Source organism: Macrobrachium nipponense, chromosome 10, assembly GCF_015104395.2.
Source record: "Macrobrachium nipponense isolate FS-2020 chromosome 10, ASM1510439v2, whole genome shotgun sequence".
In the NCBI taxonomy this organism is placed as follows: domain Eukaryota; kingdom Metazoa; phylum Arthropoda; class Malacostraca; order Decapoda; family Palaemonidae; genus Macrobrachium; species Macrobrachium nipponense.
The window spans coordinates 104,737,546-104,845,294 of NC_087204.1; the positions used below are offsets into that span (position 1 = coordinate 104,737,546).

Here is a 107,749-nt window from a genome sequence, read left to right on the forward strand (position 1 = left end):
TGCGAATTTAACTATATCATCGTTGCTCTTGGTACCTCATTGACTCCTAGATTAGTGAAAATAAAAAGATAGTAACTTTAATACTTAACTTTTATATATTTCAACTTTACTTTTTGTCATTGCTTATTAAATTTCGACTCATCTTCCTGTACTACATGTATTAGTACGATTATAACTACTACTGTTACTGAAAAGCTCCATATAATGCATCATTTTTTTTTTTCGTTCCATTAACAAAACTTCAGTAGGCCTACATTAACCTCTAAAGACCCTTTGGTTTGTACTATAGACCCCTGAGGTCAACATCGACCATATTTTAGACCCATGCTGTAGGGGGGAGGTGGTGGCGGTGTTTGCATTATATAGCAATGGTAAGTGTAGCCCATCCTAAAGCATCAATAAATAGCAATGCAGAACCAAGAGATTAACTCGTATCCGTTAGATAAACGGGTACGTGATCTGATAGTACTACCAACTCCCAACACAACATATCGTCAAAGGAGTTATGAAAAATATATCTAATCAACAGTTTTCGTATCGTCACTTTAAACAATACTACCAAATAAAAATAACCGCTAGTGATGGCATCAACAATTTCGGCTTTTGAAAACAATAGGGTCTTTGTTTCTACGTCAATCGAGAGGTATATACTTTTGCAAATGCAAGAGATAAGATAGCTCGTGCTCTTCCTGTTGGTAGCACTCCATATCAAAGTCTGTATGAATATAAAGTACTCCATCTTATTCATTATCAAACACAAATGGAAACTTCAGAAGCTCGAACGAGGAATATAGATTTTCCATAAATGTTTCAGGAAATTGTTGCTTTGCTAAATTTTAGTTCTGTCAAGCGAGGAATGTAGGTCAATGTTGACAAATCCAACTTGATAACCTTGTTACAAACTTCCACTTGAAATCAGGAATATTTGCTACAATTATGCTTACGTCTGTCATATCTAGAGATGTTATATATATAGAATCCCGTGTGGACAACTTTCACAACACCCACTACACACTTCACCAACACAGAGAGCTCATTGCAGTACATCAAATCCCGTATACAAAGTTCACTATCCATCCCTACTTACAATCAATCTTGTGCATCCTAGAATTAAAATCCCTTCCTTTCTGAAACCGCTTTTAATTCCTCTCCATCCTTTCATCTGCTCTAACCTTTTTCCAACAATAAATAAAAATCCATACAAGAGCTTCAACCTTTCGTCTTTCAATTACACTCAACAACCACACTTAATTCATATGAGAGAGAGAGAGAGAGAGAGAGTAGCCTCCTATGCAATCCCTCCTCAATACACTGCAACCTAGACTTCCCAACGCTCCTCCAAGGAAGCGAAGTTTGTTGAATGTGAATGAAAATATATGCTAAAGTTGTTGAGACGAACTGCTAATGAAGTATAGGCCTATGCAGAGTAAGAAAACCCGATAGGGTGAAAAATGTGGGATTATGTTAGTGGTGAAAATGTTAAGTTAGGTGAAAGGATAAATAAATAAATAGTATTCTGAGATGGCTTAGTCATGTGGGAAGACCGGACAGAAGAGGACAAAAATCCTCTATTCAAAGACACAGAAAGGGTTGGATATATGGCTTGAAAGTGTTACTGGAAAAGATGAATATCAGTATCTGAATGGTGCAGCGTGCGTTGGGAGTTTAACCTGCTACTAGTGAGCCTTTTGTGCAAGTGAATGAAATGGGTAAAGTTCTGAAGCTTTACTTTGGGAAACACCAGCCATATATATATATATATATATATATATATATATATATATATATATATATATATATATATATATATACATACGCTCTTTTGAATTTAAAGATTTTATCCTCAGCCCAGAATCGAGAGAGAGAGAGAGAGAGAATCCCTCAACGAAATAAACATGGCAACACTTGTGCTTTCCTGATAATCATGTGCGTTAGTCACTCCTCCTCCTCCTCCTCCTCCTCCTCCTCCTCCTCCTCCTCCTGCCCTCCTCCTCCTCCTCCTCCTCCGTTGCCTGTCAAGTGCTGCACTTATAAAGTCACAACAAGTACTAGAGAGAGGATAAACATAAAACTTCCAGTTCTCGTCTCTCTACCGACACCACCAGACATTTCGTTCGTAAAAGCGCAAGTTTTTTGTTTTCCAAGATGTGGATCGTGTGTCTGGTTTTGTTTGTGTCTGCGTTCTCGAGTCTGTGGTTCTACTCCCGGCGGAGGCATAGCTACTGGTCGTCGAAGGGCGTGCCTTGTCCACCGGCACTCCCGCTCCTGGGGCACGTCCATAAGATGTACAGCAAGAAGAAGGGCAGGTGGATCTTTGAAAATGAGGTGAATGTCCTATTTTTTTTTCTTTTTATTTACGTTTTGCATCTATTTTCGTAAACTATATATAAACTGTTAGTACTAGATGTTGTAAGTGTAAGTATACATTAATTTGTACATGTACACACATACATGCATATTAAATACACGTATACAAATATACATATGAGTGTGGTATGTATCAAGGCGAAGTACGTGATTGGGAAGAAAGTGTTGAGGAGCATAGTTTCTTGAGGCAGGTCAGAGTAGGATGGAGCCATAGGATAAAAGATACACTCGTGAATTTTCATTAAAAAGAACAAAACGGGCATAAAACCACTGCCCAAACTGACCACGCCACTGGGAACACGATGTGACGCAAAGTTTTAGGACTGCCCTTAAAGAAAGGAGCACTATATACAGGTTCGACAACAATGGATTCAAAGTTCATTATTATATCCGTCCGCTCTAGCGAGCGGCATTCGAACGTGCGCTAAATTTGGGTTCCTTTCAACAGCAATGCCACAAACACGAAGAGATAACGTTCGTGATAAGTCATCTTCCAAGTCAAGTGGAAAGTTTCGCAGGAAACCAATATTACGTGATTAATGGAGGGGGGGGGGTTCCTGTAACATGACAGGATGAAAAAAAAGCTTGATTTTAGGTGCGGTAGTACTGAAGTACAATATTCCTACTTGGGGAGGGAAAGATGTGCTTTTGGCACCTGAATTGCTATTACCCGAACGGACATTGCTGCTCACGGAGTGCGCGCGCATCTTATACTGCCTGACACACTTTCTCTGATCCTGTCTTTGAATTTAGATCTCCAATAATGCCTTTCTAACTCTTTGTGTCGACTTACCTAATTTTCATTTAACAGGCGGCAACAGTTGATATCTCACTGAATAAATTTAGCATAAAGCATGAATACTATATATTGTATAGGCCTACAATAACATAAAAAAAACATCCATGCCCTTATTTACTGTGGCAAATTACTTCTTCATCCAAGACTAATGACCACCGCTACTCAGCTATGACAGGAACTGAAAGCATAATTCGGCTGGAATCATACTTTCAGTTTAATTTAGCAAGAGATACGATTCGAAATGAATAACTTAATGAAAGCTTCAAAATGGAATGAAGCTAAGACCACTACTGCAACTTCTTAAATCTATTTGCTCACTCGAGTCACAAAAACTTGATCAGATCTGACGTCGACCAACTACCATGGTTATAAAAGACCTCGGAATTTACGGAAGATTAAATTAATTTATTTTGGTCCTTATTTGATTTAGGCATTGGTTAAAGAAAAACTAACAATTCGAATTATCGGACACCATGATAACACACGATGGAGAAGTGTTTCGTACACAAGTAATTGTCAATTATACTTGGAGAACTACTCAACACATACGTTTGGTCACTAATTTATATTTTGTCAAATAAACACGTATCACTGCATGCAATACCACGTGCAATATACATTCATACAAGATTAATAAGGTTTTAAAATTAAAGCACTGGCAATTACGACCGTTGGACACACACTTACATACGTGACGGGAATAAGCAGCCCGCATTCAAGGCCTGTACAATAGGCCTTGCCCGCATTAGTACTCTAATTCTGTGACACGGTTTAAGTGGTAAGACAGCAGTACTTCTTGGTAATACTAGAATCTGTACAAAGAACCTTACCTACTGTGGAAACTAACATATAAGTTCCTAATAATTTAGACTAAAAGACGGCTTACGGGACAAGTCGGTTTTAATTAATACATTCTTGTTATTATCTGCAATAGGGTTAAATGTCACAGAGCCGGTTCCTTCAGATTATGAACGCCCTCCCAAAAGAAACACCCTTCTGGAAATTGACTGAATACATAGGACTAAGACGCAGTACAAATGGTTTATCATGTTTCGCCCACTATTACTCTCTCTCTCTCTCTCTCTCTCTCTCTCTCTCTCTCTCATTTCACCTGATACACCACCTCACCATTATCATCAGAAAGCAGTATATAAGCACCTGATCGAACTGTCACTAAAAAAAATGACAGATACGAACGAATCTATCACCCTGATAAAGATGTGTAGATACACTTGATGGGAAAAATTATCATGTCTACGCAACGTCTTAATTTAGCGTCTTGTTTTAGATACTTATTTACCGAAATTCTTAAAATCCCTGAAAAGGCAATTTTTGAGTGGCTCGAAACCTTCCTGTTGAGCTTGAGGCAAAAGTATTTTATAAAAGTTATCTGCTGAATAGTTCATCTGTTTTTTTTATTCCGCTGTTAAAGGTTGAATGCGCCACGTGAACCGGCTTATTGTTAGACCTATGTTTCTGTATGTTGGTATATATTAACAATATCATTAAAATCTACTGCTGCTTCTTGACGTCCATTACATATCGATTATCGAACTTCATGTTACAGAGGCCAAGTAAATCATGTTTTAAAAACGCCGGGGATTATTTAACCGGCTACCGTCATCAGAGAAGAAATTCGTACACTGCTGGTACGGATGTCCATAGACGTACGAACCAACATGCCTGTATGAGGAATATTGATTCTACTGCATATAAACATAGACGGGAAAACAAAATCTGCACTAGAAGTTAACGAGCGAGTCATTTGAGTCAAATTCCTTCCCGTCAGGCATAACGATACACTATCTCAACGGATTAGCCTAACTACCTATGCCAAGATCCAGGAAAAAATAAACATAAGATTTACGAACTGGAACAAATGTTAGTTTTGAGAATCCGGTTGGAATATACTAGAGGTTCTAATTCATATATAATCCATGATACTGATAATTCATTGGGATCTCTTGCAGCACTTTGAACAAGTTTGCTAATGTGGACAACACAGAAGTATAAACATGTGGGAAAAATCCAAGATACTTTTATATAAACGAGTAAATATTACACATTTTAATATTCCTAGCCTATCCTGGGAAGGTCCCTGGTCGCTTTCTTTCCAGGGGCAGGACTGAATGGCCGAAAGTGTCCACGTGTTTGGGCCTTATCAAATTTTCATGAATCAGTCAATTAAACCATGGTCCATTAGGTAACACAGTATCGGAAATGAAAGAGAATGACAAAAATTGTAAGGATAAGACAACGTATCACACATGCTAACCTAAACAGTGAACTTGGACCACTAATTTTACTAAACTAATAGCATTTTTAACTAACCTTACCCTTCATCAATTGGGAACAGGCTTATTCGGACCTTGGCTGATTCGGACCATATCCAGGCTTATTCGGACCTTCATATGATTGGCCGATTTTTCTATGCAGTTTTACCTCCTGAACAAGAATTTTAAGTAATATTTATCCGGACGACTATAATTAACCCCCAGGGGCTCGTACTAAACACGGCGAAATACATTTGACGCCCCAATTCCTGGTGGCTTTCGTATTCGCGAGGACGAACGATACGGAATGCTTACATAGAAATACCCATTGCTATAATATAAACTTATTAGTATGGGTCCGAATCAGCCAAGATTAAGGTCCGAATCTGGTCCGAATCAGCCACGGTCCGAATAAGCCTGCATCCCATCAATTATGCCAGACAGGGCTCTTCTTAAAGTGGACACAATCTGTAACAAAAATACACGACATGACGTTTGGAGCCTCCAAATCATAATCATGGTGGAATAAGCAGAGCGGATTCACTTCTCAGAAGTATTTCAATTATTAGAACGCTGTTTATACACACTGCCAATCTCCGCCAATCGCCATGATGTTGACTCTTAAAAGTTTCTTTTTTTGTTTTGTGACGTGACGTAGGGAATAGGGCGATGCTAATAACCATCGTAGATTAGCGGCTGATGAAACTTTTATGGGACATTAAATTATTTGGGTTATATTCACTTGCCTTACACTACGCTGTCAAAAGCATTTTACCGGATGATTTGGTTCAGCCTTAGAAAAGTAAGCGATCTGACTTCGAATAAAAGTTAGCGAACAAAAATAAAAGGGGATTCATAGCCGAACACGATTCTTTTGTTTTAGTATGATATTCGAGAGAGTTTCATTCGTCACGTGAGGAAATGACAACAGAAGGTGGCTGAAAGATGTCCTAAATTTAGCTGGACTCATGCCACCACAGGCTCTTGCTCCTGGGGGTAACCAGTATAGACCGACTACACCAAAATCTACAGCGTATGCAAAAGGCATTCCTTCCACAATTTCTGTTGTGATTAATTCAACGTTGGTCAATCTTGTTTTTATTTTCCTTTCTATTTATACCTATAACATCAAGGCGCCGATCGAGGCTTTCCAACCCACAACCGCACCCTCTCCCCCCCCCCCCCCCCCCCCCCCCCCACGCTCCTAAGACCTCTCTAGAGGTCCCTAGGCTAGCCTAGTGAAGGTTACGGAACTCCAGTATTATAATTACGGTCTAATGCTGAAGCAAGAGCCCGTGCTGGCAAGAAGCGAGCTTAAACCTAAACATCATACGGAGCTCTCCACCATCCGGTATTTAACGAGAAAAATCAATAAGTTATTTAGGAGGGTTCTTTGTGATTCAATACACACACAGATATATATATATATATATATAATATATATATATATATATATATATGTGTGTGTGTGTGTGTGTGTGTGTGTGTATGTGTGTGCGTGTGTGAGTGTGTGTGTGTGTGTGTGAAATAGATGCATACTTTCCCCCAATAAGGCACCTGGACAGAGACCTTTCATATGATGCAAATTTCTATTCTTTATTTAATTTTATTTTATCTTATTTGTTTATTTTAATCTTATTTTATTTTTTTTGCAATTTCAAGACCCTAAAACTTTATTTTCTCAGTGTTACAATGGTACTAATCCTTTCAGCTGACATAACGACCCTCATTCTCAGGTGTACAGAAGGTACGGAGGATCGACCTACGCCGGAGTGTACGAATTCCACAACCCGATACTGGTGGTGGGTGACCCGTACCTCATGAAGTGCATTCTGGTCAGGGACTTCAGCCATTTCACCGACCGCCGCATCCAGACGGTCATGACCACCGAGAGGGACAGCGTCATGAACCACATGCTGACGTCTAAAAGGGGCGAGGAGTGGAAATCTCTGCGTTCGGTGATCTCTCCCGCCTTTTCCTCCGGCAAGATGAAGTCGATGTTCCACCTCGTCTGCCTGAAGGCGGACGCCTTAGTCTCTTTCTGCTTGGCGGAAGCCGCCAAGAAACCCTCCGTCGATATGAAGTATAACTTCGGCCGCTACACGATCGATACCCTGGCCTCCTGCGCCTTCGGCATCGAGTGCGACTCTCTAGTTAATGAAGAGGCCGAGTTTCCAAAGAAAGTGTCGGAGTTTTTCACGGTGCCGAGGTCGAGACTACTCAAATTCCTGCTGTACCGCCTCGCCCCAAAGGTCTTCTCGATGTTGCAAATCAGGCTAAACCCTCTTGAACTCGACTTCTTCAAGGAGGTCGTGACGCAGACCATTTCGGAGAGAAAGAGGCGTGGGGTGAAACGAGGAGACTTCCTAGACCTACTCCTCGATGTAGGGCCTCAGGAGGAGGCTGACATAGACCCAACAGAGCAAAAGATGGGTTTGCATCGAGAGGACAAAGAATCTCTCGTTAAGGGCGTGGCCGAGGTTCTACGGAAACAGAGTAAGCGATTACCCTTAGACTAAGCGGTTATGATGCACCTTTTTTCCATTCGTTTCTTATATGATAAATGCCTGAAGAGCTTTAATAGGGTAAATCAAAGCCGATAACCTCCTTAATAATACAGAGAATAAGGACATGAAACTAAATATAAATTCTACAACTTGAAAGGAATCTCTCATTTCACACCAGGCTTAGACGACGACACAATCGTAGCCCAGTGCCTGCTCTTCTTGGTAGCTGGCTACGACACGACCGCTTCGACGCTGGCCTTCGCTACGTTCCTCCTCGCCAAGTACCCGAAGGAACAGGAGAGACTTCGAAGTGAAATGAGGCAGATTGCGAAGGACAACGAGGGAGACCTTCCCTACAGCGCCCTCATGGAAGCGAAATTTCTCGACGCGTGTTTGATGGGTAAAAGACAGACACCGTTGATAGGGGACTTAAGTTTAGCAGATGGGTCTAAACATTCTTTATACTTTACTGTATGGTATTGTCTTGCGTTATTTTGCTTAATTCTTGTTTTAAAAAAATAGAAAACTTTTAAAATGAGTCTTCTTAAAAGCTTCTGGCTTGTTTTCAGAAACCCTGCGATTATACCCACCAGGTCCACGCTTACAGCGCATGTGCACCAAGACGTATAAGTAAGTTTGCTGAAACAGTTCTGATTCTTCCAGCTGCAAGCACTTTCAGGAGACCTAATCCCTGTTCTTGGTTGTTTATACATATTCATGTATAAAACGCACATATATGTACAGGACAATTTTGATGCGTGATTCAGACTATAGGCCTACACACGTGCTTAAATATTTAAAATCTATTTTGGCTGATGATCCCATTCCCGTCTCTACCTACAGACTTTAGAGATAATGGCGTCCCGTACCGCATTTTCCATTACCACACTGAAACAGACATCAATCTTTTTGTTACTTTCTCAGTTTCCCGTTCTCATCTCGATCTTGCAACATATGGGGTTAGGCAGTTCATCCACTTGGCCCCTGCATACAAAAAATGGTAAATCATTGATACTGATGCTGGTGAATTAAATGAATAGACTCGATATATTAACCAAAAATAAATCTCCCAATTGATGACAGGTTACCAGGAACCGACTTGATCATCCCAGAGGGATCCGTAGTCCAGTGTCTGGTCTGGAGCGTCCACAGGGATCCCCGGTACTGGCCAGAACCTGAGGCGTTTCTGCCAGATCGATTCATGCCCGAAAATAGGGCCAATGTCAAGAGTTTTACCCACATACCCTTCGGGATGGGCCCCAGAAACTGTATAGGTAAGGAAAAAGTTACAAGGCAGGGTTATAGTAGTAGATTCACATCAACCGTGCATCTGATGTCTAGGCCAGTTCCTTACGAAGCTCCTGATTGGCTGTTGATAAGCCAGTCACAGGGCTGGAAACTCTCAGTCTCTCGAGAGAGTTCACATAGGCAGGATGTATGTTCCACCTCTCCTGAAAGACGTATCCCTAAGGAGAGGTGGAACATACATCCTAACCATGTGAATTCTCGAAAGAGACTGAGAGTTTCCAGGCATTACTTAAGGTTCTTTGCAGCGTGGCTTCGGCCCCTAGCTGCAACCAATTTCGTTCCTTTTACTGTATTTCCTTTCATATTCTCTTTCTTCGTCTTACTTCCCGCCCTCTCCTAACACTTGATTCAATTGTTTCCTAATGCAACTGCTTTGAGGTTTTCCTCCTGTTACACCTTTCAAACCTTTTACTGTCAATTTCCATTTCAGCGCTGAATGACCTCAAAGGTCCCAGTGCTTGGCCTTTGGCCTAAATTCTATATTCAACTCGACTCAACTCAGAAACTGTACAAGTAATTTCTGAAAGTATACAATGACTAAATATCAGAAAATATGCAATCATAACTAAAAAATATTTCTTAAAATATACACGCATAAAAAATAATTTCTTAAAATATACTCATTTTAAAAAATAATTTATGGAAATATACACTCGTTACAAAAATTAATTTCTGAAAATATACACTTATTATGAAAAACTTATTTCTGAAAATATACACTTATTATAAACAATTTCTGAAAATATACACTCATTATAAAATATAATTTCTGGAAATATACACTCATTATAAAAAATAATTTCTGAAAATATACTCTCATTACAAAAAATAATTTCTGAAAATATACACTCATTATAAAAATAATTTCTGAAAATATACAATTATTATAAAAATGTCTGAAAATATACACTCATTATAAAAATAATTTCTGAAAATATACACTTATTATAAAAATGTCTGAAAATACACTCATTTATTATAAAAAATAACTTCTGAAAATAAACACCCCAAACTAATAAAAAAAATTATTTAAAAAAACACCCATTATTGAAAAAATTATCTCTGAAAACCAAGACTCATCCTGCTTCCTTCTCTCAATGCCAAGGGATGAGGTTCGCCCTCATGGAAGCCAAGGCCGCCCTCGCCAAGCTGGTCCTCAGAGCGGACTTGAAGCTGGCTCCGGGATGCGACGAGGTCGTCCTCGAAGTGGGGAACACTGCGGTTCTGAGGCCCAAGAATGGAATAGACATAATCTTGACACCTCTCGAAGGTGAATGAAGACGTGATATTAGATTTGAGTTTTTGTAATAAAGATAATATATGCGTAAAGGTATCGTTTCAATAACCTCACGCTGGTCTTTCCACGTAGGGAGGAACAGCCGTCAGTGCACCTCACGTGGAGCACTGCAGGCATTAATTAAAAAGGTCATTGCAGCTTCCCTTCGACCCCTAGCTGCCTGCAACCCCTCTCGTTCCTTTCACTGTACCTCCCTTTTCTTCCACCTTATATATATATAAATACTTATATATATATATAATAATATATATATATATATATATATATATATATATATACCGTATAAAAGTTAAAAGCGTGGCCATGATATAAAAAAGTTTGGCTAATATAACCTCTCTTTCTCCACAAATCAATAACGCATCTTCCTTAGTACGAACGGACACGAACGGCAATTCTCGAAACAAACATTCCTTTAAAGCTTTAACATTAACAAAACTCGGCTTAGGATAAGACAGAAAAAGAATTATTCGAGGAGTCTTCGACATCGTTGTGCGCTTCAATTATGCAAAGAGCATCAGTCCTTTTCATAATCTGATTCGTTCGAATTTATCAGCGAAATTCTTCTGTTGCTTTCGTCTTATTCTGTTCGTCTTACCGTCTGGGCAATTGTCCATGTATATATATATATATATAATATATATATATATATATATATATATATATATATATATATATTTATATAAAATATATATCATCAGTTATTAGCACAACTACTGTAAATGAGGTTTCAGTCAGCTTTCATATATTACTATCAAATAAAAATTCTAACCTGAGAATCAAAAGTGCTTTTCAACACGAGAATTTCGAGTTGATCATCTGAGAAAACATAGCTAAAATCATATATTGTTTTTAAAGCTATCAATAATGGAGGACGAGTTAGCCTAAACCTTTAGGGATATTATGCATTTTCTTTCACGGGTGAAATCGTTCATTATTGATTCAAACCAGCCACCTGCCTGTTATCAATTCACAGAAAAATATATTTTTGCCGGCATTTTGAAAATGTAAACTGACCCGAATCATATCGTTTAACAAAAGTAACGTTCCATATGCACAAATACGTAAATTTTATAATATATATATATATATATGTGTGTGTAATATATATATAATATATATATATAGTATATATATATATATATATATACTATATATATATTATATATATAATATAATATATATAATATATATATATTATATATATATTATATATATATAATATAATATATATATAGTTCATTATATATATACACACACATATATATATATATATTATAAAATTTACGTATTTGTGCATATGGAACGTTACTTTTGTTAAAGATATGATTCGGGTCAGTTTACATTTTCAAAATGCGAGAACATCGCGCCCTTTGGAAGGCATGAGAAGACCCAGCGTCAGCGAAAGTCAAGTAACATCCTTACTCAGGTCGCTGAGACCTCGCCCAACACGAATCAGCAACCGTTAACCAACGTAGACCATTTTGGACATACACACACACACACACTCAAATTTAAATCATACACATTTATGTATAAACAGAAATTATCTCTTGTACCTTTATGCATGCTATAAAATATATACATATATTTTGTACTCCCGTTATTTAGATTTCTATATTCATTTTCATTCCTGTATGTAATTTTGTAATTTTTATCTAAAACCAACATGTAACATATTAAATTTTAAACATACATTTAAGGAAACTCTAGCACATGGCATTGTATTTTGAATATTTATTTAACCACTGTTTAAACTTTCACTCTTATTGTCGCAGTACATATGTCCTTATATTCTTGTAACTAAAACAAACGCCCTTAAGCTGTTAATCCCTAGACTAACCAGTACCCATACCTCGAGGTCATACCTCCCACACGATGAGATAAATAGGCCGAAAGGTCAGATTGTAAGTCAGTAGTCGCTGATAATGCCATAAGGCGAAACAGCTGTCGTGACAAAATTCAATAAATGGAAGAAGGTAAGTCGTGCGTATATTTCACCAGAAATTGACGAACGAGAATCGGAAAAAAACTTCGTCGGTATGAAGATACCTGCAAGAAACTTATTGATGCCACTAAAGCAATTGCTTTTAACGAAAATTGTATTAGAGAAAAAACTATGCCCTAAAAGTATATATATAATATATATATATATATATATATATATATATATATATATATATATATATACTGAAAAAATGGCGATGGCAACTTTTATTATTTTACATTATGAATATAAATAAGGCATAATCCGACCTCCAGCTTATTCGGGTGGCGTGCTGTAAATTCTACAGTCAAGCAGCGCGTTATGCCACCAACGAAAATTTGAATAAATACGCTATATTTTATTAGAGATAATTGCCATGTACTGTTTAACATGCACGTTATTTATTGTTCACGCTTGTATTTCAATAATTAAATAAAAAATATCCTACCCTAAAATTCCTATATATTTAACTCAACACGAAACACCTTTCTCAGACCGTTTTAGGCTCTTCCATAGGGCTTTCCTAACTTTGTAGGCCTACTCTCCGAGTAAGCGTAAATTACATCAGTCAGATTTTTTATACTAAGAACAATCTACAGCAACAGTACTATAGCTTCTAGAACTACAGCCAACTACCATAATTACTACTGCTATTGCAGTAATAATGTCAGTGAAGACTGTAAACTAAGAAGAATAAAATGCACGCATGCGCACTCCATTAAGGACTGTGTCACTGTGTATTGCTTGGCTGACTGCCATGATGCAGCTGCTAAATCGCTCTCAGTCAGTCACACAAACCGTCACCGACAGCATCTCTGAAAGGTTCAAGGAACCAGTCGTCATCTCTTGAGTAAAGGTCTCTCTCTCTCTCTCTCTCTCTCTCTCTCAAATAGAAAAACTCTTCATTAACATCTCTTCAATTTAACGCCTTAAAATCAGGTTCCCGAGCTATTAAAATATCGATAAATATACTATTTCTGAATCAACTTGTTACCTCTTTACAGAACCCCATTCACTGCATTTCATTTATTAACATCATATTTCTGTCTTTTTAAGCACTTTTTCGCCCAGGGGCTTTAGGATCAGATCGTGCCCAATTCGGCTACAGGTGTACGTCAGCTTTTCCCAGGCCAACCCACCATGGCGTTTAATTCGTCACGGTGTTTGGTTCTGTCTGCCATACCTGTGAGTATGTTCATTATCCTCTGTTTAATATTAATTCTTTCTCTATTTGGCTAGCTGGATTTTAGTATTAAATAGCCTTTATATATTTGCTTGAAGATGCTTTTTAAGGTATAAGGCAACACTGCAAGCCGCCTCGCTTAAACTTATAACCTCCTTTCCAATCTTCTCCATGAATACCGGCTTTTGCTTTACTGGCGTTTCACGCAACTTCCCGAGAGTATTTTCAAATCAAAATCACTTTCATTAATTTGATGATGAAATGACTACAATGATGTCGGAACAGAATAGAATTTAGGCCAAATGCCAAGCACTATGAGGTCATTCAGGGAAAAGAAGGTCTGAAAAGTGTAACAGGAGGAAAACGGAACTTGCATTTAAATCAATCGCCAGGGAGTGGGTGGAAGACAAGATGGGAGAAAGCGATAATAAACGGCATTTCTTCTCCCTCTTCCACAATGTTCGGCATGAAATGTGCACCTGTCTGTCTGTCTGTCTGCCTACCAGTACATGCCATTCCTCATGCTGTCGGACGATCCCCAGACCGCCAAAATTACTGGCGGGACGATGCTGGAAGTGTTCAAGCTACTTTCGGAATACATGGGCTTTTGGTGAGTGGACAGATATATATATATATATATATATATATATATATATACATATATATATACATATATATATATACATACATACATATATATATATATATATAGTATATATATATATATATATATATATCAACAACTCGATTTAGTCGTCTTGTTTAGAATGGAAAACTCCCAAACTCCTACACTCTCCCTCTCTCTCTCTCTATCTCAGTGAAAAGACTGAACATATGATTAATTTTGTCACCATATTTCCTCTTCTTTGTAGTTACGAAAATAATCAGCTTTTATTTCTTTTTTATCCTCCAAAGTTACAGGTATGAAATCTCGAGGGACTACGCCGGAGGTCTGAAGCTGCCCAACGGCTCGTGGACTGGGGTCGTTGGCAAAATTCTAACGGGGGTTAGTACTCATTAATGCCTATAGACCGAGGGCTAGAGAATACTCTCTTATAGACCTAGGCCTACATACTTGACCAACGTAATTGATTTAAAACGTCTGCGTACACCTAGACCGAGGTCAGAGAATATGATCTAGGCTTATAGTACTAGACCGACGTGAATGATTTAAGCCTCGTCTGCGTAAATATACATATATGTGTCATTCTTTCTTGACTTTCATTTTCCAGGAGGCAGATATGTCAGCTATAGGCCTAGGCATAACGGAGCCTAGGGCCAAAGCTGTGGACTACTCGGAGTTCCTGTACCAAGACGAATGGACGGCGACTTATGCTCGACCCTCCCTCGAATCAGACATCGCTGGCTTCGTGAAGCCCTACACTCTCCCTGTGAATATAAATACTATACTCCTATTCGTTTTGCACTGTAGTGTTACATCAAAGCTTACACTCTTCGGATGACTATATATATATATATATAGATATATAAATATATATATATATATATATATATATATATGTGTGTGTGTGTGTGTGTGTGTGTGTGTGTATTATTTCGCACTCGGTGACAAATCTTACTCTCTCTCTCTTTCAGTAAAATATATTGTTCAATTGAAGCCCGAGTGCGCTCTATAGGCTAATACATGCTTACACACACACACACACACATATATATATATATATATATATATATATATATATATATATATATATATATATGTGTGTGTGTATGTGTGGTGTGTGTGCGCGCGCGCGCACTTAATATATTTTTGCCCTGCATTTCAAAACAATACATTCTAAAGGTGAATACAGTACAATTACACTTATATAAAATTATGATATGGAAATACCCCACCTAAACCGGACATCTATTGACAGTGCACCTCACTTGTATGTTGAAAAATTCCTGCTTAATATCATGGAATTGAACTGAATGTAGAATTAAGGTCAGAAGCCAAGCACTGGGGCCTGCGGAGGTCAATCAGCGCTGAATTGACAGTAAAAGGTTTGAAAGGTGTAACAGGAGGAAAACCTCGAACCAGTTGCGCTATGAACCAAAGTAAGATGGAAGAGAATATGAAAGGAGGTACAGTAAAAGGGAACGAAAGGGGTTGCAGCTAGGGGCTGAAGAGACGCTGCAAAGAACCTTAAAGTAATGGCTACAGTGCACCGCATGAGGTGCGCTGACGACACGAACCCCCTACGGAAATTTAATTTCATAGAATAACACGTAAGGTCTGTTTTTATGAATTAGCTATAAAACTAACACTCAACACATATGGCGAGTGCGTTAATTTTATAGCTAATTCACACGTGACTTTTTTTATCTACAAACTTTCAAATATTATGAACTGATCCATCGTGAGTGTAAGTTACTACCTAGGGAATGCGGATTTTATATATATAAATATATTAAATATAATCAATGATAATTATATATATATTATATATATATATATATATATATTATATATATATATATAGATATATATATTTCTAAAAAAAAATTTCTTTGTCCAGATGTGGCTAATGATACTGGCGACGGTAGCGCTATCAGTAGGCGCCATCTTTTTCACGAGAGCGGCTAACGACCGCTTACAACAGAGGTGGTAAGAAATGTACTCTTAAGGTGGGTACACACGTGCGAACCGAACCTTGTATTGTAACCGATTCTTGTAACAAAAACGCAAGTGTGGACGGTTCCTCGAACCCGAACCCCGAACCCGCGAGGTTCGAGGCTCGGTTCGCCCTCCGTCCCGCCAATTGTCGGTTTTTGGGCCCCGCATCAAAGGGAGGTCTCTTTGAACGTTACGCCATGTGTGGACGGGACCATGTATGACACGCGTAACAACAGAGGTTGACTGAACTTGTTAACACCGACTATGAACACAGGCCGTCCATAGTAGAGTCCCTTGGTTTTGGTCAGTCAGTACGTATATGCTTACCATGGCTGATTGAGTGACGAAGAGGTCCTTCAATTTATTAGCTATTACGAAGAAAAGACTTCACTGTGGCCAGAAACTTCTTGGAATCTCAAGTCAGCGAGTAATTCCCGACCACTGTATTCTACCCTTCTAGTATATAAACTTAATTGCCACCATCTTCTTTTATTTCGCTTCATCTTCGTTAAATAATGTGTATAAATGTACGCGGCAGCTGCTACTTGCATGGTGGCCATCGTCGGTAAACAACCCGGACAGAGACAGACTGGTGATCGCAGTGGATTGAAATGAAGTTACGTGCTTAACGTGGTTACGGTTCGTCCTCTACATTTTGACACCTTGTAACCGTATATGCGTAACTCAGTTACGCATACAAGGTTCGGCTCTCACGTGTGTACCCACCTTTATGTTTTACTGTTAGAGAGAGAGAAAAAAAAATCACCCTTCTATGTATGTAGTTCGTAGTACTACTTTTAAAGAATTCGGTACGATTTCCGTTAACATTAACAGCATTAATGTTTAACTAATCCCCTTTGAAGGTTTGGAAATCATGACCACAGGAATTCAACGGTATAGCTACCTTTACCCAGCAGTTTAATTGTATAAAGAGAAATCAATTGACCAATATATATATATATATATATTTATATATATATATATATATATATATATATATATATATATATATATACTATATATATATATATACACACACACACACACACATATATATATATATATATATATATTATATATATATATGTGTGTGTGTGTGTATATACATATATATAATACATTGGGCCAAAGTTCTCTCTCTATAATGTCTATAGCATCAAATGTCTCACTAAAGGTAACAGTAAAATCTGATCATATAATAATATATATATATATATATATATATATATATATATATATATCTTGCAATTCCACAATGGTCCCGTGGGGGAAGTATACAAGAGATCCTCACGTGAAAATGAAAGGAGGAGGTACCAAGACTTTCAACTTTTATTCCAAAGTCATCTTCAGGGTACTGAACAATTTTAAGAGAACAAGTTATACAAGAAAACAACATGAGGCCACAAATAATAAAACAAGTCAACAACCTACTTAAGTATGCAAATAAACATTGTTCAAAACAAAAGACATACTTAGTGGAAATATGTAGCTACTAAAATCACAGTACAAAACTAACTATCTGTTTGTCAAATATGTAACAACTTGTTTAACTTTTAAATCATCAAGAATAAAACTTTTCAACAATTCGTCCATCTTAAAAAGACCATCGCTCATATTCATGTTATTAAAAGAACTAATGAGGCAACCTTCAACTAACAATCTGTCATGCATTGATGAACTTCTAAAAGCGGCCCTAGCTGAAATCCCTCACGTGACAAAAAATGGAACTTGAACCGTTCGCAACCCGTACATTATATTTATGCTGTGTAACTCTCTTACTTACCAGATTGTCCAATATAAGGCAAATTACAAACAGCAGTTAATTTTGTACACGCCTCCTGTTGTCATCACCTATTTATTACAAAACAATGCATTTTTGACAGATGAATTATTACTAAAAACAACATTTATATTCAGACATTTCAGGCTACGTACAATTGAAAAAATTCACAGTGGTATGGCAAAACTAAAATATTTTCAATTTCAAACTTACTTGATCTTTCGTGACAATAAAATGATTTTTTGGCACTTTGGAGGCAACTATCAATAAAATACCTTGGGTAACATAATTCTCTCGCAATTTCATAGATGATCTTAATTTCCTCGTCTAAGAATTCAGGATCACAAATTCTATATGCCCGTAAAAACATCCCTGATTGCAAAAGGATGTGTATATGCTGTGTGCAATTCAATATTAAGACATACTATACCTTTGAGATTCCAGATGGCATTTAAGAGCTTAAGAGCTAATAAAGATATTCATATAACTAGGGCTGATAAGTCAAACTGTAGAGTTATTTTGAGTAAGAATTCTTATATTGAAAAGGCTAATCAACTTTTATCCGATGAAGACACTTATGAAAAACTAATAAGAGACCCCACCGATAAAGTTAATGAGCATTATAATAGTACTGTGAAATCTTTGTTAAAGTCGCACCATGAACTAGCCAAGAAATTCTCTGCCGTTAATGCCACTCTTCCTTATATGTATGGCACAGTAAAGATTCATAAAGAAGGCAAACCAAGCAGAACCATTATCAGTTCGATAGGCTCAGCTCCTTATCATTTGTCAAAATGGTTAGGATCTCTGTTAAATCCGCTGATAGGAAATATATCAGAGGCACACATGAAGAATACGGAAGACCTTATCACGAAGTTGAAAGTCAGAGATGCAAATTGCAGGTTATTTAGTTTTGATGTCAATTCATTGTTTACGAAAGTGCCCATTGATGATCTGCTACAATTTCTACAAGAAAAAATGAATTCAATAAATATTCCTGTTTCCCATCATGTTTTTATTAAGTTGATAAAGTTGTGCATAGTTGATAATACGTTTACGTTTAATGGTTGTTTTTATAGACAGATTTTTGGTTTGGCAATGGGAAGCTGTTTATCTGCAACTCTCTCAAATATCTATATGGAGTTTTACGAAATCAGATACCTACCAAATATCATTACGTTTACGTTGACATGGTACAGATACGTTGACGACATAATATGCCTGTGGTCACGGGATCGTGACCCCTTGGAGTTTTTGGGACTTTTGAATGGCCTGATTCCATCCATAAAATTCAAATTGGAAATAGAACAGGATAAAACCCTACCATTTCTTGACACAGTCGTTATGAGAACTGACAACGGTTTTAAATTCAAAGTTTACCGTAAACCAACAGCAGTGAATGTTTTCAATCATAATTTTTCCAGCCATCACCCCAAGATAAAACGAACAGTCTTCTCAGGGATGTTTTTACGGGCATATAGAATTTGTGATCCTGAATTCTTAGACGAGGAAATTAAGATCATCTATGAAATTGCGAGAGAATTATGTTACCCAAGGTATTTTATTGATAGTTGCCTCCAAAGTGCCAAAAAAATCATTTTATTGTCACGAAAGATCAAGTAAGTTTGAAATTGAAAATATTTTAGTTTTGCCATACCACTGTGAATTTTTTCAATTGTACGTAGCCTGAAATGTCTGAATATAAATGTTGTTTTTAGTAATAATTCATCTGTCAAAAATGCATTGTTTTGTAATAAATCAGTGATGACAACAGGAGGCGTGTACAAAATTAACTGCTGTTTGTAATTTGCCTTATATTGGACAATTTGGTAAGAGAGTTACACAGCATAAATATAATGTACGGGTTGCGAACGGTTCAAGTTCCATTTTTTGTCACGTGAGGGATTTCAGCTAGGGCCGCTTTTAGAAGTTCATCAATGCATGACAGATTGTTAGTTGAAGGTTGCCTCATTAGTTCTTTTAATAACATGAATATGAGCGATGGTCTTTTTAAGATGGACGAATTGTTGAAAAGTTTTATTCTTGATGATTTAAAAGTTAAACAAGTTGTTACATATTTGACAAACAGATAGTTTTGTACTGTGATTTTAGTAGCTACATATTTCCACTAAGTATGTCTTTTGTTTTGAACAATGTTCATTTGCATACTTAAGTAGGTTGTTGACTTGTTTTATTATTTGTGGCCTCATGTTGCTTTCTTGTATAACTTGTTCTCTTAAAATTGTTCAGTACCCTGAAGATGACTTTGGAATAAAAGTTGAAAGTCTTGGTACCTCCTTCTTTCATTTTCACGTGAGGATCTCTTATATATATATATATAATTATATAATGTATGTATGGATACGAAATCAGATTCTCTGTGTAGTCTACTAAACTCAGTATCACACACACACACACACCTCTTTCCGGAATCGTCATGTGATCTTTGTAATCCAGGTACTGAAAAAGTGTGTATAGTAGAGTAAGAGAAAATCAATTCAGTCCCACTTAATGAGAGAGACAATAAACATCTCTTACAATATTCTAATCAGTCCAGCAAACCTGACTACAACCTTTTCTTATAAGATCACGACCTTTACTTGACCGGAGATCCCTAAGAAGACAACGAATTTAAATATACTGAAGTATACTGAGAGTATTTCGAAATGCCAACAGCCTTCAATGACGCCTCCTGCCCTTAGGAATGTTTTTAATGTTTTCGGTTCAAGGTAAACACATTCATCGTCATGAATATGAACTAGGCTGGGATGGGGTTAGGCCTAGTTTAACTTAAAGGTACCATTCATTGGTTTGACTAGATCTCATTTCGTTTTTTGTCCGTAGAAAGATTCTAATCAGAGTGGATAAGGGTAAGAAAGGTTAATGAATGTTTCGCAGCACCAGTGGTTTTAAGATATTGAAGACAACATTTTTTGTGTGATAGCATTTTTCGATATCTTCTGAAATTCCAGATTTAACTCAATGAAAAGGAAAGAAGTATGTATGTATGTATGTATGTATGTAGTATGTTATATATATATATATATATATAAATTATATATATATATATATATATATATATAGATATATATATTATATATATATATATATAGGGAGCAGGAGCAGGAAGAAACATGGCGAAGTATTTTACACTTTATTCCGACGCGTTTCGAATTCAGCAGAATGCATCTTCGGGGTCTGTATAATAAATAATGACTAATATAAATTAAATTGATTTGAAAATAGTCTAAAAATGATTTACAAACTAGTTAAAATGAAAACCGAAACTTCACACATAGATAAAAATAGACCAACAATTGATAAAACAACACGAGAAATTAAAAGCACACACGTTAGCTAAAAGTTCAGATAGAAAGTTAAAACAAAAAACTAAATAAATAAATTAGTAAAATACAAAGTTAAAAAATATTTGAGGGTCGACCTACCATGGTAAGAGATAAATAAAAACTAAAAGAAGGTACACAGAAACATAGGCTTAAGAAAGATACAACGGGGTGGAGGGAGGTGTTCTACATGGTTGTTTAACTGGGGAACAAGTTGTTTAATGAAAAGGCTCTCCAGGATCAATAGTTCATTTGGGCTGGAGGTTTGACCAACAATAATACAATCTTCATATTTAACATAGCAAATAATGTAAAGCTGATATTAAATATGAGGATTTTATTATTGTTGGTCAAACCTCCAGCCCAAATGAACTATTGATCCTGGAGAGCCTTTTCATTAAACAACTTGTTCCGCAGTTGAACAACCCGGCCACCCCCCCCCCCCCCCCCCCACCCTGTTGTATCTTTCTTAAGCCTAAGTTTCTGTGTACCTTCTTTTAGTTTTTATTTAACTCTTACCATGGTAGGTCGATCCTCAAATATTTTTTAACTTTGTATTTTACTAATTTATTTATTTAGTTTTTTGTTTAAACTTTCTATCTGAACTTTTAGCTAACGTGTGTGCTTTTAATTTCTCGTTTTGTTTTATCAATTGTTGGTCTATTTTTATCTATGTGTGAAGTTTCGGTTTTCATTTTAACTAGTTTGTAAATCATTTTTAGACTATTTTCAAATCAATTTAATTTATATTAGTAATTATTTATCATACAGACCCTGAAGATGCATTCTGCTGAATGCGAAACGCGTCGGAATAAAGTGTCAAATACTTCGCCATGTTTCTTCCTGCTCCTGCTTCCTGTGCATTTTATCACTTTGGCTGACTCGCCTGCTTTCTCCTCCATATATATATATATATATATATATATATATATATATATATATATATACATATATACATACACATATATAGTATGTATGTGTATATACATATACATACACACACACACACACACACATATATATATATATATATATATATATATATGTCTATATATATATATATATATATATATGTGTGTGTATATATATATATATATATATATATATATATATATATATATATATAGACATATATATATACCTATAATATGTGTGTGTCTATATATATAGACATATACATATTTACATATATATACATATACATATATACATTATATATATATATACACATATATACATACACTTTTTATTGAGTTAAATATGGAATTTAAGGAGTAATCCAAAAAATCCTGTCACACAGAAAAGTTGATATCAATATTCTACACACACACACACACACACACACACACATATATATATATATATATATATATATATATATATATATATATATATATATATATATATTCTACTCTTCTACTCTCAGGGGCAATGGAGTTACTGAAGAGGTCAGCACCACTTCAGGAACGTCAGGTGTAGGTGAGGCCTGCATGTGGACTTTGGCAACTCTTCTTTCACAGTGTAAGTAAAATTTGGATATCCATCATAGAAGAAAGATAGGAGGAAGATTATATAACATGAAACAGCACTGAGGAATCATTTAAAATAACGATATATATATATATATATATATATATATATATACATACATACATACATACATACATACATACATGTGGCTGTAAGTTGAATCGAATTAAATATAGAATTGAAGCCAAAGGCCATACACTGGGACCTATGAAGTCATTCAGCGCTGAAACTTAAATTGACAGTACGTAAAAGGTTTAAAAGGTGTAACTGGAGGAAAACCTTAGAGTAGTTGCACTACGAATCAATTGTTGGGAGAGGATGGAAAGTATGATTGAAGAAAGAGAATATGAAAGGGGGTACAGTAAAAGGAATGAAAGGAGTTGCAGCTATGGGCCGAAGGGACGCTACAAAGAACCTTGAGTAATGCCTACAGTGCATTGCATAAGGTGCACTGACAGCACAAGCCATCAACAGTTATAGTACCAAGCTAACTGAAAATATCAGCAGTGCACAGTAGGCATTCATTTATTGTCTTTCAGCATCCCATCAGCCTAGCTGCAACCTCTTCCATTCCAATTACTGTATCTCTGTTCATATTCTCTTTCTTCCATCTTATTCCACCTTCTCTTTAACAATAGTTCCATAGTGCAACTGCGAGGTTTTCCTTCTGTTACACTTTTAAAACCTTCTTCACTCTCAATTTCTCTTTCGGTGCTGACTGACCTCATAAATCCCAGCAATTGGCCTTTGGCATAAATTTTATATTCCAATTTCCAACTGCAAATAAGACCTTTTTTTTTTTTTGTTTACCCTGCTGCACACAGCCATGCCCTGGAAAGTGGATGGTTTACCTGTGAAAATGATCACTTGCTTTTGGCTACTGGTGTCTTTCATCCTTGGCAACGTTTACCGCTCGAACCTCATGGCTATGCTCATCCTGCCCAAAGTAGCCCTGCCCTTCACTAATCTTGATGAATTGGTGAAATCTGGCCTCCCTGTGTGGGTGCCTGTCTATTCTGTGCTCCATCTGAGTGCCATGGTAAGTAAGGTCATCGATAATGTCAGACTTTAGCTTCCAACGTTGTGATATGTACATATATTGTATTTCAAATTCTCTTCAAATGCTTCAAGTTGTGCACCATTTGTGAATGCAAAATATTGTCAAATACTATCTTCAGATATAGAGGGCTAAAAAAATTGCATAAAAAACTGTCCAGAAGGACAGCATAAGTTCCCAAAATACTGAGCTCTAATTCATACCTCAACTAAAGGCTGAAAGAAATAATCTCTAAATTTATCAGAGGATCCTGTGATTTTACCCTTGACAGAATTCTCCGAGGAATACATCGCTTGGTCGCCTCTACAATCAGTTTGTGAAGCCTGATGACTTTGTCGATATTGCAAAGGCCCTGAGGGGAGTTCACGCCAAACAGTTTGTCATTACTGGACCTCGAACAGCTATGGAGCAAATCACGGATCAGTACTTCTCCAAGGTAATGTCTGTGTTTATTTTTTTAACTTGTTTTTAAATACAGCCTGCCTACTTTTATAAACAAGTTATCAAACTGTGTATAACATACCTTGGTAAAAGAATTTAAAAATGAAAACACTTAAATATGATGTTTCCATAATCCAAGGAAGCATTGCTGTACAAATCAATTTTGTAACCTTCACTTTTAATTATTATGGTGGGGAGAGCAAGACAAGTAAAACTACCCTAAACTAGCATGACTCCAAGGTCAAGGTTTGTGTTGCTGGACTTCATCCTCTGAAAGAAGTCAAACTTTCCTCTTGAAGAGAAGAAATTTAAATAACCTTTGTTTACCCTCCAACCAGGTTACCTGTATTGAGATTCCACTATACGGATGTTGTCAAATCTCATTCTGACACTAATAGGAGAGGCCTACCTCCGACAATGAGGGATTTGCTCCAAAAGCTTTTAAAGAATGGGTGGCCTTCTGCTTAGCACAAAGCATAATTCCTACCAAGAAGTCACACTTTAAGACTACCTATCTGAGGCTTACTTCCTTAATACAGAATTTATCACACCAATGGTGACAATACCTATTGATGCCAGTAAAGGATAAAGCGAAAAGCACCACACATATTGTTCAAATATTATAAGGCCCTAAAATATAGCTATAGTTAGCAGATTTCAAAGAAATGTCCCTTTGGTTTACTCTGTGGTTACCTGCTCAGCTATGGTTTTACATATTTTCAAGGAATAAGCGAGATGCCATTTTCTCCCATGCATCAGCTATGGAGCACATTTTTTCTAGTGTTCAACATAGGGTACCCACTATTTCTTAACCAAACCAGTAAACTGCATGGTAAATTATTTATAAAAGCAATCATCATTAGTCAACACCTTCAGCAAAAAATAAATCACAAGCCGTATATTATTTGTCTAAAACCAAGCGCAAATACACATGATCTTATAGAAAGAATATGCGTACATGATACTATACGAAGATTAAGCAGTATTAATGTCATTGCTAAATGAAGCATTTGGCCATGCAATAGATTATAATACAAAGCAACATAGATTTTAATGTGATTTTCTCACAAAATGACTCCTTTTGTTTTTCAGTTGGGTTACTGCTCCCTGTACGTGATGCCAGAGAGTATGATGACACTAATAAACCTGAGCCTGCTCTTCAGGAAAGGCTCCCCGTTGAAAGCAAAGTTTGACCCAGTGTAAGTTACCGTAACTCCCTCTCCATTAGTTTCCTCAATTTAAAAGAAAGGGATTACGTATTTAGTTAACCTTGATATTTGACTACTGAAGGCGAAAATTATGGAAGCAATATTAGCAAGGATGAATGATTGGAGAACTGATCCCTTAAGGCATTAATTAACTGTTGAGGACACTTATTGTAAAATCTGTTTCCTGTGGCATGAGTGTTAACTTGAAGCAAATGACCAGGTACACCTGTGGTGTCACCAAGTGAGTCCTACTACATTTATTTACGAAATGGAAGTAGTGGGTATTAAGCAGCGGGGGAAATTTGTACCACTGTGTAAATATTAATTAGCCACCTCCTTCTACGATGCAATTTGCTAATGGCTCATCAGTGGACCACTTTAACTGTAGTATTTTAACTTCTCGTGGCATTTTAGAATACTGGTAAGTTACCTATTGATCCATATATACCTCTAGAACAGTGGTTCCCAAACTAGGGGGCTCGCCCCCCTAGGGGGAGCGTGAGGAGGATACAAGGGGGGGGCGTGAAGTCATCTGCTCAAAAATATATGTTTAATTAGAATAATAGAATCATTCAAAGAACAAACAAATAGTTACTTAGAAAAATGTCTATGGAATGTACTATTATTTGTTTGAGGGGCTTTCATTATTAAAATTTAATACAAACAGAAATTTGTTTTCCTGAACAATGCTAAGAAATAAATGCAAGACTCATTTCACATGAACAAAAGAGGGAGCGGGGGCGTGTGGGTCAACTGGAAGCAAAAAGGGGGCGTCAGGTAAGATAGTTTGGGAACCACTGCTCTAGAAGGTCCTCCACTTCTAAAAGCAAAGTGAAAATTTTGTGTTTTTAAAGATATACGTACTTACTCTGCTTTATAATCAGTTATGTATATATATATATATATATATATATATATATTATAATTAAAAATATACATACTCTGCTTTATAATCAATTATATATATATATATATATATATATATATATATATATATATATATATATATATATAAGTAGTATGGAGACAGGCGCAATTACTCAGGGATAGACATATTGGAGTAGGGAGACGCGTTCTGTCTTTCATCCATTTATTAGCGCCGACGTTTCGTATCAGCTTGATACATTTTCCAGGCTGAAACGATTACACATCAATTGCGTATAAGTAAAAAGATACACACAATGTTTCCAACACCAAAATTAAAAACCTTTTTAATAAATTAAGAATAAAAACAGTAAGAACAGAAACACAGAATAACTGTTTATTGCCTAATTAACTGTTGTTTTGTTTACACTCCCTTCCATAACAATTTTTCGTGTCGGTTCTCCTTACGCTACCGCTGTGGGTAGGTGTCTTGTTCGTTCTATTATTATTATTATTATCATCATATATTTTTCTATTACTATTATTAGTTTTTAATTAATTTGTTTCTATGTATTCGCTCCTAGCCCTTTCACTGTTATTCTGTGTTTTTGTTTTTACTCTGTTTTTGTTCTTAATTTATTAAAAAGGTTTTTAATTTTGGTGTTGGAAACATTGTGAGTATCTTTTTATTTATACGCAATTGATGTGTAATCGTTTCAGCCTGGAAAATGTATTAAGCTGATACGAAACGTCGGCGCTAATAAATGGATGAAAGACAGAACGTGTCTCCCTACTCCAATATGTTTATATATACACACACACACACACACACACACACACACACATATATATAATATATATATATATATATATATATATATATATATATATATATATAACCGATTATAAAGCGGAGTTATATAACCGATTATAAAGCAGAGTAAGTACCTATATCTTAAAAAACACAAAATTTTCAGTCTGCTTTTAGAAGTGGTGGACATTCTAGAGGTATATATGGATCAACAGCTAACTTACCGTTACGTATTCTAAAATACCATGAGAATTTGAAATATTACAGTTATAGTGTTCCAATGATAAGCCATTAGCAAATTGCATCTTGGAAGAAGGTGGCTAATTAATATTTCCACAGTGGTACAAATTTCCCCAACTGCTTAGTACTAACCTCTTCCATTCCGTAAATAAATGTAGTAGGACTCACTTGGTGACACAACAGGTGTACCTGGTCATTTGCTTCAAGTTAACACCCATACTACAGCAAACAGATTTGACAATAAGTGTCCTCAACAGTTCATTAATGCCTTAAGGGATCAGTTATCCAATCATTCATCCTTGCTAATATTGCTTCCATAATTTTCACTTATGCTTCTTATGGAGCCTTGGGGGAACCATGAAAGTGTAACTCCTTCGAAGACAAACCTTGGCTACCAAAAGTAGGTTTTCCCTAGATCAAAACCTGTTTAATCATTTTTATTTTTAACTTCTTTACTAATATGTAAACCACTATGCTTGTTTTTGCAATGTTTATTACTCTCGTGTAAGCTTACTCAACAAATTTACAGCCTCTTTGATTTATTCCATGGGAAGGTACAACATTTTGAATAATAATTAATATATACAGAGGCCAAAGGGTGGATGATTTTAGCCTTTAGTAATCATTTTTATGTATTATTATTATTCCAAATGTTTATACTCTGCCATGGAACAGATAAAAAAAGGCTATAAACTTGTTGAGAGAGCATACACAAAAAGATAAACATTGCTAAAAGAAGCATGGTGATTTATTGGTAGTACATATAGCAAATAAAGATAAAAAATAATCACAAAGCATATACGTATAAACTGATCATAAAGCAGCTAGGCATATTCATAAATATACAAAAGATTCAATAAGATGGAGAACTTTCGAGAGACTGGTGGATCAGCATAGCTAACGTATTCTAAAACACCATGACGGATTAAAATATCAATGAGCAGCCATTAGTAAACTGCATCTTGGAAATATGAGACATGAAAAAAGAAATCCAGAGAAAATAAAACATGATTGGAATAGATCATCTATATCTACAATGGATGTAAAATTTTAAGAAATAGGTGTGACAGCATTGCTGGTTGAAATTTTACACAATACTTTAGTAGCAAAATATTCCAATACTACACTACACCATACGGGACAATTGTGCTAAACTAAGATTATAAAAGTTGCGTTCACACTGGCTGAGAACTTTTTATGGTATCTGAACTATCAAAATAGGTAGATATTGAACTATCAAAATATGCAGTTATGTACTATAAGCGTTTTTAGAGGGGTGTCATGTATTCACAGATTTTAGCAATTTGGGGCCGGGAGGGGGCCACTCGTGGTAAGCATCCCCTGCGAATCCTGGCTGAGAACTTTATGTACAACAGTCGACCCCCAGGATTCGCAAGGGATGCTTACCACAAGTGGCCCCCTCCCGGCCCCAAATTGCTAAAATCTGTGAATACATGACACCCCTCTAAAAACGCTTATAGTACATAACTGCATATTTTGATAGTTCAATATCTACCTATTTTGATAGTTCAGATACCATAAAAAGCCATTAAAAAACACTTACATGTATATACCTGAGTATTTTAATTGTTTTATCAAGAAAAATTTAATCTCAAAAGTAATGAGAAAATGCATTAATTCGTGAATACAGTGCTCCCCCCGTATTTGCTAGGAATGTGTACCAGACAGCGCCCCGAATAGGTAAAATCCGCGAATGGTTGAAACCCATATAAAAATGCTTAAACTGCCTATTTTGTATAAAACTTAATTTTATCATAAAAATCTCATTTTTGTTAAGGGATTCACAGTCTCATGAAGAACAAATTGTTAAAAAATCCGCAATTATATATTAAAATATATTTCTATGTAAAAAACAAAGACTTTTGAACACCTGAATTGTGTTCCTCATCAGTGTATACGTTAAAATGTCGGTGTATACATTTTAACGTATGCACTGATGAGGATCGAAAGTCTTTGTTTTTTACATAGAAATATATTTTAATATATAATTGTGAATTTTTAACAATATCATTTTTGTTGTTAAAACTCAGGAAAAACCCACTAAAAATTTTTATACCTGGTTCTCTTAATAGTTTTATCACAAAAAGTGCATTTTATGATGAAACTGATAAAAATAAACAGGAATTTATGGACATTTCTCATAGAAAAATACCCGCATAGGCAACTTTCCCACGAATAAGGAAAGTATAAATTCCAGAGAGAAATCCGTGAATGTGTGAGTCAGCAAATCTGGAGTGCGCGAATATGGGGGGGTTCACGGTATTTCTCTATGAAAAATTCCACAAGTATGTAGGCGAATTTTCCACGAATAATGGGATATATGTTCCACAGAAAAATCCGCGAGTAGGTGAAGCCACGAATCCAGAAACGCGAATAGGCAGGGGTCCTCTGTATAGGATAGCTCCCACTTTCCATTTTAAACTAAAAATATAATGTATAATTTAAAAGCTGAAGTAGATACTTAGGGCCTTAATGTTCTCAACATCCCAGTCAAATGTGGCATATTTTTTAAGTTGGGCTTTCTTGCTTGAAAAAAAGAGGGGGTCCCTTATCAGAACAGAAGATCCTCGATCTGTTCCAGCGCAGCGCCACAAGTTTACTCTTACAGTTAGCACAGTCAACGTTACTTACATTGGAGTAACTTGATGCAACACAGTTGCAGTGCTATAAAACACTGTTAACAACGGTGAAAAGGCGCCATAAAATCAAATAAGCTGTAAGTTGCTGATGTACTACCAACTCTCTGGATAAAAACTATTTTTACCCCACAAGGTTTGTGAATATGGTACAAAACATTAATCATGTAGTCAAGTGTGAATTCCTTGAATGGAAAGTAAAATTTCTGTAGATTCCATAGACCTATGAAGATTAGCCTATAGATCAATGTGAAAGATATTGTATGTTGTAAATGTTGCATAAAAATGTTCCACTTTACAACTAAATAATATCTGGCAAGGTAACCATATCATACCAAAGAGTCTTGGACGACCCTAAATTCTGAATACGAGCGAGAACAAAACTTTATAAAATATGGCATATGGTCTGTTTACACCACAGCATGTAGGTACGAGATTCCACAAATTTGTTCAGTACTCACTAATTTATGAATGTTTCATACCTCGAACTCATAAGGCTATTAATAACACTTGCAAATCAGTAGAAACTGTCATGATTATTGCTATGTCTCATGACTTGGTCTTTTGAACAATGCAATGACGATATGTGAACAGTAGATTTGAAATCTAAATTTCTAACATATCATCATATTCAATTTGAACTTTGTTTGAATAAAAACAAAAGCAAATCAAGCTGCCTTACCCACTTTATCTTATTCAGAATCCTAGTCATATTATCCTGACAGATGACAGAGGATTGCATATAAAAACACATACTACAAACAAAATATGTTCCTTTTAAAAACTAATTAAGCTAGTGACTTTGTTTCTGAAAATCTGGATTTCAAGCCTAATTCTACGACAAATTCAGGAATTTGAGATGGGCAAGTTATCTCAACTGCAGCATTCATTATCTATTGCAGAATCATGCGCCTAAAGGAAACTGGTATTCTTCAACATTTATACAAGAAAGCGGTAGCAAATGCAACTGAATGCCTGAAGCCAATTACCATAAGTCCCGGATCCTCATCACTACGACCACTGGATCTTAAAGATTTCTTTGGAGTCTTCATGATTTTTGGCGGAGGTAACATTATTACCATTCAGTACACCAGTATTATTTGCATTGGAAAGGCAATATTATCTCAAGAAATTAGAAAACTTTTACAATATGTACTGACTTTTAAGATACACCAGTTCATTTAATTTCAGTGTACAGTACAGTACTTTTCTCAACATTAGCATTTTACATTTTGTGCAGATTTCATCACTGATAAATTGATAACTGCCATTAGCATCTAATGTTCCCTGATATATTTCCTTAGGTCCCTTTATTTCAATCATTGAAAGATAACTGTCCATAATTATTTTTTGCCTTCTTGTTATGTACTTCTATGGCAATCATAGCATATTTTTAACTGCTGTAACTGGCCAGGTAATGCATAGTCTAACATTAGTGAAGTTTTGGCAATAAATTTGCTTGTCTATTAAAAAGTTAACAAGATTTAAAACTGTCCCAACAGTTCATGGTGTGAAACTATTAGGGGAGTGGCATAACAAATTAGTTTTATACATCCTTTCAGGTTCTTTTATTGGTCTTCTGGCATTCCTCATTGAATTCTTGGTGGGGCATAAAAGGTAAAAATATTTGCCTCAGTTGAAGATGACGACAGCCAAATTACATGGCAAATATGGATTTTTTGACCCCAGTTACGGTATATCTACTGAATGCTTAAACAACAATGTAATTTCCTCATTTACCATGTACCATGTAAATCTCAATATGGTATTTATTTTATTTTCCAATAAACTTCATTGCATGTAATCTTTCTTCTTTCACCCTTGTCTGTTTTATGACCAGTGTTTACCTATACAGGGTGGTCACATATTGAATGAGTTTCCCTGACTCTCTTCCAACTTGAACATCTTACATTTTCATCAGGTCCAGTTCTTCAACTGTCTTTCTATGTGATTTTCTGGCCCTTGTCCTGTTACTTCTACATCTCTAACACCTCTCACTTACATTTGAGATCCCAAGATTTTTTTTTCTCTGGATACCATATCTCTGTAACATCTTTTGAAAATTAATCTTCCCACTGCATTTAAAAACATGAACTGCTTTGAAATCTCATCCAATTTTGTCTCAGTACATTGAGACAGAAAAAGTGAATCTTTAAACAGAAAATTATTTTGGAGTCTGACATGAAATATGTTTCAGTAGTTTCGTTAGATTATTTTATAATAATTTACCATAAGTGCAGAGTAGCACAGGCCTTATTCAAAGCATTAGAAATTTTGGCTTTTATGAATGATCCACCCTCTTATTTACCAGCAGTCTAATGACCTCATTTCATTGAATCCATACATACTGAAGCTACTCATTTTCTTACTGCCTTCCCAACACCGGCTTAGCAGTCCAGTATATTCTGTAGGGTCTCCCCTTTCTCTATTACATGGTACTACTCCTCGCCTCTCTCTTTCATTTACTCTTCCTATGATTTTGAGCATTAAAAACCCCTGTCTCTATAACTTGCAGTCCTCACCAATTCATGGGGCCTCATTTGATACATAGGACTGAATTTGGTAGTATACTGTACATCTCTCCAGCAGCATCCACTTCACTTTCTGGACCAATTTGTCCTTTGTTACTCTCTCTCTCCCTCTCTCTCTCTCTCTCTTCACCTTGAGGTCATTTGAAATCCACTGCTTCATAGATGGGTAACAATGACTTGTCTATCTGGGATCATTCAGATCTGAGAGAAAAATTGATCCTTGTCTTGAAAAAGCAGTTATGAAAGAGGTGTCATTGGTGAACCTCTGACCTCTTCCTTGAAGATTTTCTTGAATCAAATCTGTCCTCCTCACCATATAAAAACTTATTAATACTTAACAAAATGCATATATAAAAGTGGGAGAGAAAAAGAGAAAAAGAGGCAGTAACTGTTATGAATAACTCTGAAACAACTATGTTGTTTCATAATAAGCACCATGAAAATGTTTAAATAAAATTTATTCATCTATATACAGGAGAACAGTTTCAGTAAGACAATATACTTCTGCCGACTCCACAGACACCCCCTACGACTCTGTCTACTATACACCAAATTACAAATCATCACGTACCTGTAAAAAAAAAAAAATAATAAATAAAATATGGCACTTGGTTAGGAAGATGAAAAAGTTAAAATTACTAAAAAAAAAAAAAAAAATCAGAAAATTTACCCTTGCTATCACTCTCACCAACATATTTAAAATGACAAATTTTTAACTAATTTGTATTTTTCATAACTAACAAACCTGAGGTCTTAACACTAGGATTTACTAGCTCCAAGCTGGAAATCGGTAGAATTAAAATTAAACTTGTGAGATCCAGGGACTATTGGCATCTATACCAGGTCACGGGGCATGTATACCCAGAATGCCCTTGGCGTCCTGTGACCCACCAGTTATACTTCTAACCCAATTTAGACTGCTAGAGGGGTGGTTGGAGGTGGGCCTTTACCTGTTAAGACCTCAGGTTTGTTAGTTATGAAAAATAAAAATTAGTTAAAAATTTGTCATTTGTTCATATACAAAACAAACCTTCGGTCTTAACATTAGGACAGACTTACTTATTGGAGGGAGGTAAGTCTCTATAACTGACTGGAAGTTTGGCTCCTTTATCCATTTCCGAATATTAGGGGAATTCCAAGAGAATGGACTATGAACCAAGAACCAAAGATATAAGCGAATCTATTGGTTTCCCTCACTGGGTGCTGATACCATTCTATGGTTTATACATTATGGGAGAACAGAGAACCTTCCCTTCTCATAAACCACTCTTGTCCCTTACATCTGGATCCACCCTCACCCCTCTCTTCCCTATTACCGAGAGGAGTGTGTTGCTACTGAAAAGTATACTATACCCTAAGATAATTTTACAGTATGGCTGACCACCTCACCTGCATCTAGTCCATTCCAGCATATGATTGTGCTCTCCTTCATACAGCCCGTAGGTAAAGGAGTAGAAAGAAAGTAGTAAAGAAAAAAGACCAGTCATCCCATTCATTCTACTTTCATACCCTCATCTTAGACTAGACACAAACTGACCCGCCAGGGGTACTGGATGAGCTATATCATTTGTTGGTCCGCCACCACTGGACCCAAGCAAAAAGTGTCCAAGGATCTATGGGCAACGCCTTTTAAATAAAATGAAGTGAAAGTTGTTTGGCGTTTCCAAACACCAGCTTTCAGAATTCTCTCCACAGACATATTCTTAAATGCCAAAGAAGCACTCAAGCCTCTGATGTCATGAGCTCTAGCCCTCTCCTGGCTATTTGACCACCCTGTCTTCTGTCATCTAGGCATTCCTGATTGTTTCCCTTAGCCAAAACGATATTGTATTCCTGGACACTTCCTTCTTGTTCCGTCCTATACGTACGAACAACCTCCGGCACCCCAGCCTGAAGTGCCTTGTCCTTCTTAAGTACTCTCTTATTACCCTGACGGGGCACAGAAGCATCTCATCTTTGTCATTGTCTACAAAGTCTAACAAGGAAGGTATGGAAAAGGAGTCGAATCTGCCGTCCATTATTGCTGGGTTTTGAGTCTTGGCCATGAATTCTGGAACAAACTCGAATAACATTGACTTCCAACTTCTCGAGTGCTTTATGATAGATGACAGGCCATGTAGCTCCCCCACCCTTTTGGTTGAAGCTAGGGCCAATAAGAACACTGTCTTCAGGGTCAGGCTCCTATCTATGGACTGCCTTAGTGGTTCGTAGGGGGGTTTTGTCAGACTACTCAGTACCATGGTCAGATCCCAATCTGGGGCTTTTAGTTCCTTTGGCGAACATGACTGTTCAAAGCTCTTCATCAGCATGGCCAACTCCCATGAAGACAAAATGTCCACACCTTTCATTCATAAGACTAAGGCTAGAGCAGCCCTGTACCCCTTCACTGCAGATACAGACATATGCCTTTCTGTCCTGAGATATACCAGAAAGTCTGCTAGCTGCTGAATAGTGGTACTGAGTGGAGACAAGTTCCCTCTACGACACCAATCACAGTATGCTGACCACTTTCCTTGGTATACTGCTGCAGATGACTTCCTGATATTTTCTGCCATCTGAGTTGCTGCTTTTTGCGAAAACCCTCTCGCTCAGAGATACTCGATAGTCTCCACCCGTGAAGCGATAGGGACTTCACCGACTGGTGGTACCTCTCCATGTGCGGCTGACATAGTAGGTTGCTCCATGGGGGTAACTCTCTCGGCACATCTATTAGGAGTTCCAGCAGGTCCGGAAACCATTTTGAGGTTCTGAGACCGCATTACCCTGTTCAGAACCTGATGGATTAGACAAAATGGAGGAAATGCGCACACGTCCAGATTGTCCCAAGGGAGCTGTAGCGCATCTTCTGCTACTGCCTCTACGTCTGGGACTACCGAACAATACACTTCCAACTTTTTGTTGTACCTGGTTGCAAATAGGTCTATGATCGGCCTTTCCCACAACATGAGCATCCTGTCCACTACCTGTTGGTGCAAGGACCGCTCCGTTCCCAGTATCTGATCCCTGCGGCTCAACTTGTCGGCCACTGTGTTTCTTTTTCCCGGAATATATCTGGCCCTGATGTCTACTAGGTTCTCTACAGCCCACTGATGAAGTTGAACTGTCATCACATGTAACTGCCGAGAAACTAGGCCTCCTTGTTTGTTTATATAAGCTACTATTGTGGTGTTGTCTGACATCAATACCACTGAATGTCCCTTCACTCTCTCCCTGAATTCCTGTAGAGCTAGAAACGCTGCTTTCAACTCCAGCACGTTTATATGGAGTTCTCTGTCCTTGCAACTCCATTTTGCTGACACAATCAACTCCTCCATATGGGCTCCCCAACCTTCTAGTGAAGCATCTGAGAACAGCAAGAGATCCGGGGAAGGTTGTTGAAGGGGGACACCCACTGTCAGATTGTCGTCGTTCACCCACCACAGCAAGTATTTCCTCACTTCTGCCGACAAGGGAATTTGCTCGTACGGGTGATCTACTATTGGTGACCAAAACTCCTTCATCCTCCATTGTAGAGATCGAAGGTGTAGCCTCCCTTGTGTTACTAGCTTCTCCAAGGAAGTTAGGATTCCCAGTACCACCTGCCACTGCCTTGCTGGCTGTGTTTGTTTTCCCAGAAAGGTATTCACCACTTGTTTGCATTTCTCTATTCTCTGGTCTGTTGGGAATACTTTGGCTTTTACTGTGTCTATAACCATTCCCAGATACTCCAAACGTTGACTTGGATCCAACTGCGACTTCTCCTGATTTATCACAATACCTAGACTGTGACAAAACTGCAGGAGGGTCGCCCTGTCCCTTAGTAATTTCTCTCTGGACTTTGCTATCACCAGCCAATCGTCTAGATATCTTATTAGCCTGATCCCTGAGCATGCGCCCATGTCGATACGAGAGTGAACACTCTTGTAAAAACTTAAGGAGACGTTGTCAATCCGAAGCACAGGACTTTGAACTAGAAACCTTTCTCTGCAAGACTGAAACGGAGAAATTTCCTTGAAGACTGATGAACTGGTATCTGAAAGTATGCGCCCCTCAGATCGATTGTCAGCATAAAGTCCTTGATCCTGACTGCTTGTAGAAGCATTTTAGGAGTTTCCATTTTGAATCTGGTTTTTCTTATAAACAGATTCAATGTTGACAGGTCTATTACTGTCCTACACTCCCCGTTGGCTTTGGGTACCAGGAAAATCATGCTATAAAAGCCCTGTGACGGAATGGATACTTGTTCCACAGCCCCTTTTTCCATCATCTTCTTCACTTCCTCTTGCAGAATAATGGCCTTCTGAGATTCCTGAGCATAAACGAGGTGATGTAATGGCTGTTCTGTTAGGGGTGGGGTTACCTCGAATGGAATCAAATACCCGACCCTGAGAATATCCACCACCCATTGCTCTGCTCCCAGTTCCTGCCACACCTTCCAGTGATTTGCCAGGCATCCCCCCACTGGTGTGGCCGAGTGATGAGAGGCACCCATCCTATCTTCTTGAGCCTCTCCCTCTTCCCCTAATCCCCCTTCCTCTGTTGTTTCTATTGTGAAAGGGGCCGATGAACTAACCTCTTTGGGGAAGAGGGTCTTGTTGCTCTATTAGGGATGTTATGTCTCACTGTCTTCTTCCAAGGTATTTGCTGCTGCCTTACCTCCATAGAGGTAGCTTGACTGTTAAGACGTTTTTCTAACTGCCTGCTGTACCAATCTATCGTTAGGGTCCATCCTTCTTCTATCTATAGCCGCTTCCAGTATGACCTCTGGCAACAGCAATTGCGACTCTAAGATATCCCCATTCCTCATCGGTAACAGGGAATCCAAATCAACAGTGTGGCTTAGTCTAGCCAATTTGTCAAGTACGCAATCGCTTTGGAACCTGATTGTAGTAATCTAATGAACAATGATTCATCCACGACCTTTCTTGTCACTTCTGAGGATGCAATCTCCGCCACTGCTGTTGACCAAAGATCTAACCAAGAAGCAGTCTGAAAGACAGAAGAAGCTGTTCCTTCTAACGTAGCAGCCTCTTGGTAAGTCATCGAAGGGCACTCCATTTTAACCTGATCTAAGGTTAATCCAGGGCTTAACCTTACCACATTAGCATTCACTTGCCTAGACAGCAAAGGGACCGTCGGTGTCGTATATTTCCTTTGCTTCATCATTGGAGGAGGAATAAATTTAAATGATCTATTAGATCTTAAGGAAGCATCTCTTCCTGCAATCCATGCGTTTACGTGTTGTAAAACAGAGTCCGCATGACTTGAACAAGGCAATTCATACGACACCTTGGTATCCTTTTTCAATCCAAATACCATGTCAATCCCCAGAGGAAGCATACTGGCAGGTGTTTCTGTTTTCTCCGAAAGGTTATTGAATTGACGAATCAAATCAATCACCTCTGCATACGAGGCCAGAAACTCTTTGGTTTTCTTCTTCCTCCGGCTCTAACATACTGTGCTCCGCCACAGGGGATGTTATCTCACTCCTATCCGCTGACAAACGGCCAGGAATTTCGTGGCCGTCTGCACCTACGGCCGCGGCCTCTTTGATCTCTGATGACCGCCACCAGCTCGATCCCGAATACGTAGTCAGCAGGAGAACGAGGACGCCTCACTCTTTCTCCGCTCACGGATCTAGAGCGAGAATCTCGTCTAGACCTCCAAGATGAAGGCTCCCTTGAAACTGAGCTAACTTCCTCCCTATTAGGATTGCTATCGTTTCCAACGACCGTCGGAGAATTCGGCCTCGATCTTTCATTCAGGCGGACAACGCCTTCCACCAACGTATCACACGAGGTCGCCAACTCTCTATTATTCGTTATTTTAATAGGAGCCTTATTATCCTTTGTCCGTATTTTAAACGGCTTTACGGGCGAAACTGGAACCTGCATTCTATTCTTTGCTGCACTTTTTGCCCCCAACGTTGATTTTGCCAGCGGAATCGTAGTCTTGCTTACACTCTTTGTAATCTGTACTGGCAACTCCGCGTCAGCCGCTAGTCCATCGCCCGTCACCTCTCTCGCTCGTTCGGATTCTTGCAAACGGCTTCGTCCGCTAGCTTTGCGCTTACCAGCCACTGACTTCTTGACTTTCTTGCTGACTGGGATACAACAGTCCTGGTCTGAAGATAAAGAAGAATTCACTCTTCTCCTCTTACCCGAGGATCAGTCACGAAATCCTGAATCCTCCAACGCTTGACTGGCGCACGCCGTGACGTCATCGAACTTAGCGATGACGCCGAGCTAGAGGAAGAAGACGAAGACGACGACGAATCGCGCCTTTTCTTTTTGTCTTTCTTAGCCATTCTCTTCTCTATATCCTGTAATTTCTTCATTACAGTTTGTACTTCCGAGTCAGAAAGCGTATTTGGGTCCGGATGCAGCAAAGCAGACCGAGAAGCAGTAGTCTGTGACGTCATCACGTCTGCCATATCGGTGTGTGACGTATGTTGTGACATCACGAATCTTGTAGGGAGAGACTGTGCGGCTTCTGCTGGCATCCGCATGTTTGCCGCAAAACTACCCCCAACGTTCTGCATCACCGTAAACATAGAATTTGATGGCGTAGCCGCGGCATTATTTCCCATAAATTGCAAGCTAGGGGGATGAGGAACATTCAGCGCTGCCGGACTCTGCTGGAATCGTGACGTCATATAATGCGACAGCAAACCCTCCAAGGTTGGTATGCCTGGTAGGCCTAGCGCCACCCACGTACCTTCCATCCTATGCGCTTCGGGAACCAACAACTGGAACAAAGATGGCGATGCTCCCCCCATCCCTGCTGGGAACAAAGGAGCATACATATTATGCATAAAATTACCCAAAACCCCTCCTGAAGTTTCCGATAACGAATCGCTAAGAGAAACCGAAGGGGTATGGGACCAATCAAAAGCAGGTGACAAAACATATGGAGCAGTCTGGTGTATTGCCGATACAAAAGAAGCCAGCAAGGCTTGGTCATCCAAAGATGGCGTCACCTCCTTCTTTTTGTACTGGCCTTTCTCATAAAACTTTTTCCACAGTTCCACCAACCAATCCCGACAAACAGAACACGGATTAGTAATTGTATATACATTTTCCCTGCATCCTACACGTTGGATGAGGATCCGTCGACACCGAAGTTAGGAATCTAGAACACGGAAAGCCACTGACTCCGGGGCATTTCCTTTGTCTCCTCTTCGAAACGGCAGAAGATCCCGATGGTGAAGCAAAAATTTCCATCTTACCACTTATACACTCTTACCGATCACACTCACACTGAGCACACTCAGAGAAAGAAAAAGCAATAAGAAAAATGAAAATGAAATGGATAAAAACGGGCAAACTGAAAACCGGCTTTAAATCAGATAGACAGTAAACACGTCCTATCTTAAAGGCAGTAGGAAAATAATTGGTGGGTCACAGGACGCCAAGGGCATTCTGGGTATACATGCCCCATGACCTGGTATAGATGCCAATAGTCCCTGGATCTCACAAGTTTAATTTTAATTCTACCGGTTTCCAGCTTGGCGCTAGTAAATCCTAATGTTAAGACCGAAGGTTTGTTCCGTATATGAACAATGCAATTTTTAGCTATGCAAGCACAAATTAGACCCTAATTACCCAAATGTTGTGATAATGATCTCAAAACATTATTTATACTGAACAGAGATAACACTTGAAAGTTACAAAAGTCAAAGAATACTTAAGAATTAATGAATTTAAAGAAAATTTAATTTTCATACCCCAACTTTAACTTGACAATCAATTCATGGGTAATAAGGCTCAATTTTATCAATAAAATAACATATATAGTAAAAACACCTAACAACATATAGGAGTGGGGGATGATGCTCCCAGACAGACTACTTCCTGTATAAAAGGATAAAGCTGATGGATGTCAAGAACTGCAAAGTTATTCCAGGCGACCATGTAGCCGCCCAACACAGAGTGCTTTGTATGGATTTGAAGTTAAAAAGGGAAAGAAAACCAAAGCTAAAGGGATAAGGATAATTAAATGGTACAAATTAGAGAAGGAATGTGATAAGAAGAGAGAGTTTAAGAGGAGGGTTTTGGAGGATATTGATATAAGAATTGAAGATGTTCAAGAATGGTGGGCACGAAATGCAGCAGTAATAAGAAGGCATGGAAAGGAGCTTCTAGGAGAGACATCTGGTATCATATGAGAAGAAAAAGAGAGTTGGTGGTGGGATGAAGACATTGAGAAAGTAGTAAAAGATAAGAAGGAGGCATAGAAAAGGTGGGAAGAGTCACAGTCAATGGAGGACAGAGATAGGTTCAGAGAGAAAAACAAGGTGGTGAAAAGGGTGGTAGCCCAAGCTAAAGCAAAGTTGTATGATGATGTGTATAATGAGCTGGGGACAAAGGAAGGATTAAACAAGATGATCAAGCTATCAAAAGCTAGAAATAAGAACATCAAAGATATTACACATATCAAACAAATAAAAGATCAAGATGGTGTAGTACTTAGAAAGGAGGAAGACATTGTGAAGAGATGGAAAGAATATTTCGAACAGTTGTTAAATGAAGAAAATAATAGACTAATAAGAGAAGATGAGCAAGTGAACATTGGCATGGTAATGAGGTTTTCTAGGCAAGAGGTACTAAATGAACTGAAGAAGATGAAGAATGGGAAGGGAACTGGACCAGACATGATTCCTGTGGACGCATGGAAAGCATTAAGAGATGAAGGAGTGGATATACTGTATGATCTTATGACAAAGATCCTTGAACAGGAAAAGATACCAAATGAGTGGCATGGGAGTATATTGATCCCAATTTTTAAAGGGAAAGATTATGTCCAAGAGTGTGGTAATTATAGGGGTATTAATCTGATGTCCCACACTTTGAAGATACTGGAAAGGATGATAGATGCTAGACTGAGAGAAGAAGTACAAATAGGTAAAGAGCAGATGGGATTTATGAAGGGAAAGGGAACAACAGATGGTATATATTGTCTGAGGCAACTAATGGAGAAATTTGGGGAAAAGCAAAGGGACCTACATATGGTATTCATTGACCTTGAAAAGTCTTATGACAGAGTCCCGAGACAAGAGGTATGGAGGAGTCTGAGGGAGAAGATGGTGCCAGAGAAGTATGTGCGATTGATAGAAAGATGTACCGGAATGTATTTACCAGAGTGAGGAGCAGTGTTGGGGAGACAGAAGGTTTTGAGGTGAGACTAGGATTACACCAGGGGTCGGCTCCGAACCCATTTATCTTTAACATAGTGATGGACGTTATGATAGAGGAAGTAAGGGAGGCAGTACCGTGGAACATATTGTATGCGGATGATATTGTTCTGTGCGCAGAGAGCAGGGAAGATCTGGAAATGAAATTGGAAAGATGGAGACAAGTACTGGAGGACAGAGGAATGAGCATAAGTAGATCTAAGGCAGGATATATGTGTACCACCAATGAGGGGGATAAAGTATTCAGCTTGGTGGAGAACAAATAAAGAGAGTTGAGAAGTTTAAGTATTTGGGATCCTATGTTAACGCTGGAGGAAGTATGGAAGAAGAAGTAAAACATCGGGTACAGGCAGGCTGGAACAACTGGAGAGCAGCCTCTGGAGTTCTTTGAGACAAAAGAGTACCGCTGAGGTTAAAAGGAAAATGTCACAAGACGGCGGTAAGAACAGCAATGCTGTATGGTACAGAAAAGAGCAAGCTTGAGAAAAAACAGAGGAGAAGATGGATGTGGCAGAAATGAGAATGCTTAGGTGGATGTCTGGGGTGACAAAAGAGGATAGGATCTGAAATTACTACATAAGGGGGGTCTACTAAGGTGGTGGAAGTATCAAAGAAAGTGCAGGAGGAGAGGCTGAGATGGTACGGACACCTGTTGAGAGATGAGGACCACGCTGAGAGACATACTATGGGGATGGAGGTTCAAGGAAAAAGAAGAGGGAGACCAAGAAAGAGATGGAAGGACTGCGTGAGAGGAGACTTACACGAGAAGGGAATTGATGAGGCGGAGCGCAGGATAGAAATAGATGGAAACGTCTCATCCAAAATGGCGACCCCATATAAAAATGGGAACCAGCTGAGAATAATAATATATAGTAAAAATGTTATGCTAATTACTAACCATGAAGCCAGGGCCTGGGGGTGGACCGGTTAATGATGTTAGTCCATTCTTTGGTTCTGAAGCATAACGACCATTGTAAGGACCAGCTTTAGGTTCCTGTCCAGCTGCTAAGGCTTCTAGGATACCAACTGTGTCTGCAACTTCCAAATCCTCCTGCAAAGGAAAACATATATAAATAAATATATTATTAATCAGTCAATGAGTTCCCAAGTTTATTTTGCTACAAACAGTAATTATGCAGACTTAAATGTACCTATAATACTTGGCTATAGCTAATTTGATAAAAAATTACAAATGCTAAATATGATATTGTTATGATACAATAAAGTTTGTTCATACTTACCTGGCAGATATATATATAGCTGTATTTTCTGAAGTCCGACAGAATTTTAAAAACTTCCAACACACGCAGTGGTCGGCCAGGTGGTTAGTACCCATTCCCGCCGCTGGGAGGCGGGTATCAGGAACCATTCCCATTTTCTATTCATAATTTTTATTTCCACTGTCCCCTGAGGGGAGGTGGGTGGGTACTTGATTATATATATCTGCCAGGTAAGTATGAACAAACTTTATTGTATCATAACAATATCATTTTGTTCATGAAACTTACCTGTCAGATATATATATATAGCTGAATCCCACCTTTGGAGGTGGGAAGGGACAGAATAGAAGGATTTTGGGAAACAAATGCATGCAGATGATTTACATCTTGGTTCCAAACCCCCACCTTGTTAGCATAGCTGGCTTCGTGGGGTTACATTTACTGGCCACCAATAAGGTCTGCTTGTGATACTAGAGTTGCCAAGCGATGTGGCCGGTAGAGACCCTATATATAAGCTGGTGCAAACTCCAGATTGAGCTGTCAACAGTGGGGCGAGGAACCTACGACGTGGGACTAGACCATATTGACCATACCATTATGGGGCTAAGAAGAAAATAAATATATATTAAAAAAAATAAATATTATAAATAACATACAATATATATAATATAGATCTAATTCTAATAATATATATTAGTAATAAGAATATATATATTAGATATAATATATATATATAATATTATATATATATATATATCATCCCACCTGACAGCCAACCTAGCCAAAGTTAAGGTGTTTTAACTAAGTAAGGCTTTAAGAGTTAAGTAAGAAGTCGCCGTTGTCGGCGACTCAACAACTAAATTAAGAGCTCTTCCTAACCATTTTCTACAGGATAGGATGAGTGGTACTTCGTGCCCCCAAGATTGTGTCTGCAGACACGTACGGCCCTAGCGAGCAGCAGATCTCATATGCCATATTCACATCTCGCAGGGAGTGTGAAGTGAACACAGAGTTGCTTCGCTAAAACATGGTACTCAGGATGTTGCTGAGTGCCATGCTCTGTTGAAAGCTTCCGAACCGCGCGCACCTCGTGAGCATTCAGATAAAAAGATTCAAATCTTTGTGCAAACACAATGAAGAGCATTTTTGAAAGAACTCCTTAACACTAAGCCAGGGTGTTCTTCGATATGGGCAAGTCTGGTCTTTTTCGGAACACTGCAGATTGCCGAATGACTTCGACTTTCTTGAGTTTTATGTAGATAAAACTTGAGAGACCCGACAGGGCACAGGACTCTCTCTGGCTCCTGCCCATTACTTGTGCCATCCTTGCTTCCAAGCTCCTGACCCAAGGACAAAACGGGTTTCCATTCTTAGGCCACAATGGAAGGCTTAGAGAGCACACCGCCTTGTGTTCTCTAAAGCCAAAACTTGTGACGATGGCTTAAAATTTCACTAACCCTCTTTGTCGTATCTAGGGTGGTTAGAAGAAGGCCTTCCTGATCACATGCAAGAAGTTAACAGGTAGGAGAGGTTCGAATGCTTTGACATCAAGAACTTCAGACTACGTCTAAGTTTCCATATTGAAAGCTTCGATCTGGACATGCACAGTCAGTCCGTCTGTACTAAAGTCAGGTGACCGACCAGTTGACCAGTCAGACGAATCAAGGACAGCAAGGCTGTACCCTGAAGACCATAAGGCACTATTCTTCGCTGAAGGATGAGTGTCTGGACTGCCTGGGCGATTCAATCTAAGCAAACCTTGGGGGTGTATCAACGCAACCCAACGTCGTCAGCGAATCAACTCCTGACTCGAGCTTCTGGTGCCAGGAGAAAGGAGCGAGGAGCAAAAAGGCGATTCAGTCCCGAAGGAAGAATGCCTGACAGTCCAACCCGGTCTCATGTTACACGATCATCGGGGGTGTATAAACGCAACCGACTTCGTCAACAAGAAACTCAGGGCTACTATATGTCGCCTGATCTCGCACGAGTGTCTGACTCCGAGAAAACAGGTGAGACAAAAAGTAGATGGTGAGTGAGTTTCGAGATTCCACAGAACTCATAGATCGTGAAGGGCTTTGTTGTTTGACAGACGCAAATCTCTGAGCCCAAATGCCGTCAACAACATATTTGCATATTCTTTAATAGTTGTGACTGCCAGCTTTATCCCATTCTTCAGACGGAAATGGAAGACGGTAATCTTATTCCTGTCAACATCTCGATAGTCTGAACGTAGTCAGACTCAGAGCGGAGAGGTTATAGGTACCTTTCGAGTTAGAGTAGACCGACTCTCTCGGAAAAGGTCCTTGGAAAGTGAACTAGGAAGTATGTGACCTCTGTGAATCCAGGATCCTGAAGGCCAACATGGGGCGATCAGCGTCATTGTCGCTCCCTGTGACGTCATAAATCCTCTTATAACATTTCCTAAGCGATTGAAAAAGGGGAAAAGAGACTAAATAAACCATCCATCCCCGTTCAATATCATAGGATGGCGTTTAATGGTACCGATCCCAGATCGAGAATAAGGGAGCAGAGAAGAAGAAGCCTCTTCGTCCTCAACATATCGAAGAGAAGAATGAAAGGGCGTCCCTAAAGTCTACACAACTCTCAACTTACTTCTAAAGATTCCACTCGGAAGTGAATAGTTGCTGCCGTCGATCGAGACGATTCGTACGGACTTTTGCAATCCTGTAACGAACCTGTAGAGGATCGTTACATTCTACGCCTGTTGTTATAATAGGCTCTTTCTCGTAAACTCGAACAAGGACCGAGACAAGATACTTCTTAAGATATGAGAGAGCTGTGGAATATCAGAGTTGATCTGGACCACTGGTTCCCAAAAAACTCGTTTCGAGGACTGGAGGGACTACCGATCGCTTTTACTTCTTTCAGATTAAGATCCAGGACATCTGAAACCCTATCCGGATGTCCGGCACCTTCTTTCTATCACCTCAGGTGATAGACGCACTGAGAGATGTTCAGAATCATTCCTAGATCTAGAATAATATTTCAGTTTCCCGGTAGGAAAAAACTGTGGTCTGAATTGCAGTCTATTCGGGGAAACAAACTTCTTCAGGAAGGAAATGGTCCCCAGCAAGCTCATCCATTCCACTCCCCGAGTATGCTTACTTCCCTAATAAGGCTGCGCTTTGCCTTAGCAGGAGAGCAAATAAAAGTGCAATGTTGCGGTAGACTCGTAGTTCCATACGTGCGGTAACGAGCACCGAAAGGATTAAGAGATAACTCGTTGAACATAGTAAGGCAAAACGAATGCAACGTTTATTCATTCACGTAAGAAATCCCCTCAATCTTAGGCTAAAGTCCGTGATTGTAGGACAGAGTCAGTTAGTCAGTCATCCCGCAGAGAGCCACATTCACAGATACGGTTAGTCAGTCAATCCCGCAGGAGAGAGAGCAGAGACGGTACTACCCGCGCATGACAGCGCACGATCTGTTACTGGCTCGGTTGGACTGGAGGACAGACAGCGTGACAGCAGCAGCCAGCAGCTTACGAAACGTCGTCTCTTAACTTTAGTCTGGTTGCCAGCTACCTTATTCTACGAAGAAATAGGTCGTTACTTTTTGAGCAGAAAGACTCTCAAGCTGGTATATTTAAGCGAAACAGAAAACGCTAAATATATAGATGCGTTTGTGTCGTCAGAACACTACCATACAACGGTAAAAGATAAATCGGAAACTCCTGGAAGGCTGCAGGGAGTAACGATTAAAATGTCCTTAAAATAGACAAATAGACCTCTCGGTTGCCATCCGAAGAGGTAACTACAGCAAGCGTATATGACTTGAACCAACCAGAAGTAAAATAACGCAAGGCAAAATATGAAATTATATCACAATAAAGTTTTGTTCATACTTACCTGGCAGACATATATATAGCTGAATTCGAAATACAGCTACATACATATCTGACAGGCAAGTTTCATGAACAAAACTTAAGAGAATCGAAGCAGTCAGCTCAAGCTTCTTATGTTATTGGACATAAGCGTTCATTGACGTAGTCTACAAGTCTATTTCTTGTACGAGTCTGCGAATGACGAATGAGAGCTCTTCCGAACCTTGTCAATAAGAGCTTATCGCTTACGCAATATCAAGTTAATGAGGTGTTTGTCAATGAGAACTAACCCATTTACGGGACAAAGAGATATTTTGTCAATGAGGGGATACCCACTTACTTGACAAAACGAAAGTATATTGTCAATGGGGGAAAGTCACTGAATTGACAAAACGTAATCCAGGAAGTCGAGCATTTAATTTTTACCGATTCCCGTCTCAAACGAGGAAGGGGCAAGAATCCTGTTAAGAGACTGGGCTTACGGCAGGTAGAACGACGATGTTCAATTCGGCAGCGTAGTCCCGACTAGAAACTAACAAAATCTATCATCTGAAAAACCCTTTCAGATGGGCTAAAAAGCTTGCAAAATTATCCTGGAAGAGGAAGAAACTCTCCAACCAGCTTCCTCTCCCGTATCACAACTAATGCCTGCTAAAGAAAAATTAAAATTTATTGGCAGTGATGGCAAAGGAAGTCCTGTCTTGCGCTTTCCTGAAGAGCGTCCTTTGATGAGTGCCTTTGCAAGAATCCTACTGAACGTTGCGAGAGTCCTGACGTGCAGGACATCGAGCCTTACATAACCCGTAACTGCCTTATCACAAAGTCTTGACTGCGGTAGTGGCACTTAAATTTATTGGCAGAATGGCAAAGGTTGCGGTAGAGCAAACGAGATCTTCCTTGAGCTTTCCTTAACTCCATCCACCTATGCGAAAAAGCAATATTAATTGACAGAGGACCTCTTGAATTCACGAAACCCGATGTCTTGCTGGGTTTGAAGAAGAAGTTGTTCTGTTCACTTTAAGCTTCCTCCAACAAAGCACTGCCTACTTCACATTCTTTGCAGGTGAGGTAGAAGGTATCACCGAAGGTAGAGGTAAAATTCTTTCAGGCCCAATCTGAAACAAGAGCTTGAAGAGTTCAACAGAAACGTTCAGCCCAGGCGACACACCTGGCGTGCGCTGGTGACGCTCGGCGTCCACTTGCGCGCGCTCGGCGATCCACTGCGCGGTGGCGTGCACCCGCGCGCGCCTGGAGTCCATCCGAGTCGCCCGGCGTCCGCTCTCAAAAGCCTTCCTGCTACTATGACTTCTTTTACGTATTTCTCGGTGGAAAGACGGACACGAGTTCAGGCGACGTTCGCCTTCTTACTTCTCACTGAAACGCATAACGAGAGAGAGAGAGAGACGTGAAGCGTCTCTTCTATAAAGCTTCTATTTAGAGGGCGCGAGTCCTTCCGAAAAGCTCCAACCCCTGCTCGGGGAGGACGCTTCGGAGGACGAGAAGCAATCTTTCAGGATTCGTGCACGCGCACGCACTTTGTGCAGTCTGGGGATTTTCATCAGAAACTGCCGAAGGCACGCCAGATCGGTGGGAGGGGGTTCCTTGTAACCCTCCTTAGGCTTTTCGACATGCTCCCTCCCCGGGTCCTGGGAGTCAAGCAGAGGTCCCGGCCTAGAGGCGAAACGAGGCCGATCTGACGCACCCTCCACTACACAAGGGGAATCACTGCACTTCTGCACTTCACTTTTACTCTCTAAAGCAAGCACTTTCGATTCTAAGTTACGAATCGAAAGAGTATCAGAGAAAGGGCAATTCCTCTACAGACACTGCTTAGGGCCTGAAGGCAACACTGCAGGGTTAGGAGTAACAATTACAGAAGTAGCACTTCACAGCAATGAAGGAGAGCGAGCACCTCTCGTAGACATAGTATTCATAACCCGTAGGCCATACTACAGGGTTAGGCAAAATAAAGTCTACAGGAAGGTTAGCAGGTTCACTACCCTGACTTTTGTTACTGATTAATTGCGTACATACGAATCATACGTCTTCCTTACGGAATTAGACATGTTTACTGATTAATTGCGTACATACGAATCATACGTCTTCCTTACGGAATAGACAAAGTCTCACACTCCTTACATGACAAATCTCAACAAAGAAGCAAGACCCATACCCCTCGTACATACCAAGTGCGGATCTACCGAAGCTTTCGGTAGCCACACCCTATCTTTGCAGACAACCCCGTCTGAAACTAGCCTAACTAGATTCAGATATTTTATGCAAAAATGAATCAAATTCAAATCAATTTAAGATAGCGTATGCCTAGCCACAAATCCCACAAATCCAAGTAAATAAATCAAAAGACAATTAGGATACTTAGCGGCAATGAAGTTTCCAAAATCCTAAGACGGAGGTACTGAAAACAGGTGTTTTCAGCACCGGCGACAGAAAAATTATGAATAGAAAATGGGAATGGTTCCTGATACCCGCCTCCCAGCGGCGGGAATGGGTACTAACCACCTGGCCGACCACTGCGTGTGTCGGAAGTTTTTAAAATTCTGTCGGACTTCAGAAAATACAGCTATATATATATCTGACAGGTAAGTTTCATGAACAAATTGGAATTTACTGAACTAAAGAATAGCCTTTCTGTGAGACAATAAACAACAAAGTGTCAAATCTTTCTTTCTTTCCAAGGTAATGTTAGATACAGCACAAATCATATAAAAATAATCGTATAAAAATTCTCAATTGTAATTTGTGGAATGAAAAATTAAATTGCTAAAGCCTCAATCAAGGTGTAAAAATATGTAAATAAATCATAAAACTGAAACATGCACGTAGAAGTTCTAAAATTAATATTATGCAATACAGATTAATATTTGTGCAATGTATGTATAACTGCTATTCTATCACATACATATTTGACATTTGCAATGTGTTCTGCAGTACTTACATAATAGTTATCGTTAATCTGTACCATAGGAGCATTGACACATGCTCCCAAACACTCGACTTCTGAAAGGGTGAAAAGTCCATCTGCAGTTGTCTCGCCAACTTTAATCCCAAGCTTATCTTGGATTGCTTTCATAACGTCATCTGATCCTCGAAGCCAACAAGGGGTTGTGGTGCACACCTGGACGTGATATTTCCCAACAGGATTCCTGTAATGTAGACAGTATGGTACAGTATTCCACGATTTGTTTGGAAGCAAGATAAAAATGAAGCTTCTCAATATCTAATTAAATAAATTAAACAGAAAACTCAACAACTTCATTTGATAATCAAACTCCTTGAAATAGGAAACACTGGAAGTCTGCAGCAATGTCAACATTATTTTAAATAATCTATCCAATAATTATGCAAAAATTTAAAACCTTACCCAACATTAACAAATTTAAAACTTTACTCAATAAATAACAGCACAGCTATCTCACCTCATAAACATTGTATAGAATGTTGCAACTTCATAAACTCTCATCCTGGGCATATTAAGTAACTTTGCAACAGCATGCATGGCACTGATGGGCAACCAGTTGCCAACCTGACGCTGAGCAAGATCTAGCAGTGGAATGACGGCTGCTTTTTTGTGGCCATCTGGGTAGATGGACATGATGGCATGAGCACGCTGAAATACACATACGAGAAGATTTCAGAGATCTAGAGGTGAACTATAATGCTTTTGCATTCTGCAAAAATTCCTTCCTAAGAAAACTGAAGAAATATTATAGTACTCTACCAGACATAATAGTGTTGCGTTACAGTTTACCTTCTGTTAATGAAATGTAAAAATGTACAATAAGGGGATTTACTGGTGTCATTATTTTGTAGGGGATAATAGAAGATAATATATCGTGAATGTTTAAACAAATTATGTCTATAAAAGCTTGACAAAATTTTTTCAGTAACATCATACCTATAGAAAGAACAAAATCTTGAAGTACAAGTAGTACTGTATAAGACCTATAGCACAGTAACTTCAATATCCTTTCCTAGCAATTCTGACTGTGAAATTCACTATGTAAAAGTCCTTAATAAGTCCATATTCCTCTTGATTTAATTGAGCTTAACCTTAATGGACGTTTCATAGGGAATATTTGGAGCTTTTGAAGAATAGCGGGTGCCCATACAACCTGGGGGGACCTTTATTCTTCAAAAGGATAAAACTGGGGTCCGTATTGTTAAAAAGGTATTTAGTGGAGAACAACCGCCGCGGAAAACAAGTAACATGATTGGTTGTCAGTGGTGAAAAAACCTAAAGATAAGCAAACAACTGCTTGTTTGATTGTCAGTACCAAAGAGGCCTTAAAAAATCTGTATTTTTTTCTCTTCACACTCTATTATCAAGTATTTCAGTATTGAGCAAACCCTAAGCAGACATGGATCGCAGCTTTTTTGAACGTCAAATTAAACCATTAGTAATCGAAGACACAATTCCAGTGATTACATGGATGAAGAATAAAGAACTTATTTCTCATGAAATGAGATGCGGCTGCTGCAACTTTGTAATGAACTGGACGAAATGTGCTTCAAAACTTGATAAACATATTTGGAAGTGCCAAAAAAAGGACTGTGCAAAGTACAAACATAAGACATCAATCAGAAAAAATCATTCTTTTTTAATTCTAAATTGACGCTTCAAAAATGGGTTGAAGCCATTTTTTATTGGTGATGAAATTGGAGAAATGAGTGCATCTCGGTTATAAAACATCTCACTGAAAGCTATGATTGATTTATATAGTTTCTTTCATGAAGTATGCACTAAGCATTTTGAAACTAACCCAGTTCAACTAGGTGGGCCAGGTATTACAGTGCAAGTGGACGAGTCTTGCTTCTCACATAAACCCAAACATCACAGAGGAAGTACTCATCATTCACAAATTTGGGTTTTTGGAATTGTAGACACATCAACAACACCAACCATAGGATATATGGAAATAGTTGAGCGACGTGATGCTGGTACTCTTTTGCCAACAATTGAAAAAGTAGTTAGGCAAGGATCGACTGTTCACTCAGACGAATGAAAAGCATATCAGAAAATCAGCAACATAGGATACCAACATGAAACTGTGAACCATTCCTTAAATTTTATTGATAAAAAGACAGGTGTTCATACGCAGCACGTAGAATCCTATTGGAACAAGCAGAAAGGTAAAATAAAAAAGATGAATGGATGCAAAAGGGAATTCTTACACTCCTATTTACAGGAATTTATTGACCGTGGGAACGTTATAAGGAAACTTTATTTGATTCTTTTTGTTCTGAAATTTCAAAACAATATGTGTGCAATTAATTTCAACTGATTTAATTTTATTTACAATAAATATGATATTGTTATGATACAATAAAGTTTGTTCATACTTACCTGGCAGATATATATATAGCTGTATTTTCTGAAGTCCGACAGAATTTTAAAAACTTCCGACACCACGCGTGGTCGGACCAGGTGGTTAGTACCCATTTCCCCCCCCGCCGCTGGGTGGGAGGCGGGTATCAGGAACCATTCCCATTTTCTATTCATAATTTTTATTTCCACTGTCCCCTGAGGGGAGGTGGGTGGGTACTTGATTATATATATCTGCCAGGTAAGTATGAACAAACTTTATTGTATCATAACAATATCATTTTGTTCATGAAACTTACCTGTCAGATATATATATAGCTGAATCCCACCTTTGGAGAGGTGGGAAGGACAGAAATAGGAAGGAATTTGTTTGGGGAAAACAAATGCATGCAGATTGATTTACATCTTGGTTCCACCTGTTAGCATAGCTGACTTCGTGATTACTGTCACCCAAGTCTGCTTCTGCTTTACTAGAGTTGCCAGCGAGGTAGAGACCTATAAAGCTGGTGCACTCCAGATGATCTGTCAACGGGGGCGTGACCACAATGTGCTAGACCATATTGACCATACCATGAGGGCTAAGAAGTAAAAATAAAATATATATATAAATATATATATCACCACCTGACCAACCTAGCCAAAGTTAAGGTGTGTTAACTAAGGCTTAAGAGTTAAGAAGTCGCCGTTGTCGGCGACTCAACAACTAAATTAAGAGCTCTTCCTAACCATTTTCTACAGGATAGGATGAGTGGTACTTCTTGCCCCCAAGATTGTGTCTGCAGGACACGTATGGCCCTAGCGAGCAGCAGATCTCATATGCCATCTTCACATCTCGCAGGGAGTGTGAAGTGAACACAGAGTTTGCTTCGCTAAAACATGGTACTCAGGATGTTGCTGAGTGCCATGCTCTGTTGAAATGCTTCCGAGGCCGCGCCCCTCCACCTCGTGAGCATTCAGATAAAAAGATTTCAAATCTTTGTGCAAACACACATGAAGGAGCATTTTTGAAAGAACTCCTTAACACTCAAGCCATGGTGTTCTTCGATATGGGCCAAGTCTGGTACCTTTTTCGGGAACACTGCAGATTGCCCCGAATGTACTTCGACTTTCTTGAGTTTTATGTAGATAACAAAACTTGAGAGACCGACCAGGGCACAGGACTCTCTCTGGCTCCTGCCCACTAACTTGTTGCCATCCTTGCTTCCAAGCTCCTGGCCCAAGGACAAAACAGGTTTCCATTCTTAGGCCACAACGGAAGGCTTAGAGAGCACACCGCCTTGTGTTCTCCAAAGCCAAAACTTGTGACGATGGCTTAAAATCTCACTAACCCTCTTTGTCGTATCTAGGGTGGTTAGAAGAAGGCCTTCCTGATCACATGCAAGAAGTTAACAGGTAGGAGAGGTTCGAATGCTTTGACATCAAGAACTTCAGACTACGTCTAAGTTCCATATTGAAAGCTTCGATCTGGACATGCACAGTCAGTCCGTCTGTACTAAAGTCAGGTGACCGACCAGTTGACCAGTCAGACGAATCAAGGACAGCAAGGCTGTACCCTGAAGACCATAAGGTACTATTCTTCGCTGAGGATAAGTGTCTGGACTGCCTGGGCGATTCAATCTAAGCAAACCTTGGGGGTGTATCAACGCAACCCAACGTCGTCAGCGAATCAACTCCTGACTCGAAGCTTCTGGTGCCAGGAGAAAGGAGCGAGGAGCAAAAAGGCGATACAGTCCCGAAGGAAGAATGCCTGACAGTCCAACCTGGTCTCATGTTACACGATCATCGGGGTGTATAAACGCAACCGACTTCGTCAACAAGAAACTCAGGGCTACTATATGTCGCCTGATCTCGCACGAGTGTCTGACTCCGAGAAAACAGGTGAGACAAAAAGTAGATGGTGAGCGAGATTCGAGATTCCACAGAACTCAAAGATCGTGAAGGGCTTTGTTGTTTGACAGACGCAAATCTCTGAGCCCAAAGGCCGTCAACAACATATTTGCGTATTCTTTAATAGTTGTGACTGCCAGCTTATCCCATTCTTCAGACGGAAATGGAAGACGGTAATCTTATTCCTGTCAACATCTCGATAGCCTGAACGTAGTCAGACTCAGAGCGGAGAGGTTATAGGTACCTTTCGAGTTAAGAGTAGACCGACTCTCTCGGAAAAGGTCCTTGGAAAGTGAACTAGGAAGTATGTGACCTCTGTGAATCCAGGATCCTGAAGGCCAACATGGGGCGATCAGCGTCATTGTCGCTCCCTGTGACGTCATAAATCCTCTTATTACATTTCCTAAGCGACTGAAAAGGGGAAAAAGAGACTAAACATCCATCCCCGTTCAATATCATAGGATGGCATTTAATGGTACCGATCCCGGATCGAGAATAAGGGAGCAGAGAAGAAGAAGCCTCTTCGTCCTCAACATATCGAAGAGAAGAATGAAAGGGCGTCCCTAAAGTCTACACAACTCTCACTTCTTCGAAAGAAATATTCCACTCGGAAGTCAATAGTTGCTGCCGTCGATCGAGACGATTCGTACGGACTTTTGCAATCCTGTAACGAACCTCTAGAGGATCGTTACATTCTAACGCCTGTTGTTATAATAGGCTCTTTCTCGTAAACTCGAACAGGGACCGAGAGAAGATACTTCTTAAGATATGAGAGAGCTGTGGAATATCAGAGTTGATCTGGACCACTGGTTCCCAAAAACTCGTTTCGAGGACTGGAGGGACTACCGAATCGCTTTACTTCTTTCAGATTAAGATCCAGGACATTTGAAACCCTATCCAGATATCCGGCACCTTCTTTCTATCACCTCAGGTGATAGACGCACTGAGAGATGTTCAGAATCATTCCTAGATCTTGAATAATATTTCAGTTTCCCGGTCGGAAAAAACTGTGATCTTAATTGCAGTCTATTCGGGGAAACAAAACTTCTTCAGGAAGGAAATGGTCCCAGCAAGCTCATCCATTCCCTCCCCGAGTATTCACTTACTTCCCTAATAACGGCTGCGCTTTGCCTAAGCAGGAGAGCATATAAAAGTGCAATGTTGCGGTAGACTCGTAGTTCTATACCGTGCGGTAACGAGCACCGAAAGGATTAAGAGATAACTCTGTTGAACATAGTAAGGCAAAACAAAAAGAATGCAACGTTTATTCATTCACGTAAGAAATCCCTTCAATCTTAGGCTAAAGTCCGTGATTGTAAGGACAGAGATACAGTTAGTTTCAGTCAATCCCGCAGGAGAGACGTAACCGCCAGCACAGAGATACGGTTAGTCAGTCAATCCCGCAAGAGAGAGAGACGTAACCTACCGCGCATGACAGCGCACGATCTGTTACTGGTGGCTCGGTTGGACTGGAGGACAGAGACAGCGTGACAGCAGCAGCCAGCAGCTTACGAATGTCGTCTCTTAACTTTATGTCTGGGTTGCCAGCTACCCTATTCTACGAAGAAATAGGTCCGTTATTTTTTTGAGCAGATAGACTCTCAAGTGGTATATTTAGGCGAAACAGAAAACGCTAATATATCAGATGCGTTTTGTGTCGTCAGAACACTACCATCCAACGGTAAAAGATAAATCGGAAACTCCTGGAAGTGGCTGCAGGGAGTAACGATTAAATGTCCTTAAAATAGACAATAGACCTCTCGGTTGCCATCCGAAGAGGTAACTACAGCAAGCGTATATGACTTGAACCAACCAGAAATAAAATAACGCAAGGCAAAATGATATTGTTATGATACAATAAAGTTTGTTCATACTTACCTGGCAGATATATATATATATAGCTGAATTCGGAAATACAGCTACATACATATCTGACAGGCAAGTTTCATGAACAAAAACTTAAGAGAATCGAAGCAGTCAGCTCAAGCTTCTTATGTTTATTGGACATATAAGCGTTCATTGACGTAGTCTACAAGTCTATCTTGTACGAGTCTGCGAATGACGAATGAGAGCTCTTCCGAATCTTGTCAATAAGAGCTTATTCGCTTACGCAATATCAAGTTAATGAGATGTTTGTCAATGAGAACTAACCCATTTACGGGACAAAGAGATATTGTCAATGGGGGAAAGTCACTGAATTGACAAAACGTAATCCAGGAAGTCGAGCATTTTATTTTTCCGATTCCCGTCTCAAACGAGGAAGGGGCAAGAATCCTGTTAAGAGACTAGGCTTACGGCAGGGTAGGAACGACGATGTTCAATTCGGCAGCGTAGTCCCGACTAGAAACTAACATAACCTATCATCTGAAAAACCCTTTCAGATGGGCTAAAAAGCTTGCAAAATTATCCTGGGAAGAGGAAGAAATTCTCCAACCAGCTTCCTCTCCCGTATCACAACTAAAGCCTGCTAAAGCTTAAAATTTATTGGCAGTATGGCAAAAAGAAGTCCTATCTGCGCTTTCCTGAAGAGCGTCCTTTTGATGAGTACCTTTGCAAGAATCCTACTGAACATTGCCGAGAGTCCTGACGTGCAGGGGGGACATCCCCCGAGCCTTTACCTAACCCGTAACTGCCTTATCGCAAAGTCTTTTGACTGCGGTAGAGAAAACGAGATCTTCCCTAGAGCTTTCCTTAACTCCATCCACCTTTGCGAAAAGCAATATAATATTGACAGAGATCTCTTGAATTCACGAAACCCGAGGTCTTGCTGGGTTTCGAAGACGAAGTTGTCTGTTCACTTTAAGCTTCCTCCGAAGCACTGCTTACTTCATTCTTTGCATGTGAGGTAGAAGGTATCAACCGAAGGTAGAGGTAAAAATTCTTGAGGCCCAAATCGTAAACAGAGCTTGAAGAGTTCAATAGAAACGTTCAGCCAGGCGACACACCTGGCGTGCGCTGGCGCGCGCGCTCGGCGTCCATGGCGAGCAGTGAGCACGCTCGGCGTCCACTGCGAGCAGCGAGCACTCTCGGCGTCTCCACTGGCGCGCGCGGAGTGCGCTCGGTCGTCCACTGGTGCGCGCTTGGCGTGCACCAAGCCCGGCGCGCGCCTGGCGTCCATCCGAACGTCCCGTCCAAGCCGAGCGTCAAAAGAAGCGTGCAGAAAAGCGTCACGCTCCTGACAGGCGTCAAAACAAGCGAGATACATCTCGGAGAGAATCCGACTGCACGAAACAGTCTCAGGAGAAGGGTCTGATCGTGCAAGAATACGTGGGGCGACTGGCGAGGGAACGCCTTCTTATTCTCACAGTAACAAAACTCGGACGTCCGCTCTCAAAGCGTTCGCGTCCTGCTACTAAGACTTCCATTTCATATTTCTCGTGGAAAGACGTTACACGTGATCAGGCGACGTTCGCCTTCTTACTTCTCACTGGAACGCATAACGAGAGAGAGAGAGAGGACGTAAAGCGTCCTCCTCTACAAAGCTTCTATTTAGAGGGCGCGAGTCCTTCCGAAAGCTCCAACCCCTGCGCGGGGAGGACGCTTCGGAGGACGAGAAGCAATCCTTCAGGATTCGTGCACGTGCACGCACTTAGGCAGTCTGGGGATTTTGGGATTCATCAGAAACTGCCGAAGGCACGCCAGATCGGTGGGGGTTCCTCGTAACCCTCCTTCGGCTTTCGACATGCTCTCTCCCCAGGGTCCTGGGAGTCAAGCAGAGGTCCCGGCCTAGAGGCGAAATAAGGCCGATCTGACGCACCCTCCACTACACAAGGGGCACTGTCACTGCACTTAGCCACTTCGCTATTGCTCTCTAAAGCAAGCACTTTCGATTCTAAGATACGAATCGAAAGAGTATAAGAGAAAAGGGCAATAACCTCTACAGACACTGTTTAGGGCCCGAAGGCAACATTACAGGGTTATGAGAAACAATAACAGAAGTAGCACTCTTCACAACAATGAAGGAGAGCGATCACCTCTCGCAGACAAATTCATAACCCGTAGGCCATACTTACAGGGGTTAGGCAAAAAAAAAAAAGTCTACAGGAAGGTTAGCAGGTTCACGGGTCACTCCCCGACTTTTGTTTACTGAATAATTGCGTACATACGAATCATACGTTTTCCTTACGGAATTAGACATGTTTACTGATTAATTGCGTACATACGAATCATACGTCTTCCTTACGGAATTAGACAAAGTCTCACACTCCTCACATGACAAATCTCAACAAAGAAGCAAGACTCATACCCCTCGTGCATACCAAGTGCGGATCTACCGAAGCTTTCGGTAGCCACACCCTATCTTTGCAGACAACACCCTCTGAAACTAGCCTAACTAGATTCAGAATATCTTATGCAAAATGAATCAAATTCAAATCAATTTAAGATAGCGTATGTCTAGCCACAAATCCAAGTAAATAAATTAAAAGACAATTAGGATACTTAGCGGCAATGAAGTTTGTTTCCAAAATCTTAAGACGGAGGTACTGGAAACAGGTGTTTCCAGCACTGGCGACAGAAAAATTATGAATAAAAAGAAAATGGGAATGGTTCCTGATACCCGCCCGCCTCCAGCGGCGGGAATGGGTACTAACCACCTGGCCGACCACTGCGTGTGTCGGAAGTTTTAAATTCTGTCGGACTTCAGAAAATACAGCTATATATATATCTGACAGGTAAGTTTCATGAACAAATGTGTGCTTTTAATTTGACATACTTTTTGTAATTTTTATACTTACAAAATAAAGTACTTTTATAATAGTTTATTCATTTTCAATGTTATATTCATAGGGTCCAACTGGGACCCCTATTCTTCAAAAGGCCCACCCCTATTCTTCAAAAGGCCCAAACTGGGACCCCTATTCTTCAAAAGGGTTGTATGAGACCGCTATTCTTCAAAAGCTCCAAACATTTTTCCAATTTTAACGAATAAAAGGCTGTTTTGTTTGGTTATAGTAATTTTTTTTTCAACTGAAAAATATAACCCTATGCTAATCACCTTCTGGATTATGAGTTTCCTTCCTTTACTGAAATATATCAGTTACAAGTATCTTCCTAGGCAACCAACACAAATAAAGAGATCTGTGCACTTTACAAGCAGCTAGAATAAGATATTAAACAACTCCCATCATAAGTAAAGAGAAAAAATTGTATGAAATGTTGCTTCTTACCTTTAGATTTTCTGCAGTAAATTCGAAGGGAGTGTCAACATTGTTTTCTGGTGAATCTCTATGCTGAAAGACAAAATTATTTCCATAAATATGTGAAAACAGGCATATTAAAAATAACCAATAAAAATTATATTCAACAAAGGAAATAGAGAGTATTTTCAGTCATTTAGATGTAAGCTCTAGCTAGTAAAAGAGGGCATTATATTTCAAAATTAGAACACAGTACGGAATCTCTGCAAACACATACATATATCCAAAATCTTTTCTTCCCATCCAAATGTAGATTAATTTGAAGAATTAAAGTAAGGAAAAGTGTAGTTGTTTTAAAGTTGCAACTTTTTTGGCTATTAAAATTTACAGATTTTATTAACACGGTATTCATAGTGTATACTGTACTTGAATCCAAAAATACTGGGGAAACATGTTCTATAAATACACACCAATGCCTAATTAGAAGCAGTACACTGGTACTCAAAGGTTAGACAAAGCCATATCAGCAACAAAGACAAGAAGCGATATTGTTGTTTATACTGTAATTCAGTTTTAATCACATAATCTGATTAAAAATACAGTAATACTCTTCCTGATCCATTTTGGAAAAATGTGAAATTGGTAGAAAACTTAGAGAGCAAGAGAAAATGCTACAAGCTACATTTACGAAACACAAAACTGAATATAAAAAACAAAGGCAACATTTACGTATTTAGAATGAATAATTTCTAAAAGCACCAATTATAAGAAATAAAATGTAAAATATTATGTAAACAGTGGCAATTTTACTTACCACAAAAAGGCTGTCACTGCACACGGCAGGACTCCCGTGTAGATTGCGGACACCCCTTACCTGCAACATAAAACAACAATTGATTGCACATAATATAATGCAGCTACAAGGTATTTGCAGAAAACAGCAAATCTGACCCAAATATTTGTGGCTCCCATACTTATTAATCATCCAGTATCCATGTTTTCAACTGTTAATCCAAGATACAAATTACTGCTTTGAATTATAATGGTTTACAGGCAGTCCCCGGCTTATGACGGGTTCAGCTTACGACATTCCAACGTTACGACAATTTTCAATTATATTCGTCAGAAATTATTTCCAGGTTTCAGACACATGTTCCAGGGCTATGTCGTTTACGATGCTGGTCTGGCAGAAGAAATGTGACTCCAAAAATGCAAAATAATCAATATTTTAAGTTTTTTTTTTTTTAATGAAAAATGCAATAATAATGCAGTTTACAGAGTTTTTAATACACAAAAAGCATTATAAGTAAGGTTTTCTTAGGATTTTTTATGATTTTCCGGCTTAAGACGATTTTCAGCTTATGATGCGTCTCAAGAACGGAACTTTGTCTTAAGCCGGGGACTGCCTGTATACTGCTAGTTATACTGTATACATATACATAATACAGATAATGTACATCTTGTACTGACTTGCACTTTTTCAGAAAACTGCATCATATCATTATAGCAGCTAATGTTGACTTGTCACATAGGCCTGGGGCTAGTTCAACATTGTGTTCGTTGTATAGAATGTACTACAATGACAAAATCCTCTGCATTTTTCATTACCTGATCCGTTAATTATTGCTAGCAACACTAGCCCAGCTCTTGCTGAAACAAGTGTGTACCCAATTCAAAATTACTCAGTTTGCTAGGAGTTTTATCTTGGCTACAACTAAAATGTTCAATAGTTTGCCTAGTGCAAATGTTTCTACAAAGAACAAACTCATTCCTACTTTCTATTGGCATCTCCTGAATTCAGGCGTTTCTGTCTTATTATCTATTCCCTCGTATACCTCTATTTAGTAATCACCTTTTCCTATAATTTGAATCTCACTGCGGGCTATTTCCTTTTGAGCCCTCTTAGGTTTAGAGTCTACGGACTTTGTCTATAGTAGATTTCCGCTGAAGTCTTTAAGAAAGAAAGAATGTAAGGTCAAAAACTTGCTAGTGGGATATCAAAGTCAGGTATGGCACAACACCTTATATTAAGCCTGGTTATGTTAGAATAGATTCAATTCACAATGTACTGCATTGATTACGAAAAAAAAAATCAGGTTACTTTAGGCTACACAGTAAAAAATAACAGGTTCAAGTCTAGAATACTTTACATGTTATGTTAGGCTATCTTTGAAAGCAGGTAGGAACAGAGCAACCATATGGACAGGAGACAGGCCCACTAGGCTGGTAGTTCACGTGGATACATAAATTTACTTGAAAAATGATATTGTTAGTATACAATAAAGTTTTGTACATACTTACCCGGCAGATATATACTTAGCTTATGTCTCTGACGTCCCGACAGAATTCAAAACTCGCGGCACACGCTACAGGTAGGTCAGGTGATCACCCTCTCCCGCCGCTGGGTGGCGGGAATAGGAACCATTCCCGTTTTCAGACCAGATTTTTCTCTTACGCCTATCTCCTGAGGGGAGGATGGGTGGGCCATTCATTGTATATATCTGCCGGGTAAGTATGTACAAAACTTTATTGTATACTAACAATATCATTTTTGTACATGCAACTTCCCCGGCAGATATATACTTAGCTGATTGACACCCTTGGTGGCGGGTAAGAGATAGTTACTTAATATAAATAACAATAAAAACAGGGAAACAACATCTGTTGTAGTCATACCTATATAAAACTTATTAAAACCTTGGTTCCTACCTTATTGGGCAGAAGACTTCATGATTACTGTCTATGAGTCTGCTTGCCTGAAGAGTTTCAGTGGGGATGAGACCTGACACTGATAGCTCTTCTGGATCGTGTCAATGGGGGCGAGCCCGCTTACTTGACAGAGCCTTGTCTTGGATCATACCAATGGGGGCTAGCCCACTTACATGGTAGAGCCTTCACCTTTGTCGTATCAACGGGGACTAACCCTCTTACATGACAGAGCCTAGGTCCAAATCACTAACAAGGAGCACGAAAAACCAATCCCGACCACCTGACCACACTACATTTGTTAACACTACGATTTGAAAGGAGCATTCCCAAGACTCCTTCCAATCGACCATAAAAATGATATTGTTATGTTACAATAAAGTTTCATACATACTTACCTGGCAGATATATACATAGCTAAGACTCCGTCGTCCCCGACAGAAATTCAAATTTCGCGCCACTCGCTACAGGTAGGTCAGGTGATCTACCGGCCTGCCCTGGGCGGCAGGACTAGGAACCATCCCCGTTTTCTATCATATTTTCTCTCTTCCACCTGTCTCCTGCGGGGAGGCTGGGTGGGCCTTTAATTGTATATATCTGCCAGGTAAGTATGTATGAAACTTTATTGTAACATAACAATATCATTTTCATACAATCAACTTACCTGTCAGATATATACATAGCTGATTGGCACCCTTCGGTGGAGGGTAAGAGACAGCTACTATATGGAATAGACAGGTAAACAACATATGTTGTTTACCCAGTAGTCTGCATCACCTCAAGAAACTTTAGCGAGATATATGATCTATGGCCAAGAGTTCTTGTGGGTCTGCCGATGGGGTCTTATCCGCTTACTCGGCAGAGCCTGAAAGGACTTTGTCAATGGGTGCTGATCCACTTATATGACAATACACCTTATGAAGGAGCACACAACCAATCCCGACCACCTGATCCTAACCATATGTTAGAACTAAGGATTGTTCCGAGTTATCCCCGAACTCTTCACAACAACCGTAACTCAAAAACCACCACGCACACATACATAATTTCTAAAAAAAAATTATACTCATCTAATTAGATATGACAAGCTTCTCTTACTGAACAACATAGACGGCCGCCCGTGCTAAACCAAGTCCTCCATTGTTCGAAGAGACTCCAGACCATATCTAAAAAGAAGAAAAGTATATACTTTTAAGGATTGGTGTCGGCTCCCGTACCCAGAATCGTATCCGCCGATACGAAAGGACCCAGAGAAAAACACTTCTCATATGTCACACGAACGTCTTTCAAGTAATGAGGATTGCAAATACTGAGTTGCATCTCCAAAATGTCGTATCTATGATGTTTTTAAGGCGACATATTCTTATGAAACGAGAGAGACGTCGCTACTGCTCTCACTTCATGAGCTTTAACTTTCAACAGTCGTAAACTGTTCGCAGAACAGACCTTATGCGCGTCTGTAATGACGTTCCTCACAAAGAATGCCAGAGCATTCTTGGACATCAGTCTTGTGGGGTCTTTTACCGCGCACCAAAGACCTTGTCTAGAGCCTCCCATCTGATGCTTTCTCTGAATGTAGAACTTTAGAGCTCTTACAGGGCATAGAGATCTTTCTGCTTCTCTTCCTACGAGACTCGATATGCCTTTGACTTCGAATGACTTAGGCCAGGGATTCGAGGGATTCTCATTCTTAGCTAAAAACAGGGTCTTAAACGAGCAAATAGCTGAGTCTCCCTTGAAACCTACTTTATCTTGCAGAGCATGTAATTCACTAACTCTCTTTGCCGTAGCTAAAGATAGTAGGAATAGGCATTTTCTGGTGATGTCTCGAAACTAAGCCAGATGAGGAGGTTCGAATCTTTCAGATGAAAGAAACTTGAGAACCACGTCTAGGTTCCAGTTCGGAGGGACCGGTTCCTTCGACTTTGAAGTCTCAAAGGACCTTATGAGATCGTGGAGATCTTTATTATCTGCTAGATCTAATCCTCTATTCCTGAAGACAGCCGAGAGCATACTTCTGTATCCCTTTATTGTGGATACAGCTAGATGAGATTGCTCTCTCAGGAATAGAAGGAAATCAGCAATTTCCGCTATAGAGGTAGTGGAGGAGGACAACTTCTTAGTTCTACACCACCTTCTAAAAACCTCCCACTTCGACTGATATACTTTCGTAGTGAGGTTTCTGCGTGCTCTCGCGATCGCGCTTGCAACTTCGCGAGAAAACCCTCTCGCTCTGGCGAGTCTTTCGATAGTCGAAAGGCAGTCAGAGCGAGAGCGGGGAGGTTTTTGATGATACCTCTTGAAGTGTGGCTGTCTGAGAAGATCCATTCCCTCTTCTTGGTAAGGATCTTGGAAAGTCTACGATCCACTCTACCACCTCCGTGAACCAATCTTGGGCCGGCAAAAGGGGGCTATCAATGTCATCCTCGTCTCCTTTGACGCCACAAACTTTTTTAGTACTAGTCCCAGGATTTTGAATGGAGGAAAAGCATAGACGTCTACGCGAGACCAATCTAGCAGGAAGGCGTCTACCATAAGAGCTCTTGGATCTTCCACGACGAGCAAAAGGACTGCCAGCCATTTTGGAAATGAATGTGGCGAAAGAGAATCCACATGAGGTGTCCCCCACAGCGACCAGAGATCTTGACACACCTCCTCGTGTAGGGTCCACTCTGTATGAAGGACCTGGTTCCTCCTGCTGAGTCTGTCCACCCTCACATTCTTTACTCCCTGAACGAACCTTGTCAGAAGGGAGATGTCCTGTGAGACGTCCAAAGCAAAAGGTCTCTCGTCAGTTCGTAAAGGAACGAGGAGTGAGTCCCTCCCTGTTTTCGAATGTAGGCAAGTGCGGTGGTGTTGTCCACGTTTACTTGCACTACTTTGTTCGACACCAGAGGTTCTAGACTCTTCAAAGCCAGATGCACGGCGAAGAGCTCTTTGCAGTTTATGTGCCAAGCCACCTGCGCTGGTTCCCAGGTGCCTGACACCTCCTTCGAGCCTAATGTTGCTCCCCAACCTTTCTCCGACGCGTCGGAGTACCAACACTAGTCTGGGTTCTGGGTCCTTAGAGAGATCCCTTTGTTCTCTTCCAGAGGGGCAACCACCATTCCAGGTGCGGTCTTATCTCCACTGGAATGGGAAAGGCGTCCGAAAGTTGTCCAGTTTTCCAACTCCAAGACTTCTTGAGGAAGAATTGAAGCGGACGTAAATGAAGTCTTCCTAGCTGGAAGAACTGTTCGAGCGAGGAAAGGGTCGGGCCCTAGAAGGCTCAACCATTCCCTCGCCGACGTATGTTCCTTCCTTAAGAAGAGAGAGACTATCTGCAACCTTTTGCGATTCTCTCTTGCGAAGGAAATACTCGAAAAAAAAACCAAAACCCGAGAATCCATCCGGAATCCCCAGATAGACTAAGTTCTGTCTGGGGTCAGCTGGCGACTTCTCGAGGTTCACGAGCAATCCAATGCTTTGATCAGATCTAAGTTAACGTCAGGTCCTCCAAGCACTCTCTCTCTGATCTGGCCCTGATGAGCCAGTCGTCCAGATACAGAGAGATATTTTACTCCTTTGAGGTGAAGAAACCTCGCCACATTCTTCATCAGGCTTGTGAAGACCTGAGGAGCTGTGGACAGGCCGAACACAAGGCTCTGAACGAAAGATCCTTCCCCCGTCATGAAACGGAGGTTACTTCTTCGATGAAGGGTGGGATCGGGACGTGAAAATAGGCGTCCTGGAGATCTAGAGACACCATCCAATCTCCTTGTCGCAATGACGCAAGGACTGAAGCAGAAGTCTCCATAGAGAACTTCTCCTTCCGAACAAATTTGTTCAGAGAGCTGACGTCTAGTACTGGTCTCCAGCCTCCCGAGGCCTTCGCACCAGAAAAAAGGCGATTGTAAAACCACCCGGGGAGTTTTGATCCAGTACTAGTTCTATCGCTCTCTTGTCCCACATTTGATCCACCATCGATCGAAGAGTATACCCTCAGCACAGGATCCTTGTACTTGGCTGTTAGTTCCCGTGGTATTGACGTTAGGGGAGGAGTGTTCAGGAAAGGGATACGATATCCCTTCCTTATTACCGACAACGATGACGCTGTCTGCGTTTATAAGTGTCCAGGCCTCCACAAATCCCAGGAGCCTGGCACCTACTGGTGCTTGGAGGAGAAAGCAGCATCTTTCCCTTTTTAAAGGGACGAAAGGCAGACCTACCTCTCTTCTCAGGAGCCTTCCTTCTTGCGGGAGGTCGTGAGGTAGGGCCACCTCGAAAGGGCTGATCGGATGTACTCGGTCCTTTCTTGTCAGGTTTAGAAGCAGGCTTCTTCTTCCTTGCTGACTGCGTCAGAAGGTCCTGAGTCGCCTTCTCAGTTAATGATCGAGAAATGTCCTTCACCAACTGAGAAGGGAACAAAAAATCAGACAAAGGCGAATACAGCAGCGCTGCCCTCTGAGCGTGGGAGACTGCCTTGGTATTAAAAAGGCACCATATACCGTACCTCTTTTTTAGAAGACCTGCCTCTCCAAACAAAGATGAGATTTCAACGAGCCATCCTGCACCGCTTTTGTCTATACAAGACAATATGCCACAAAAGATAAAAGGCTTCTGGTTCGATTCCTTCAGATCATGGGCTTTCTTGGACATCACCCCAAGGGACCAATCTAAAGAAGTTGAAAACTTCCAATACATGAAAGAGTCCCTTGAGGAGATGGTCCAGTTCAGAAATGCCCATGTAATACGTGCCGAGTTCAGACCTTGGTCGACGTGAAGCGCAAACTAAGGTCGAAAAGTCGCTTCTGACGCTAGACGGAAGAGCAATACCCATATTCTCTCCCGTCTGATACAAATGCCTCTTTTACCAGCTAGTCTCGCTGGAGGCATGCAGGAAGACCGTTCTTACTAAGTCCTTCTTAGACTTCATCCAAGAGTCTAAGGACTGCAGAGCCCTCTTCATTGAAATGGTGGGCTTCATTCTGAGAAAAGACGAAGACTTCTTCGTCTTAGCACTCGAAAACAGAGAGCGCGGAGAAGGAGGAGCGGCAGGAGTCAATTCGTCTCCATACTCCTCTAGAAGCAAGGCAGCATCAAACTTTATAGTTCGACAGTCCTTCTCTTCCTTGATATTCTTCGTCCGAGTTTACTTCTAACTCGGGATCTAAATGAGTCTCTGCTCCCAACTCTGTACGTTCTTCCTCTGGAGGAGACAAACTCCTAATAGGAGAGGGGCTAAGGGAATGATATTCCTTCCTCTTCCCCGCTTTAATAGCCCTGGAAGGCGCCAAAAGCTCAGGCTTCTCTCCATAAATAGAAGACGCTTCCCGCTTGGATGACGCTTCTCGTCCGCCAAGCGTCCTGGCTGACGCCTCCCGCTTACGTGGCTGCTGACGTCCGGATGACGCCTCGCGCCTGGAAGACGCTCCGCTCTCAAAAGGCGTCCTAACTGGCGCCAAAATATGTGTTGGAGCTTTGCGTCTACCATCAGCTTTCAAAGACGCTTCATGTCTAAAAGACGTCTCACGTCTCTCTGGCGTTACGTATCTTTCGTAAGCTACCGATCTCGCTCTCGAACCCGAAGCTTCTGTGATATGTTTAGAAGCTTCACGTTTGCATGACGCTTCTCGCTTAGCAGGGGAGAGAGGACGAGACTTCTTGATTGGAAGCGCAACGTCCTTCCTACGAGGCGCTAAAACTCCCACCAAAGAGGCCAGTTGTTCTTGTACTGCCATGATAATCTTCCTTGAAGCTTCTCCCACGTCAACTGCATGACGCCTTTCGTCATCAATCGGGGGAGAAGTAGGAAAGGGTACTTCTGCGTCCTCGTCGGGTGACGCTGACGCCACCTTCGCCTTCTTAATAGAAGAGGGAGCGTCATCTGAGAAACGCTCTGGGCTCGAATCAATTTCGGGTTCTTTCAAATGCCGTTTCAGAGGCCTCGATAAATCCGACTCCTTCCACCCTCGTTTAGGTGAGGGAGAGGGAGAGGATGAGAAACACTCACGAAGGACGCTTTTTCTAAAGCGCCCTTGAGCAGCCTGCCACGAAACAGAGCTTGCTGAAGGGACGTCTGACCGTTGGGGATTCCCCACGACCTCCTTAAGGCTTTCGACTTTCCTTCTCCTCTGGGCATGGGAGCTTGGAAGAGGTCTAGGCCTGGGAGCGTCGCAGGGACGATCAAACGCCCCCTCCACAACACTGGGAGAACTCACTTCACTGTAATGCTCACTTTTCACTAGCCTTACCTTGTAAGTCCGCCATTTTGGACTTCATGTCTCGAATAGTAGCTTTCAGATCGGCGATTTCCGAGGCCGATTCCGAAAGTACACTTTGTGAATTAGACACATAGGGAGAATCTAAATCATTAGGATTAGAATAATTATCAGTAAAAGGCTCAATAGGCCTTGAACTCACACCTTTCAGACGTCTAACCCTATCCCTCTCTAACTTCTTCAAATAAGAAGTTAAAGTCTTCCACTCTTCTGCATTTAATCCCTCGCATTCATGACAAGTATTAGTAGCAGAACACTGAAACCCCCTACATTTACGACATACAGTGTGAGGATCAACCGAAGCTTTCGGTATCCTCACCCTGCAGCCTACATTCCACCCACACATTCTCACACTCACATTTGAATCAGAACATACTGAGAAAAAAAAATCCAAAAAGCAATTCCAAAAACAGTCCACAGTAGCGAAATGCCAAAAACACGATCCAGATACGTCACCAAAAAGCCGATAACGATGATCAAAGGATGAAATAAGAATCTAAGTCAGGAGGTAATAGCAACAATGTTTGATACCACCGGCGACAGAGAAAATATGATAGAAAAACGGGGATGGTTTCCTAGTCCTGCCGCCCAGGGGCAGGCCGGTAGATCACCTGACCTACCTGTAGCGAGTGGCGCGAAATTTGAATTTCTGTCGGGGACGACGGAGTCTTAGCTATGTATATATCTGACAGGTAAGTTGATTGTATGAAAACACAACACCAAAAAACATTTAAAAATACTAACTTATCTAACTATAAAGGATTAGGTTCAGCTCCTTGCCCCAGCAACGAATCCGCAGACACGAACGGTCCGAGAGAGAAGCACTTGTCATAAGTGACTCGCACGTCTCTTAAGTAATTTGATGCAAAAACCGAATTGCACCTCCAATAGGTGGATTCGACAAGAGTGTATCGACATATTCCTATGATACGCTAAAGAGGTAGCTACAGCTCTGACCTCATGTGCTTTGTCTTAGAAGCCTTAAAATGTTCCTCTTCACAGGACAGGAAGCATCGCGTTCTTTGATAACGTCTTTAATAAAATACGCTTGAGCATTCTTAGAAATCATCCTCTTAGGATTTCTTACAGAACACCAAAGGCTATCTACATTTCCACCAAGTAGCTTCTTCCTCTCTAGGTAGAACTTGAGGATCCTGACTAGGCACAATGTCCTCTCTAAGTCTCTCCCTACCAAAGAGGACAGTCCCTTAATCTCAAAGTTCCTTTGGCCATGGTTTAGAAAGATTTTCGTTCTTTGCTAAAAACAGGGGATTAAAGGAGCATACTGCAGAATCTTCCTTAAAGACCACAGTTCCTTCTAAAGCCTGAAGTTCACTAACTCTCTTAGCAGAGGCTAGTGCAAAGAGAAAGAGAGACTTTCTAGTCAAGTCTCTGAATGAGGGAATTTTGAGGAGGTTTCGAATTTCATCGGACATTAAATATCTAAGGACCACATCCAGGTTCCAACTTAGTGGTCTTATAGTCTTGGACTTCGAGGTTATTTCAAAGGACCTTAACAAGTCATGCAGATCCTTGTCTTCCGAGACTATTAAGGCCTCTATGTCTAAAAACAGATGAGTAGCACGCTTTTATATCCCCTTATTGTGGTAACGGCCAGATTGCATTTCTCCCTCAATAAAGGAGAAAATCCGCTTATATTTTCATTACAGAGGTACTGGAAGGGAGGACTACTTTCTGGGACTTTGGCCCATCTTCGGAAAAACAACCTCCCACTTCGACTGGTACACGCGAAGAGTTGAAGGTCTTCTGGCTCTAGCAATTGCCTGTTGCAGCCTTGCGTGAACAAAATCCCCCCTCGCGCTCTTTGTCTGTTACGAGTCCCCCTTCGACAGTCTGAATGCAATCACGGACTGAGAGCGGGGAGGTTTTTGGTTTATTTCCTGGTCTAAAAAAAAAAAAAAAAAAAAAAAAAAAAGGGAAGGGAAAAAAAACAAAAGAAAAAACCCAAAACGCAAGACAAGGTGGCTGTCTGAGAAGATCCTTCCGCAGTGGAAGGGCCCTCGGGAAATCTATCATCCATCCAGTACCTCTGTGTACCATTCTGGGCTGGCCAGAATGGGGCGATGAGGGTCAGTTTTTGGCTCCCTCCGTCGAAAACGAACTTCCTTACCACCTCTCCTATTATCTTGAAAGGAGGAAAAGCGTACCCGTCGATCCCCTTCCAATCCCAGAAGGAGACCGTCCACTGCAACTGCCTTTGGATCTGAAATCGGAAGAGCAGTAGTTTCTCCAACCTCGCATTCCAATTTTTTTTTTTCGTTGCGAACAGGTCGATATTGGGTCTCCCCCCAGAGGTCCCAAATCTCGGCGCAACACTTCTGAATTGCAGAGTCCCCATTCCGTGGAAAGGACCTGGATCTCTTCTGCTCAGAAGAATCTGCTCTCACGTCTTTTCCCCCTGGATGAACCTGGTTAGAAGAGGTTATTCGCCGGTTCCTCGGTCCAAAAGAAGAAGCTCCTTTGCTTTTCTTTTCTTCGAACAGGGAGAAGGAGTTGAGTCCCTCCTGTTTCCTTATATAGGCTAGAGCTGTCGTTGTTGTCCGAATTCACTTGCAGCACGGAACCCAATACTTGAGTTCGAAGTGAACGAGAGCTAGATGGACTGCTGCCAGTTCCTTCTTGTTGATATGCCAGGACAACCTGTTCCCCATTCCAGGTTGCCTGACAACTTCTCTCGAGCCTAGAGGTCGCTCCCCATCCTTTTTCCGAGGCGTCTGTGAATGAACACTAGGCGAGGGCTCGACAAAAAGAACTGAAGGGAGAGCCCTTGATTCAATCTGTTTGGCTCTAACCACCAACTGGAGGTCCTTTTTATGCTCTTCAAGAAGGCTGAAAGGAGTCCGAAAGCTCTTGGTGCTTCTGATCCCATTTCTCTCTGATGGAAGAATTGGTAGGGTCTTAAGGTAAGTCCTCCCTAGAGACAAACGACTGTTTCCAACGAGGAAAGGGTCCCTTGAAGACTCATCCATTCCCTCGCGGAACATAGTCCCTTTCTCTAGGAAAGGTCGTCACTTTTCTGTAAACATCTCTCCTGTCGTTCCTTTGATGGATACACACGAAAACCCCGAGAATCCATCAGAATCCCCAGATAGACAATGCTTTGCTGTGGATTCATCTGTGGGACTTCCCGAGGTTTAGTAACAGTCCCAAGGACTGAACTAGATACCAGTGTTAATTTCAAGGTCCTCCAGACATCGATCTTTTGATTGGGCCCTGATCAGCCAATCGTCGAGATACAAACGAGATTCTTACTCTTCGATATGAAGCCAATGAGCGACATTCCTCATAAGAAACCACCCGTGAACACCTGAGGGGCCGTGGCAAGACCGAAGCATAGGGGCTCGAAATGAAAAACTTTGCCCTGTACCATGAATCTTAGGTACCATTCCTGGACGAGGGATGGATAGGTACATGAAAATAGGCATCCTGAAGGTCCAGGGACACCATCCAATCCCTGGACGAAGCGCTGCAAGAACGGAGGAAGTCGTCTCCATCGTGAACTTCGTTTTGAACAACGAAGCGATTCAGGGCACTTACGTTCCAAGGGGACTGAATGTCTCCACTTTCCTGAGGCTTTTGGTAACACAAGAAAGAAACGGATTGTAGAACCCTGGAGATTGAAGTCTTGAACCCTTTCTATCGCCTCTTTGTCCATCATTTCTTCTACTAGTTGAAGCAGGGCCTGGTTCTTTAAAGAATCTCGGTATCTTGCTGTTAACTCCCTTGGGAGTTGTTGTTACGGGAGCTTCTCCCAGAAGGGGATAAGGTATCCTCTCTCGAGGATAGAGAGGACCAGTTGTCCCGCCCCTCTCTGAGCCCAGACTTTCGCAAAAACTTCAGCAGTCTGGCTCCTACTGTAGTCTGGAGGAACTACTTTACTCATTGTGGTTTAGGGAAGGGCTTACGTGCTGATCTTCCTCTCTTAACCGGTCTCCTACTCCTAAGAGAGGGTCTAGCCGTCGTTCTCCCTCGAAAGGGTTGCTGGAAAAAAGCAGGCTTCTCTCTTTTAGGTTTTTAGCCAAAAGGTACTGCTGGTTTTTAGTCTTTTTTCGCCGACTGCGCAAGCAGATCCTGAGTCGCCTTTCCGGATAACGACTTAGATATATCTCTCCACTGTCTCTTGTGGAACAGGTGACTAGACAGGGGCGGGGAATAAAGCAGAGAGGAATCTCTGTAGAGGGGGGGAGGACACCACCGATTTCGTCAAAAAAGAACTGGTAGACAGATCTCTTTTTAAGGACTTGCCGATCCAAAAGAGAGAAGCCACCTCCGTAGATCCATCCCATCAAGGCCTTATCCAGGCAAGAAAGTACACTTGTTAAAACTTCCATCGAAACAAAAAGTCTGGATCCTGTGCTCTCTTAGCAAGGGCTCCCAAGCCCATCCATAAAATTAAAGAACCTTCAAGTGTGCGAAATAGACCCTTAAGTAAAAATGGTCCATTTCGCACCATTCCCCATGAGGGCCTTTGCCGAATGAAGAGAGCGTCTTCTCGACGAAGCCACTAATGCTGAAAAAAAAAATTCAAGGAGCATCAGCTGAAGAAGGGAGGCCCATCCCATTGGCTCTTTCGTGTCATACCAGACACCTGGCTTTACCTGCCAACTTCGAAGGAGGGCAGGCAAAAAAAAACCGTCTTGCCCGCTTCTTGTTTAGAAGAGGAGCCAGTTCTCCAAGCTCTTTGATGGCTTTCTTCATCGAAAGGGTCGGAATTCATTTTCCACGCAACGAAGATGGACTTGGGAAAAGTTTAGTGCTTGAAAGCAGTGATCCCGGCAAAGGAGGATCTGCAGGACGAAGAGAGTCACCGAACTCTTGAAGAAGCAGGCTGCCAGTCTCTTGTAATCGGAGACGACCGCATCTACAGGAAGTTTCCTCCTCAGATACCTCTTCAAAGGTAGCAATTATAGGAGAAGAATGCCTCTTCGGGAGAAGGAGTCCTAAGAAGGAGAAGCGCTCTTTTCCTTCGAAGGAAGTTTGGTAGAGGAAGGAAGACCACTCCCCAAAGAGATCCTATTGCCTGAAAGAAACAGTTTCTAACTGGAAGGGGCCTCGCAGAAGAAGAATGTCTGCTTCTTTCTCAAAAGTTCTTGCTGCCTGAGAGGGAAGAGCTCGCATCTTTACAGGAACTCTATAAGGAGTAGGGCGAGAATCCGTAAACAGGCTCTTTTCAGGCTCTGTAGCGTGCTATCAGGCGCTACACGGCCTTGGGGTAGAAAAAACGTCTGCTCTCATCCTGGCTCCTGCCAGCGGAGAGGGGTTTACTTCCTTCCGAATGTTTCTCGTAAGAAGGCAAACTCGTAACTCCTAAGGAAAACGCCTAACAGGAGTAGAGCGTAGAGAACCCATCCTGCCTCTTTTCAGGCTCCTGGTGTCTGCGTGGAGAGGCGCTACGTCCCGTTCTGGCGTCTGGAAGGAGTAAAACGCCTGTTTGAAGAATACCTTACCTTCTAACATCACGATGGCGCCTTGCTAGGAGAGGGCGCTAAAATCTCCTCCGAGAACGTCCTGGGGGGCAGAGACTTCTTCTCTCTCTCTGCGTCCCCGTGAATAACGGAGATTTATTCTTTGATCCTTAAGATAGCAAGGAGAGGGGCGCTTGTATCTCTCAGACAACGCCTATAAGGAGAAGAAAAACATTTCTTTACTCCTACGAAAGGATCGACTATCCTGGTCAGGAGAGGGGGCTTGCGCCCTTATTCGTGGGCGTCTAGACGAATGCGGGATCCTACTAGAAGAAGCTCTTCTGGGTCGGAGTAGTAGATCGTTCTCGAAAGGGGGAGAGGCGTATCGTAACGGCCTTGTTGGGGAGTTATAGAGCCCTTCCAGGAGGAGAGGACGCCTACCAGAGTCCGAACGCCGACTTGACGACCGTCACTGGAAGAGAGACGTCCTTCCTGCGAGGGGGGAAGAAAGGCTCCTTAGGGGAACAGCGAGCCTACTAACGAGGATAGCTGCTCCTGCAGTTCCTACCAAGAACTTCTTTGTAGAAGCACGGGAATTCCTTCCGGAGAAGAAAACAGGAGACTTCATCGCTCTCTTCTTCTGAGCAGGAGAATACTCCGGAAAAGGCTCTGGACTGGAGTCTAATGCGTCTCCTGCAGGCTCTCTTTAGACGCGGAGCTCCATCCGCGTCTTGGAGAAGTAGAATCAGAGTCGGACAAACACTTTCCTAAGGATCGCTTTTGTCTATAGCTGTCCAAGGCAGCCTGGGACGAGCCTACAGGGCCTGCCGAAGGGACCCGCTGACCGTTGGGGAAATACTCTACATCCCCCTTGCGGCTTTCGACATTCCTCCTCCCTTGGTCATGGGAGTCTGAAAGAGGTCTAGGCCTAGGAGCAATTGCGGAGTCGGTCAGAACGCCCCCTCCACTACACTGGGGGACCACTGTACACTTAAACACTGCACACTTCACTCTTACCTTCCATTTCTCGTAATTGCCTTTGCAATTTACGGATCGACGCTTCCATTGCAGCTTTCTCCGATCGAGACGAATCTACGATTTCGCTGCGGGGGGAAGGAGCTGAACTTGCGTTAGCAGTAGGAGAAATTACATTAGAAATAGAAAGATTGTCCTGATCCAAAGAGCAGGACCTACTTGAACTTTTAATTTTAGCAGCTTTCCTAATTCTATCTTTCTCCAAACTTATTTACATACGGCAGTCAAAAAAAAACTCTTCCCATTGAACTTCAGTCAAACTCAAACAAAATTCGTCCACATGGTGTTACTAAACTGAGCATTCATTCCCCCTACATTTAACACAAATAGTGTGAGGGTCCACCGCCGCTTTCGGCAGTCTCACCTTATATCCTTCTTTCACACAAACCTAAAACGAGTTTCAGGCACAAACATCAGCCATAATGAAGAATCCTAACAGCAAATCCACCAAATAACGGTCCAAATCAGCGTATACCAAAGCCAAAGAAAGAATACTTCACCAAACAATCCTTAGCAAGCAAGCAGAATTCCGTGCAGGAGGAACTAACAACGATGTTGTCAGCACCGGCGACAGAAAAAATCTGGTCTGAAAAAACGGGAAAATGGTTCCTATTCCCCGCCACCAGCGGCGGGAGGGAGAGGGTGATCACCTGACCTAACCTGTAGCGTGGTTGCCGCGGAGTTTTGAATTCTGTCGGGACGTCAGAGACATAAGCTAAGTATATATCTGCCGGGGAAGTTGCATGTACAAAAATTCATAGCTGACATGGGCTGATCACGAAATACACCAACCCTATAACCAGGCCTGATGGGTATTTGTAAAATTTATCAACATAACATGCATAGCAAATGACAATTTGTCGAAAATTGCATTTTTCCTAACTATACAAACCTGAGGTCCTTTAAACAATAGGAAGTAGCTAGCGGCAGCGGGGGAAATAGGAACGGTCGTAAGCTTCGAACAAGGGGGAGAACGGTGGAGTTAACTGCTTGTCCGATCGTCTTGCGCGCCGCGCGGGGGGGGGGGGGGGGGACTGGGAGGTAAACAAATCAAACACTTTTGGCTTTTGGCCCATGCAAAATACGCAGAGTGAGGGTGCATTGAGGAAGGGATTTTCTTTATGTTTAAAAGTGGACCTCAGGTTTGTATAGGTTAGGAAAAATGCAATTTTCGACAAATTGTCATTTGTTCCGATACGTAATACAAACCATCGGTCCTTTAACAACTAGAAGACTCACTTCTTGGTTGGGTGGGGGGAATCTGAGTCTTTTGATGAAACAGAACTGGTGTTCGTCCATCCCTGGGAATGCCTCCCTGGTCGTAAGAGCGAGGGAGGGATCCAAGCCTCTGTCCGATTGATCGGGCGGTGTGCACCGCAGGATCAATGGTCCAGACCTCTGGCCGATACTAAAGAGAGAGGCAAGCGTATCTCTTCGTACCAGCATTGTAAGAACTTTTTCCTTTACATTTGAGCCAATGTAAAGTAATGGGTTTGTCTCATGTTGGCATCCACTTCTCCCCCTTGTTGGAGAAGTGGTGGATATTTACTCCTATCTCTAGTTTAAAGAGATAGGATGGAGCTCTGTTGAATAGCTTACCTGCATCTGGACTTCCTTTCCAGCAAGGTAACGACCGTATCCCTCTGCCCACAGGTAGAGGTAGAAAAAGATGGTGAAGAGAAAGCCATCACTCTCTCATTCACCACATGCATTCCTCCCAGTCATACCAGGAATCGATGCTGTTCTGCCTGCTCGGGTGCTGGGTAAAAGCTTACACAACGTGTTGAGCAGCCACCACAGGTCCCAAGGAAAAGTATCCAAGGACTTGTGGGCAATATCCCGAAGGTAGGAAGGACGTGAAGGTGGTCTGGTTGGCCCAGACACCTGCCTTCAGGACCTGCGCCACGGAGAAGTTCTTACGGAACGCTAAGGGAGGGTCCGATACCTCTGACTTTCGTGGGCTCTCGGTCGGAGCGTACGGATGTCGTCGCTACCATCAGCTTCGTACGCCTCTCCTGATCACCTCACGTAGCCAGAAAGAAAGCGTGTTCTTGGAGACTTCTTTCTTGTTGACCAGTGCTAACGAAGAGGCGTCGACACTCAGGCCTGAGATGTCGAGTTCTCTTCAGATAGCGCCGTAGCGCCCTCACAGGACAAAGGCAGCATCTCATCCGCATCGTTATCTGTAAAGTCAGCAGGGAGGGGGATCGTGAAAGTACTCGAACCTGTCGTCAGGGATCGAACGGATTTCTGAGTCTTAGCTACGAAGTTCGGGACGAAATCGAGCGTCACAGATCCCCAGCCTCTGGTATGTTTAACCATCATAAGAAAGGCCATGTAGTTCCCCTACTCTCTTCGCCGATGCCAGGGCCCAGCAAGAAGAGGGGGTCTTGAGGGTCAGATCCCTGTCTGACGACTCTCGGAGTGGCTCGAACGTGCTCGAGTCAGACTCCTAAGGACGAGGAGTCACGTCCCACGCAGGGGGGTGGGCCTGAGTTCCCTGGGTGGGCAAGAACCTTTCGAAGCTCCTTCAATTAGCAACGGATATCTCGAAACGAATTCGTGGATATCCAGTCCCCACTCAGTTTTAGGACGAGAAGCCAGAGCGGCTATATATCCCTTAACAACTGTGGGTACTGAGATGGAGCTTCTCTCGGCGAAGAAACACGAGGAAATTAAACCGCTACCTGCTGAAGAGTGGCTCTGAGAGGAGACAAACCCTGTCTAACGACACCAACCCACAGAAGACGGCCCACTTCCCCTGGTACACAGCTTGCAGAGGACTGTCTGACGTGGTCCAGCCATCTCTGTTGCTGCGGCTACGAGAAAAGCCTCTCGTCGCAAGAGATGGGGTGGATAACAGCCAGCCGTGGAAGTTGAAGGACTGGACTGCGCGGTGGTACCGTTCTACGTGTGGCTGGGCTAGAAGGTTGTGCCGAGTTGGGTAGTTCTCTCGGTGCGTCTGCAAGAAGAGCCAGCAGGTCCGGATACCAAACGGCTTGAGGCCGTTTGGGAGCCACCAGGATCATTCTGAGATTGGGAGTGACCAGCGCTCGACTGATCACTTTCCGAATCAGACAGAAGGGAGGAAAGGCGTAAGCGAAGAGGTTGTCCCAGGGGTGTTGGAGAGCGTCCTCTGCAGCTGCCCATGGGTCCGGCACGGCCGAGAAGAACACCTGGGTCTTCCTGTTGTGCCGGGTGGCGAACAGGTCTACGACCGGTCGCCCCCACAGGTTGAAGAGCCTTTTCCGCCACATCTTGTGTGAGAGACCATTCGGTCCCTATCTAACCTGATCCCGACGGCTGAGCTTGTCCGCTACTACATTCCTCTTGCCTGGAATGTAGCGTGCTGACAGCTCTATCGAGTGAGCCGTGGCCCACTCGTGCACCTGCACCGTCACTGAATGGAGCGGAAGAGACACTAGCCCCCCCTGCTTGTTGACATATGCCACTACTGTGGTGTTGTCGCACATCAACACCACTGAGTGTCCCACCAAGCGGTCCCGAAACTCTCGGAGAGCGTTGAACGCCGCCTTGAGTTCCAGGACATTGATGTGAAGGTGCTTTTCGTGATGGTCCCACACACCTGCAGTCAGCAACTCCTCCAGGTGTGCGCCCCTCCCCATCCCTCGGTCGATGCGTCTGAGAACAGAAGCAATCTCCGGGGGGGGGAGTGCGTATGGGCACTCCTAATTAAGAGGTTCTTGTCGTCGAGCCACCAGGCTAGGTCCTGCCTCACCTTGTCCGTGATAGCCACGGGAAAGTAAGGAGGATCCTTGCCTGGGACCAACTCTCCCTTAGCCTCCACTGGAGAGACCGCAGGTGAAGACGGCACCGTGAGGGACTAACTTCTCGAGTGACGACAGATGGCCGATCACGACTTTGCCATTGCTGTGCTGCCTGTTCCTGCCGCGACAGGAACCGGCCGGCTGCCTCCCTGAATTTGCTGATACGCAAGTCTGCGGGGAAAGACTTGCCCTGCTACCGTATCTATCAGCATACCCAGGTACTTCATCTTCTGCTTGGGTTTCTAGATCGGACTTCTCGTAGTTTATCACGATCCCCAGATCGCGACAAAACTTGAGGAGTCGATCTCTGTCCTGTAGCAACTGCGAGCGGGAGCTCGCCAGGACTAGCCAATCGTCGAGATACCTCAGAAGACGTATCCCGTTCGAATGGGCCCAAGCCGACACCAGAGTGAACACTCGCGTGAACACCTGTGGGGCGGTTGAGAGACCGAAACAAAGTGCCCTGAATTGGTACAACCGTCCCGTAAGAAGATGAAGCGGAGGTACTTTCTGGAGGACTGATGGATGGGTATTTGAAAATACGCGTCCTTCAGGTCCCACCGAAAGCATGAAATCGTTCCCCCTGATCGAGTCGAGCACTGAGCGTGCCGACTCCATCGTGAACCGCGTCGTGCGAACGAAGCGGTTCAGGGGAGAGAGGTCTATCACGGCGCCAGCCCCCCGATGCCTTCTCCACTAGGAAGAGGCGGCTGTAAAAGCCTGGTGACTGGTCCTCCACGATTTCTACAGCTCGTTTCGCCAGCATGGTCTTGATCTCCTGTCGAAGAGCGTTGTCCTTTGCTGATCCCCGGACATAGGTCTGTAGATGGACCGGTTTGGAGATGAGGGGGGGCCGAGACTCGAAGGGTAGTAGATATCCCTCCCGAAGGACGTCTACTATCCAGTTTCTCGGCGCCGTAGCGCTGCCAAGTCGCCCAATGGGCTCGCCAGGCACCCCCCCACTTCCGCAGCAGGTGAGGGGGAACGCCGTCCCTAGCGTTTCCCTCCTCGTTTCGACTTCTTTTCCAGCACTTCCTCGGGGAAAGGAGGGCTGGGAGGAGGGCTGATTGCGGCCTCCTCTCGCAGAAGTCGAAACAACTGGAGTCTTCACACGGGGTTTGGACGGTGCAACCGTCTTCGCCGCCGTGGAAGCGCTAGCCAAGCTCTTTGGTTTGGCCGCAGTTACTCGAGGTTGCCCAGAACCTTCGAGACTGCCTGGTGGACTAAGCGGTCACTCTCGTCAGTGCGCCGCCGTTCCACCGCACGCAGCTCCACCATCTCTCCAGGCAAAGAGAGCTGGGGAACTCCTAAGAGGTCCATTTCTTAGCCCGAGTGCCGCCTCACGCCCAGCCCCCTTGGTTCACTCGCGTAAGGACTGCGTCCCGCCCTCACCCGAAGAACCAAGTTGGCCCACAGGTTAGCAGTCTGATGGCGAGGTAAGAGATTGCTCTTCCTCCAGACTGGCACAGTCTCCGAAGGAAGCGGTCGTCTTCGAGAGCAGAACTCCCGGAGCCGGCCGCCACCTTGGATATTGTGAGGGACCACAAATCCAACCAGGAAACTGCCTGAATGCTGCCATAGCGGTAGAATTCCAGGGCAAGTGCCTCCTGCTGCGAGAACCATAGGTTCTCCGACAGGAGCTGCTGCAGGGACACACTGGAGTCAGCCTCGCTAACTCCGGGTTACCTGTTTTCGGCAGTATCGGGTCTTCTGATGGCACGTAAAAAAACGCCGTCTGCCGCTGTAGAGGAGGAGGAAGCAGCTTAGAGGACCGTCCGGATTTTAGCGAGTCCTCCCGTCCTGAGACGAGATTCTCCAACCTGATCCAGGACTGAGTCCGCAAGCTCTGATCGTGGCAACCCCCATCATCATTTTGGGCTCCCTCTTGGGACCCAAAATGACTCGAGCCGGGACGTGGGCTCTGATGGTGGTAGCGGCGATCCTTCCGCGAGGCCATTATGCAGACGCATCAGCTTAATGACTTCCGCGAAGTTCCTCTGTATCTCGGGCGTCACAGCGTCCTGTGGAGTAGGACCGTCCAGTCCCTCCAACAAGAGCATATCCCTCGATACTCCTCCTTCAGAAGAGAACAGCGACAGACCCCTGACGGTCGCCTCCAACTACTTGCGCGTACGTCCTGGTCGTCCTAAGACCGTGCCTGAGCCGTACGGCGTCCATAGCTGGGTCACGCGAGCGGGCGCACCCTCTCGTGATCGCTCCTTGGTACCTCGCTCCTCCCGGTATAAGCCCGAGGAGGTTGAAGGTATAGGAGGAGGCAGACCTGACGCTCCCCCCGCGCTCGAACGCTGGCAGGACCCAGCGTGCGCAGAGGGCTGCTGTCGATCGTCAACAACCCGCGGTGACGGTCTAGCAGCAGGCCTAGCGTCGCCGCTTCGCCTGGGGCGATTGGCTCGGCTGAGAACGTCGAGACCGCTCTCTAGCGTCAGGCGAGCTGCCGCTGGTCACCCGTCTCCGCCCGGTCCCCATCGGGAGCGGCGGCACGGGTGACCTGCTAGGCTCCCTTTCGCTCGCGTCGAGACCGGCCAGCGTCCTCTCGGCGCGTCAAACCGCTGGTACTAGCCGTGGCTGGTACCGGCGGCCGTGGGGACTCCTTCCTCGCCTCAACCCGTGGCCGGTCAGTGACCGTCACGTCAGCCCGAGCAGCCGGCTGGTCGCTGCGAGAGCGTCCAGTGGCCTGGCGAGAGTCGTGTGCACGACTCTCGCCAGTCTTCTGCTCCGTGCCGCTGTCTTGACGGCGAGCGAGCTCGGCCGTCGAAACTTTGGCTGGACGGTCCTCTTTAGAAGAGCGTCCACTCGGTGCTTCTCGCGAACGAGAAGCAGCCGAGACGGAACCTGGCTTAGCGGCAGAACCACTAGCACCAGTGAGGACGCCACCAGCCGAAGCTGATGCACCTCTGGTCCCCGTCGACTTCTTCTTTGCAGAAGAAGCGACGGGGCCCCGCACCCGAAGGAACAGGAGGACCAGCAGAGAGAGCTCCCCAGCTCGCCTGAGCGAGCCGGGCCCTTAGAAGATCCCGAAGGAGTCTTCTTAGGGGGTGGGGGGGAGGAGGCCAACCTTCTTCTTCTTCGTGCTGTTTGGCCTTAGAAGTCGAAGGGGAAGGAGAGGCAGCAGACGACGAAGAAGACGATGAAGACGATGACGACACCTTCTTCCTCTTCCTCTTCTTCTTCGCCAGGCTCCGCAGGACAGACGTCAGGTCTTCCATCCAGGAGGGAGCCGGGGCAGTTTGCGAAGGCAACAGGGCCCGACTGCACCTGTCCGGAAGGACCTGAGACTGTTTACAGCAACACCAGCAGCGGGAACGGCAGGAACAGGTCCGGGAACAGCAGGAACAGCAGGAACATCTGAAAATTGAATGTGCACCTGAAAAGAAAGAGTCGCTGGAGCGGCCACAGGTACGGCAGGCACGGCAGGTACTAAGGGAGAGCCAGGCGTCCCTGCCGACAGTCACCGACATCCGTGGCACTGGCGGCAGGTCCAGGGGGTACTCTTGGGGCAGCGGAAGTCCGGGGTCGGCAAAGGAAAAAATCCAGGTGGTGGTGGCATCGTCCTCTTTGGAACGGCGGCAATTGGTTTTTGTACTGCCACCGTGGGGTGTCACCGACATTATGTGAGGCGTATATACAAGATGTGGTGGCATCTCATACGCAGGGGTAGTTAATGTGGTCGTCGTGGTGGTCACCGCACCATGAGTGACCACGGCCGACCCCGCCAACCGCTGTATCAACCCTTGGATGCTGGGCACTCCCTGCAGTCCCAGCGACTCCCACACCTGTCCCAAGTCGTCCTTCGCTGCTGACACACCTGCGGAGACAAGAGTCGGGTTAATAGGAGGGGCTTCCCCGCGCCTGGGGGGCGAAATTCCCCCCCCAGAGCGGACAGAAGACCCCGAATACAACTGTACGTCCGGGTAGCGGGCGCCCTCCTCCACACTCGACGGATCGAGAGAGGAAACGGACTCCGCTACTACCCCCCCCCCCGCAGGGAAGGCGCAAACCGTGGGGGCTGGCCGGGGAGGCAGGAAAGAGGACGAAGTGTCCGTCACCAAAGGAGTCACTGGACTTTTCCGATGACTTCTTGGCCGGCCTAAGTCTCTTCCTGCCCTCGTACAGCACCCACTGCGCCTCGGACCAATTCATACAAACCATACATGGCTCGTTACGAGAGCACTCTCGCCCTCGACAACGAGTACAAACCTCGTGGGGGTCCACCTCCACAAAGGACCTGAACCCCCCACATTTACGTCCCTCCAGCCCGGGACACACTCTACAGGGCGACGGCTGGAGGGCGCGGTGAAATTTCAATTTCCTCTGATTCACTCATTGTATCAATTGAAATAGAGAAAAAAGTACTTACTATCACTCCTGATAAACAGAAATAAGAAACCAAATAGTCAAGAATTGAAGCAAACGACAAGCGGGCAGAGCGATGGCGAACACGTCCTTCCCACACACGGCCGAAAGCAAAAGTGGTTTGTTTACCTCCCAGTCGCGCGGCGCGCGACGATCGGACAAGCAGTTAACTACCGTTCTCCCCTTGTTCGAAGCTTACGACCGTTCCAGCTGCCGCTAGCTACTTCCTATTGTTTAAAGGACCGATGGTTTGTATTACGTATCGGAACAACTATATTTTTTCCTGACAGGTTATCTTGTGCTTTAGCTCCTCTCAATCACTATTGTTGGAGTACAACTAGGTATCATGTTTCCAGTATACATAAGGCTTGGCTATAACACTGTAAGGGGGATCGTGATGGAACACGGAAGTTTTTTGTACCGTTAATGATTTTTCTGGTCAAAACTTTTAATAACTCCATAATCAAATCAGTCTAATAGGGTTAAAGTACAGAATAGTTACACACCCTGCTATAAACAAATCACACTGCCTGAGCCAAGCTAGGGCTACAGCTAAACCTATTTGTAAAACTGAAGACTAATGGTTCCCGCCAATCGAGCAAACATAATATTTACTACCTTGCACTTATGCTTTTAGTTTATACTTTATGCCTTTTGTTTGTGTATGTGATATATTTAGTTTTTTTTTGTGTGTGTGTTAACGTTCATCCTCAAGGGCAATCACTGAAAATGGTGTCCTTTGTGCATGTGAACTGATAGTTACCGATCCAGTGTGGCACAGTAGTAGTCTTCAGTTTTACAACTTAGGTAGGCCTTTTCGGGTAGCCCCACATCAGGTCATGGTGCCTCAGCCTCTGGCACTCAAGGTTAGGTTAGGATGTATCCCAGTGGGGCATATAAGTTTGTTTCTGGTCCAAACTCCAATGCCACAAGAGAGATACCGGTAATTCTGGGCAATAACTCCGCACGGACTGCAAGGAACCTTCCGGTGAATACGACTGCCACTAGGAATTGGTTTGGGGCATCAAATGTATTTTGCCGTGTTTATTACTAGCCCCTGAGGGTTAATTACAGTTGACCCCCAAAAAATAACAGAACATTTTTAACAAGCAATCCAAATACTATAGGAACCTATAATTTCCAAAGAAATACCCGACACGGAGTTAGGTATTAGTATCTAGATCTATCCAGATACCTAATAGGTAGATGTGCTAAACACAGTGCAACTTGATTCATTTACAATGTTTCACCGTGTTTACTATTAACCCTTGGAGAATCAAACGTCCTTAAGTGCATTTTACAAAATTAAAACTTAGAAAAATCCTCAAATATTTAAATATATAGATATTTTGGTAGATCTAGTATAGTAGTACCTATTCCGCTGTGGCCTAGACTATGACAGTTGCGGTTTTCTATGGATTTTTACCTCCTGAACAAGAATTTTAAATAATATTTATTCGGACAACTGTAATTAACCCCCAGGGGCCAGTACTAAACACGGCAAATACATTGGATGCCCCAATCCCTAGTGGATGCTGTATCCGCAGTTACATTCCTTGCAGTCCGTGCGGAACTATTCTTTAGAATTACTCTGTTTTTTTCCATCTGTCCATCCGCCTGTGGTGTTTTTGTATGGTAACACTGCGTCCCGGGCTTTAAATATAGTTATGGTATGTGCAAGTTTTAGGTAAATAAAAGGATATCTGGATGTACATTTGTAACTGAAAAGTGTTTTAATAATTTACTGTATGCAAAGTACACCGTTAATATTCGAAATAGGATATTATTAGGTATTATTGTTGAATGTAAGCTGAATGTAACTATCTGAAGCCCGGGACGCAGTGTTACCATACGCAAACACCACAGGCGGATGGACAGATGGAAAAAAACAGAGTATAGGGTAAAAAACCGCATGGTACAGGGGTGGACCATTACGATCAATGTGTACAACCCCCAAAAAAGTACATTATAGTGCGTCCTGACATCGGAGATGGGCATCAGACGCGACTTCTTGTTGGTGAGAAACGGAGCTAAAGACCTCTACTCCGGTGTCAGGACGCGTTATAATGTACTTTTCTTGGGGTTGTACACATTGATCTTACATGGTACACCCCTGTACCATGCGGTTTTTTACCCTAGGTAGTTTGCGTGAATTCCTCAGTACTAGGAATGTAGGCTATACTAGTACTTATTTCATTTTAATATGAAGATTCTAAAGACATATAATAAAAAATAGAGTAGGGATGTCCGGACCAGAAAAGAGCATTAGCTAGGCATCCGGAAATGTGCGCAATTCTGCAGTTTTAGGTCTACAAGGCCTAGGTAGGTAGTCCCATTGAATATCAATGTAGCTAGCATACACTATTTTCTCTTTTTCAACAAAATCTATACTTAACCTACAACTCGGCCTGCAAAAGCTCCAATTTATCGACAGATAAACATGAGGCCTATTCTGCTACGCGTACTTAGGCCCAAGATCGGTAGGTCAGTATGCCTGTGACTACCGTATGTCCATGCGATCATTAGGACAAATTTGGGCTGTAACCTAGGCCAGGACTTCCATAGTAAGGATTTTCAAGGTTAAATTACTAAAGTACCGTTAAAATGATTATAGGTATTACAGCCTACCTAAATAGTAGTAGCACATGTATCGTACGGCCTACGAATTGTTAGCTCCGTAAGCCTCGTAGGTCTAAGTCTACTAGGCCGAGTCGACGTAAAAACTCAACTTTAAATTAATATCATGAATACTAATAAGGTTAACTTACTAAATTAACATTAAAATTATATCATAATACTGCCTAAATATGTATCGTACAGCCTATGAATTGGAAGCTTCTTAAGCCTGGTAGGTCTAGGTCTACTAGGCCGTGTCTAGATAAAAACTCGACTTAAAATTAATATTTCACAAAAATCAGCTATTACAACACAGCCAAAAGGCATACCGAAGTCGCCCTAAGGCACCTGGCCATAGACGAGAGCATCCTCGGCAGTGTCGTCGGCTTCTTTAGGTTGCAATTGCGAAAACACAACGGCAAAGATCAGCTGGTTTTCCCTTAGGGTATCTTACGTAGTCGAGAGCAATGTTGCCAACGACGAGGTCTTCTTCTTAACCGACGGCGATTCCGATTCCCGTAGCCGGTATATCGGCGTTTACTGTTTTACTTATAAATGGAGATGTTGTTTGTCAATTAAATTTTGTTTTGGGCTACGTAGAAAAGGATGAGTGGATATAATACAGCAATGATGAGAAAACGTGATAAATTTTAGCATTTTATGTGAGGGGTTGGTACTAGACATGGCGTTATATATCTGCGTTTACTCTGTTTTATTAGAAATTGACATGTTATTTATCGATTAAATTTTGTTTATTGAATTACATATTAAAAGGATGATTGGATATAATACAGCACAGATAAGAAAATGTGAGAGATTTTAGTTTATATGAGGGGGTGGTACTAGACATGGCGTTCTAAGGAGCATTTCTCCGTAATATATATATATATATATATATATATATATATATATATATATATATATATATATATATATATATATATATATATATATATATATATATTTAAAGGGCGGGAAATTCATCTGATTATTTCAATTTTAAAATTATCTCGCCTGTACTGTATCCTCTACAAGATAAGGATGAATGTAATGCAACAGAGGAGAAAACGTGATAAATTCAGATTTTGACGTAAAGGGGCTGGTACGACATATGACGTTCCGAGGAGCTTTCTTCATGAAAAATCTCAATAAACGGGGTCAAATTTTTATCTCATTATTCCAAATTTTATAATCATCTCGCATGTATTGCATCCTCTACACGTTAAGGATGAATGTGATGCAAAACAGGGGAAAAAACGTAAGAAATTAAGCATCTTTTGTTTACGAGGGGCTAGTATTAAGCATGTGGCGTTCCGAGGTGCTTTCACTCTAAAAACATAAATAAAATCCGGTAAATTTATCTCATTATTTCAATTTTATAAATATCTCTCCTGTAATGCATCTTCTACTCCATTTACTCTATCTTTTTCAAGCAAAAGAGATTATTAATAAACAATGTCTCTTTGCGGAACTCCTCCTCGTAACCATTATGAATTATTTTCATGAAGCAGTTTCACATTTAAAAATGAAAGGAAAAGAAAGATTCAGACAGAGCAACCCTTATAAACGTTCTGCTAAATTAGTGTCAAGAGAAAAGAAGAAGAAGAAAAGAGGCATAATGGCACAAACAACACCAGAGTTGAATTCAATCTACTATGGGCCTACATTTCGTGAATATATTACACGTGTACAACCACCATTTGAGAATCTGGAAGTTGAGGATGACGACACATAAATCTCTAGAACCTAAGATCGAGGAAGAAAGTTAAAATCTTAGAGGAGGTTGGTGTGTGTGCTTGTTTATAGCTTAGCCTGTCTGGTTCAAGAGGTCACAGACAGTAACTGCCACTACGCATTCTAGAACCCATGAAATCGTGTCCTTCGTAAACAACTTTTAAACCGACAAATGGATTTCCATGCTGCTATAGAACTGGGTGTTTGTAACAATTTCCTATTTATGGTCTTACACTTTAATTAAGTCGTTTACGCTTAGGAAAAAGTTTAAAAAGACCAACTTCTGCCTTTTCCTCAGACCATTTCGAACAAGTGCTCTCGTGAGTAGGTTACCACGTGTAGACTTCTAGTAGTACAGTCTACTTCGAGCACAATAAAATGGCAAAATGTTGCAGTAAAGGCTTAAATTTATCATAGGATATATAGTTACTGTAATGGAAAAGCTACATCAAAATGAAAAGGTATAGCCTAGTAGGGCCATTGTTTGTTACTATTGCTGGTAGGTATATATTGTTTTTATATCATGGCGTACTAACTGCTATTCATAGAAACTGCCTGGTTCAATGAGAGTCGGCTTAGCTATCGTATTTCATTAAGCCATCGCTATACGGTTTTGTAAAGAATTGTTATGTCTACTATATGTCCTAGAGGCAGAAAGTTCAATAGAATTTGAATTCCCGAGGGAAGGCGAATTGACAGTTTAATCCAAAGATTATACAAGGTCAACAGGGAAATACAGATAAATAATTGGGAATGCCTGTGATACCTAACTGCTGATAATACAAAAGTTTCTGGAGAATTGTAGCCGAGAGGAGGCTAAGAAAAAAATGTGATGCAGAAACTGTATACCTAGTTGGCTAAATTAGAACTCGTTAAGGATGACATCCAAGAGCAATGAAAGATGAAAGTATGAGAGTAACTACAGAACTATAGGCTCACCACCCAAAGGTTTTGATATGCTGATGAAAAGTAGATAACAGAAAAAGATACTGATTTTGCTTGTGCTCATCAGAGATATTAAACGAGATGTTGTATGTCTTATTAAGAAAGAACTGAGTGATCATCTTAATTTAAAAATTATATATATACCTACAATTTATTGTGAGAGAACATTACAGAAAGAAAGTGTTTTATTTGAAACGTTTATAGAGCCCCTGAATCCACAAAGAGAAAAAACTGTCTGTGTGACATAACTGGGTTAAGCGGTGATTGCCATAATAACGACTCCAAGGTATATTGTGATCTCGCTTCCAGGGAAATAAACAGGAAGACAGGTGATGCCTCAAAGTTTATTTAGGCAGTTTTAACACGAGAACTTTTGAAAGCAAAAAGGTTGGCGTAGCAGTCGTAATTGAAAATCGGAGGGTTTGGCTTGTGTTCGAGTGAGATGTCCCTGAAATAGACGTAAATACTTTTTTTTTTTTTTTTGTATTTTTGAATACTGTTCCCCTGTTAGACCGCTCTTGGAGTATAGACAGTCCTAAGTTAGTAACCTATTTTAGAAGGTTTAGTCTGGAGTTAGTAAAAGTAGAGGGGAACATGGCAAATGTTCGTACTAGAATAATAAGAATGATTATGGAGCCAGGTGTGAAAGATGGGTTCCATGACTTGGTAAAAGAAGGCCAAGTTTGAATATATTTGAAAACCTGAATGGTTTTGAAAACCTCCCAAGTTTTTAAACTGTGTAAGTTTTGGTCATAATCTTAAACGCTGCACATAGTAATTGTTATTATTATTATTATTATTATTATTATTATTATTATTATTATTATTATTATTATTATTATTATTATTATTATTATTATATTATTTATAAAAAAAATTATGAGAACCCTACCCAAATCTCGGAAACGGGAGCGAACACCCGCAAGACTTTCCCATTTCGTAAACGGTCGGCGACAGTGTTGCCAAATCTGCGTAAGAGATGACAACATTTCAGTATAACAAATCTTGTATTTATATAGAGTAATGCTACACGAAGATGGGGATAATTCGATAATGTCCACTCGGGGGGTAGTAAAAAAAAAAAAAAGAATCCACCAAGACCTATGACCGTCCAGTGGTGATGAATATTACTTTTTATGACCATTCGATGAATTGCTTCGCTGATGGTATTTGCAATGAACTATTTACTTACTTATATTTACATTTATACAAGTAAGCGATACGCTCAAACATTGTATGTACAAATACACCGTGTATATATATATATATATATATATTGGAAGTTGCAAAGTTATTCCGTTTGTTAAAATAAATTTAGAAGTCTTGCGCGAAACATGAATTATTCAAGAATTTAATAATCTTAATGACACAATTATGCTTATTTTACGAACGGTTGATTGATAGCTTATACCTAGTGTTTTATGCTTCGCTTGCAATAAGTGCTCTCTCTCTCTCTCTCTCTCTCTCTCGTCTCTCTCTCTCTCTCTCTTCTCTCTCCTCTCTCTCTCTCTCTCTATCAACAGTGAAATGGGCTGTGCATTAAAACGAAGTAGCTATCAGTGAAATTACTTTACTCATAAATCGTCATTTAAACGATTAAATGTCATAGTGTTCTCTCATGTAAACAACTGTAGCCTGTTATTGAGTTTATGTAATTATGTAATTCGTCATTGTCGTTATGATAATTTTTATTCAAAGTTCATTGACTGAGGGTACTTTCACAGAAAGGATCGCTCGCCATGGAGGAGAAGAAAGAAAGGAACAAAGAAATATAAAAATACAGAACAGAGAAGTGGAGTGTACAGATAGAAATAATGATAATGAAAAGACAAATACGTAGTACGGCACTAACCCTCATACGGTAAGTGTATCATGTGTAAGACCAAGAAAGGGGGAGAACTTTGTCCAGGACAATGCCTACAAACAGAAGGAGTTTGGATACGATGAAAAGCGAGGGAAACGGTGCACGGTGCACGGTGAGATGGAGGTGGGCGGTGCAGTGTTTTACTGGGGAAGTCACAGCTATAATAGTTAGGCCTACTACTATGAGATTCAGGGCCTCTGTAACACGGTTTTTTCGCAATAACTTTTTATCTATGCATTTCATAAATATAACACTTATTCAGAATACATATTATATCTACACAAATTTTGACTGTATTCTGCATTACGTAGGTTGAATAAATTTGGTACTTATAATGTAAAAGTGACCTTTTTTGAAGACGGGCCAACTTACTCAGAGAAAAGGTTTCGAACGCACCCGTTACGTAACTTATGACAGCATTTCTTCCCTCTTTCTCGATGGATGATTGGCTATACGTAACGAAGGCTAAACCTCTGGCAACAATGACATAAAAATGTAAATGCAAGCAAAGCAGTTCACCTTTATGAATTCTGGAACCTCTCCACTGATAATTATCATAATGAACAAACCAACAAAATATGTTAATAAATACAAAATCACTTCGATTATTAGCCTAACTCCCAAAATAAGTTTCCTAAGAAATTACAGTCTACTTTATAGGTCACAATCAGATTGACAAGATGTAGGGAATAGTTGGTAATTTTCAAAAACATGGTAGACAAGCTTGATTTGATAACTGCTATATCCAATGTCAAGCAATTTTTATTTATCGGCTATCTACCTATTTACTGAAAAAAAATAGCCGGTACCGTATATTGGCTTTAAACCTTCACCAATAATTATCGTCAGAATGATGACTTCATGAGGCTCCACCCACTTTCGCCTCGTTATAATTCAGGAGAACACTGAAGACTACCATGGGCATTGTTGGATTAGAAAATTTAACTTCTGGCTATAAAAAACTAATTTCTCGAGTAGTTGTAAGAAGCGCTAAATGACCCTCAAGGATCCCAGCAGTTGGCGTAAACGTTTAATTCATGTATATTACTGCTATACTGTTGCGGCACTACTGCTACAGTAGTATTACTACGCTAGTGCTGATACCCCACCCACATCTATGTATCGTTCCGCCATTCATAAAGTCTTTGGGTTTCAGAGCCGATGGAGTTTCTGTCTGGGCGATGGGCGGGGCAACATTACGTCAAAAGGTGTTTACCTTGCTTACGTAATGAATGTTTTTCGACTCTTGGCTCGTAATCATTGGCCATGGCGTCGGCTAGATTATTTTTACTCTATAAAAATTAAAACTATCGGGTTTAGGTTATTGATAATGCTGACAAAATTTGTGTGTGGTTGTAAAATATACATATGTCAACTTTCAGCTACATCTGATGCTTAGACAAGGAGCAAAGTCCAAAAAACCGTGTTACAGAGACCCTGAATCTCATAGTAGTGAACTTCCTTTGTGGGGACAGAATGAGCACTTTTTATTCGGCAGTTATAAGATTAACTTGGAATTTACACTTGTTGAAGTTGCCTTTAATAGGAGAAAGACTTCTTGGTATGTATGTATGTATGTGTATGACTGGTAAAAATGCTCTGTTACGACAGAATTCCATCTAATAAAAGGAGCCCATAAAAACGCCAAAACTATAGAAAGTTAATACTATATTTCAGAGATTGCTCTCTCTCTCTCTCTCTCTCTCTCTCTCTCTCTCTCTCTCTCTCTCTCTCTCTCTGTATATATATATATATATATATATATATATATATATATATATATATATATATATATATATATATATATATATATATATATATATATATATATATATATATATATATATATATATATAGAGAGAGAGAGAGAGAGCAGTCTCTGAAATATAGTACTAACTTTCTATAGTTTTGGCGTTTTTATGGGCTCCTTTTATTAGATGGTAATAATATATATATATATATATATATATCCCTTCTTTTAAACATTAACAAAGCCGTGTATTCGACATTGATTTGGCCTAACACATCATTTGAAATTTAGATTGTTTGAAAGGATGTAGTAACCTCCAGAGATCACCCACTTATGTCTCGAATACGTATATACTTTATCTACAACGTGGCATTTACTTTATGTAGTACTATTGCAGATAGATATGTGATGGTGGCTTCTTGGCCATTAATATTCTTCTTTCAATGAATTTTAGAAAACCAGAATGAAGAACAGTGAAGACAAAGGAGCAAAGGATAAATGAATAAATAAATTGGATTAAATAAATTCAATGGTTTTTAGGATAATTTAGGTATAGAACCCAAGAGACTAATAAGTGGATTGAGCTGAAGAGTTTCTGAGCAAGGAATATATTAGGTTTTCAGAAAGGCGAGTCAGGTCATGACTCGGACGGGTGACCACCAGACAGCGCAAAAGGCCGTGAGAGTGAATTATTTTTTTTCATAGGCCTACTCGCTTGATCTCAATGCCCAATCCCGAAGGGAGGTAGTGCCGTCAGTGCACCTTACGTGGTTCGCTGTAGACGAGTTTTATGTACTTCGTATGATCAAGGCCACAGTAAACAGAGCTATCTTTCGGTGGTTTCGGTATAATGCTGTATGAGCAGTGCCCGCGAAACTTCAATCATGGCCCAGTGGTGGCCTGGCCTATATCGTTGCCAGACGCATGATTAGGGCCAAATTTAACCTTAAATAATGTAAAAATGACTGAGGTTATACGGCTGCAATTTGGTATGTTTGGTGATTGGAGGGTGGATGATCAACATAGCAATGTGCAGCCCTCTAGGCTCAGTAAATTTTTAAAAGATCTTGATGACTGAACAGAAGAAAACGGCGGACTTGACAGACAAAGCCGACACAATAGTAGTTTCCTTTTCAGAAAACTAATAAGGAGAATACAATCTGCTCCATCTTCTTCGTTACTTCCATTTAAACTCGGAAAGTTCAACGGGTACAAGATGGGCTAATTCACTCAGTACAAGATGGGCTAATTCACTCAGTACAAGATGGGCTAATTCACTCAGTACAAAATGGGCTAATTCACTCAGTACAAGATGGGCTAATTCACTCATTCGCAAGTTCAACGAGTACGAGATTGGGCTGATTTCACTCATTCGCAAGTACGAATACCAGAGACCACATTTGCTTTCGTGAATTCACTAGTGGCTCAATTCCCGTTTCATGATTGATAAGACGGGGAGCTAAATAAGGTAAATTCACGCTACGTCGATGTCCCAGCGAAACACTATTTTTTTTTATACGTTCTCTGTGGCATTTGCTCCCAGGTTGGGACTTCAATATTTAAGAGGGGCCTTCTGGTTTTTGGGATGTGTCGGTAAATATTGATTAAAACGATTTCTGGCGAGGAATTCGTTTGAAGTTAAAAGGCTGTATTCGGTGACAGAGAGAGAGAGAGAGATTGGCATAAGGACTTCTTCTTTGGAATAGACAGATCTCTGATGTCGTGCTGAGAGAGAGAGAAAAGGATTGGCATAAAGGACTTCCTCCTTTCTGCAGACTGGCATCCGATGGCGCTCTGAGAGAGAGAGAGAGAGAGAAGGATTAGCATAAGGACTTCCCCCCTGAAACAGACAGACAGACCTCAGGAGAGAGAGAGAGAGAAGGATTGGCATAAGGACTTCCTCCTTAGAACAGACAGATCTCTGATGGCTCCCTGAGAGAGGAGAGAGAGAGAGAGAGAAAAAAAATTAAATAACTGAAGGAATAATTCAGACAAACCCAAGGCGCCAAACACGTCCAACCGCTTCTCAAGTTGTCACATGTCAGTTTTGTTTTTTGTCCTAATCAGAGGTCTCTTGTCAGGTGCCGATAACGTTTGCTGTTCAGACGTCACTTTTCGTCCGTTCGTGACGTGGATATGATGGCCCAGGTGCCCAGGGCAGTGCAGGAATGCCTGAAAGATGTATGAAGACACGCGCCAAGCGATTCGGTCCAACAGTTCGGGAAATAATTATTTTAAAGTGTCGATATAAGAATCCCGGAAGGGATAAGTTCGTGATATAGACACCGACCGGAAATGTGCCTTTTGTAAATTTTGAATGACTTAATTCGGTTTTTTTTTTTTTTTCTTTCTTTTTTAGAAGCCTGGATTACGTTAATCATGAAATCTATTTTTTTTCGATGTGTATTGTTTTTTTATGATAGCTAGATAAAGATGTCATGAATTATTATGATTAATTATATCAATAAACATTTATACTCATTACTATTGTCAGCAGATATATGTCATAATTATTTCATGATTATCGATTACCACATAGTTATTATTATTAATATCATTAGTATATATAGTAGATACTAGTATTGGCAGTATTTTATTTGTAAGTTTTATTGTTTTTGGTAATAAGAATGAATTTTTTTAACATATTTACACGATCATTTATTAACGATATTAAGAAAAACTAATTTTTTTACACAAAAAACAGTCTCACATCGACTACAATAAACTTCCTAACGATCAAAATGATACATATAGCTATATTACATTCTTCGGTGCATCTTCCCATCCGCCGCACTGTAGGCGTTACTCGAGGTTCTTTGCAGCGTCCCCTGGGCCCATAGCTGCAGCCCCTTTCATTCATTTTACTGTACCTCCGTTCGTATTCTTTCTGCCATCATCTTTCAAACCTTTTTTAAGTCTTAATTTCTCATTCAGCGCCGAGTGACCTCGTAGGTCCCAGCGCTTGGCATTTAGCCAAATTCTTATATATTTCTTCTTGGTTCAGAGAACATCAAGATCAATTCAGGTTCCGTGCCGTAGGTATTACCTTTGCAGCGCCTCCCCCCTCCCCACCGCTCTCTCTCTCTCTCTCTCTCTCTCTCTCTCTCTCTCTCTCTCTCTCTCTCTCTCTGTCGTGGGAAGAAGAAGAATGCTCTATGGTTGTAAACACGCTTTGTGTGAGCTCTCTATATAATGAGTTTTTGTGCAAGTTCTAGGGATACTACACCTTTCACCGTGTTATATAAGTTTACAGTAAGACTCAGTGACCATTTTAGTAACAACAGTGTGTATATAGGATTTTTATACTACTCTGTAGTTACGATATAAAACTCATTCTCCGTGGCATACCCACTCGGTCGGCTGCGCCTCAGTTCGCGCATGCGCAGTGTGCATGTGATGTCTATTGTGACGTGAAAAGGCTGCAGCTTCACTAATAATGGATTACTCCGGACCAGCCTCTGTTTCTGAGGTTGAAAATGATCTGCACCTGACTGATGATGAGGATGTAGATATGACTCATTGGCCACCACTCACTCAATCTCTTCCTCAGAAGCCCTCCAGTACTGTTGCTAATACCGCCATGAAGCGCCCAGTGGATTATGGGTCAGATACTAGCAGTGCTCCACAGTCTCCTGCTGCTAAACATCCAAATGTCAAGAGATTTCACTAGACAAAAGAGTGTTGTCACTCTGCCTCACCCCCTACACGACTTGCTTCCTCTGCTACCCCAGCTTTTGCTCCCCGTGATGAATATGTTAGGTTGGTCTTCAAAGAAAATTTGAGCACTGACACTAAACTACGGTGGCTGACTGAAGTAAACAGAACCTTCAATCTTGATAAGGAGCTGGCAGAGGTGAAAATGTCTGCAATCACAATCTAAAGTTGTATATATTGCAAGGAGTCGGTTAGGACATCATTGGCAGGGTGAAGTGGGTGAATTTCTGTCCATAAGCCTGGATATTCAAGATTCAATAGACAGACCCCGTAAGTATTTAACATATCTCATTACTCGCTACCCTATTGAAGCAGACCCTAACCTTGCTAAGGAACTTGCCTGGTGTTATACAGTACACGAAGATTTCTTCAAATGGGAAACCTATTAATCGCATTGTCATCACATGGAGTCTACTAGAACCACCACCATCTTGTTTATGAGTTTTCCTTCCTCCCTTGCCTCCCTCCTTGTGAATTACGCAGGATGAAGGATGATCAGCCCAACTGTTTCAACTGCTGGGGTACTGGCCATATCTCCCGATATTGCTCTGCCTCACCTAAGTGTGCCTGGTGTGCTGCAGCCCATTCCACACGCACCTGTCCATACCGTAAACCTGTTACTGATGCTTCCACCTCATTGTCAGAATCTCACAACTCCAGAGACTGTGCATTGGAAATGCCCTCGTTGTGGTGAAGCAGGAGTTAATGTTTGGCATGGATGTTCCAGACGGTCGCGCGCTGCCACGCAGTCACTTCCACTGACACCACCACCACAACCAGTGTCAACCTCCACGTTATGCCCTCCTGAATCAGCTGAAATTTCAAAACTTCGTAAGGCTGTTGCTGCCTTGGAATCGCACTGTACAGCACTAACGACACGCTTTGATGCTATTGATGTACGCTTCGATAGCTTGATCGCTCAGCAGGCTACCACTGCAAGTAACCTCGACACACTAGTCAAGGCACAACAAGTTCTCATAACCTCTGTTGCCTCACTTACTGAGAAGCTAGATACTGTTGCCTCTTGTCTTGAAAGGGTCAGTGGCCTCCTGCCAGCTCAGCCTCCTTCACTTGGTGCACCATCTAACAGTGCTGCTTCTCCAGTACATGCTCGACCTGTCTCTCGCAGCGTTAAGGGTAAACTTCGCTAGACTCATGCAACTACATGTCCTTTCATGGAATGCCCTTGGAATTAGACAATACTCCAGACTCACTGCACTCAGGACATATGTTTATCGCCATCACCCACAAGTAATATTTATTCAAGAAGCCTTCCCTGGCGGTGCTCAGCCAGGTGATGAAGCTCCAACACTCTCCGGTTATGTTTCATATGTACATCATGTCAGGAATGGTCTTATTACTTACATTCACTCTTCTCTCCCTCATCAACTCCTTCGCTCATCAGGCAGATATTAACATGACCTTCCAAACTTTTTCAGGTTAAGATAGGTGATGGTCATATTCGTTTATGCAATGTTTACTCTGCCCCTGGCCTAATTAACCTCTCAGCACTTCCTACACCTACAAACCTTGGCATGATCTACATGGGTGATTTCAATGCCAGACACCCAGATCTTGGTGATGTCTCTCCGATTCCCAACCGCAGTGGAGTTCCTCTGCTCAACTACATCCATCGTTACCATTTAACCCGTTGGGATATAGGTGGTGCCACACACATCCGGGGGGGCACTCTTGATCATATCCTTACATCTGGGCTCGTGGCATCACATGTCTCCTGTCATTCTGTTCCCTCGCTCTTTTCTGACATGTTGCCTTATGCCTACAGTACACAATACAGACTCATCCAAGTGACCCTATCATCGTACCCGGATCACCATTCCACCCAAGTACTGCCCAACATACATTTCATACATCTCCTCTGTCCTACCTACCTTTGATAAACACTCTCCAGAACACCTGTATAATTCTTTGGTAAAAGCTACCCATGACTTCTATCAACTATATATTGTCAGACCTCACATTAAAAGTCATATTGTTGCCCATGCCTGGACCTTGGATCAACGCATTATGCAAGCAGAAAGAGTTGCAGCTGATGCTGGCCTTGCCTTTCAGACACAACCGACACCTAATCATCTACTTCAGTATCAGCAGGCCAGGGATGATTTAGTTGCTCTCCAGAAGTGTGTCTACACTGAGTCATGGTATAAATACACTGACCTAATTAACCACCAGACTAGCGTTGGGACCATGTGGCATCTCATCAAAAGGACTGTCAAGAAAAAAAATAAAAACCACTGTGCACTTCATCACAGTCCACAAGCATATGCCCAGGATCTCATCACTACTTGGTCAACCAGTCACGGTCCAGTAATCTCCCTGTACAAATCCAAGAAGCACTTTCTTCCCAGAGCAATTTACGCAACCTTCGTCTGATGGCTGCATTGTTGGAATCAGACAAGGAGGACAAAGAGCTGATCACCGAGGATGAGCTGCGACGTGCTGTTATGGGGAAAAAAAAATTCTGCTCCTGGGGATGATGGCCTTACTTATCAAGTGCTTCGTCTCCTCCAGAAGGTTCCTGGAAATCCTCTTCTACAATTGTATAATCTTTGCTACCAACATGGATATGTACCTGCTGGCTGGATCATTAGCACAATTATTCCTATCCCAAAGCCTGGAACTGATAAATATCGGCCTATCTCCCTCACCTCATGTTTTAGTAAAGTTTGAGCGTATATTATACCAGGCTAATGTCCGGTTTGCAAGAAAAACTTTCTCCCCATTTGTATGGCTTTCTTCCTCAGAGGAGTACTCATCACTGTTTAGCTGAACTCTACTCCCGATTGTCCTCCAACAGTGTAGTTGCCTTCCTTGACCTCAAAAGTGCTTTTGATATAGCCAACAGGGATATCATTCTTGATCAGCTTGTCGACTTTGGTATCAGAGGAAACCTTCTGAAGTGGATAAACGGTTATCTCAGTAACAGAAAATCACGTGTTTTTTTTAAAGGTGCATGTAGTTCCTATGAAAATTTTGAGCTTGGCACACCTCAGGGCGGTGTATTGAGCCCATTTTTTCTTTAATATACTTATGCACCGTGTACTGTCTCTCCCTCCTATCCCTGGAATCACTGTAACCTGCTATGCTGATGATGTCTGCATCCACTCCACTACCCCTCGAGACCTTCAGCGTGTCCTTCAAGACTTCTACAGGTCCTGTACCTCCAGTGGCCTCATACTCTCCCCAGAAAAAAGCAGAATCTTCTCTGCCCGGAATCTCCGAGACCTGCCAGAGTTCATTATGGGTGGGAATATTATACCTCACTGCACACAGTATACATATCTAGGTGCACCAGTCAGGATCACCCCTGCTATACCTGCACGACAACGAATCCACCCCATGGTGAAAAACCTTCTTGATCGACTGGAGCCTCGCTTTACTCCCATCAAGTGGCTTGCCACCAGGGCCACAGGTATATCTATCCCCGTGGCAAAAACCCTCTATATCCTCTTCCTAAGGTCAGTTGTTGACTATTTATCTCCTGCTCTAATTCAATTACCCAGACAGGCGTTACTACCTCTAGAACTGTTCCAAAATAGAGTAATGAGGTTTATCCTAGGATGCCCTCCTTCCACTCGGATAGTCAACATGCAGACCGAACTCATGTTACCTCCATTAATAGAGAGAATTTATGCCAATGTAACTTTGTTTTCTGTTAAATGTCTACATTCTCCCACAACTCAACCAAACTTCTCTGCTGTCCTCAGAGCATCACTTGACGAAGATGCACCAAGACCTCAACTCCGGCCAGGGGGCCATAACCTAGTTAGGGTAGTATGTGAAAATCTTCGACACCTTGATATCGGTGTACCTGAGCAAGCAGTCATCCAAGATTTGCCACCATGGCAGGTTCCTATTCCTGCTGTCTATTTCACACCAACCTCTAAAGATGCCCATACCAGTCTACAGAAGCAGCTGGTTTTGGAAACAATATCCAAAGTGTCAAGTTCAGTTCCTGTAGGACACCACATCTACGTTGACGGCTCAGTACAGGCAGATGGAAGTGCAGCATGTGCTATGTTCTCCCCCACTTTAGAATCTCCTGAGGGTGGGTGGCATGGTCGTAGGTTGCCAAACTCATCCAGTTCCACTTATTGCGAACTTCAAGGTATATGGGATGCAGTAACCCTACTTGTTAGAAGAAATGTGAATGGATTGGTGATCTGTGACTCCAAATCTGCACTCCAGGCACTGACATCTTCTAGGCCCAGCTGTGGCGTGTTGTGCGAGACATATTGTGTCAACTCGTTGCTGCTTACAATGCCTCGCTTGTCTTGTCTTTCATGTGGATGCCCTCCCATATTGGGCTTGCTGGGAATGACATGGTGGACAGTCTTGCTAAAGCTGCCTGCACGCTGGACCTTGATGACAGAAATGTTGAGCCCTCACTTCGCTGCTTAACATAGAATATATTCAGCCGCTTTTGCTACAGTACAGCGTAGGGATGCAGAGAGGGGCACTAGTTGTTTCCATACAACATCATGATAACTTTCTGCAGAGCCTTCACAAGTACCGGCGACGTGGACTCATGGTGCGTAGGCATAATGTTGTAAGTGCCAGGATAAGGTTGGGATATCGTCCTGTGTGGCAGGTTGGACAGACACTAGATATACCACACTACACCTCATGTAAACTGTGTAACCTTGCTAATGCCAATAACCTTGAACACTACTGCCTTCATTGCCCACTGTCAGGAATCTGTTACCTCAAGGACAAAATTTACTTCAAACCTGCCAATATTTACTCAAAGATGACCACCTAGACATAATTTTGACTCGTCTTCCTCACTTTGGTGGCTGCTAAACTGTCTGTTGCAGTTGTTGTGATAATAGAATACGATCTCATCATATGTTTATTTTTTTTTGTAACTGATATACCGATGATTCAATGCTGTAATTTTTTTTTTTTTTTTCTTTGATTTCTGATGTAATGTATGTAACTGCTAATATGTAACTTGTTTGACGTCTTTGGGCGTAATAAATTTATTAAATAATCTCTCTGTCGTTTTCTGAATAAGTGAGGTGTTTAAATCATTGAATGTTCTTGGTGTGCACAGTAGACACGTATGGGACACACAAGCAAGAGTTAAAGGGAATTAGTAATCGTCTATTCCCTCCTCCTCTCCTCCTCTCCCCCTTCATCTTCTTCTTCTTCGTCCTTCCTCTTCTTCTTCTTCTTTCTTCTTCTTCTTCTTCACTTCTTCTTCTTCTTCTTGCGAGACAGACAGACAGACAGACACACCTCGACACTCGGGGAAGCAGCTTTCAAAATTTCGTATTGCGTGACCTCAATAAAAGTAACGTTGCTTCATATAGAATGAAAAGTGGTTTGCGTAGGTAAAAAGAAAAAAAGGTCAGGAATTCCTCGGAATAGCGAGTAAAAATTGAAAAACAGTTTTGTTGTGCGTATAGTCAATTGACTGAATGATTGCACCCGGTTATCTGGCGTTACCACAAGAACCAAGGTTGCAGTAGCTGAGTGATAGTAGTATACTAGTTAAATAGTTAAAATATTATGGTTTTGAGTTCATGAAAATGAACCGACCAATAAGATAATGTGCTGAAGAAATAATGTTTTTTTTATTAACAGGAAGGTAATGTTATGGTTTTGAGTTGCTTAAAAGTTACCTAAGATGAAAATGAACCGACCAATCATATAATATGCTGATGTAATAATGATTCCTCTATTACCAAGACAGGTCCATTTTCATTTTTACATTTTTTTCCCCCAGCACTTAAAGTAATTACCCAAATGGTCACGCCTTTGCCTCGCGTGGAAGATGTTGGCATCATGTGCTGTGTAGTTACTGTCGAAACCTGATAAATAATTCTCGAGTAATTGAATTATTCCGCTGAAAAGGAGCGCATGCGCTATGTGGATCCACACAGACACACACCAATAGATTCACTGTTTCTCCGTGCTTTTTGATTCGAAGGCAGTAAATATCTGGTGCTCCTGGCGAGGACTGGCGTATCTTTCTGTTGAATCTGTTTGTTATATATACGTACATACATATATACATATTCATTTAATTGTTCCGATACCCCAGATGCAAGTTCGAATCTCCCCCAAGGGATAGAATGTCTTAATTTCTCTCTCTTCATCTGGGTTTTAGTCTTTGTTGTGACAAGAGTTTTTAAAATGCGAAGAAATCGAAGTGTCTAAGTGGATATTGTGTTTATTAAAATTATATTTATAAGAATGTGTTAAAAAGTGACCATTTGAATATATATATATATATATATATATATATATATATATATATATATATATATATATATATATATATATATAGAGAGAGAGAGAGAGAGAGAGAGAGAGAGAGAGAGCATTTTTGTGCATGATGTAATAAGAATAAGATGCGGTAAAAACATTTTTCGATGATTTTGTTATTGAAGTTTTTTATTTACTTTTTTACTTTCTTTTTCCTCAGGTTTATTCAACATAATGTCAAATTCCACGAGATGTTTGACGCTGGCTACCATACTTGTAGGTGGATTTGCTTTTGTATTATCATAATAATAATAATAATAATAATAATAATAATAATAATAATAATAGATAATAGTAGTAGTAGTAGGTAGTAGTAGTAGTAGTAGCATGGGTCTTAAAATGGAGAGAGAAATCCACAGTTATGTAAAGATAGATTTATACAAATATAGATTTAACTTGTAAATATACGTATACATATACATAAGTGTGGGTTTGTTGCCCCGACAATGATAATTATTTATCAATTTATTTATAAATTTGTGGATTTATTTTATAGTTTATCAAGATATTTGTGAATTTCTCAGCCTGTTGTATTCTTTCATAAAAAAATTATTAAAATAGTTTCCTAATTATCTCAAAGTTTCTGAAAAAAATAAATATCTTGCAAACAAATTAGTGATTCAGAATTCCATTACTGTCTATTTCTATGACCTGATCTGCATGGATGACCTTTTCTCCCATACTTTCTGTTTGTGACCTATTCATACATGACCTTTTCCCGTAAGGTAAAAAAGGTCATATATAAATCAGGTCATAAAGAGAAAGAAAAAGTTTCTTTATGACCTGCTCTATACGGATGACCTTTTTCCCTCAGTACTTTATGACCTGATTCATATATATATGACCTTTTTCCCATATGTTCTCTTTCTTTATGACCTGCTCCATATGGATGACCTTTTCCCCCCAATACTTTTTGACCTGATTCATATCATATGACCATTTTTATTTTAATCTTCCACAGTGGTTGCCACATATTCTCCTGGACGACAAGGCCAGAGTCGTTGGAGGAACGATGGTGGAGCTCTTTGAGATATTTGCCAAGCACTTGAATGTATGGTAAGGTTCTCTCTCTCTCTCTCTCTCTCTCTCTCTCTCTCTCTCTCTCTCTCTCTCTGTGCATTCTCATATACCTTGGATGATAGTGGCAGTGACTGATTCGTTGTACACTGTAGCCCTCACCTACTTAGAGAAATAGATTTATATATGTATAAATAGTATATATATATGTATATATATATATATATATATACGTATATATTGTGTGTGCGTGTGCAACAATGCTTAAACACTGTCAAGCAGACTCCTCGAGACCTTATAATGATTTTATATATACACATTCCTTTGGAGACCTTATAACCACACTTGTTAGCCGAATCGATAACGTCACTGACGTCTTGATTTCTTTTCGGTCCGCTGGGCGGTGGTTCGAACCCACGAGAGGACGAAATTATCATCAACTAAAAAAATCCCCCTTCGGTTTACATATATGAAAATATATTAATTCCGAGGTAGAGCGAATTAGATATTAAAGGGGATATTTGTAGCTCGAATAATTTATATGAATCACGGTGATGTGATAATTTATATGATTATTATATATAATATAATATATATTTATATATATATATATATATATATATATAGATAATAGTATATAATATTAAATCTATCTATATAATATATAATATTTATTTATAATATATATATATATATATATCTTATATCTATATACACACATATATATATATGTATATATATATATATATATATATATATATATATATATATATATATATATATATATATATACATACTGATTCCATTTATACTTATTCCCTTCCTTCAAGACTGTATTTATTCACGTTTATCCCCCCTCTCTCTCTCCCCAAAGCTATAAGTTCCAGCTGGTCAAAGATCAGACTGCTGGCTACAAACTTCCAAATGGCTCTTGGACTGGTGCTGCTGGCGAAGTCTTTCGAGGGGTGGGTACCAACGAAAGTCAGTTTTTTCAGTTATCTGTAAAAACTACTGAGGCTAGAAGGCTGCAAATTGGTATGTTGACCATCCACCCTCCAGTCATCAAACATACCAAAATGCAGCCCTCTAGCCTGAGTAGTTTTTTTTTTTTTTTATTTAAGGGTTTTTCAGTTTTTCGTAAAAGAAAACTATCGTGATGTATAGTTGCCTGTCCGTCCGCCCCGAGGTCTTAAAAACTACTGAGGCTAGAGGGCTGCAAGTTGGTATGTTGACCATCCACCCTCCGGTCATTCAACATACCAACTTGCAGCCCTCTAGCCTCAGTAGTTTTGATCTTATTTAAGGCTATTAAAGTTAGCCATAATCGTACTTCTGGCAGCGGTATAGATACCAACAACATAGGCCACCACTAGACAGAAAACTCAGCTGTTTCTTCAGTGCATTTTTCACTTGTTTTTTGCATAATCTTTTCAATCAAGATTTATCACATGTGTCATTACCTATGTAATCAATTGTCCTATTGTTATCAACCTGTTATTTCGAAGTGTACATGACTAGGAGACGTGACAACTTATCAAATCATTACGGTTTGACACAATCACCTCATTTAAAAACTATTGTATAATGTTACAGGTTATCAAATCATAAAGCGTTTTAGACAAATAAGTCGTTTGAAAACCTCTGTAACGTTACAGCTTGTCATATTATAAGTATTATTCGTTTTTTAAAACCTTTGGAACATTACAGTTTATCAGATTACACGGATGCTTAATCGGAAACATCTGTAACATTACAGTTTATGATATTATACACATGCTTCATTGAAAACCCTTGTAACATTACAGCTTACCAGATTATATAGATGCTTAATCAAAAACCAGTGTATCAGATTATACAGATGCAAGACCTCTGTAACATTACAGCAGCTTATCAAATTATGCAGATGCTTAATCGAAAACCTCTGTAACATTACAGCTTATTAGATTATACAGATGCAAAACCTCTGTAACATTACAGTATATCAGATTATACAGATGCTTGATTGAAAACCTCTGTAACATTACAGCATATCATTTGGAAACTTCTTTTCTTTCTTCCGTGTTTCCAAACTCCAGGAGGCCGACATGTCAGGCTTGGGACTCGCTGTGACAGACGATCGTTTCGTCGACTTCACCTTCAGCGAATTTCTGTACCAGGATGAATACACGGCAACCTACGTACGCCCCACGGCCGGAGCTGACTTCAGCGGATTCGTAAAGTCGTTTACGCCAGAGGTGGGTGAGAGGCAGTTTTTCAGTCGCCTGAATTTTCAGAGCGAATTTTAGTTGGTCTGAATTCCAGAGCGAATTTCAGTTGTCTGAATTCAGAGCGAATTTTAGTTGCTTTTTTTTTTAAATTATTATTAGCGAATTTCAGTTGCCTGAATTCCAGAGCGAATTTCAGTTGTCTGAATTCAGAGCGAATTTTAGTTGCTTTTTTTATTATTATTATTAGCGAATTTCATTTGTCTGAATTCCAGAGCGACAGTCGCCTGAATTCAGAGCGAATTTTGTTGCTTGAATTCAGAGCGAATTTCAGTCGCCCGAATTTGGAAATCATGAAAAAAAATATTGTTCAATTTCATATCCTTTGGTTGACTTCTCTTAGCTAAGGTTGAGTTTTTGGTTGTGAAAAGGGAGTTGCTTTCGGGAGAGGGGGGGGGGGGTGTTTACTTGCATAAGTAACGTACTAAATATATTTGTTTATTATGTAATTTTCATGTTGATATATCTTCCATAGATTACAAAAAATATGACATAATAATTCAATGAATTTCTAATTTCCATATTTGCCATTTCTGTATGATGATATATTTGTCATAGTTGACAAAAAATACGGCAAAATCTTAGTCATTTTCGAATTTACATTTCCACAACAGGTGTGGATCTGGATTTTAGCGACGACAGTAGCATTCACAGCGGCCATGTTCGTGGTGCTTTTGGCTAACGAGAGTCTTTTCAAGTCAAGGTAAGCATCGCTCCCTCCTTCTCCCACTTACAGTTGTAGTAAGTGAGTGCCTAGTTAACAGGTCGTATTGATTTTCCGACGATCTCAGGAGTAATTTCGCCCCTTCTCTGCCTTTTAGTTGCCATTTTCATTCACGTCTCCTTAATGCGAAGGGGTTTATATCACATTATTCAAAACTAAAGTTGCATTTTCTGATTCCCATCGACAGTAACAATCACCCCAAGAAAAGTGGAGGAACCTTGATGGAGGAATCCTTTCTGTGGACTCTGGCTCCTCTCCTGGGACAAGGTAAGCGTTGCCTGATCAGAGATTTGGGCATTTGCATGCGTTGGGTCACGCCTGGTTAAAATTGGGTGGTTAGAGGACTTAACGATCGTTACTGTTGATGCTGATACGAGCAATCACTCAAGGTTGCATATTATATAGTTATTCACAAGCACTGTGAGTCTCCTGAGACGCTAAACTTTCATCTCTCTCAGATATAAGGTTCAGTTCCGTAAAAGCAGTTCTTTAGGCTGAAGGCTGTAGTGCCATATTAGCTATCCTTTCAGTCTGCCAGAAGAAGGTTCATTTTCGTAAAATACTCCTTCGGGCTAGGAAAAATGTCAAATAAATCAGTAATACGCATTTGTGCAATATCAACAATGTGCTGGGGATCACGTGTTGCAGCAATGACAAGAATTCCAAACCTGTACAAAACAACAACAGATGAATATCTTGCCGTTTTATGCATTTATTAATTTATTTTGTACTCGTGAAAAATAGTTTTTGTAAAGAAAAGAACTCCATCTAATTCCATCGTTTTATTCCACTAGAAAAACAGGGCTTTCGATTTAAGATAATTCACGTAACACCTTACGTATATGTTATTCTTAAGCATAATCATGACCTTTCCTTGTGTATAATTTTTGTTTGCATTGAATACATCTGGAAATATGTTTTTCCAGGTTTCAAGTTAGAGTTCCCCTAAAAATAATCACCACCAATTTATATTTCAATAAGTGCAAATGCCCCGTAGATAGGTAGCGCCATCAGCGCACCTCTGTTGGTGCACTGTAGACACTACTTAAGGTTCTTTGCAGCGTCCCTTCGGCCCCTAGCTTCAACCTCTTTCGTTCCTTTCACTGTGCCTCCGTTCATATTCGCTATCTTCCACCTGACTTTCCACCTTCTCCACAATTATTTCGTGGTGCAACTGCTTGTTGGGGGTTTTCCTCCTGCTACACCTTTCAAACTTTTATGATCTTAATTTCCCTTCAGCGCTGAATGACCTCATAGGTCCCGGAGCTTGTTCTTTTACCCTGAATTGCGTATTCTGTTTAATAGTAGATTCAAGGATCTCGCGACACAGTATGATCCTAGGCGACTAGAATGAGATGCCTCGCTGTTCTTGAAAGTGTTCTTTTGTCAGGTTTTAGATGTCGTATGCCAATCAGACTCAAACTTCCTTCCCACTTTCTACCCCCAAAAAGGCGTCGACAGACGAGTGACAGGAGAGTCAGTGAGGGTCATCACCCTCCTGTGGCTGTTCGTGACATTCATCGTCACCACCGTCTACCGCTCGAGTCTCCTGTCGCTGCTCGTCCTCCCGAGCGTGAGGCTGCCCTTCAACGACCTCGAGGAGCTGGCTAAGTCCGACCTTCCCGTGTGGATGCCCGCGGGGTCTTCGGTTGATGTTGCCTCTAAGGTGAGTTAAGTTTTCTTCGTCACAAATCCCCTTCAGGGCACTTCTTGTGGTGCAGTGTCAGGCATTACTGAAGGTTTGCCTTTGCAGCGGCCCTTCCTTCGGGCCCCTAGCTGCAACTCCTTTCGTTCCTTATACCGTACCTCATTTCATATTCCCTTTCTTC

The 107,749-nt window shown here is 41.3% G+C and overlaps 3 protein-coding genes across 3 annotated transcripts; 2 read left to right on the top strand and 1 right to left on the bottom strand.

Moving 5' to 3' along the window:
• The first annotated feature begins 2,018 nt into the window (after positions 1-2,018).
• On the top strand, positions 2,019-10,583 carry LOC135223866 (cytochrome P450 9e2-like). Its single transcript, XM_064262767.1, has 6 exons — positions 2,019-2,325; positions 7,176-7,935; positions 8,125-8,346; positions 8,516-8,576; positions 9,030-9,220; positions 10,360-10,583. The coding sequence occupies exons 1-6, from the start codon at positions 2,146-2,148 to the stop codon at positions 10,530-10,532; spliced, it is 1,587 nt and encodes a 528-aa protein (XP_064118837.1). The 5' UTR covers positions 2,019-2,145; the 3' UTR covers positions 10,533-10,583.
• Positions 10,584-13,322: 2,739 nt separating this feature from the next.
• On the top strand, positions 13,323-32,054 carry LOC135224210 (glutamate receptor ionotropic, delta-2-like). Its single transcript, XM_064263067.1, has 12 exons — positions 13,323-13,391; positions 13,592-13,720; positions 14,225-14,328; positions 14,634-14,724; positions 14,951-15,109; positions 16,241-16,329; positions 22,889-22,983; positions 23,817-24,031; positions 24,321-24,485; positions 25,583-25,689; positions 31,173-31,336; positions 31,833-32,054. Exons 2-12 carry the CDS (start codon positions 13,676-13,678, stop codon positions 31,889-31,891), a joined length of 1,293 nt encoding a protein of 430 aa, XP_064119137.1. The 5' UTR covers positions 13,323-13,391; positions 13,592-13,675; the 3' UTR covers positions 31,892-32,054.
• Positions 32,055-33,242: 1,188 nt separating this feature from the next.
• Positions 33,243-86,103, bottom strand: LOC135223867 (NADH dehydrogenase [ubiquinone] flavoprotein 2, mitochondrial-like). The gene is made up of 7 exons (XM_064262768.1): positions 85,944-86,103; positions 60,224-60,283; positions 59,440-59,502; positions 50,478-50,668; positions 49,997-50,204; positions 42,872-43,024; positions 33,243-33,372 (listed from the first exon to the last, which is right to left on the bottom strand). Exons 1-7 carry the CDS (start codon positions 85,980-85,982, stop codon positions 33,355-33,357), a joined length of 732 nt encoding a protein of 243 aa, XP_064118838.1. The 5' UTR covers positions 85,983-86,103; the 3' UTR covers positions 33,243-33,354.
• Positions 86,104-107,749: the final 21,646 nt, after the last annotated feature.

Bases quoted from the DNA above. Each gene is read 5' to 3' on its own strand.
- LOC135223866 (XM_064262767.1), top strand. From the start codon at position 2,146: ATGTGGATCGTGTGTCTGGTTTTGTTTGTGTCTGCGTTCTCGAGTCTG. The intron at 2,326-7,175 runs GTGAATGTCCTA...CCTCATTCTCAG, and splicing joins GGTGGATCTTTGAAAATGAG to GTGTACAGAAGGTACGGAGG. The intron at 9,221-10,359 runs GTAAGGAAAAAG...CTCAATGCCAAG, and splicing joins GGGCCCCAGAAACTGTATAG to GGATGAGGTTCGCCCTCATG.
- LOC135224210 (XM_064263067.1), top strand. From the start codon at position 13,676: ATGGCGTTTAATTCGTCACGGTGTTTGGTTCTGTCTGCCATACCT. The intron at 14,329-14,633 runs GTGAGTGGACAG...TATCCTCCAAAG, and splicing joins TCGGAATACATGGGCTTTTG to TTACAGGTATGAAATCTCGA. The intron at 24,486-25,582 runs GTAATGTCTGTG...TTTGTTTTTCAG, and splicing joins CGGATCAGTACTTCTCCAAG to TTGGGTTACTGCTCCCTGTA.
- LOC135223867 (XM_064262768.1), bottom strand. From the start codon at position 85,982: ATGCTCTCGTCTATGGCCAGGTGCCTTAGGGCGACTTCG. The intron at 50,669-59,439 runs GTAAGAAGCAAC...TGTGTATTTCAG, and splicing joins TTACTGCAGAAAATCTAAAG to CGTGCTCATGCCATCATGTC. The intron at 50,205-50,477 runs GTGAGATAGCTG...TCTACATTACAG, and splicing joins TTCTATACAATGTTTATGAG to GAATCCTGTTGGGAAATATC.